This window comes from Dermacentor silvarum, chromosome 1 (assembly GCF_013339745.2).
Source record: "Dermacentor silvarum isolate Dsil-2018 chromosome 1, BIME_Dsil_1.4, whole genome shotgun sequence".
Classification (NCBI taxonomy): domain Eukaryota; kingdom Metazoa; phylum Arthropoda; class Arachnida; order Ixodida; family Ixodidae; genus Dermacentor; species Dermacentor silvarum.
The window spans coordinates 377,708,687-377,843,233 of NC_051154.1; the positions used below are offsets into that span (position 1 = coordinate 377,708,687).

The window sequence follows — 134,547 nt, forward strand, 5'->3', positions numbered from 1 at the left end:
GATTGAGTGCTTACATGAGTATCGCCCAAATGGGCAATCTTTTACACTTCAATGATTTCACGTGTTAGGCAATCCCTGTGCGTGCACACAAAAAGGCACTTGTCAAACACGGGAGAGCATTTGCATGATCCACAATGAACAGCTAGCCATCCTTCAATTGTGTATTTGATAGTGGAATTATGCTCCTTCAAATTATCCTTGTCACAGTGGCTTGACTGTCTGACAATTAACTTCCCACATGTGAGGGGAATATTATAGATATTTTAAGTGCAATCAATATATTTGGTTTAACGTTTCTTTTGGCATTCTTTTTTTGGTACTGATGCATTAGATAGCGCTGTCAGTCTGCAAAGAATGCTCTGTCGTGTGGGTGCAGAAAACACATCTCTGACATTTGACCGTAGCGCGACTTTTGTCAAGTTATGCAACACAAATATGGCCCTTAAAGGCAGATCAACTTTCTGGGTCTTAACAATGAAAAAGGTTTCTAAACTGTCCTTTCTGCAATTTTCTAAGCTATTGTACAGGCCATGAAGATTCATGTTATCGCAGGTTTCTTTGGCTTGAGTTCTTACTGTTTCTGTGTTGCAGCAACAAAGAATTGTATTTAGTGTGCTTGAGCTTGAAGAGAATAATTTTTTTTTGTCTTGATCGAAATGGCCCTGAATTTGGCTAACATACAACAAGTTAGCAACACAGAACAACTTGAAAGAGAAAATTGATTTATAGGGTATAACATCCCAAAGTTGCACAGATCATTCCGAATTGTGGTAGTGTTTTTGCGGAAGTCATAGTTTCCAGAAACGAAGCGGGCAGCTCGTTTCTGAACACACTCAAGCTCATTTATGTTCTGCTTTGTGTAAGGATCCCAAGCAGAGCAGCCATATTCTAAAATTGGACGGACGTTAGTTAGGTATAATAATTCTTTGAGTTCAAAAGGGGTGTGTGTTCCATGAAAGGTCATTGGCAAACATAACTCCCAGATATTTATAATCTGAAACCTCAGTCACGCGTTCACTGCCTAGGAAATAGCTATTGATTTGGGGATTTCTTTTTTTGTGAACATGATTGTGTTGCATTTCGAAAGATTGAGGGCCATTTTCCAATTCTGACACCAGGAAAAAATATAGTCAAGATCCTTTTGCAGCAGCTTCGAATCCATTTCACAAAGGATACTGCGATACACACAGCAGTTGTCTGCGTACAACCTGGGTCCTCATGGGTCCTGAAGGTCCAAGGTTGGCGTTTTGAGTATTTTCTGAACGGACAGTGGTCAGCTGTCCACTCGTCCCTATGCATAGATGAGGTATTGTGTATAGTCAAATCAATAGCAGTAGCACAACAGGTGCTCAGTGTTCTTTCTGCCACAGGCACTGTATGCTGCACTGCCAGCCATTCCGGGTGATGGTGAGAAACCCTAACCACAACCAATACAGCAGCGTTGCCCCTCGTCGGTGCAGCCCTGGTGGAATTCAGAGCTGAATGTGTGCAGTCTAGTGTGCCTTATACTTGGAGTATTAGGTTGATGGGAAGTTGTCTGATGGCACCATCCGTGAAAGTGGTACTGGAAAACAGCAATTTTATATACATGATGATTGAGCAGCCTTGTGTGTGCAGTAATTACCAGAATGTTGGTAAGTCTTCACAACTTTACAAGCCAGCTGGTTGCGAGATGCATGTAGGACTGATTGCACACAATTTAATACTAGCGTCGAATCTTGGGAGGCTGTGCAGTAGATCCGAAGGTGAAGGTGTGGTTGTATATTTACATCACTCGCCTTGTCTCACATTCTGGAATTTCCTGTATATGTGCTCCGTGTGCTCAGGGGAATATGATGACATTGCAGATGTTTTGATATGTTTGCTGCCATATCATGGTGCTGCCACTTCTCGATTTTAGCCAATTTCAGCTACAGATAATCAATCTGCAGTAGTATGTATCTAACTTTCTGCTTGTGCAGCTGCCTTACAAACTCACGATACGGGAGCCTTATGCCTGCATCTTCCAAACCGGTCTTCTAGGAGGTTTGTGTGAAACTTCCCAAGCAGTACTTCTGACATTTTGAGATCATCAAAGCAATACCTGGCAATTTCTAGAAGTGCCCGGGTTGTCTGGTGAAGGGCATGATGAGTTGTTTCACTCAATTTGCAGGCATTAGCTTTGTCATCACTCCATTCTTCCAGCCAGTCTAGAAAACTGTAGAGGAAAGCCACCTCGTGATTATTCGGCGGAGGAAACTCAGTGTTCTGAAACTCGTCCCTTAACCAAAGCCCTTCTGAAGGAGTTTTCACACTAACAATTGTCCACCACTTCGCTAAGATTTCGATGAAAATGGTTGTTTCTTTGTAGTGTTCTATGTTGTGCTTCTCCCCAACTGCACACAGAGCAATAGGCCCCGAGTGGTTGAATATTTCCAGAGCGACCTGTACATTCTGTTTTTCTACATCTGTAGAGGAAACAGCTGCCTTCGATAATGCATAGCCATATTGGACCAGCAGGTCAGACTCCAAGTTGTAAGCATTCTTGATAGCATTAAAGGATGCACAAAGCAGGCGCCGCTGCCCGCTGACATTAGGCTCAAATTCTGGAAACAAGAAGCATTGATCGTTTTGTTTCAGCCAGGTATTACGCACACGCTTCAATATATGCACAGGGTCTATCACAAAGAAAAGTGGCCTTTGAGAGTCACAGGGATGCGGGAAGACAAAGTCATTAGTGGGAGTCTTCTGTGGGGCAAGGTCACTGGCCATAGTCCTAGAACATTTAAAGGGCAGCATTGCCTTCCTGTTCACAGGACTATTGCTGGTCACAACACTCATAACTCTGTAGCCAATGTCTTCCAATCCACAAATAACACTTCGCATCAGCCTGTGCAAGGACTCTCCATTAACTCTGTGAACAGGCGAGACATGAGCTACTTCTTTGAAACTGCAAGCGAGACTTTCAACCATGAAAACAAAAGCCCTGCTTGGTACTTCTGACGAAGCAAGTCCAACTTCAGCATTGTTCTTCTTTTGGCAATCAAAAAATGGCTTAATGTTGATTTCATCCACTGTTAAAATAACATAGCGCTGTATGTCGACTAAGGCGCTTATTCTTCTGGCCATGTACCTTAGAAAAGAACCATTTTGCTGGTCCAGTTCAGGGCTCATTCCAACTGATAAGCATATTGATTTTATGGTCCATTGGCTTGGCAAAATAATGCTGCCGTGGCTGCATAGGTATCTGTAAGCATTGGGCGATATTATGTGCAAAAGACAGCAAACGATGATAAAGTCTGCAGAATAACGCCTATCCCTTTTCGAAGACAACAGCTTCACTTGCTCAATTAATAACTGGAGTGACTGTGCCATGTCTTTTGCTTGATCAATTGGTATTTTGCCAAGCAGGGTGATGACAGTCGCGTAGATTTCCTCCTCTGAGGTCTCCGAGCATGTGCCAATGTCGCTGTCAAATCGTTGAATGCCATCAAGGAATTCGATCACCTCTCGCTTGCTGTTTGCTATACACGGTGGAGTCAAGTGGCGGCCTAGTCGTTCGACCGCTGTTTTCGCAAAATTAAAAGTAACGGTGAGGTCGGATTTCACAACGACCGAATACTTGATCCACGGAGATTCATCTCCGACAATGTGCGCGATTAGCACGTGCTCATTCGTCTCTATAACAGTCCAGAACGTGGGGCATTCATTTCTCACGAATTCAGCCAACTTTTTTACATTATCAATACTATCCGCTTCTCGTTCTTTTTGGGCTGTCACAATGGATTCCTGCAGTGCTCTTTGGAGAGCGGACGGATCTAAACGTTGTCGCTTAGCGACTGGATCCTCCCTTCTTCGTTCTTTGGACATGTACTCGGGAAGCTTTGGGAAAATAGAAGGTACAGCTTCTGGCCGAAGACGCAGGAGTGACAGCGGTGCAGTCACTGTGCGACCAGTGGAGTCATCGATGTAGCTTTCTTCTCGAAGAATATCATCGGGGCTGAAATGCCGCTCGCAGACCTAGGGGAAAAAAAAAGTTCCCGGACCATAAATACCAGACTACAAACTTCCGTAACTACATACGTACTCAAGGCACGCGACCATGCGCATGCAGGCTCAAATGCTATAACGCTGGGTATGACGCTATAAAAATAAATCTTACCTTTGAATATATAGATGGAACAAAGTTCTCCCTTGGAATGGCCCGTGCCCATGCTTTCCGCGCGTCTTCATCGTTGGGAAAGCTAAACATGTGTACTTTCGGTACCGAATTATAACACCCAGGTACACAACATTTTGCCGGCATAGCTGCGACACGAAACAGCGTCAGCGTCTTTCATGCGGCACTTAGCTCCAAAGAGTCCTGAAATTGACTACAACTGCCGACAGCGGCTTGTCCACGCACAAAAGGCACTCTCTGAGCGGCCTCAAGCGCGAAACCATACCACGCGGTGGACAGTCGGGCTAGTTTCGGTATCGGCAATAAAGCGCCATAAAGCAGCTACCTTGGCGTCGCCATGACACTGATAGCCAAGGAAAATTCAATAACTTCTGCATATGTGCCTTTATCTTTTCAAACTACATAACAATAAAGTAAAATCATGCAAATTTATGTACAAATAAAATGTATTGTTGGCTATTTTTTTTAGCATACTATCTTTTTATTTAGTCGCTTCACATATTCCGCCAACGGGCGGCGCTTTCACTCTGAGCGCTTCGGCCGACGTCCCGTTCGTCTGCTCCTGCTGCTCTCTGCACCTCTGCACATGTGCACACCGTTGCCTTCTATTGTGCGCTGCAACATTTTGTTTCTGCATCGGCCGGTGGCTCCAGCGATGTACGAAAAACAGAAGATAGGCGACAGGACGTTTCCGCGCGGCTCTGTGGTTGACGAGCACGGGAAGGGACAGCAGGGCCACTTTTTTCCGCTTCCAAGAGAATGGAAGGTAAGCACGCTTTTTATGCAGTTGCTATAGCGAATAGCCGCTAACCTTATTGAAACGGCTGTAAGACGAAAGGAAGAGTATTCCGTACGCATTATATTTTTCTGTGGTGTGTAAATACATTGAAGTTACCTATTGACAGCAGCTTCTGAGACGAGTGAGTGCTAGCTGAACCGCTGACGGAAATTGCGTTTCGTTATATCTCGGCGACTGCGGTTCGCTTTATGGAATAAACTGATAACTTTGCTGAAGATCCTTGAATGCTTGCTGCACGGACGAAGGGGTTAAGTTAGAGATTTGCCTGTTCTTGGCTCTAGTAGTCACCTAGAGCTTCACAAGGTGCGGAGACCAATTGAAGGTGTACTGCGCTAGTGCAGAAAGCATTGCAAGCGCCGTTTCCTTCGCGTTCATGCTACGGCGCCGGGTGCATGTTACGTTGGCCCGCGAAATGTGTCGCGAAAAAAAAAAAAAAACGCCTGCTTGTCTGTTCTTTATCGAATATTCATCTGCGATGTGCGATGTTCGCGCTTGTTAACTGAGAACTAAGCAGGTGAGCAGTTTTTGTTCAGAACGAACGAATTTGCCTTCGGGTGAAGTCGCGCTGGCGCGCTATGCGTATGAAGGTGCTTACGTCGGCGCTGAGCGAGCCACGCGCTCTGGTGTTCCCGGAAGTCCCCCTGTGCAAAACAAATTGGTCTATAATAGGAAATGCTCATAGACCGTTTACCGCTCTGGTGTTTCTGCAAGTCCCCCTGTGCAAAACAAATTGGTCTATAATAGGAAATGCTCATAGACCGTTTACCTGTGGCTTACTACTTTTGGAACATCGTCTTCCTGTAATAGGCAGTTCTGCAGGAAGGTTAAGAGTATACAAATAGGTTGAACAAACTAATCCGTCAGTGCCTTATTGACAAGTGAATAGGAAATTTAGTGATGAATATAATTTAGCTGTAAGAAACTGATCAGTGTTTTCAGACAGCTGTTGAGAAAACAGCATTACCAAACCTGTTATTGCAATATAGTAGCAGGTAAAATAAGAATTTGGATCGTTAAATCTTTGTGCCTCTAGTGCGAACACAGGACAAGAGAGTTGCAGGCAGCATTCGCAGCGTGTCTCAACCAGAGCAGCTCAGGCAATCTCGAGCTTGCGCTTCCCGGATGACTGGCGATGTGGCTGCAGCACCGGGCATTCCTCTTCACTACAATTGCCCCCCACCGGAAAAGGAGCCATCCTGGCGGCTCATGGGGAACATAGAATCATAGGGTCGTAATACGGCTTCAGGCGTTGTATGTGTACGGTTTCACGACCACGACAGTGTTGGTCCGTAAGTGGCGTGACAAGCTCGACAATATAGTTCACAAGCGATGTCTGCGCTACAACATGGTAGGGTCCTTGATATTTGGATACAAGCTCGGATGAGAGGCCAGCAGGAATGGCAGGAACCCAAAGCCACACAAGGGAGTCCTGAAGGTGACAATGCGGGTGATCATCGTCACGTCAATTTTTGTTGCCATTGGTCGACGGCTGTAAAGGAATGGGTGAGCTGATGGCATTCCTCTGCGCGGCGGGCAGCTTCAGAGATGGGCGTACATTCGGATGAGTCGGGTCTGTGCAGAAGAATGCTGTCGAGGGTAGTCGAAGGTTCGCGGCCATACAAGAGGAAGAATGGGGAGAAGTTTGTGGTCGCCTGTGGTGCAGTGTTGTAGGCGAACGTGATGAATGGCAGAATCAGGTCCCAATCAGTGTGATCAGAGGCGATGTATTTGGAGAGCATGTCCCCAAGGGGGGCGGTGCAGGTAAATCTTTCCGTCAGACCATTAGTCTGCGGATGGTAGGCGGTGGTGGTGTAATGAACGATGCGACATTCAGCAAGGAGTGCGTTTGCAACTTCAGAGAGGCACACATGTCCTCTATCGCTCAAAAGTTCGCGAGGTGCACCGTGACGGAGAATAAAGTTTTTCAAGTAGGAAGCATGCTATATCACGGGCTGTGGCAGCAGGCAGAGCGGCTGTTTCTGCATATCGCGTCAAGTGGTCGATGGCGGCGACTATCCAGCTATCCTCCTTTCTTCGTTCTTTGGACATGTACTCGGGAAGCTTTGGGAAAATAGAAGGTACAGCTTCTGGCTGAAGACACAGGCGTGACAGCGGATGGTAGGCGGTGGTGGTGCAATGAACGATGCGACATTCAGCAAGTAGCGCGTTTACAACTTCAGAGAGGAACACAGGTCCTCTATCGCTCAAAAGTTCGCGAGGTGCACCGTGACGGAGAATAAAGTTTTTCAGTAGGAAGCATGCTATATCACGGGCTGTGGCAGCAGGCAGAGCGGGTGTTTCTGCTATCCAGCGGTTTCCGGAAGCCGTGCTCGGAATGGGTCCATACAGGTCAATCCCAATGCGATCGAAGGGCCTGATGGACACGGGATTGGCTGGAGTGGACGAGTGACATGCTGAGCAGGAACCTTGCGGCATTGGCACTAAGAGCACGACCGAATGTACTTGCACACAAAGGGATACATGCCACGCCAATAAAACCTGGAGCGAAGCCGAGTGTATGTCTTGAAGACACTCGCATGTGCACACTGCGGGTCAGTGTGGAAGGCAGAACATATTTCACCACAAAGATGTCGAGGTATGACGAGCAACCACTTGCAGACGTCAGAGATGTAATTCCGGCGATAGAGAAGTCCATCCCGCATTTCAAAATGAGAAGCTTGACGGTGCAAAGCTCGAGAAGGTGGACGAACAGTCGACGGGTTTGAAAGGAAGTGGATAAGAGCACTAATTTAGGCACCCTTGAATTGCTCCGAAGCCATGTCACAGCCGGGAACGAAAGTACTTGGGCAACGGCAGAGAGGCAGGCATCGCTTTCGGTTGACATGGGCGAACGGGAAAGCACATTGGTGTGGCGGCGACCAGACCTGTAGACAACGCGCACGTTGAAATCTTGCAACCGCAAAGCCCAGCGAGCTAATCGACCTGAGGGGTCCTTCAATGTGGACAGCCAACAAAGTGCATGGTGGTCTGTAATTACATCAAAGGGGTGGCCATAGAGGTAGGGTCGAAATTTACTAAGTGCCCAGATTATGGCCAAACATTCCTTCTCCGTAACGGAATAATTCTTCTCTGCTTTGGTGAGGGTCCGGCTTGCGTACGCAACGGCGTACTCGTCGAATCCAGATTTGCGCGAGCACAGCGCCGAGCCGAACACCGCTGGCGTCGGTGTGTACTTCGGTCGGACCAGTCGGGTCAAAGTGATGCAGTATAGGCGGCGATGTTAATAGATGCGCAACTCTTGGAAGGCATCGTCACAAGCAGGGGACGAGGCGTAATTGCTCAAGTCGCTCCGTAGACGCCGTAGAAGCTGATCCGAGAAGCCGTAGAAGAGATGAGGTGATGGACGCAAAATTCCGAATGAAGCGGTGAAAGTAAGAACAAAGGCCAAGGAAGCTGCGAAGTTCTTCTATGGAGGATGGTTTGGGAATATCAGCAACTGCACGGAGCTTGGCGGTGTCAGGAAGAATACCGTGTTTAGATACGACATGGCCCAGGATGGTGAGCTGACTTGCGCCAAAGTGGCATTTCTTCAGGTTGAGCTGAAGACCGGCGGCAGTCAGGCACTGTAACACTTCCTCCAGCCTACAGAGAGGGGTGAGAAAATTCGAGCGAAAAAATAACCACATCATCTAAGTAGCACAGACATGTTTTCCACTTGAGACCACGCAAAAGGTTGTCCATCACATGCTCAAATGTTGCTGGGGCATTGCAAAGCCCGAAAGGCATGACATGAAATTCATATAGGCCATCTGGTGTTACAAAGGCCATTTTAGGTTGGTCTTCAGGTGCCATGGGGACTTGCCAATAGCCGCTACGTAAGTCAATAGAAGAGAACTCCGCGCCTTGGAGACAGTCAAGGGCGTCGTCAATTCTCGGAAGAGGGTAAACATCTTTACGAGTTATTTTGTTAAGAAGACGGTGTCATGATGTGGCGCTTAGTTGACATCGACAGAGCATCAAGGAGTTGCGAATTTGCGACGCCGCGCGAGCTTTGTGAGCAATGAAGACGACAGTGACGACGTGCCACGTGGCTTTGGCATGAGCGCGCCGAGCGTTGCAAGAAAAAAAAGAAAAAACAATCTCTGAAGAAGAGAAGGACGAGAGAGACATGTCAGCGGGGGCGGTTCGAGAATGGCTGCTGGGATGCGGAGGTGTATGCGCGTAGGGCCAGAAGGACCCGAGCGTACAAGGCCTTCACCCAACCACATCGATGTTTTCCCGATGGCCTGGTGTCTACCGGGCACGTCTTAAGCAGGGACCGTTCGAGGAAGGCTGCTGGGGTGCGGAGGTACGAGCTTGACGGGCTCCTGGACCCGGGCTCACAGAGGCCTCCACCCAGACGCAAAGCGCTTTCCCAGCGACCTGTGGCGTCTCTCTCGGTTTGCGGAGATGGGGTGGCGTTGCGACGACCAGACAGCTACATGACTCGGCAGTCCTCGAGCGTCTGTGAGTGTCGCTCCTATACCTTCGTCATCCTAGACCATTTCCAGCAGGAACTTAACACCGGTGAGCTTTCTTTCACGATTTCAATGAGCATAACCCGGACTGTATAGCCTTCGTGTCCACTAAGTTTAGCTTAAGAGCATTGTGTTGAACATCGTGCTGTTTGATGCCTGCACATGGTTGTGCTTAAAGTTGGTTACTATAACATCAGCCAACTCACGTTGAGGTTTAATGAATTAATATCATGTCCCTGCTTTGTATTGTTTGATGTTGTTTTTGATATAAAGTGTAGCTTTTGTGTTTGTTAATTTTCAGCTGGCTTTGTTTCTTTCTGGCCTGAGGTAACACCTCGGCCGGTTAAATAAGACTCGAACCAACTCATTACAGATGGTAATCGACACAGAATCGAATCGATCCGTCCTTCTTCTTAAGAACGGGAGATGCCCAGGGGCTATCCGAAGGCTGAATGACCCCGCGCTTCAGCATGTTAGCTACTTGGTCGTCGATGACACGGTGCTCTGTCGCGGATACACGATATGGTCTTTGTCGCAGTGGCGCACTGGCACCCGTGTCGATGCGATGACAAACACTTGACATGCTACCCAAGGGAACATGCTGGCAGTCGAACAACGAATGGAACTTGTTGAGAAGGCGTAGAAGCTGGGCGCGTTCAGAAACAGTCAACGTGTTGGCGATGGAGCTATGTAGAACATCGGGCAAAGTCGGCTCCTGCTCGGGGTTACAGGTCACTCCGGCGACTTCGTGACTGGCGATGGAACCAGTTGGCATGTCAATGATGGCAGCAGGGTAGACATACTGGACGCGGCCAATGCAACGCCACGAAGCAAAGTGAGAGGACAGGACAATCGGTTGAAGACGAGCAGTCTGCTGACGCTGGCATGAACGTCCAAAACAGTGAAAGGCAGCGGGGAACATTTGCGACGAGTGAAAATGGCGGATGGCGTAAAAATTGCGCTGGCATTAGCAACAATGTTGCATGACACTGTGGCAAGGGCAAAAGAGTGCGGTGTAATTGTAACGTCTTCGGCAACAAAATCTTCAGGTTCACAAGCGTCAAGTAGCGGGGCGTCGCACAGCATTTGAAATTCCACTTCAACACGAGAACAGTCGATGACCGCCTTATTAGGGGAAAGGAAGTCCCAGCCCAAAATAAGATTGTGGGAACAAGCACACAGCGCCAAAAATTCGACGATGTAGAGGAGGCCGTTGATCACAACATGAGTAGTACACGCAGCTGCAGGCGTGATGCGGTCTATGCTGCAAGTAGGAAGGGATACGTTTGACAGTGGTTTCGTAACTTTCCTGAGCAAACGGCAAAGCTTGGCACTAATAACTGAAACTGTCGGCAAAGCTTGGCACTAATAACTGAAACTGTGTCACCAGTGTAAACGAGGGAAAGTGCAGCGATGCCATCCACATATACATCAATAACATTAGTCGGAGAAGGGAGAAACCATGGTCTGTTTGTGGGGGACGCAGTTATCGCCTCTGGAACAGCAGCGATTAGTTTCCCGGTCCGGCGTAGAAGGACGACGACACATCGGCGAAAGCGAGCGACGTTGGGGCAATGGTGAATGGCGGTCAACAAGAGGGCAGTGGTTCGAGTAAGAAGACATCTGGCCAGGGTTCTGAGGCGCGGAGAACGATGGGTATGGTGAAACGTATGGTTCGGTGTCGAAGATATGACGGTAGGATGTTGGGCGGCGACGGCAAAATCGTGCAGTGTGGCCGTGTAGACCACACGCAAAACATATTGGGCGGTTGTCAATAGTGCGCCATTGCCCACTACCTTGTGGGTACCGCAGCTGAACGAAATGAGGAGCTGGACGCAGTGGCACGGCTGATGGGAATGGCGCAAAAGTGGCGGCCGTGCGAGAGCCTCGGCATAGCTGAGAGGTGCAGTCAGCTCGGGAAAAGCAATGGGAGTCGGCACCAGCGGAGTCTTGCGGGCAGAAGGGAGAGCTGCGCAAACTTGCTCTTGGATGACCTGGCAAAGGTTGGCCGGTAAAGGCGACGGTGGTGACATGGCTGAAGACAGCAGCGAAAGCTGACGAGTGACCTCAGCACGGACGAACTCTTAACTGGCAACGCAGGGAGTCCATGTCAGGAGCCGCGGCCACGCTCGCGAGGCTTTCAGCAGACACAGGTGGGCGCCGTGTGAGAAGACGCTGCCTGCAGAGCTCGTCGAAACTCTGGCAAAGCTCAATGACCTGAGAAACAATGTCCGGGCTTTTTGACAGCAGCATATGAAAGGCATCGTCCGAAATGCCCTTCATGATAGGACGTACCTTGTTAACCTCCGCCATCGTCGGGTTGACACGCCGGCAGAGGCCGAGAATGTCCTCTATGTAGCTGGTGAACGTTTCACCAGTTTGCTGGGATCGGCTGCGTAGGCGTCGTTCAGCGCGAAGCTTGCACACGCCAGGGCGGCCGAAAATGTCTGCGATGCTGGTTTTGAAGCGAGCCCACGTGCGGAGATTGGCTTCATGGTTTCTAAGTCACAGCTTGGCGACGCCTGAGAGATAGAACATCGCGTTGTTGAGCTTGAGGGTATCGTCCCATTTGTTAGTGTTGCTGGCGCGTTCATACGATTCCAGCCAATCTTCGTCTTTCTCATCGGTGCCGCTGAAGATGTCAGGATCCCACTGACGCTGGGCACTGGCACATATGATGGCTGGAGTAACGGGTGGGGATGTCGGGCTGGGGTCGTCAGGCATGACGGATGGCAGAGTTTGGGTGCGTAATTCCAGGTTGGTGGAAACTGCAACACCTCCACCAGAATCCAATGCGAACACAGGACAAGAGAGCAGCAGGCAGCGTTCGCAGTGTCTCAACCAGAGCAGCTCAGGCAATCTCGAGCTCGCGCTTCCCGATTGACTGGCGATGTGGCTGCAGCGCCGGGCATTCCTCTTCACTACATGCTATATTTTTAGCATAAATCCTACAATTAAATATAATAAGAGTTGACGTACATGAATTCTGGAAAGAGTGCTGAAATTTGTTCTGTGTAAGCATAAAACTTATATTACTTCCATTTTTTTATAAAACTTATATTACTTCCACCACAGGGTATGGTGTTAGGGTATGGGAAATGTGCTGCGGTCAGTCTTTCAACCGGTCCCGGAGCATCTAAATGTCATCACCGGGAGGGTGATACTGCTTGTCGTGTAACATGCACGATATCACTGGACTGGGAGGCAGATGGGCCGTCAGGGGTGATCTTGTAGGTGACGGGAGTCACGGCACGAAGCACTCGGTAGGGGCCTGTGTAACGAGACAGCAGTTTTTCTGACAGGCCGACCTGACGCGACGGAGACCATAGAAGCACCAAAGAACCAGGCGGGAAGGGCACGTCTCGGTGTCACTGGTCGTACAAATGCCTTTGACTCTCTTGGGAGTGCAGAAGGCGGTCACGGGCAATTTTCCTTGCGTGACCAGCGCGTGCGACTGCATCAAGTGCATATTCACTGGTGGGTGCTGCGTGAACAGGGAGGGTTGTGTCGAGGGGCAGTGCTGGTTCTCGGCCGAACGGAAGGAAAAATGGCAAATAACCGGCTGGTGTCGTGGCACGAGGAATTATACGCAAAGGTGACAAACGGTAGAGTGAGGTCCCAGTCAGTGTGGTCGGAAGAGACATACTTCGTGAGCATGTCTGTGAGAGTGCGATTAAGACGCTCCATGAGGCCATTTATTTGCAGATGGTATGACGTGGATAGCTTGTGCCTCGTGGCGCAGGACTGCAGGAGGTCCGCGATAACTTTTGACAGGAATGTCCGGCCACGGTCTGTGACAAGTTGTCACGGAGCTCCATGTAATAAAATCACGTCGTGTAGAAGAAAATCGGCAACATCTGTGGTGCAGCTTGTAGGGAGCGCTTAGGTGATGGCGTAGCACGTGGCGTAATCTGTGGCTACAGCGATCCACCTGTTCCCAGAGGTAGAAAGAGGAAAACGACCAAGTAAATCTAAACCAACCCGAAAGAATGGTTCCGCGGGGATGTCAATTGGTGGAAGGTACCCAGCAGGGAGCGTCGGTGGTGTCTTGCGTCGCTGGCATTTCTCACACGCAGCTACGTATCTTCGAACGGAGCGAGCAAGCCCTGGCCAAAAGAAGCGTCGGCGGATCCGGTTGTACGTATGTGACACACCGAGGTGACCGGCAGTGGGGAGGTCGTGAAGTTCGTGGAGAACAGCTGAGCGAAGGTGTTTAGGGATCACAAGGAGTAATGCTAGGCCGTCGGGGTGAACGTTGTGGTGGTAGAGTACGCCATCTTAAAGTGTGAATAAGCAAAGGGAGCTGTTGGCAAGTGACGATTCGAGGCGGTCAATGATGATACGCAAGGATGGGTCACGGCGCTGCTCGTCGGCGACATGGACCAGTGGAAAAACAGAGAACGCAGGCGTCGGTGTCAGGTTCAGACGTAGAGGTCGGGTCTTAGACTGGGTAGCGAGAGAGGCAATCTGCGTCCTGGTGTTGGCGTCCCGACTTGTACGTCACCGTGTAGGGATATTCTTGTGGTCGGAGAGCCCAATGACCGAGCCTGCCAGTAGGATCCTTGAGTGATGAAAGCCAACACAGCGCATGATGGTCTGTGATTACTGAGAAGGGCTTGCCATATAAATATGGGCGGAACTTTGAAACAGCCCAGACGAGAGCAAGACATTCGCGCTCGGTAATCGAATAGTTGCGTTCTGCAGTTGTCAGGAGCCGGCTAGCGTAGGCTATAACGCGGTCGTGTCTGTGTTGCCGTTGCGCTAAGACTGCGCCGATCCCATAACCACTGGCATCGGTTCGGACCTCTGTAGGTGCGGACGGGTCAAAGTGGGCCAAGATCGGTGGATTGGTCAGAATCGTGATAAGGCGTGAAAATGCGGCAGCCTGAGGGGAACCCCACGTAAAAGGCACGTCTTTCTTCAGAAGTTCAGTGAGTGGTCGAGCGATTGCTGCGAAATCTTTCATAAACCGCCTGAAATAAGAGCAGCGCCCCACAAAACTCTGGACGTCTTTGACAGACTGAGGTACAGGAAAAGCTGTTACTGCTCGAACCTTCTCCGGGTCGGGTTGTACTCCGGAAGCATCGACGAGATGGCCGAGCACTGTTATCTTTCGGCGCCCAAAGTGGCACTTCGATGAGTTTAATTGGAGCCCAGCCTTGCGGAAGACGTCAAGGATAGCTGTGACGCGCTCAAGGTGTGTCTCAAACGTAGGAGAAAACACAAGGACATCGTTGAGGTAACAAAGACAAGTTGACCATTTGAAACCTTGAAACAGAAGTCCATCATCCGTTTGAACGTGGCGGGGGCATTGCATAAACCAAACGGCATAATCTTAAATTGGTAGAAGCCATCTGGAGTGACGAAAGCAGTCTTTTCTTGGTCTTACTCATCGACGGAAATCTGCCAATAACCAGATCGAAGGAAAATGGACGAAAAGTATTTGGCACTGTGAAGACAATTAAGAGCATCGTCAATTCGTGGTAACTGGTAAACATCCTTTTTAGTGATTCGGTTTAGGTGGCTGTAATAAATAGAGAAACGCCACGTGCCATCTTTCTTTTTGACGAGCACGACCGGCGACGCCCAAGGGCTCGACGAGGGCTCAACAATGCCTTTGGCGAGCATCTTGTTGACTTCCTGCTGAATAACTTGCCGCTCTGCTGTGGACACGCGATACGGTCGACGATGAATGGGAACAGCATCACCAGTGTTTATCCGATGCTTAACAAGGGACGTCTGACTAAGTGGGCGATTGTCAGTGTCAAATATGTGGCGTTAAGAAAGCAAAAGGCGATATAGGGCGGCTGCTTGACCAGGGGCGAGGTCCGGAGCGACCATGGGACGAAATGGGCCGTCGAGGTTCAAGGCATCCTGCGGGTAATCAGGAGGATCTGGAGACGCGTCGGCTGCAAAAGCAGTGACGTGGTCGTCTGTCACTGACCGGAGCATGGCCACCGCTATGCCTTCAGGTAACACTTGCTTCGTCAAGCCAAAATTGACAACGGGGAGACACATCCAATTAGCGGCAAGGGTAACGACGGAGTGTGGCACAGAGATGTCGCGCGCCAGGAGGACATCACGAATAGGGGCGATGACAGTCGCCATCAGGCACGGTTTCCGTTGAGGCCAATTCGACGAAGGTTAGGGCTTTTGGAGGTAACCAAATAAACGCTGTAGTGCATAGGGTGTTCGGTTGTTCGGCTAGGTGACGCCGATCATGGAGGAGGTGGTGATCGTGACTGGCGCCTCTCTGGAGACGGAGATCGGCTCATTGGCAGGGACTGTTCAAACGGTGGGAACTGCGCATACGGCGACGAATGTTGAGTGGCCAGATATTGCTGGATTTTTCTCGGGCGCTGTCCCTCACACGGGGCGACGAGCGCCAGGGTGATATCCCTGGAGTCCTATTCGTCGGTAGTAGCAGGCACTGTACAAGTGTCCCGCTTCACCACAGTGGAAGCAGAGTGGCTGATAGTCAGGTATGCGCCACACGGCTGATTTTCACAGTCAGCCGTGCAGTCTTTGAAGCCGTCGGCTTTTGTGTAGGTTGTCCGCTTCCAGTTCCTGGGGGTCAGAGTACATAGACGCATACCCAGCACGTCCACCAGTTTGTCACAGACAAAACCACACAAGACTTCGGTCGACGCTCTAGATCTTTTATAGAGCTGTCCTGGCACCTTCGTTGTTGTCTTCGGAGAGCAACCCAACATGCCTAGCATGGAATTGCACTGAGTGGCTTGCAGTCGTGTCAAGCTCGTGGCAATATTTTTTAATGAGTAATCACAGATAACTGCTGCGACAAACGATTTGCGTTGGTAAGATTGCCTCATGCACAGTAAAAAAACATAACTTTTTGCTATTCAGAAATTGTAAGAAGCTTTATGTAATATGCGCCTGTAGAATTTGCAGTTTGTACTGTAGATGCGAGATACTCAGGTCTGCAATATTCCTTTGTGTATTGTATCTCTTGCTGTACAAATGTTGTTAATAAAATTTCAAAATAAAGCACATTTCACTGCCTGTTATTCTCCTGCCGAGGCGCAATAGCCACACGCTAAGGCATGCTGGCTCACGTATCATGACGGAATAGGGTCAAATTTTAGCAAACGCAGATGTGCTGCTGTCATTTATTCAATACACGAGCCACACATGCAAAAGGAAATTGTCATTACAAAAAAGAACAGGCTGAAAATGACAGCCGTTAGAATAATGCAGACTGTAGCAGCAAACGGAACTCGTGCTAGTTTTCTTTTTCGTCTGCCGAGAAAATCGCACACTCGTCGAGTGCATTGCAGATAAGCGGGATGGCCGCCTCCCCCTCGCGCATCAGCAAAACCATTGCCATAACAGTAGGCTTCATTTATTTTTCCATTTTTTTTCCTCGGAAGCATGCCCTACCAAGCACCAGGGGAGAAATTGGCGCTCGTGATGCAATTTCCGTTTACCTGGGGGGTATACCAGCTGACCTAGCCGTGACCATACCGAAACACCGAAAGACTGATGCTGCTGATATTCATGGCGTTATACAATGCTCAAAGAAAGAACCAATTTTGCAATGCAGTGCGTCACACGAGAGGGCTTGGGGCTTGTACTGGCTTGGAATCAAGCAGACGCTGACGAGCTAATCGGCCGTTGCGTGCGGTCCATAGAATAAAGAACCACCTTGCGGGCTACGCTACGTTTACGATGTAAAAACAGTAAAAATCTGGCAACGGTAGAAAGTGTGGCCGGTGGGGCCATGGCAATGGATGATGCTGTATGGAAATGGTGGCCACCACCAGCCGGTCGGCAGCGTGGTTAGCTTGTTGTTTTGGTTTGTAGTCGGTAAACTGCAACCACCCCAGCTGTCTGAGTGAAGAAGTCAAGTGAACAGAAAAAAGCTGCTTCGGCCTGCATTGTTGACATAGAACTACCGCTTGTTAACTTATACGCTGCTTGTATCAAGTTCATACACCCTCATGTAAAGTTAACTAAGTGATGCGCAATGTCTGCACGTGTTCTCCCGTACCAAATATAGCCCATACCAAATGGCTTGGAGTAACCCTATACGACTTCTTACCAGCAGAGCGGCGAGTATGATATGATACTGTAAGCTACTGTCGGTCACGAAATGCATTCACCCAAGGAACAACCATACTACTACCGCATCCCTACTACCGCTGAGAAATAATTGTACGTAAATAGAGCCTTTAGAGCATTACCTATGACCTGAAAGCGGGCTGCATCTAGAAGAATGACTTTATTTCAGTTTATAGGCTAGAAACTTTTCAGGCAACAACAAACCAAGGAAGGAAAGCAAAAGGCAGTACACCACCTGACCTGATCCAGGGTGGTTGAAACACTAGAGTATTCAGGAAATTTTGTTGCACTCTTCAGCTTTTTTTTCTTTTTTTTTCATTGTTTTCTGGTTCCTGTAACCAGCTGCTCCTGCAAATGAACATTTTCAAAGGTGACACATGTAAAGACCAAGCTAAGGACAACCTTGTCACAAGAGTGGCTTGGTGGGCTGATGCTGCCCTTTCTAGAGCAGGATATTGCAATATTTATTTTATATTGTCACGTAGTAGTGATGCTGAAGAAAACAGTCGAAAAACTGTGTACGACGAAACTGGTTGTTTATTGCGCGAACCTGTGCCCACAAAAGCAAGGTACACTCAAAGCACAACGATAGTGGCAAACACAGTCGGCGATCGTCGAAAATCTGATCAGCGGCGAAGTGCGTCGGCTTTTATACCTGAGTCATCGAAGGTTCCAGATTAATCCCTGATGCCCGCGTGTCTTCCAGAAAGTTCTAGACAATTCGCGTCGGTCATACAATCAGATAACATAAGCGTCGGTGAAAACAGGCAACGGAAAGAAGCGTCGATAACGTTCTAGAAACTTCCGCTACAGGCGTTTCCTGCGCCGAGCGATAACGTTTAACATTTGTTAGCCGGTGGAAAGCGGCCACCGGTGAAACATAAACATGTATATGTGTCAATACCCTCCCCTTAAAAAGCATCGTCCCGATGCTACAAACACGAAAGCGAAAACAAAACCATGCGTAATAAACAACAAACAAACAAAAAAAAACAATAACAAAGTAACGAAGTACCTAAGGTCGTCAGCGGGCGTAGAAAGGTTTAAGACGCACCACATGGATGACTTCAGGTCGTGCCCGGCGCCGCTGTGATTGCGAAATGCCGTCTGGCACGACCTCATAGTCCAGTGCGCCAATACGTCGGATTATCTTATATGGTCCGAAATAGCGACGCAACAGTTTCTCGCTAAGTCCTCGTCGGCGAATCGGAGTCCACACCCAAACACAGTCGCCGGGCTGGTACTCGACGTAGCGTCGTCGAAGATTGTAGTGTCGGCTGTCGGTCCTCTGCTGGTTCTTGATGCGCAGGCGGGCGAGCTGTCGACCTTCTTCGGCACGCTGCAAATAAGTGGCAACGTCGAGATTTTCTTCGTCAGCGACGTCTGGTAGCATGGCGTCAAGCGTCGTTGCCGGGTTCCTTCCGTAGACCAGGTTGAACGGCGCCACGTGCGTCATTTCTTGCACGGCCGTGTTGTATGCGAAGGTCACGTACGGAAGGATGGCATGCCACGTCTTGTGTTCGACGTCGACGTACATTGCCAGCATGTCGGCGATGGTCTTATTTAGGCGCTCCGTGAGGCCATTCGTCTGCAGATGGTAGGCGGTGGTGCGGAGATGGCTTGAGTTAGTTCTGCCGTAAAGGCCGTGCCTCTGTCGGTGATGAGGACTTCTGGGGCACCGTGACGCAGGAGGATGTTCTCAACGAAGAATCGGGCTACCTCGGCGGCACTGCCTTTGGGCAAGGCTTTTGTTTCGGCGTAGCGGGTGAGGTAGTCCATAGCGACGACGATCCATTTATTCCCGGATGTCGACGTCGGAAAAGGCCCCAGTAAGTCCATCCCGATCTGCTTGAACGGTCGGCGAGGTGGCTCTATTGGCTGTAGAAGTCCGGCTGGCCTTGTCGGCGGTGTTTTGCGTCGCTGACAGTCTCGGCATGTCCTTACGTAATGGGCGACGTCGGCAGAGAGGCGAGGCCAGTAGTATTTTTCTTGTATCCTCGCGAGAGTGCGTGAAAAACCGAGATGTCCAGCCGTTGGGTCATCATGGAGAGCTTGCAGAACCTCCGGACGCAATGCTGAGGGTACCACGAGGAGGTAGTTTGCTCGGAGAGGCGAGAAGTTCTTCTTTAGGAGAATATCGTTTTGCAAGAAAAACGACGCCAATCCTCGCCTGAACACCTTCAGCACAATGATGGTCTTGCCTTCCAGGTAGTCTACAAGGCTCCTTAGTTCTGGGTCGGCTCGTTGTTGTTCGGCGAATTCGTCGGCACTGATGGGTCCCAAGAAAGTGTCGTCATCCTGGTCGTCTTGTGGCGGCGGTTCGACGGGGGCGCGAGACAAACAATCGGCGTCAGAGTGCTTTCGCCCGGACTTGTAAACGACGGTGATGTCGAATGCTTGAAGTCTCAGGCTCCACCGTGCAAGGCGACCTGAAGGATCCTTCAAGTTAGCTAGCCAACACAAGGCGTGTTGGTCGCTCACAACTTTAAAGGGCCTGCCATAGAGGTAGGGGCGAAACTTTGATGTAGCTCAGATGATGGCGAGGCACTCCTTTTCTGTTGTGGAATAATTTGCTTCCGCCTGGTTGTTTATTGGGCGAACCTGTGCCCACAAAAGCAAGGTACACTCAAAGCGCAACGATAGCGGCGAACACAGTCGGCGATCGTCGAAAATCTGATCAGCGGCGAAGCGCGTCGGCTTTTATACCTGAGTCATCAAAGGTTCCAAATTAATCCCTGATGCCCGCGTGTCTTCCAGAAAGTTCTAGACAATTCGCGTCGGTCATACAATCAGATAACATAAGCATTGGTGAAAACAGGCAACGGAAAGAAGCATCGATAACGTTCTAGAAACTTCCGATACAGGCGTGTCCTGCGCCGAGCGATAACGTTTAACATTTGTTAGCCGGTGGAAAGCGGCCACCGGTGAAAGATAAACATGTATATGTGTCAATATGACGAGGTTTTGGTGCACTTTACAACAAAGACACTAAAGCTCTTGCTGTGAACGCAATTCAATGTACAATGAAAATGGGTGGGATTTCAGATGGGGGGCATTTTATTCATATAAACCAGGATGTGACATAACCTGACATTCTTTTGTTTTGTTTCCCATCATTCGGCAGTAAGAAAGGCCATATTTCCAGAAATATATTCAAGCTATCTGCATGGAGGGGCTCAGGCTCACCTGTCTGAGCACACTTGAGCACGTTGGGTGGAGCATTGTGGTATGAACATATCACCTTATAAGATCATTTTACTACATATTAGTCTGTGTGTCAGTGTCCAAAATGCACAAGATGTCTGGCTCCTTTGCCATGGTCATCACACGAGCGCTGCTTTTCTGATAAATTATTTTGATTGCAGCAAAGTTTACACCTCGTTTCGTTAACAAACCTAAATGTTCAGCATCTGTGCGTTTGATTCCCTGCAGTCTACTTCCAGACCCAGCCACTGCAGTGCACAGACAGAGCCTTGCAAAATAGAAGGTGCAAAATATGCTTCACCTTTTTATAAGCCAATGATGAGACTGAGTAAGATGCTTCTCAATTTTGCGCCGAACCTGTTGGCAGAGCGCAGCTAAATTTTATGACTCATACTTCTGCAGTTTCAACACTCGGAGCACCTGATATACAGTTTTAGCTTCCTGCAATGAAATATATGCATGGGTTCTCATATGCGCAGTGAGGCCTTCCACTGCAGCAAGGTGCATGACTGACAGCGGTGCCATCAGAAGGGCGGGGTTGTGCCAGACAAATGTGTTTTTAAGCTTTAAGGGTCTGCGGGGGCTGAGCAAGTGTTCAAGCTTTAATGTAATTATTGAGAAAACAATTTTTGCATTTCCGTCGACTCAGGTTTCACAGGGTGTTAAAAGGTAATGGCACTACATAGGAGGGGAAATGCATAAGGAAATGAAATGAGTGGGGGTGTTCTGGTGACACTCCCCCCCCCCCCTTTTGTTGCACACCTATGTCCACAAGCTTACAGTATGTCAGCAAGAAGTCATAGCAGATTTACTGCTTCAATGATAACCACATTTCTCTTTTCTGGGTGTTGCAGGTCGACAAATGTCATCCTGCTGAACAAAAATTATTTTCAGATGTTTGGTGGAGTGAGAAATTCTGTCTTGTATGCAAGGAAAACACGGGAAACAGTTTTCTTGCCAGCTTTTACACTACCTTGTGAATACACTATGTACTTGTACAAAATGCTCTTAAGGACTAAAGGTACTATCAGCGCCAAATGAAATGCAAACAGTAGAGCGCATTGTCGAAACATAACTGAAGCTATAGTGTGTATCGTCCAGTCATCACCGTTGACAGGCGCACACATCTGATTTGACCGCACTGCACATTGATGCTCCATCCATACTGCAGTATTTTCATTTCTCTTTCTCCTTTGTTGGAAAGCGAACGAAGAGAAATCGAAGAGAACAGAAGCCTAAATATTGCTGTATAGAGCGAGTATTATTGCACAGTGCGGCGAAACTGATTGTGCTATCAGCGGCAAATGAAACACGAACAGCGATGTGCGTGGTAAACTTTGTGCTGTCCAGCAATCTTAATTACAAATTCACTCATCCGGTTTACCTGCAGGGTGCGAAAATGCTCATCCAATAGGGCGAGATTTATTTCTGCTTACTTTGATTTTTGTTTTCTGGCTTTCACATAAGAGAATCAAAACAGAAACAATATCGCAGTATAGGGGGTGCATCATCACACACAGTGGTTAATCAGGCTTGTGCGCTTTTCAATGGATGATTATTCAAGATCATTAAAAAATGAGGGTGCATTCAAATGTGACTACAATTTAATTTTGCCAAGTTAAACAACTGCCCCTAAGGCACTAATAAAAAATTTAATTAATAAATTTTGTTACTTAGTCTTCTGAAGCTCACATTATTAGCGGCAAAGTATGTTTGCCTCACTTAGGAACTTGTCTGCAAAACCGCCACAGTTTGCTGTGCTTATAGCCTTTTTCAAAAATTTGTATAGTCGAAAAAAAAATGTGTATAAAAGCCATATATAGAGGTTGGTTATACTTAGTGCTCCCCATTTTCAGATAAATCTGAAAAACTCCAAAAACCGTTCACCAGAAAACTTTTTCTAAATTTGTTTGTACCCAAAAAAACAATTTTGAGGGCACGTCGCCAAAAATACTGAAGGATGGCTTTTGTTCCTTGAACTTGCCAATGCAAAAATATTCGCCATGAACACCGCAATGCATGACCTGTTCAGAAAAAACAACACACCAAAGTGTGTGGAAATGTTAGTTTAATGCAAGTAGATTGGGAAAAAGGAGTACACAGACCAGAGCTACACTCACCCATTTGGTGGCACTACATGCGGTTTTCTCTTTCTCAGAACACTCCATGGACACACGAAGACCTATCCTGGATGAATGCTAGGAGCGTCTCTTTTGTAACGGGGTAGTGGCTTGCACTACTTGGTTCAATTTTTGTGGTAATCTAATTTTGTCGCTATCTAAAGCTAATATTCACTCTCCAAGAGCCAATAGATTGAAACTCATGTAGAGCTTGCTGTGCTGTTAGTCTATGGTAAGTTTGGTTTTTATGTTTCTTCATTGTATGCATCATCCCTGCTTTCTCCAACAGTTTTACACTGGTTTTTAATGTGTGATTACGAGGGGGGGGGGGGGGGGCTGGCATCTGGCGGGTGCCATCTGACATCAACTTTTTGCAGTGTCAGGCATATGATAAGAAAAATTTTGAGCCAATGGTGTTCTGGCACATGCATGCCCACAACTGGCCTCTCCCTACATTGTGCACTGTATCTCCTAGCCTTCCCAGTATCTGCGAACGTCAAAAGGGTGTTCCCTATATTCTGTGTCGTGTACAAAAAGGAGCATGCCACAGTTGTAGATGCGAACATTGGAAAGTGCGCTTGTATATATTACAACAAGTTGTAACCCGCAAGAGTGATTCTGTACCAGTTGTTCAATAAAGCTTTTTTAGTATTGACAGTGTGTTCTTTTATAAAAGAGCAGCTGTCTAAATTTTGGAATATAAGCCCGATATTAAATTGAAATGCACTGAGAGACTGAATTTCTTTTGAAAGATAAACTCCGAATTTGCCCAAAAATAATCTGAAGATGCAGAACCCTAGGTATGCTCTGCAGATTTCTCAATTACTTGATTTATGATATGGATGTGACCTATTTTTGAGTTAGTATTCTTTCCTAAAGTCAGCTGGTTTTCTGGGTTGATTGAAGTCAAATGTTGCTCTGATTCTATTAGAAATAACCTTAGTGAACATTTTGTACAATACTAAGAGCAAGGTAATGAATCTGTTATTCTCAAATTCTCGAACGTTACTGTTTTTATAGAAGAATATGATTTTGGCATTCCTCCAAGTCTGATACACTTGAAGTCCTGGGGCATTGTGAATAAAGGGTCGCAAGCCTTTCAAGTATAGTGTCCCCACCATCTTTGACCGAATCTTGTTCCTTCTCCTGCCACTTTTCCTCTGGACATATCTTGCTAGACCATTTTAATCTCATCAATTTTAATCTCATCAATAATTACAAGTGAAACCTCTGTATCCTGTTCATCACTACGTCCGATCACAGCTATGTGGCTGTACAGTTCAGCGTAGAATTCCTCTGCTGTCATTACTATATTATCGAAGTTGCTGATGACATTTCCTGGATTATCTATCACTGCATACATCCAGTTTTTTCTAGTGCAAAGTTTTCTATTTACACGTTTCCTGCTGACCCCATTCTGTACTCAATCCTTCTGATTCTATAATTTTGAAAAGTCACTTACTTTCTTCTTGTTTATCAACTTTGACAGTTCAGCCAATTCGATCTGATCGCTGGAGCAAGACACTTTCATGCTCTGTCATTTATTTTTTATAGCCTTTGTTGCTTGGGAGAGCTCACCTGTTTGCTGTCTTGGTGCCTTACTTCCAACTTCGATTGTGGCCTCTGAAATTATTTTAGGGATGGTCTCATTCATTATTTATATGGTATCTTCATCCTCCTGTTCAAAGGCCTCATATTTGTGTTCAGAAGCACTGGCATGAATTCAACTGCTTTTCCCCTGACTGATTTAGGTTAACCTGTTTATACTTGACTAATTTTGCTCTTCAAATTGAGAGCAGTCATGGGCCTAACTAACTGCTGATCACTGCCCTTTATCTTACCTAACACTTCTAGGTCATTCACAATGCTATTTTGACATAAAGTGTGAAATCTACTTTGTTTCTTGTTTCTCTGTTAAGTCTTTTCCAGGTCCACTTCCTGTTATGGCACATCATTATTTACAGTCAATTACTTTTCGTGAACTCTACCTAGTAGTATCTCCTTTTCTCCGTCTCCTATTCCTAGAGCCCTATTCTTGAGAGAATCCTAGAAACTATTCCTAGAGTCCTATTCCTAGAGCCCTATTGCCAGTAACCCAGCCTGCTTTCCCCCACTTTCACTTTGAATTTGCCTATGGCTACACTATACTGAGTTTTAACCTTTGTCATTGCTGATTGAACGTCCTCATGCAATTCTAGTATTCATCACCATGACTGGACATTGGAGTGTAAGCTGGTACTGGTACTAGCATTAATGTATATCTCCTATTTAGTTTTATCACCATGAGTGCTACCCTATTATGCTATAGAATTCATCAATGTTGTCTGTCAGAAATCCTACCTCGTCTACGTTCTTATCTGGGAAGACTTGTGCAACAGAGGACATAGCCATTAGTTAGCACTGTATACGCCTCACCAGTCCTCCGAACTTCTGTGATACCCCAGGCAATGCCTGATAATTCAAGGAACCATTCAAAACTAACCTTCACTTGAGAAGGTTTGCCTGTTGATCGTTGCCAGGTTTAATTTCTAGTGGCCACCTTTCAGGCTATGCTTAACATCCTCTGCTGCATTGCAGGTCAGACTGCTCCGCATCCACTGGTGACTGAGGGCTAAGGATTAATTCGTTGGGAAAAGGTTGTTTATAACTGGAAAGAATTAGCACCAAACTTCCCAGTTCTGAATTTCATGCCAAAACCTGAGTGCCAGTAAGTTAGGAGGACGTGGACTTCAAAGTATTTTCTTCTTATTTGGGCTATTTTGACGCAGGGAATGTTAGCACAATTTGCCAGGGGTAATCTTACCTTAGAATGCATTCTAGTGATTCTTTGCCAGTAAACAATTAACTAGACCAAAGTTGACACCGTCAAAATTAATGATGCCCTGCTAAGCTGGGGGGCTATTCTGTAAGTGTCCACCTAGTGGACATGTTCATTTTGTCTGCTGCTGAAGTGCTGATTGGCTGAAGGTGCCTATTTTTTTCTGACGTGTACCCCAGCCCCGCCAATCAGAACTTCAGCAGGAGACGAAGTGGACATGTCCGCTAGGTGGACACTTACAGAATAGCCTCCCTTGTGAATTACCTTAGAGAGGCATTGCCACCCGTTCTTCATTCTACTGTAACCTTCAGCTTTCTAAGCATCTTCTTAAGGTAGAAAACGCTCTTTTGCTATTGCAGCAGTGTAATTTAATAATACATCCTAATTCTATATTCATCTTTAGGGACCCTATAACATTGAGAATATAGTTGGGTACATTGCAGCCCCTTAATTATCACAAATATTGAGATCTGAAAACATCGCATAAGTTATTACCAAATTAAAATTTTGCCGGATCAAACCTGACAACCCAGTTCAGAAAAACTTGTAAATTTCATGGCTCTGTGTTTCTAATATACCCATGTTATGAAAAACAAGTATTTGGGGCAATAAATTATAGGGTTCTATCGGGTATTACTTATCAACAGTTTATTTTCCCGGGGTGATATGTCTTCACTGGAATATCGATGCATTTCGCCACAGATTTTGAGGACGTGTTTCTCCGAACCGCTGCTAAGCATGGCGCTTCCGCTATATGAATATTACTTCATTATTGCTCATCTTCGTTTTCCAATTGGAATGCATACTCTAACGTGATTAATTCATACATTTAAATATTTAAAACAAAATGTAAAGTTTAGTTTATCAGCTAACTTTACTATGCAATTTGTCTTGCAAGTAGTGTCTGCCTTTCCAAGTAACTGAGATGATGTCTACCGCAATGTCTACCGCAGGAGATTTTTAATAAATGTGTTTCCATGAAAATAGATAGCCCAGCCTTGACTAGGCTGCCGTGTCACCTGTGCTGCACCTTGCACAACAAAATGACTCATGATGACATGCCATAAGCTTTATGTTTCTGGAAGGCAGGCGTGCAGACATAGACGCAAGTAGGAATGAACAGGACAACTCAGGACAACATCAATGCTGACTATCAACTCAAGGATTGTACAGTGGTGGAAAAGAAGGAAGAAATAAAACTCGTGTGTGCATGCTCAAGGGAAGGCAGCACCAACCGATAAGTTATGGACACGTGTGGGCTGTTTAGGCATGACAACTTTTCTTTGTGCGAGATAATTGAGAAATGATTTGCGCATGCGCTGCTGCTAATAATATGCCATATCTAAACCATAGGGCGCACTTCTTCGTTCTGTGCTTGAACAGAACTACAGTGACTGCAAATTTAGGAGCATACTTGTAAAAGTGACACTGCAATGAAAGGTTCGGCAGTGTCCAATAGCTCAACGAACGTTTATACTCAATCTCTGATTTATGCAATGCTTGTGTGCCCCACATAACAGTGGCTGCAGCTAAAAGTATTTTTTATAAACTACACCCATAGGGGCATTCTGAAAACTGCCTAGGTCTTTTCTTTCAGTTCAACTGATCTTTCTTCCTCTGCACGGTGTGGTGCATATCTTTCCTAACTTATTGTTGGCCATAAACACAAACGTTAACCCCGTATCAACTTCCTACTTTCTTAAGTCTATGTGACAGCGAGAGAATGCAAGTTATACCCACAACTCTCTTCTTAGTCTCCATGCTTTCTGCAACCATGCACTAACTGAAACTAACTTGCAAACAGAGTAGTTCTATTGAGACAAAAGAAAGAAGAAATGAACCTTTTGGTTTAGGTATGGAATATATTTGTATTGGCTGCACGTGCATAACCCAGCCCTCGAATGTTTCACACAAAGAGGAATTGTCATGCCTAAACAGTTGTCTTTCACAAGTGCCCACATGTGTCCATAATTAATGGATTGACGCTGCCTTCCCTTGAGCATGCGCACATAAGTTTTGTATCTTCCTTCTTTTATGCTACTCTGCGGCCTCAATTCATAGTTGTCTTTTGTCCTTTGCTGTTTGTTCCTACTTGTGTCTGTGCTTGCATCAACCTGCCTTCCAGTAACATGAATCTGAACCAAATTGCTCAACGTAAAGTTGTTTTATGCGATAGGCTCCCCAATGCTCACTTTAGTCAAAGCCCAGCATGAATTTTTGGCACTGAGCCACTGAAAGCTGAACGCAGAGTGTTATTGTGCAGCTTAGTGTCCAATTATGCTTGATCATTTCGGTGACCTGGAACACTCAGCAGCAGGGCATAAAGGGTTCATGTGATATGGACATTTCCTTTCTGAGGTTCAACCAGCTTATGAAAAATGCCCACAGTAACTTTGCTAAAGCACTGCTGGTTCACCTTAAAGGGACACTAAAGAGAAACAGGAAGTTCAGCTGGAATAAAAGAGGGACCTTCAGGAATGCATGCAGTTTTTGTTGGGTGCAAAAATATGAGTTATTAATGGAGAAATTCGTAAACAAAGACCAAATATCTCTTCCTCAATTTCTCTCACCCCAGATTTGGCGCTGAAGCAGTGTCGTCACAGATTTCATTGCGCTCAGCGAATCAGAATGCGCCATGATACGTCACCACTTGCGTAAACGGCCGAGGCACTGGATGCATCATGGCTGCATGCATGGTCACTGCGTTTGCGTTCGCCGCGATGGATACTGCTGCTGCCGCTGAACCTTGCAAGAAGACCTCGCCAGGGAAGCAGGACTGCATTTCAGCGATATTCAGTGAAACGGAGCGCGAAATGATTCTCCGTGCTCGAGCGGTAGGTGTTTCCACGTGCGATGGCGGTGAACCGCCGGCCGCTCCGGCGGAAAGCAGAGCTTCATTTTCGTCGACGGAAGGCGAAGCGTCCGGTCTGCCAGGCGACGATGTTCCCGACAGAACAAGCGTAGACAGTTGCACACGTACTCGGTATGGTTATTTCGAGGCTTTATTTAATGACATTCAGCACTCACCGAGCTGCCAGTTTGCTGCTGCAGGGGCACCGGTAGGGGGTTTGATGAAGGCCCCATTGAGGGAACAGCTGCTCGAGAAAGGACTGACCTTTGGGGCACGCCAAGATATTTTCCGAGGGCAGGATTATACACATAATCCGAGGGCGAGAAATGCAGAGAGCACACCATCGGTTTCTCTGGCTCTTTTGCCATTTTATCATCGGCAGAGCACTGAGCCATTGCGAACGCCGGGGAGCTGGGGCTCACACCGTGCGACACCACATGAAAGGGCACAATCGAGTCAACACTGCCGCTGCCCCTGAGCAAGCGCCTTGGGCCATTTATACAGCCCTCAACACTACACAGACGAGGCGTTTTCTGGCTGTTTCCCGCGAAGTCAACGTTTTCCGAGCCATGCAACACGCAACCAAACACCGTAGAGCGGAACAGGCGCGCGCGACGATGCATTGTCCAAAAAGAAACTACGAAACTATCATGACTGGATGTATCGCCATCCCATTTTTTCCTATTTATTTAATTTTGTGATAAACTTTACTTCCTCGCTTGAAACGGTTTAAAAAGTTGGCAAATGCTTTTTATGTACGTTTAAGGTGTATTTCATTTTGCGTTTTATTAACAGCGATAAATCGCTCTCGACCAATCGCGACTGGCCTGCATTTGTAATCAACGACGTCATGAACGTGTAGTGCGGGAAATTCAAAGGGGCGTCAGCACCTATCCTTCAGTTTTTCGCTATTTTCTCGCTTATTAAACATCTGTTTGCCATAAGAATGGTATGGCTGTGATCGTGAAAGGATAATCTACAATTTAAGCTCAACTTCCGGTTTCTCTTTAGTGTCCCTTTAAGTCAATCACATAAGGTGAACCAGCCTACATTATTTTGGCGCAGCTGACAATCGACTCCAACTTGTGGGTGACATTTTTCCTTGACGAGACCTCCACAGAGAAGATAATCTGTTCGAGATACCAAGCTCAAGATAAACCAGCGGTGGAACTACCTCGTGAACTCAACTCGGAAGAACTCGTGAACCTGGTTTTAGAGAAGGCTTCCATGGACACTGCTGAACTACGTTGGAAGGGTGCTGTGAAAGTGAACATGTGTCTGGTGACCTTCAACAAACTAGTTCTTCGACCGATGCTTCGAAAGGACTCTGGATCACGGTCTTCGATGGAAGTGGTGAGCCTCGTTTTGAAAGCTCTTCAGCTACAGCAAGAACAGATTGTGCAACAGAACCAACTAGTGACATCACTTATAAACTCTCTAAACACTGAGAAGCCGGGGACTAAATTTGTCTAACCCATTGCATTCGGTGGCATGACTTCAAGTCCAGAAAGTTGGCTTGAATTTTATAAATATGCTGCTGGGAAGAACAACGGGCACTCTGATGAGGACCAGATTACTAACATGTGCAGTTACTTAAAAGGTGTTGTACACAAGTGGTACGATTTGCACATTATTGAAGTGGCTGGCAACTCGTGGAACCAACGGAAGGAAAAATTCTTGACGACATGCCGAAGAAACCCAGTACAAAAATGGGACACCGCTCTTAATTTCAAATTGAAGCAGGGTTCCGTCGTCGAGTATTTCTTTGACAAACGCCACCTTTTAGAACTGCCCGTGCCTATGCTTCCATCTTCTGCCGTAATAGCACTAATAATGCACGGAGGGCACGCGGAAGTCCTGAAGAAAGTGTAAGTACGATCACCTAAAACTATAGACACACTCCTGGAGTGCCTTTAGGACATACCATCTACTTCAGAAGAAAATATAACCTCTAGCTCAAGCAGTCGCTTCCGACGGACCGGCGCATATTGGTGAAGCCGTAATCAGCGAGAACAGAGCCACCTTGCAGGCAGCACAGAGAACTTGGGTTGGCGCGCCCTCAGACGTCGGGTGAATAACGTCGACAATGACGCTGTCCCCCGACTTATGAACACTCAAGAGTTTCCGACTACAAAAAACTAATAAACAAGGGTGATCAGTCCGACCCGATGACCACAATCGAGACTGTTTTTTAAGTTGCTCTAGCTCTAGCCTACTTCACATTCCCGTCAAAGTGGGCAACAGACATGTGATGGCTTTGGTTGACAGCGGTGCTTCTGTGTCTATAATAAATACCAAGCTGGTGGATGCAAGCCACCTGCATAGTGAAAGGGTTCTACGGATACAAGGTTACAATAGGAAAGTGACAATGCATAATCAGTGGGCCTCGGTAAACGAGTTCCAAGGTCATCAAATAGAGAGTGAGGTATTGGTGAAAGAGCGTGTGACGTATGACTGTCTGCTATGCAGACCAGATATAAATAAACTAAAGATCATCGTATACTCGGACGATGGAGTTTTAGTCAAAGGACTATCAAGGGACGAGACAGAGCAGAGTATAAAAGATAACCCTACAAGTTGTCAAGTGCGCGGAGGATATTGCAACGACCTACCCTGAACTTGTATGAATAGGAAGCTATCCACAAGCGATGAAGTCACACAAGATGCCTTTCGAACTAACTGACAAGACTGTCATACGAAAACCACTTTATAACATGTCAGGAGAGAGAAAGACATGGTTGAAGAATTGCAGGAGATGCTAGACGCCGATATAATCTGACCTTCGGTGTCACCCTTCGCCTCTCCCATAACAATTGTGCTGAAGGATGATGGAACTTTCAGACTGTGCACAGACTACAGGGTTCTCAATCGCCACACCGAACTTATACCATTTCCCGTGCCGAAGATAGACACAATTATAGATGAGACAGGTGGTTGCCAAAATTTTTCACGTATTGACTTGTGCAAAGGTTTCTGGCAGATCCTGTTAACCGAAGAAACAAGAATATACAGTGCTTTTATCACGCCCTTCCTTCGATCTGTACGAGTATAACCGGCTTCCTTTCAGCTGAAAGAACTTGCTAGCATGGTTCCAGAAGGTTATAAGCGAAGTCCTGAAGCCTTTCCTAGGTGTATTTTGTAGCGTGTACATAGACGATATTATCCTCTTCTCCAAAACAGAGGCTGAGCATCAGGAACACCTGTTTCAGGTATTAAATGCCTTGAGCTTGGCACACCTCAAGATTAATTTTAAGAAAAGTGCATTCTTTCAAAGGAAAGTTTTCGTGGAAAAGTTTTTGATGGGGCTACCAAAAGCACGAAGCAAGACTCCGTCGAGAGGATATCCCAACCGGTAAAACCATATGACGTCCACTCGTAGGAAGTGTTTTTGGGATTAGTGGGACATTTGAGACCTATCATAAAAGAATTTGCCATAAAAACAAGATGCCTCGGGCGCCTAACGCAGAAAGAACTTCCATTTGAGTGTGATGATGAATGTGAGAGAGTCTACCGTGATCTGGTGCATGGAATCTCTGCTGTCCCTATTCTACGCATACCAGATTTTACTTTACCCTTTGAACTGAATACCGGCACCTCACACTGTGGGATAGGTGCAGTCTTGTACAAGAAATGTCCAGGAGCATCCGGCCACTACAACGTCCATAGGCTGCTTATATTTCACTTTGTTGACTTGACAAATGTGGCATGAACGAACATATTGATTGAGGTCTTCTTTCATGTGAGGCGACATAAATCTCTTGACTAGCTTGTTGTAGGTGTGCCAAAATACATTGTGTCCTCCAGATTTTGGGCTATCGTGGTACAAGTAAAGCACCCTGGAAACCAGCGTTGGCAGAACTTTATACCAACTTTCCATAAAAATAAATTGTTCAGTGCCTTCCCACAATTTCACTTCATTGATTTCTTCCGATTGTTCTTTGTTGGACCGTATCATCAGTCTAGACAATGCATCTGGATCAGTGAAAAGGAGTACAGTTCGGTGGGAGATGAAGTCAAACTGCTGGAAGTAGTTCACCCATCTGCTGTTACGTCCCTTAGGTTAGGTCATATTCAAGGGATGAGTGGGGGCCTGGTGATCGGTGCAAAAAGTGAACTTCGTACCTTCTAGGTATGTATGGAAGTACTGAATTGCTTTAAAGACTGCAAGTGCTTCCTTTTCAGTAGTGGTGTAGTTGACTTTAGATGGCTTGAGGGTGTAGCTGTAGTAACCTATTACGTGTTGTTTTTCTCGGCCGGATGCTTCTGGACATTTCTCATACAAGAGAAGTAGTTGATTAATTGGAAAATGTAGAGGGGCCGGCCTGCTACTTAACGTAAAGGAAGGGAAGAGGGGAAGAAAGAGGGTCATAATGGGGGATGATAATGGGAGGTGAAAGAACACATCGCATAAATGTTGCCATCACAAGCACGAGTCCAGGCCCGTGTCGCCTAAGAAACGTCAAAGAGCATGCATTGCCTCTATCGTCTGCCAACTCTCCGCCCGTGCGCCTAGCAGGAGGTTCTCTGACAGTAGTCTGTTGTCTAAATGCCTCAAGGTAGCTGCCAGTGTCAGTCTTTCGCGGGCATACACAGGGCACACCACGAGCACATGGTCTATAGTCTCTACAACGCCATACGCTGTGCTTAACAGTCCAGGGAGTCTGCCTGTCCAATGATGTGCAAGTACCTGCGCGTGAAAGTGACACCTAATCGTAGTCTGTGTATAAGGCAGGTATGAGGGTGTGGAATTCCATGCAGAGCAGAAAAGTGTACATCAGGATCCAGCCTTATAAGGCGGACATGACTAGCGTCTGGCTGGGCCCAGTATCTTCTCATCGCACTCCTCATTAATGCCGACAGGAGGCACGTGATGTCCGGTCTAGAGAACGGCACTACAGTTCGCAGGCCATTGCTGAGGGCACGCCTTGCTTCAGCATTGGCCATCTCATTACCGTTGAGCCCACAGTGTCCCGGGATCCCTTGGGACTCTATTCGGTGGTGTTTTTCTTGAGCGCATGAAAGGATCTCGGTGATCTGCAGTGTCAGAGCCTGATATGCGGTGTGGCACAGGAAGCATCCCAAAATTTGCAGCGCGGGTTTTGAGTCCGTGAAAATGCACCAATTTTGAGGTCGTTCCCCGCAGATGTGGCGAATCGCTTCTTGAATAGCCACAAGCTCTGCAGCAGTTGATGTACAGTTATGGTCTAGAACAAAACCTTGAGTCATCTGCTGGGCGGGTTTCACCACAGCTGCTGTCGATGCCTTTGGTGATGCGGATCTGTCAGTGTACACATGAACATAGGTCTGGTTTTCTGACCAGATGTATGCCAAAGCAAGTTGTAGTCTGCTAACGGGAACCAATGATTTCTTTAGTATGCCGGGGACATGCAGGCATACCGAAGGCTGAACCATCACCCACAGTGGTTTGACGGGGTGATATGGAAGGGCATAGCCTGATGTTATGTGGGGTAGATGGCAGCAGAGTGCACTTGTAAAACTGCTGCCTGGCCGCTCATGCAGAACCGACGTCAATGGATGGCAATGGTGTTGTGTGAGTAAGCGTAAATATACATGAAGTGGTTCGTGGGACATGTATACAAATAATGGGCATAAACGGGCTTCCTCAGTTGTACCTTTGTTGGAGGTACGCCGTGGCAAGCCAAGGCATTTTGAAGACCTGCGCTTGAACACTCTCTAATGTCCGTAAGCAGGACATGTTCAAGTTTGAGAGTATCGGGAGGCAGTAGCGAATGTAGCCTATGAATAGAGACTGATAAAGTTGTATAGGTCAGCAGAGATTCTGTGCACCAGATCATGGTAGACTCTCTCACATTCGTCATCCCACTCATATGGAACTTCTTTCTGCATTAGGCCTGTGAGGCATCTTGCTTTTATGGTAAATTCTTTTGTGATAGGTCTGAAATCTCCCGCTAATGACAAGAACACACGTAAAGAGTGGACGTCATGTAGTTTTACCAGTTGGGATATCCTCTCGACAGACTCTTGTTTCGTGCTTTTGGTAGTCCCATCAAAGACTCTTCCAAGAAACACAACTTTTCTTTGAAAGAATGCACTTCTCTTAAAATTAACCTTGAGGTGTGCCAAGCTCAAGGTACCTGAGACAGGTGTTCCTGATACTCAGCCTCTGTTTTGGAGAAGACGATAATATCGTCTATGTACACGCTACGAAAGACACCTAGGAAAGGCTTCAGGACTTCGTTCATAACCTTATGGAACCATGCTGGCGAGTTCTTCCAGCCGAAAGGAAGCCGGTTATACTCGTACAGATCGAAGGGCGTGATAAAAGCAGTGTACATTTTTGTTTCTAGGGTTAGCGGGATCTGCCAGAAACCTTTGGGGTGCGACTGTTTTCACAACAAATCCATGCAGGGGTGGGGCCTCGCCTCGATGACGTATGACCATTTTCTTTTTCCTCTGTTTAGCGGCGTTGGAACGACGAACACGCTGGGCTGGTGGTGACAAGGCTTCCTATCTGTTTGGTGGCGGGAACAGAGAACATGCTGAGGTGTTAGTGACTAGGCACAACTGTGGCTGCTGTTGAGGGCTCGATGGTATTCCTAAATAAACACACCACTGTTCTGATGATCCAAATATAATCTTGCTATCAGGGAGGGAGCAGTCTACCTGACAGGAGCAGTATTTTTTATTTAAGGTGTTGCAGAGCACTCCAACGACCGCCGTTTCGCATTGGTGCCCGGCATCGTGGCTTCCGCCGCGGCACTGGGGCACAACCGACCATGCCGCCAAACACAGAGGGACAAAAAAAAAAGAAAAAGGTGATACCAAGAAAGAAAATAAAAGAAACCTTTTGCCGAGGCGGGGATTCGGACTCGCGTAGCCCGGTCCCAAAGCGAGCGTCGTAACCACTAGGCCATACAGCCATGCTTCCGGAGTGTGCATTCATGCAAACCACATGATTGTGTCTGAGCATTGTCGTCTTCGTCAGAAAAAAACAAAAACACAATGGCGGATACGTCATCGAGGCGAGGCCTCGCCCCTGTACAGATTTGTTGTGAAAACAATCACACCCAAACCTTTGCACAAGTCAATATGTGAAGAATTTCGATAACCACCTGTCTCATCTATAATCGTGTCTATCTTCTTCACGAGAAATCGCCTGACCGAAGTTATACCAAGTTCGGTCTAGCGATTTAGATCATTGTAGTCTGTGCACAGTTTGAAAGTTCCATCTTCCTTCAGTGCAATTGTTATGGGAGAGGCAAAGGGTGACACCGAAGGTCGGATTATATCGGCGTCTAGCATCTCCTGCAATTCTTTCTTCAACCATATCTTTCGCTCTCTTGACATGTTATAAGGTGGTTTTCGGATTACAGTCTTGTCAGTTCGAAAGCCACCTTGTGTGACTTCATCGCTTGTGGATAGCTTCCTATGCATACAAGTTCAGGGTAGGTCGTTGCAACATCCTCCGCGCACTTGACAATAGGTTATCTTTTCTACTCAGCTGTGCCTCGTCCCTTCATAGACCTTTGACTAAAACCGTATCGTCCCAGTATAGGTTGATCTTTAGTTTCTTTATATCTGGTCTGCATAGCAGAAAGTCATACCTCACACCCTCTATCATCAGTACCTCACTCTCTATTTGATGACCTTGGAACTCGTTTACTGAGGCCTACTGATCATGCATTGTCACTTTCCCATTATAACCTTGTATCCGTAGTACTCTTCCACTATGCAGGTGACTTGCATCCACCAGATTGGTATTTATTATAGACACAGAAGCACCGCTGTCAACCAAAGCCATCATATGTCTGTTGCCCACTTTGACGGGTCTGTGAAGTAGGATAGAGCGGGAGCAAGTTAAATAAACAGTCTCGGTTGTGGTCATCGGGTTGGACTGATCACCCTTGTTTATTAGTTTTTTGTCGTCGGAAACTCTTGAGTGTTCATAAGTAGGGGGACAGCGTCATTGTCGACGTTATTCACCCAACGTCTGGGAGCACGCCAACCCAAGTTCTCTGTGCTGCCTGCAAGGTGGCTCGGTTCTCGCTGATTACGGCTTCACCAATATGCGCCGGTCCGTCGGAAGTGACTGCTTGAGCTAGAGGTTATATTTTCTTCTGAAGTAGATGGTATGTCCTGAAGGCACTCCAGGAGCCTGTCTATAGTTCTAGGTGATCGTACTTACACTTGCTTCAGGACTTACACGTGCCCTCCGTGCAATATTAGAGTTATTACAGCAGAAGATGGAAGCATAGGCACGGTCAGTTTTAAAAGGCGGCATTTTTCAAAGAAATACCGACGACGGAGCCCTGCTTCAATTTGAAATTCTTAGCTGTGTCCCATCTTTGTACTGTGTTGCTTTGGCATGTCGTCAAGAATTTTTCCTTCCGTTGGTTCCACGAGTTGCCAGCCAATTCAATAATGTGCAGATCGTACCACTTGCGTACAACACCTTTTAAGTAACTGCACATGTTAGTACAGTGCAGTCCACTTATAACGATACCACATATAACAATATATCGGTTATAACGATGGGTCGACATGAGTGTCATTTTATGCATTAGGTCTATGGGAAAAAAAACATTTATAATGATAGGTTATTCACCACATATCGGATATAACGATCAAAATTTTGCCTTCTGTATGGCTTCTTCCTTGTCAAATAATCGTAACATTTGCCTTGCTTTGTTCCCTGAAATGAACTATGTCGAGATGGGGCGATGTTAACCTCTGCAAGTTCGTATCTGCCGCCATTACCGCGCCGCACGTCCCGCCCCGCCCACGCACCGGAGTGTACCTGAGTTGACACAACGCGCCACAAGATGGCGCTAGCTGCTTCGCACGTCGGCCAGTCGCTCTGAAAGAAAGAGAGAAAAAAAAAAGCGACAAGCAAAGCTGTGCGGTGGCGCCCGTCCCCCACTTGGTCTCTTTCTCTCAGCGAGCGCAATAAAGCTTCGCAGCTGAAGCAGTGTTGCCAACCGTAGGGTATTTTCGGAATTTTTCGGGCAGCTTAGTGTAATAGAGCGGTAATGCGATGTTCTTGCCAGGCGTAGGGTAATTTCCACTTTTTGCTCGCCATCAATCAGGGAAAAATGAACACTTGACGAGTGATTTTAAAAACTATATAGCCGATCGAGGCGACATCTCCGAAAGTGCTATTCTCGACACTCCCAAAGATATCCGAAAACGAATTCTTTCTTTGAATAAAATTGGAACTACTTATTTCACATCACAAAAATCAGTCCTTACGTATCTTAGCACAGTATTTTTGTTTTTTCTCGCCGCCATCTCCTATTCGTTGGTTGCGTGGGGAGTGGCTTTTGAATTTTGTGACGGCCGTTTTTTTGAGTGTTTTAACTGATGCTCGTGTTAACCTTAACGGTATCGGCACGCCGTTGATTATATACACTCGCGTCGCTGCTCCCTCCATCGCTGTTCGTACGGGCGCTGCTCTTCGGCAGTCCTGATGACGTGTGGCCTACCTATGGTGACAATTGAATGAAATAAGATCAATTGGGGGTCGGATTATCTCTAGAGCCATGACGTAAATCCGGCTCAAGCGTCCCATTGGCTCTCTGTCATACGCTACCATTCATCACCCGTTTTGAAAGGATTGATATGTGCGTGAGTTATGGAGTCGCCATCTGTCGGAAGCGCCTCGCTTGCGTAGTATGAGGAATAACGCGGCATGCTCCTTGAAGATTTGGCTGTCGCCGCTCAATAAAAACACCACGCGTGAGCCCTCCTGGCCATTTCTTTAAGTACTCTCCAAACGATGGAAGTTTCTTACTGTCAAAATAATAACCTTAGGCAAACATAAAGTGCAGACTAGTTTACAGACGCTATCTCTTTACCAAACACGTATGCAGTGAACACCCATTGCGCACGGTCGACGCGATGGAGTCCCCCGAACCAACTTCTTGCGTGAAAGGTAGGCAATCGCTGAGAGCAGGCTATGTGAAATATGTTCTTATAGTGTGTTGTCTGTATAACCAAATGGAGCACAACAGAATGAAGCCTCAATGCAGCGATCGCACGGGTTCACAGCGACTGACTGCACGTCTGCATGTATGTTCGCGCACAATGCTTCGCTTTCGCTGCGAGCGCGTTTTCGCACTGTGCCGTGAGCTTTAGGCCGCAGCATGTGAACATTTGACAGTACAAAAGCAACCATTGTTGCGTGGATGTTATCAGAGCTGTTCAAAATTAATTTCATTATAACTAAGGACTTCGACGCTATCCGGCGTTTTGCGATGTGCCATCGCGACGTTCCAACATGTTTTTTCTTCTAAATTCTTGGACGTTTCAATATCGTTATTTATCAAGTTGCATCACACTGTATGTTTGTCAGTCTTCTCAGCGAATAATTTCCCGGTGATTCTTATTGTTAATCAAGTACATTCATTGTTTGGGGCTAACACAAACATGAGCATACGTCATGCCGTTTTACTGCCATACCGTTCCCTTTCCATTCTGCCGATCTTGCCATCAACAAGTTCATAGACCAAATCTTCATGACATTAACTGGGTAGCGCGCGTGGGCGAGCTTCTCAGTGCGCGCTTTCTGCTACTCACCGAACATTGCAGCTCCAACGCCGTAGCAGAAATCTCCCTCCCGGAATTGCTTGCTACACACCCCTTAGCCGATGGCTGCTTGCCGGTTCTAAGTTTAGCAATCCAAGGTACACGCAGCTTCTTGGCCTGCGGGTACGTGTGAAGTTTGACACTGGGCTCCGTTGTGTACGTCCGGCGCTGCGGCACCGAGCAGTAGCCTACCATTTTAGATGCCTTCAAAGGTAGCCACTACCTATTATAGTTCTTTCAAGTGTTGTCAAGCAGACACCCGAGGCGGGAAAACATCCCCACTTAATCAGAACTGGAGTGCACGTGGGACTAAACTTACATTTTCAGCTCTCTTCGGCGCTTCCGAGGCAGACGACGCGGCCATTGTGTCCCCGTGATCCCTCATAAGACGTCGCGCCGATGGTGGCGCCAGCTTTTCTAGTGGTGGAGTTCGCCCCCAATAGGCACCTAATATACAGCTTCGCTGTGAGTTGCTGCTTCGTCGCTGCAGCGCGCTCTCGATAGATGGCGCTAGTTTGCCATATACAGCTTCGCTTAGCTCTGAGTTTTTGGACACACACACCACGGAAACCCGGAACAATATACAGCGTCGCTGTAAAAAGCGGCCTAACGAAAGTTCTGTCTCTGAGTGTCAGTGAGAACACGGGTCTTGTCAAAGCCTGTCACGACCAATATTCGCGAGAAGGCGAGCGGGATTTTTTTCTCACGTATTCAAGAGAGGACGCAGAAAGCAAGGGACTGAAAGTAAGAAAAGATTTTTTAATGAATAAGTTTGTTGGGCTGTAAGTTGTATTGCTGTGTCTGCTGGCACTAATTTTAATTTAATTACTGCTTGGTGCAAATGGCACATATCTTGTTCAAGCCAGGGATCATATCGAGTGCAGTGAGCACAAAAAGTACTGCATATATAACGGTGCAGTTTGGTCGATGACATTTCAGCAAAACGCTTAAGAGGAAGCTTTAGTCGGGTGCTCCTATCGAAGTACACGTAAAAAGATCATCATTCGTTTTTCTCGGCAACTACTGCACCTAATTTGACAAGATTTGTTGCATTTAAAAGAAACTTAAAATCTAGTTACTGCACGTTTGTAATTTCTGGTTTAGGCCGTCACTGTTTTATTAAAATCGGCAAAAGTCGCAAATTCTCAGAAAACGAAACTATCAAGTTTAGAACTCTAACTCAGCATTGAAAAATCTATCGCAATTTGGTGACCTGCATCTAATGGCACATCTAAAGTGGTCAAAATTGATATATTAGACATGAATCTAAAAAAACTTAGTAATATGGAAATACTGCTTTTGCAGAATCCTTGTACACATCGTACAAAATTCATGTGATATAAATTGACATATCGAATTTGTCCGCTTTGAATGATCTAATGGATGCCGTTTATATGACCGCGATACTTGTTCGTGATGAGCTAATCATTTGTAAACTTCCCAGGTAGCAGAAACCCATCTGGAAGACATCCACATCTGGGCTTGTTCAAGCCAAGAGGTTGTCTACACTCTATCTTGTACAAGCTCAGTAATAGCCTTAGAACTCCACTAGCACTCCTGAAGCCAAGCTAATGCTCCCTCCGTATGCGTCTTGGGGAAGTCTTGGCAAGCTGTTCGTTGGACTATCTGTAGAACTTGCTCATGAATGGTTATTTTGCTTGCCGGAGAAATTATGCAATCCACCTTGCAAAAAAAGGTTAATGAATATGTTAATCATGTGCTAATGCAGATCGCTGGTACTGATATGCTTTTCCTCTAACCAGTCTTGTGATTCAGGATTTCTAGAAAATGTACATATATTGAATGCGACTGGCTTTAACTTCAAAACTAAAACACACCAAAGCTACTAAGCTGAAAAAGTTCAGTATAATGGTCTAAATGCGTGCTTTCGCAAATGCATAAATATTAAAAGCAGCCAGATAGATTCCAATTTTTAATAAAATCTCTGAAGGTATAATGTTGAGAGGCCATGTGCGACATGCAATTTCTAAAGTGCTGTTCACTTGCAAAGTGTATTAATGCTCTTGCAAGTATATTCATTTCTGAAGAATGTTATTTCAGTGCATAAATGACATTGTTGCCATATGTATGTATACATGTTTGCATGTCACAGATGGGCTCTCACTATTATACCTTCACAGATTTTTTCATTACCAAACTATGGAATCTGTGCAGATTTTAATATTTATGCCTTTGCAAAAGCATGCATTTAGCACATAATACTGAACTTTTTCAGCTTAGTAGCTTTGTGTGTTTTTTTTAAAGCTAAAGCCAGTCGCATTTAATATATGTACATTTCCTAGAAATCCTGAATCACACCACTGGTTCCAAGAAAATAATACTAGTACCAGTGATCTGCATTAGTGCATGATTAATTTGGGTATACTGCTAACACAAGCAAAATTCATGCAGCACACAAGGGTGTTGAATGAGGCACATTGAAAACACATCTTGTAAAATGCCTCTTCTGTAGCCAGCATTTCATAACAATGTTTAAGAGGCAGCAAAATCGGCAAAATACAAAATTTTATTCTGGCAAATTATGTACATGTGCTAGCCTTGCTTTGGTTCCGACTAAATATATACATAGGAAATGAATGGCATGTAATGTAATGCCTTGCACAGATTGACTAAACTGCATATATTATGGATTGCACGTCTAGAAAAACTGACCCCACATCTTAACAGGACTAAGGTACAGGACTAAGGAGGAAGAAAGGCATGTCAGCTGGCAGCAGGCCCAGTATCCTTTGAAGAATCTGCACCTGTCAAAAAAAAGGAAAAAAGACCAGACTGACTTATAGTAAATGGCCAGTAAAAGCCAATTGCTTCGCATAAACATGACTAAGAAATAATCTCTACATATTAGAAAAATTAGTGAAGACACTTTGTTTTCTCTCGGTGACCACTGTTAAGGGCATGTAATACACACACCACTTTCAAACATTATAGGACTGATGCACTCATAATGCATAGTTGTTTTAAGCCTGGCCTTACAGTAGCTGTCCTCACAAGACTGAACAATGGCATAAAAGAAACATACAACACATAAAAAACTGCTTAAAAACTGAAGACATAAGCATAGGGCCAGAAAACAGGTATAATTAATTTTATAATTTAAAATGCCCTTTTCACGTTCACCTAAAACATCTCCCATGTCCTTTTGCTGCCTGGAAGTGAATATTTATTATAGATTTCTTTTACACTGCATCTTGTAAGCAAGTGGCCCTGAACGCCAACTCTACTTGGGGTTCCCAGAATTTATTGTTTAAAGTAAAATTCTTCAGAATGTATACAAGTTTCCCTATGGCCACAGTAAAGCATGATGTCACAACAGCATGCACAGATGGTCCTTGGAAGTTATCTGGCCATTGTGAACAGATTGATGTAAGTATAGTTAGACCCCCAAGACAAAATGTTAATCCCATACCATGCACTTCTGATATAGAACCAACAGTCGATTTTAATAAGATTTAACCATGCTACATGATGCTGACTCAGTTAAAAACATAAGTATATTTTAAATTTCTGTATAAAAACTACTTGAACACTAAGCTTAATTTAACATGCTGGCTTTTTACCCGCTCGCAAACTGCAATTCTGCAAACAGGCAGTTGCTGCTTGGCGAATGGCATGGGTCATCACATTTTCCCACGTGGTATTGCTATAAATAGCTTCTGGAATACCAAACCATCTAGTCAAACAGTGCAAGTAGCACGTGTACACGGTATCAGCAGTTGTGGCTGATATCAGAACCATTGCTACATACAAACAGATCTGCAACGTATAAATAAAATTTGTGGAGCATCAGTTCTATGAAACTGCAAGGGGGAGGAAGGCTTATAAAAGAAAAAGATATCACCCACCCGACTTAGCTACACTGGATGGATGATAATTTTTTTTCAAATGTGTTCATCTGTTTTTATTTATATTTTTTCATTCTAAACACCATGGATTTTGTGAGTAAGAGTCACTGCACTTATGCCCAGTCAAACAGCAGCCCTCGAAACTTACCTTCCAAGCTCTTTTTCCGCCGCTGGCCTAGAGTCTAGCTTAAGTTTCCACCCAAGCTGTCTGAAAATAGTGGGTAGGATGCTCGCAGTAAAGCTTCTTAAGTACCAGCCCCCCATAACAGAGAGCCGTTGTGTCTGAAAAAAAAAACATTTTGGAAGAGAACAAAAGGGACTCAAAGCCGAAAACACCAACATATACAATGTGGCTATTACAGTGGCTGTATGAAGGCAGGTATGAACTCCCCAGAAAAGGTAAGGCAGAACAGCAAATAACACTAGATGATTTTGCATCCCACAGAAATTATTACTGCAGCAATATGTACACACAAAAACTGCCAAGATGTAAACAGCCATAGTATAAAAAAGTATTAGCTGAAACTACTGCGTAGACAACTAAAAAATATGAAGCTACAAAATTTCAATAAAACAATGAAGTCAGTTTAACATGCATATAAAAGGCATTAGTTACACCTGGCAGGAGCTATTTATAAAAATGGGTTCATGTAGTCAATTCATAAAGCCTTTACTTACAAGGTGTCATCAGAAAGCAGGATTGGAGCTCTGCTCGGATTCTAATATGGTCACGGTTTCCTTGTTCTCCGAGGGCAGCTTGTAATCAGCCACTGCCATTCTGCCAGTTTCGTTGGAAACACATAGAGCTACTAGGAACCTATCATCTTCTTATAGTCTTCCGAAGTCTGTCATTAGTATGTGAATGTCTGAAAGCGCCTGAAAAGATAGATAAGAGTCATGCACACTTTGACAGCTTGGACGGTAGCTAATAACATGTTGCACGACGCAACTTCTACATGCATAACTATGCTCCTACATAGCCGCACATGTTCGATCCTGCTCTGCTCGTTGTAACTACTTTAAGTCCCATCCATGCTTTTGGGAACTAGTGCCATCTTTCCCCATCTGAGGTGCAACCTGGCTCGAGATTATGTCACTGTGGTTGGTATTCTTCGCTGAAATGATGGCCTCACTGCACTACGGGTAGCATTCATCCGTAGAAGTGCTTGCATTGGGCAGGCTGTGATACTTTCGCTGTTCAAGGCCTTGGGTACTACAAAAAAATGAATCAAAGCCTATCTTATACAACGGGCAACAAGAGAGTGTGCATAAATTCTCATTTTGTTTTTGTGCGCCACTTTGCTTTTGGATAACATAGGTACAGGCTGTACAGCGCAACAATTTTTGGAAGGAAACAATGAGACAGGAAAGAACGCTGGTACAGCGTACTACATAATGCAGGTACAGCATTCTTTCCTGTCCCCGTTTCCTTACAAAAGTTGGTGCGCTGTACCTACGTTATTCAGTATGAACCAACTCGCCCAGATCAAGCTGTTGCTTTGTATTTGTTCTTCACAAAATGAATGCAGCAGATGTATATAAAACGCACGTGCTTACGTCTCGATGCAATCAGTCGGAGACGTAGATATATTATTCGCTTAGTGATGCAGTTCTAAGACCATCAACAAAGTAATATAAGTCAATAAGCAGCATAGCTCGCGTTTATATAATTACAGCACCAGCTTTAAAAATTCGCAACTTTCGACCACGAGGAAACTAGGCGGCGACTCCGCGAGAAGCGGTTCCCAATGTAACAATTTCTGCACGGACAGTTGATGCCAATGGCAGTGAATGATCCCACACCAACCAAATGTAATCCTACTCTGACGAGATTATATATATATATATATATTTATTTTTATTTATTTATTTAGAGAATACTGCAGGCCATCAAGAGGCCTTAGCACGAGTGGGTATATTAAAGTAATACAAGTATACGCGTACATACAATACAGATGGATCAATAGAATTGCACCAAGTACTAGAACAACAACAAAAACCAAATAAGGCAGAAAGATTGGTAACAAACCGAAATTAAACGAGGATGCCTTTACACACCTATAAGCTCTACAATGAAGGACCCAATTGTTAGGTTAGGTTATACAATCAGGGTAGCGAAAAGGTAGCGAGCGGTGTGTCCGTGACATCGGACATGCCGCAAGGAAATTCGAAACAATAGCCGTTGCACGTGAAACATCAACCAAGAGGGTCATGGTGCTACAATCGTGCGACAGAGCTTTCAAAAGAGAGAAAAACTTTAACCACTTATCAAAATGAAGGCAGAAACCTAGAGAAGGTGATGTGCGCACGAACCCGACACGTTGAATTCTTTGCAAAGCGCGACCATGTGCGCCACAGGAAGCTCGAACGGAGGCAATGCACGGGAGGCGCAGGAGAGCTAGCGTTGGAAGCGGCCAAGCCATAGTAGCGCACCAACTGCTGCACCACGCCATGTTATACTAGCCTGTCAAGCTTCGTTCAAAATGTTTTTTATTAAAGCTTTTAAGAATTGCCTAATTATGGCACACATTTTTATTGAGCTGATGCGGTAGGTTTGAACTGGCCATGGAAATTGGCGGATACTTGGTATGTGCGCTGTAACCGTCTAACTAGTGGTCTATGCGAAATCGTCTTGACTCTAGAGCATAAACCTTGCAGTACACTGGTAATACACTGTATTGTGCAGAGCGCTGTTATATGGGGGACGATAACATAACGATGTAATCATTCCACTGATGGTGCTGTCAAAGGAATCGTTGCAAGCTGGTAGTAAATATGTGTGCAAGTTTTGCTTGCAAGACTTGGAGAATAACTTTAAAAATGTATACCAGAGCCTATACGTCTCTACCAGGTCTTACAGCAGAAGTCTTCAAGACATAATATAAGCTGTACAGAAGGCGTTTAATTTGGAGCTTAACTTAGCACTAGCCATGTCAAGCTGGGTTAAGCCGAGTCAGGAACGCTTGTAGCCGACTTTTGCTTCCTGGGTTCGTGGTTATAATTTTTTTTCGAACTCGAATTTTTGCAAAATTTTTTAAAGAAAGTCAGGCCCTAAATCAAAATTACGCTTCCAACAGTCACTAGAATTTAACAATCTCTATCAAATGCAACAAATTCCATTAAAATCGGTCCAGGGGTTATCTCAGAAAAGCGTTTCTGCGTTTTACATGTGTGAATAGGCCGCCTCGAAGTTAGGCCCGAGTTGAAGCTTCCTCTTAACATGAACATATGCGTAATCACATTCGTCTTTTTCTCTAATACAGATTTCGGAGGAAGATCCGGGGCCCTCAGCACAGAAGAAACAAAAGCGAAGCGGGAGTCCAGCCAGACAAAAGGACAGGGAGGACGAAAGCAAAGTTTTCGGGAAGCCTGGCTCGAGCAGGATGAGTTCAAAGGATGGCTAGCCCCTGACCCCTCTGGGAATTCACAGCGGGCGTTCTGCAAGGCTTGCGGCACCACTATTACCACCGCTGGCAGTGAGTTGCGCCGTCATGCAGGGGCACCTTCCCACAAAAAAGCGACAGCGGGCCTCCAGAAGCAGGTGCGTTTGACAACGCTATTTCCAACAGCAACTGCTCTCGCCCGAGAACCAAGTAAAAAGCACCAAAATTAAGCTGACAGCCTTTGTTGCTGAACATTCGATATCGATCAGCGCAGTCGATCATCTAGGAGAACTTGTTCAGGATATTTTCCCCAACTCCACCATAGCTCAAAAGATACAGCTTCATCGCACGAAGTGCACGGCAATAATGAAAAATGTTCTCTCTGAAACAGAAGCCGAAAACATTTCCAGTGTGCTGAGAAAAACTAAATTCTCTTTGTTTGTTGACGAGGGAACCGACATATTGAGCACCAAGATTTTATGTTGTGTTGCACGTTACTTCTCACTCCAAAAATGGGAAGTAGTGACTCAACTGTTCGAAGTCATTCCACTCGACGCAGTCAACTGCTCCGCTGAAGTTTTGGCGGGAGCTGTAAGACAGCTTAGCAAAGAGGAAAATACCTATTGAAAACATCATAGGCCTTGCCTGCGACCATGCCAGCATGATGGTTGGCGAGCCTAACTCCCTCACCCAAAAACTGCCGCAGAAGGTCGACAGAAGTTTGGTGCTCATTCGCTGCATATGCCACTCCACTCACATCGTGGCAAGCAAAGCAGCACTAAAGTTGCCTGGAGGTATCTGGAGAACCTTCTGCGCAACATTGCAAGCTACTTTAGCCAGAGCAGCAAGCCCAACTGTGTTCTCTGCAAGAATATCTTTGAACGGAAAAACGTAAGATTTTGCGTCCAAGTGAAACGCGATAGCTTGTGCTCCATAGCTGCTTTGAGCGGGTCTTAGAAGAATGGGAGATGCTCAGGTTGCTTTTTCTTCAGGCTTCTGTTGAAGATAGGATTGTGGTGGCCGAAAACATTTTGAATCAGATGAACAGCGTCACAGAAGCCTATCTCAAGTTTATGAAATACGCCCTGAACTTTTTTAACAAGCTGCGAAGGCGCTTTTTCAGAGCAACGAAAACCTGATTGCTGAACTTCAGAGAGAAAGCCAGTGCCTTCTGCGATGCTTATTGCAGAATTTCATTCACCCTTCTGTCCTGGAGCGAGGGGACATCAACCCAATGGATCCAAGCTGTCTGCTCCCGCTGGAAGACGTTTATCTTGGCTCTGAATGCAATGAAGCGCTGGGAAAATGCAAAAGCGATGGAATGCAGGCTGAGGCTCACAACCTGAGGGTTCGCTGTCTCTGCTATTACCAGACCGGAGCAGTTGAAATTAAGAAGAGACTACCAGTATCCGGCCTGTTTTTTCACGAGGTGCAATTCGTTGCATCAAAAACTGCACTTAGCGCAGATGCCAGAAGGCAGCTCCCAGCCCTCCCAACACTACAAATGCGCTATGCGCATTTACTACCTGCTGCAAACGAAGTCGAGCAAGAGTGGAGAATGCTCCCCTCGTACAGCAAGGACGAAAAGTCGGCCCTAGAGGCGAAGTCAAGCGCATCTTTCTGGGCAGACATCGGGGAACTAAAAAGTTTCAGAGACAACTGGCAATTTCAGAACATCGCCACACTAGCCCAGCTCATCTAGCGTTGCCACACTCCAACGCCACTGCAGAGAGAATTTTTTTCAAGCCTGAGTTGACGTGAAAACCAAAAAAAGCGGAATAGGGCTAGGCACCGAAAACCTGAACACCGTTCTGGTAGTGAAATCGGCATTTGCGGCCAGCGGTCGCAACTGCGTTAACATGAGCGTGGAAGCACAGCGTCTGAAACTTTATTGCACGCAAATGTACTAAATATTCAACATCAGTGACAGTGTACCATCGAAATGTAAAATAACGATCCGAATTAAACATCACACATTGAAAAAAATACAGCCTTTCGTTCTAAATGTACGTAGGTATTCGGCGCCCACGTGCCTATATACAGTTAATGGTGTAAAATACAGCGCAAGCAAACGTTGGACAAAGTAAGGATCAATACAGGCGCTTACATATGTCTAGGAGTTCAAAGAGCGATTTCTAGCCATCTTGTAATAGCTGAGGCTCGCGAATCACCGTTTCCAGTTATGAGAAGTACAGAAACATGCCCGCATTATTTTCATCTTCAAACACAGCACAAAAACCCATTGGATCTAGACATAATGAAACGAGATAGAAGTTATGTTCATAAAGAAATTCAGGAAAATTTTCATATATTACCAAGAAATGAATTTTGGAACTCAGATGTTGAATATCCTCCATGGCTGCTTACTCGTCCAAAAATCGAATTGTCAGTAGATGGAATTTTTCAGAAAAAGAGACATGTGCATTCAAGCTGCTCAACAACTAGCACGTTACCAAATTTTAATGCGGCATTCAGGATACATACACATTTATACAGATGGTTCCAGTGCAGCAACCTCATCAACTTCAGCATTCTATATACCGCACCTCAATAAACAAGAATAATTTAAGTTATCTCGTGCAACTTCGTCCACAATGGCTGAACTGTTTGCAATCCTATGTGCGGTGAAATTCATAACTTCAGTACGAGATGCGCAAAAGTGGGTAATTTTCAGCGATTCACAGGCGGCACTAATATCACTCTGCAGCACAAAAGCAAAAGCATTCAGTGATAGTATATTATATGAAACACTTAGAGACCTCATAAAAGCAAGCCAAGAGAAGCATGAATTAAGATTCCAGTGGATACCTGGACATTGTAACATTCCTGGCAACACAGCAGCCGATGAAGCAGCACGACAAGCACACCTCAAAGATGATGCAATTTCGCTCCCAATATCAAAAAATGAATTACGCGGCATTATAAGGGCAACATCTTTCAAAATGTGTAGAAATACCTGGTTTGACCAAAATTCGAAGAGCTTTGATTTATACCATATCGATCCGCTTATTGAACTCAAATTTCCATTGTCATTAGGCAGAAATATAGAAACCCTTATTCATCGATTAAGGCTAGGCACTGCCTACACGAAACGTTTCTTTACAGTAGAGTAGCTGTCTGGATCAGTTGGTACATACTGAATAGTAAAAACCAGTCAAAAGACGAAGGACAGAGAAGAGACAGATTCGTCGTGTGTGCCACGTCTCTTCTCTGTCCTTCTTCTTTTGACTGGTTTTTCCTATTCAAAACATTTCTTACATAGAATTGGCCGTGCAAAAACCCCCGAATGTGATTGTGGATTTGTAAATGAGGATATATATCACCTCTTTTTAGATTGCCCACATCACGACACACCAAGACGCCGACTTAAATCAACTTTAATGGCATTAGACCGCAGACCTTTCAGTTTAAGGAAACTTTTGGGCCCTTGGTCAACAACGGCCATGCAAAAGAGCGCTCTAAAAGTGTTAACAACATTTCTCAAAGAGAGTGGTATTGTGGGCCGTTTTCAATGCTTATAATGTTCCTTTTATTTCAATTTCACTGTATATGTATATGTGTTTGTGGATTATGTTATGTCTATTATTCTGTTCTGGCTATATGTGATAATGCATTTACACGATGTGTGCACCACCCGCTGATTAGAGACTGTATTGTAAGGTGCCATTATTATTTGTATTCTTGAGACTTTCTTCTGCAGTGCTGTAGAGTGATTGAACTTCTTCATTCTTTGTACCAAGTTTTGTTTTCTTTTTTTTTACGTTGTCGTGTTGCTGTGTAAACGTTGCATGTATGAGAAGGTTAATTGACATGTATTCTTGTATGTTGAACCCTGTACGTTGTAGGTTAGACCCATTCAAGAGCTAAGGAGTAGCCGGCGCTTTATTTGTGCATCAACATCTCCTTATATCATATCATTAAAAAAAAGAGACGGGCACTGAACTCACAACTGCATTTTATTGCTTTGATCTTCCCTCTGTCCCTTGTTTGCTTGTGCTGTCTTTTACATCATGAATTGAAGCCGTATAGCCCACCTTTCAATCATTTTCCTATATACAGTTTAGGAGCCGTCAGAAGCGTATCTGTCGTCTGCCACGGCACGCGTGGAGCGCCGATCCTGTAGTATTGCTTTGCTTTCTTTGATTTGGTACGTTTTGTTTTTGTTATGGTCACTTCCTATATGCAACACAACAAACCACACCACAATCATTTGCTCAATAAAGGCTTTAATCTCTCTCTCCCTCTTCCCCTTCTAGGAGACTACGTGCGCTAAGGTGCATATGCTCGCTTTTCATATGCATTTTGCTAGTTATTTCGATGACAGTCGCTACCGACTTCAGCACCACCGCACGTCTTTCATGTCGTGCTGTGAAGTATAGTCTGTACCTTATTATTAATAAACTGTGCTATTTTAGGCGTAGGGTAAAGTAGGGTAATTTTCACGATGAAGTAGAGTATTCTCCAAAAATTGGTTGGCAACACTGAGCTGAAGCCACGGAAGCAGCGGACAACGCAGTTCGAAGATGGCGCCGACAAAGCACAAAGCTGTGTCGCTTGACACGAAGATAGATATGTTGCAGGATTCTCAACGCGGCTTCAAGGTGAGCACCCTCGTGAGGAAGTATGAGCTCGCCCAGTCGACAATATCAACCATTTTGAAAACTGGAAGCACCGCAATTGTGAAGGCAGGTGCTCTTAGCGGCCATGCTGATCAGTGGAAAAGGGTTAGAGACCCTTTGTACGCCGATGTTGAAGAGGTGCTTTACCAGTGGTTCATAACAATCCGCATGCATAATGTGGCAATTAGTGGGCAAATACTTGCCACCAAACCAAAAAACTTCGCTTTTCTTCTGGGACACCCAAATTTTGAGCCTGGGGGAAGCTGGATCCAGTGCTTTAAAGAGCGGCACGGAATCGTTTAGAAAAACATGGTAGGGGAAGCAGCGTCTTTGGACACACAGGCAAAGCAGCATTGGCTACAGACAAAGCTGCCTGGTGTTCTGGAGTGCTACGTGGAGAAAGACATATATAATTACGATGAAACTGCTGTTTTTTCAAATGTTGCCGTTGAAGAATCACGCTTTTAAAGGAGGTCGATGCCCTGGCGGGAAGCATTCAAAACTTAGGGTGACCGTGCTGCTGTGCGTTAGCATGGACAAGAGCCATCGCCTCAAGACTTTCATGATCGGGCGATCAATGTGCTTTAAGAATGAGCACATCCCGGTCCGCTATCGCAGTAATAAGAAAGTGTGGATAACCCGCGACCTATTCGAAGAGTGGCTGCTTGAGTTCGACAGTATCATTGAAGGCCAAGGAAGAAAAGTAGTGTTGCTACTGGACAACTGTAGCGCACACAGCATTAGCCCGAAGCTAACATGTGTCGAATTGATGTTTCTGACTCTGAATACTACGGCAGGCCTGCAGCCATTGGATGCTGGCGTGATCGCCAACTTTAAAGCCCTGTATCGGCGGCACATGCTGGAGCGGCTAATCTTAGTAATTAGTAATCTTAGTAAAGCTCCTGGCACGTCGGGTCATAGCAGACCCTTGACCTGAAGATCAGCCTTTTGAAAGCCGTGCACTTCGTTTATGGTGCGTGGTATGAAGTAAAGTGGTCAACTATATACAACTGCTTCAAAAAAGGCGGGCTTTGTGCGTCAGGACGAACTTCCCCAACCCACTGATAATGAGACGAACATGATGGAAGATGCTGAAATAACCAAGCTCTGGGAGCTCGTTCCTACTGGTGACACAGGTGGTGCATCGATGGAGGACTTTTTGACTGCAGACAGTGCTGCCTCGTTCTGCGATGAGATCACCGACGAGGCAATCGCCGAAGATGTGCTTACTCGACAGACGGCAAAGTTGTGCGACGGTGGCAACGGAAGCAGTGACTGACAACGAGATTGACAGTGGCTCCTTGACCCCGACCTCGATGTCCACGCAAAGTGCACTGTCGTCGATCGACTCCTTAATTGATTTTATGCATGCTAAAGGATTGTCACCAGTGTTCGCACAGCAGCTGGAATCCATGCACACCGCGGTTGTCAAGCTGAAGCTGCCGTAAAAACAAGTGCAAATTTTGGACTATTTTGGGGCGCCTAACGCTTGACACGATCATTGGCGCTAGAAATAAATTTTGTTTTTCACAGCCTACTTTCTACATCATCTATTCTTTAGAGCAAGCAGCAAATTCGAGTCCAGTGCTGCAAAGGTACGTTCAGCGTTTTTTTTATAACGGCAGTCCAGATTAGCGACCATCGGCTATAACAATCATATTTTTTGTTTTTCTCGATATCGTTATAAGTGGACTGAACTGTAATCTTGTCCTCATCAGAGTGCCAGTTGTTCTTCTCAGCAGCATATTCATAAAGTTCAAGCCAACTTTCTGGACTTGAAGGCATGCCGTCGAACGCATCAGGTTCAACAAATTTAGTCCCCAGCTTCTCAGCGTTTAGAGAGCCTATAAGCGATGTCACCAGTTGGTTCTGTTGCACAGTCATTTCTTGCTGTAGCTGAAGAGCTTTAAAAAGGAGGCTCACCTCTTCCATCGAAGACAATGATCCAGAGGAGTCCTTTCGACGCACCGGTTGAAGAACTAGTTTATCAAAGGTCGCCAGACACAATTTCACTTTCACAGCACCTTTCCGACTTTCAGCAGTGCCCATGGAAGTCTTCTCTAAAACCAGGTTCACGAGTTCTGCCGAGTTGAGTTCGCGAGGTAGTTCCACCGCTGGTTCATCTTGAGCTTGGTATCTCGACAAGATTATGTTCTCTGTCGAGGTCTCGTCAAGAAAAAATGTCGCCCTCATGTTGGAGTCGATTCTCGGCTATGCAAAAGTAATGTAGCGTTCCTAGGTAAAGGCCACAATAGACGTAAAGCATTGCTGTGAAACTGGTGTCCATCTTGTCTACCTTTATTCCAACTTTATCCTCCTCGTCTCCTCTACCCATGTTCCTGTGCTTCTTAATCTTCTATCCGAAGGCTCATCCCGCTTCATTTGACACAACTAATTGGGGCAGTGCACATGTACTGTACACCATGATGCTGCTCTATAGGGAAATTCTAGCTATGCATTTAAAAACCTTCTAGTGCAAGTTCAACAATGCATTCTTTGATGCAATGAACTGCAAACATTGATAGCTTGAGAAAAGAAAAGGAAAATTCATGCAGATACCTCGCACTATGGTAATCAGTGTAAGTGAAACTTTGAGGAGCAGACGCAGAGCTGGCTTTCTTTGTATGTGACACTCCATTGCTAACACCAGGATCTAAACCTTCGGATGTCACAAAGAAGGCTTCCCTAAACGTGGCCTCAGAACTGTAGTCGGCTTTCTCCCACTGAAACTGTTGAATTGGTGAATATTGTTCTGAATGAATGATAGCGTGTTTGCACAAGCTTCTTTTTCAGGCAGAAATTTTCCACATTGTCATCTAGCAAAATGTGCACTCTGTCTTTTATAAGTAAACTATTGCTATGGAACATTACATGCACACGTGCCAGCTTTCACAAGAGAATGACTCGCAACACTTGTGCCAAGCATCTCGCTGCACTAGTTTGCATGAAGGAGGACTAGTAAAGTTGTTATTCTGTTTTGTTCACGTGTATGTGGCCTATGTGCCTTAACACTGTAATTGCATTCAAGTTCATGTAACTGGTCCAGAAAGCTGCACAGCTCTTCATATTTTTCTTTTTTCTCAAAAATAGCTTCTGCAGTTGCTATCATTTTGACTGCTTGCTTGAACATTTCCCACTGTGCAAAAAGATAAGCAATTGCGGCTTGATACTTTTATGACATTTTCAGGGGCATGCTTGAGAATAGGCTGGTGTGATAGTTATAGATTATAAAGTTTCCATAAGTTCCAGCTTAATTGTGAATGTTGAAGTTCACTATTGCCAAAACAAACCGGCACCAAATAATAATTTCTGAAGAACACAGAGTGCACATTGCAGTCATATAATTTAGGGAGGACAGTTAAGGTTACATAACTCCGATCAAGCCTTGCACTAGATGCACCCTAAACATGCATGTAGCGATATGGGGCTTTTTTGTGTTCACAAACATCAACAAGCTGATATAATCAAATGCTATGGTATTCAAAATGTCAACACTGATATGGCATTGCCTTGTACATGACCGATCCTGTGCACTGTACACACACAGCTGAGGTTACCTAAGAACGAATACACGATCAGTGTGTAAGCGTTGGGTCAATGACCGAAAATAATCTTCCCGGTCACACACCCTGCTTGGAGTATGCATAATAATAATTAGAATAATAATAGATTTATCTCCAGCACTGATTTACATTGTTGATGGAGGAGGAGAGGATAAAAAGCTGGTGAAAAAAAGGTTGAATAGCCCTCTCCCCCCGCCTGGATACAACAAATGGCACAGGATTATGAAAAAAAGACCTACAGTACACTCCTAAAATGTAAAAGAAATAGGTGGCATGGGTGTAGATGCAAAGGTGCCTCCAAATTGGCTTTCTATAAACATCTCGGAAGCTGAGATCAGGGAAGTGCTGCATAATCTTAACGGAAGGTCTGCCCCAGGCCCCGATGGAGTCACAAACCGGCTCTTAAGAAATTTGGACGACAAAGCCATTCATTCCTTAGTGAACGAGATAAACGGTATGGGAGGAGGGTGTCGTACCGGACAGTTGGAAAAAGGCCACAGTGGTTCTAATCCCCAAGCCAGGTAAATCACCTAGCTTGGAGAACCTCCGTCCTATCTCCCTTACTTCTTGCATTAGCAAAGTAGCGGAACATGCAGTGCATAACAGGATATCGAGACATATTGAGCGGAATGAGCTATTCCCGTACAATATGGTGGGTTTCAGGCCCTCGCTTTCCACGCAGGATGTCATGCTCCTGCTCAAAACGCAGATCATAGACTCTCAAAACAAAGATGTAAAAGGGGTACTCGCACTAGATCTCTCCAAGGCCTTCGACACAATTAGACATGACTACATCCTTAAGGAGATATCGGCCTTGAACTTAGGAGTTAAATTCTTCTCCTTCGTTGAATCTTTCCTTGAGAGCAGGACGGCGGTCATAAAGTTGAGGCAATCAGTGTCGGAGTCTTTCACACTCGGAAGAAGGGGCACACCCCAAGGGGCAGTTATCTCACCACTTCTGTTTAACATAGCAATGCGCAAATTGTCGGAAAGCCTTGCAACAATTGCTAATGTTGGTCATGCATTATATGCTGACGACATTACAATCTGGTGTCCCGGAGGATCGGAGGCGACGGTCGAACAAGCTCTACAGGAGGCTTAGCACGTAGAGCTTGCACGGGACTTGCACGGTACGGGACTTGCACCTGGAAAGTCGGAACTCCTGCTGTACAGACTGGCTAGACGAGGTGCTAGGGGCCTCACCCCACTCGATCAGGTGCCCATTAGCGTACGTACCAGGGATGGGTATACCATCCCTAGAGTAGACTCTATCAAAATTCTAGGGCTTTTATTAGACTCGAAGGGCTGCAACGCAAAGTCTATAGCTCATCTCACCACGAAAACAGAGAACATTCTCAGATTAATTATGAGAGTGTCCAACAAGAAAGGCGGCATAGGCGAGGATATACTCCTTAGGGCTCACCATGCTTTCCTCATGAGCCATGTCATTTACATAGTCGCGGCCCTCAATTGGACAAAAACAGAGAAAGATAAATTAGATACGCTCATGCGCAAAAGTGTCAAAAAGGTGCTTGGTATTCCAATCACGGCTAGCACAGAGAAACTCATGAAGTTGGGAGTACACAACACCACTTCGGAGTTAATTGAAGCGCAAAGATCAGCACAAATTATTAGATTATCGAACTCCAAAGCAGGCAGAAGACTGTTGGATGCGGCAGGCCTCCGTCCTAGTTTTAATCAAGGAGAAACCACGCAACTTGATAATCAAACAATGAATTCCTTTATTGTAGACCCTTTTCCACGAAACGTCCACCCACTACACAATAAAGGTCGAAGATTGGCAAGAGCTAGGGCTTTCCTAAAGAACTTATCCGGAACGGAGACCTTTGTTGACGCGGCGCGACACACGAGCTCCGACAAGTTTTCCGTAGCTATAGTCAATGACAGGGGAGATCTCCTCTCGGCAGCTTCGCTAAAGACCTCATTGGTCGACGTGGCGGAGCAGGCTGCTATAGCTCTCGCATTACTTGATACAACACGCACTACAGTTTACACGGACTCCCGAGCGGCAATTAGAGCGTTCGCATCGGGATTGATAGCCAAACAGGCAGCCAGGATTCTCGACGGCAGACCCCCCTCAGACACTATTCATCACATAGTCTGGTTCCCAGCACACATGGGATCAGACGTATTACCGGGTCACCTGAACCCCAATGAGATAGCCCACGACCGTGCGCGAGGTTTCATATGCCGTGACGGGATGGTGTCTCGGGTGAGTTCGGGAGAGCTCTTCCACAGTGATCCTCTAGTTACTTTTCAAGAAATCACATCACATTACAGAGGGGATAGGCAGAGTTTTCCCTCCCCCCATAATAAGCTCAACAGATCACAATCTAGCATGCTCCAGACGGGGTCCTACCCCTCTAGGGGCTTTCTGAACAAACTTCACCCCGACATCGATCCATTCTGCCCAGATTGTGGCACTGAATTTTGCTCATTAAATCACATGCTCTGGCAGTGCCCTGTGTTACAGGATTTTAACCAAGAAGAAGACTGGACGAAGGCCATCCCAGACAAGACGTCCAACTCCTGGCTGTCCAGAGGGCCCGTGAACGAGCGGAGAGGCACGGCCTCTCTGTTCCGACATGGGACTAGCCAACGGCTAGCAGGCCCGCCTGCCTAGCTTCTCAGGACCTAAATAAAGTGTTTACTACTACTACTACTATATTAACATCTCATTATATAAGGGTGCCCTGCTTTATCAGTGTGCAGTTCCAACATGTTGCATTGCCGTTTTCTCACAAATAACAAAGCCTGCAGAGACACCATTTGTGTGGCCCACACGCACTTCATTCTCCAAAAGAAATGGAGCTATAGCAGCCGCTGTGTGTCCTTGCCGGATTCAATTTTTGTTTCCTGTTCCTGAAGTGCAATAATATCTAAATTGCCAAGGAAGACACTGAAAGATACAGGGGTGCACTAGTTTATGTGAATACTCGTAGGTATTTGGAACAGCAGCCTTGTCATTCACTCGCTGATGAGTGTTGGCATGCTCGTTCCATGCAAGTGTGTAGAATATGTCAGTACCATTGTTAATGATCAGGATAGAATAGATCAGTGGTCGCAGGCCATTATGCGCACCCTTTTCAAGGTCATAAAGTAATCCTTAGTAAAGCTGCAGCTGAAGAATTTGTTTCATTGTTGCCACAGCTGAGTCAAGAAGAATGTGATGATGTTGTTAGTGACATCTGTATTGGAGATGTTGAAGCAACTATTGTCTGCCTACCTAAAGGCGAAACCCCAGGGCCTGACAGCTTGAGTGCAGAATTTTATTAGTTGCTCTGCATTGGGCAGTCTTTGAGCTTACGCTGTTATAAAGATGCTTAGAAATTAGGATACCTGCCTGCCACACTCTATCAAGGGCATACAGCTGGTACTTATCTCAAAAAGCATGTGATGCAGCTTAACTGCAGAAAGTTGAACGCTATTACCCCGTATAACTTGCAACACTGATTATAAAATATTTACAAAGATATTAGCTAGGCGTCTTGAAGCCATAATTAGATTAGTGGTAAGAGACCATGAAATCTGTGGCATTAGAGGAAGATCCTTCCAAACGAATATCTATGTTGTGCAGTCTGTGCTAGAGTGCATAGAAAGTGTAGTTCGAGTTGCAATAGTGCAGATTGGTTTGGCAAGACCATTTGATAAAGTTAATCACCACATCTTGTTTCGTGTGTTAAAGCGTATAAGCATTGGGTCAGCTCTTTTTAAAGGTATTAGCATCCTTGCATCTATCATGCTAATAGCACAACAAGGCTAAAAGGTAATAGTTGTCTACCTGAGTCTACCTATCTCAAGACGTCAGTAACACAAGGTTTTCTCTTGTCCCCACTCTTGTTCACTTTGTACCTGGGATCACTTTGCGCGCAAATTTTGAGAGCTCACACACAGGTGAGTGATCACACACAGGGCGTTCACAGGTTCACCTTGTCATCCAATGAGGTTCGTGTACTTGCCTATGCAGATGACATGACATAGCCCATTTCTGTGCTGTCAAGAAAAGTGTAGAGACTACCCTTGCATAGCACAGCATGTTTGTGCAATTTCATGCACAGCAATTAACTTTGAGAAGCGCTCAGGATCTTGGTTTGGTCTGCGGTGTGCAATGCCAACTCTGCAGGTATTCAGTGGAATCAGGACTTCAAGTACATAGGTGTACCTCTTCGTCAATATTGTAAAGGTAACCCTCATTGGTCAGCAGAAGTTGCAGAAATACAGCATAAGGCCAACACTTGGCAGGGGGGAGCAGTTCTTCGTATTTAGCTCAGCCGAAGCTTCCAATGTGTTCCCAGATGCTTGACTTATCTATGTCCTGCACATATCACACTGCTAATGGCTTAGGGGGCAAGCTTTCCATTGTGTGTTTGCTGCTTTTGTCCAGAGCCCATGTGTTGAGGACATGCAGCGTGACAAGCATTTTCTTTATCTTTGTTCCCCGTCCACCTTTTTGTTAGGCAACTTGTCTCCCATCTGTTCTTCTTTCGTGATGTTCACAGTCCATTTCCAAGAGAAATGTTACAACTTCGCTTGTGCAACTACCTTCCAAAATACTAGTTGTGTCATCAGTTGTAAGAGATGTCACAGCCTCTTGGGACTTCTTGGAGGATGCTGTTTTTACTTTCTAAAGGCTCGCTTTAGTCTGGATTATATTTTCACTGCCTCCTGCAAAGAGATTCTTGCTGCACTTGTATACACATTTGGCCTGTTCGGTTTGCCTGAATTTTTTTCATGAGTTCACTGCACAGTTCCAAGCTTGTGCAGTGTCATTTCAGAAGTGCAGCCGCAGCACAACGCTAAGGCCTCCTGGAAATTAATACAGAAGTGTAGATGTGGTACAGGTCTTCTGCATCTGCACTTGCATCTCATGCTTTTCAGTGCTGCGATCTTCCAGCATGTGCTGTTATTGTATTGCGAATGCTCACTTCTGTCAAATTCATGGCAGGGCTCTGACAGTGAAAATGAGCAGCATATTGGTTTAGTTGCAATGCTGGCACATAAGCTGGTGAGGGAAAGAAATTGGATGCCTTGATATTATGAAGAGGTGGGAAGAAACTATTTTTAATGGAAATTCCAGCACCCAATTTTCTGTTCTTTTGAGTTCGAACACCTTTTCCGTCTGTTTCAGGACACGTTTGAGGGCCACGTACAAACACTCGCTTCTCTCATGGACATGGGTGCCATCATTGCTGATTCATGGTGCATTTTCTGTGAGTATGCCATTCAGCAGTGTGCTTATCTTTCTTGTGGCGTCATCTGCTGTCATGGCGGTGGAGATATTCTCTGCTGCTTCATCGCTGCACGACTTTGGCACTGACAATCCCAGTGGCACAGAAAGTTCAGGAACTGTGCATGAACTTTACCTGCACTTTTTAAAACAAACAGCATCATTAAGAGGGGGCCAGGCCTGTACTGTTTAAATGAACACTGAAGTGCCGCACTTCGAGTGTTCACAAAGTGCAGGTGAATTCAACAGACATATAGTTCTCAATCCTCTTTATTGTGCACCTTACTTGGCATGCTATTGCCTAGATGTACCTAAGATGTCCTCTGGACTCTCATTCCTGCAAGGGTCAAAACATTGTGCTTTAAATTACATTGAGCAACTATTCCTGTTAAACCTTGGCTGACACAAGAAGGGGCTGTTTCATGCCATGGTCGACAAACTCCCATTTGTGCCTGCATGCTGAAACAATTGATCATTGTAGTCTGCAGAGATGCCGTTTTTCTTCTGAGGCATTCTTCAAAGAACAACTAAAAAGATACATTTAAAAATCTTTGTAGACCTCCATATGGCATGTTTATGTTGCTTGGTGTGAATAGCCTTTGGCGCAGTAAAATGTGTGACAGACATGCTGAATCACTTCGAAGCACTCAGTCGTTCATTTGGGAATCTGCTGCTTATGTTCATAGTGTGTAAGCAGCTCGAGAATCACCGGTGCACTGGGTGTTTTTATCAGATGCTTGCACTTGCTTGCCTGATATTTAGTGTATGAAACTTTCAGTTTTTGTAGTGCTGTTTTTTTTAAATGTCTTACTCCCATGTAATAAAAAACAAGTGTGTCCGTGGCCTAATTGGTAGAGGATCAGGCTGCTGTACCCAAAGACACCATCAAACATGTAATTTTTTTAAAGACGATAGTATTTCTTGGGCTACCTAAACACGAAAAACCCAGTCTGTCTGTCTGTCACTTGATTCAACTGCCCGGCCAAAACCAAGTGAGCTACTAGCACTGGTGGCACAGGGCCATACACGTCAACATTATACAGTGCAAAGGAAACCTCAGGCCTATTCGAGGCAAAATATATGTACATAACCATGATCCGCAGCGTTCATTTAATGAAGAATACGCAATGGACTGATTTTTACGTTAGTAAACGAAAAATCAATGCATTAGAATTGGTGTTAAAGAAACACTACACGTTAAAAACAAGCTGACTGAAGCCGTGGCTTTGTACCAACAGTAATAAAAAGTCCCAACAGATGGCGTGAGAGCAGGGCGATTGTGAGAAATTTGAATTGAATTCAGCAAAACCTCCATTGCATCCATCGTGGGAGGAATGAGAGGGGAGGGGTGGGAGGGAGAGAAGAGAGGGTGTTACGTATCAGGGGTGGTAGAAGACTATCGTCTTTCGACGTGACTTGCAGCAAAGGAAGCAGATATGCGACCAATTTTTTGTTTCTGAGCAGCAGCTTAAGTGTGCTGAGCTATCAAATTGAGAAACTGACTGACCCAACTACACCAAATGCTAGAGAGGTAGGCAAAAAAGCTTCGTTTTAAAGATTGCAGCATGCTGAAGGCACTTATACTAAAAGCTCCGTTCTTTAGTATCTACATTTCTTTAACTTTTATGGTTTTAATTGTTATACTAGCAGTACCAAATTGAAACATTGCAATTGCAAGATCACTTTTGCATTTCTCAGTATAACTACCACGTAAGCAAGGCTTTACAGCCACACGGTATTTTCTACATACGCTAGTTAGCACATACATTGTAGTTTAAACGATATTAATTGCACTGAGCTTTGTTAATTCTACTGCTGGCGCAAGCGACTAGACTCCACACTAGAATTGTACTCTCCAGGCAAAAGTGCTTCGTGCCTTAGTACCAAAAGTATGTGGGTGGCCGGTTCTTCCAAGAAGTAGAGTTGACCAAAATTGGAAGAAATGGTAGCATGTGTGCAGGTGTTGCCAATCCAGTGCGCTTAATTGTTTTGCCAGAAAACAGGAATTAGCCTGAGGTAGGCTTTTTACTATTGAAAAATACAACAAAAAATGAGGTGTCTGATTAAAAATTACAAAGCTAGCCCCGATTATAATTTTTCTGGCAATGCATCCTATTTTTTAGCAATTATCATCTTTAGATAAATTTTAATGTAGATCTTTTATTTATATATATATTGGGATATTTTATATTTCATCAGTGTTTTCTTTCACTTTTGTTTAATACATGCATTCTTATTGATTGCTTTCATATCCCATTTGCTCTTTCTTATTCTTCACCGGCCGATACCTCTTGATACAATTCAGCCCCTTTAAGACTTTTCTTATTTTTTTAGTCTTGTTTTTTTTCTTTCCTTTTTTAAGAGCCAAAAGTCCATCTCTTGTTACTCCCTGTTTTGTGGGACAACAAAAAGTGAATGTGAGGTAATCTTTCAGTTGTAAAAATCTGCAAAGAATCTTCATGCATGCTAAGTCGCGCTGCATAGTTCTATCACTGAAGAGACACGAAGAATTAAAACGCGATCACACACACAAGCTGATACGTGTTTGTGATCGTTTAAAATAGTTATATGTTGGGCTAGTTGGTATTTTTAACATGAAAACCGTCTTGAAATAGCGCGCGACGGGACAGCACGTCTTCCTTTCTGTTGTGCCATCCCGTTGCGCGCTATTTCAAGATGGTTTTCATATGTTTGTGATCGTGTTTTCATCGTGTGTGTCTTATCAGAACTATGCCGCGTAAATTCGCATGCGTGACGAAAGTCTGACTAGCCTTACATGCAAATGTTTAAATAATCTTCACGCGGAAACGCGTTGTCAATCCGGTGGACATAGTTTTCCCAGAAAAAATTTCTTCTTTCTGCTTGTTTGTTATAGCGCATCTATCTGCTGTTTTTATTTGTAGTGGTGTCTTTTCTTACGAATCCAATTGTGATTGGTCCAGGCATACCAGCGCCGTTTCAAATTTGTTGAGGAAACCCCGTGGTGGCGTTGTGGCTTAGGCGCTGCGCCGTATCTAATCCTGGCCGTGGCAACCGCATTTCGATGTAGGCGACATTCAAAAACGCCCGTGTACAGTGCACGTTAAAGAACCCGAAGTGGTCAAAATTAATCCGAAGTCCCTCACTGTGGCGCATGGCACACAATCATATCCTGGTTTTGGCACGTAAAACCCCTGAATTTAATTCTAAATTTGTTGCGGAAGAATTCACTGTGGATTAAAATTAAATTATGGGGCTTTACGGGCCAAAACCATGATGTGATTATGAGGCACGTCGTAGTGGGGTACTCCGGAATAATTTCGACCACCTGGGGTTCTTTAACGTGCACCTAAATTTAAGTACACGGGTGTTTTCGCATTTCGCACCGATCGAAATGCGGCCGCCGTGGCCGGGATTTGATCCCGCAACCTCGTTCTCAGCAGCCCAACACCATAACCACTGAGCAACTACGGTGGGTTCACTGTGGGTAGCCGCACAACGCTCACAATCCATTAATACGCTGTATCTCTGTGGTTTGTGAGTGCGTAAGGAAATTATTTGCCACGATCGGAACGCGTTCGCGCTGAGCCGTGCTCCCTCAAGGGCTGCAGAAGATTGCGCCAACCCTTTATCATAACGAAGCGCTTAGTAGTCGGAACGCAGCCTTCAAAAAAGAAGAAAAAGAGGAAGAAAAACGAAAAACAAGCCGGCGCTGTTAAAAGTTTGTTGAGCGAGAATTCACCGGGGTTCTCCGCGCATTTAATTCCCATAGATCATAGGAACGTGGTATTGGTGGGGATTTGCCACGTAAGCATCGAGATCATTCGCCGATACCGGGACGCGTATTTTGCTTTCCGCGGATGATTGCACACGCGAGAGAAAAAAAACACCGCATATCCACGGGGTGAATGATGATGAGTGGGCGAAGCTCCGGAGGGAATCATCGGTAAACCGTGAATCTTCCGTGTAATTCGCCCAGTCTCGCCGCACTAAATCGAACGATTGACTTCCACCAATGACACGCGCCATATGTGACGTCATTCCTATTTTATAACAGCGCCCTTCATTATAATTGCACCATCTCCCGCTTAAGGGGACGCTAGCACAAACGCGTTAGAAACGTGCAGTACTTTAAGGGGAAGAGGCCACAGCGTCTTACGCAGCCGTTTACACATGCCGGAACGTGCACCGCGTTTGCCGACGCCATCAGCGTTTATGAATACGGGGGTAAGGCGGAGAGGCCACGACGTCTTACACCAGCTTCTTGCACGGGCCGTAACGCGCTAGCACAAACGCGTTAGAAACGCGCAGTCTTTCGTTAATGTTGGGTATTTATTGCCATCTAGGTGCGTCTGTCCATGTGCGCTTCGTGGCGTAGTGGTTAGCGCCACGCGTTCAGAAGCGAGGGGTCCCTGGTTCGATTCCGCTACGGCCACAACTCTCGGAATTTTTTTTTCTCATAAAAGTAGGCGTGGCTACCTACTACGACGACTACTACTACAGAGGAGGGACAGACCCACACCCTAAGGAGCTTCGCCCCTAAAAGGAGGACGATGAGGACGGCACCGGCGGAACGCCTCCGTTCCAACGCCGCCGGCGTTGGATCTAGTAACGGTGGTTGGAACGGAGAACACGCTGGGCTGGTGGTGACTAGGCACAACTGTGGCTGCTGTTAAGGGATCGATGGTATTCCTAAACAAACGCATCACTGTTCTGATGATCTAAATATAATCTCACTATCAGGGAGGGAGCAGTCTACCTGACTGGAGCAGTATGTTTTTATTTGGAGTGTTGCTACGCTGCGCTCCGCAACACCTCAACGACCGCCGCTTCGCGTCGGCGCCCGGCACCGCGGCTTCCGCCGCGCCACCGAGGCACTACCGACCGCGCCGCCAAACAGAGAGAAAAAAAAGACAATGGTGATACCAAGAAAGAAAACTTCCTTGCCGAGGCGGGATTCGAACCCGCGTGCTCCTCTATCCCAAAGCGAGCCTCGTAACCACTAGGCCATACAGCCACGCTTTGAGCGCATGCATTCATACGAACCATATACAGGGTGTTTCAGCGAACACTTTCAAAATTTATTTCAGGTTGCCTGTTGCAGATAGCCCGATTCTAGTTATCGAGTTGGTCTACTCGAAGAGGCGGACATTGCTTGCACAAGAAATTGAAATGCATAATCGAATCATTAACAATAATTCACTAATGAAGTTTTGAACTAATTACCTGATGGCCCATATTGCAATTTACAAATTGTAGCCGGGGAGTTCGCAAGGCTGATCCACTTGGAATTAATTCTCAGGATGACACCAGTTTCAAGATATTATTTTCCGAACTTTGCTGAGAAATGCATTAGCGTTCATGTTAATTTTGTGTTTGAATGCATAAAGCGACGTTTTGTTAAGATACCAACTCGAACGCCAATGCATTTCTACACAAAGTTCGGAAATTAATGTCTCGAAACTGGGGTGATCCCGAGAATTCGTTCCTAGTGGATCCGCCTTGTGAACTCGACGGCTATAATTTGTAAATTGCAATATGGATCACCAGGTAATTAGTTAAAAGCCTAATTATTGAATTTTTGTTAATTATTCGATTGTGCATTTCAATTACAGCGCTTTTATATGTAAGACACAGTAATGAACTGTGGCTGTTTTTGTTTCCCTGTTTCCTATATTTGTTCCCGGATGCGTACTGTAGCAAATCGTGACGTCAAGAACTGAACAGCAGTACTACAAAGATGGTTAATTACGTTCCTATTACTCGGCCAAACTGTGTTGCTCATGCTGGTTTTTTTAATGTTAGCACATGGTTGTGCTTGTTTTTCTTAAATTGCATGTATAATTTTTTTCTCGAACTTGCCTGCTTAATTTGCTTGTTCACGTTTCCCCTACTCCCTTTTCGTTTATTCTTACACTGTCCTGATTGCGTCGCTGGAGCGCAGATTGTACAGGGGTCAGGGCCTCAGTCAGGCGCTTGCTAGCGCCTTTAGTCCTGACCCTTCTGATTTTCTGTAAGCAAACTGGAGAATTTGTGAATAAAAAAAATTTCTTGTGCAAGTCATGTCCGCCTTTTCGAGTATACCAACTCATGAACTAGAATTGTGCTACCTGCCACAGGCAACCTTTAAGAATTTTTGAAAGTGTTCACTGAAACACCCTGTATATATATGATTGCGTTCGAGTGTCGTCGTCGTCGTCGAAAAAAAAAGGTCGTGCCAATCTCCTCGCCCTCCTTTTTTTCTCTCTTGCGTGTGGAATCATCCGCGGAAAGCAACATTGGGACGCTCCTTCCAAAAAAAGAAGGGAAACAGAAAATTAGAGAGGCGCTGTCAGAAGTTCCAGCGCCTCCTCTATAAATTATAGAGCATAAAAATATAGAGCCTATAAAAGTATAGAGGAGGCACTGGAAGTTCTTGTGCAATAATTCACTTGGGTTAACTTCACAATGTCCATACATCGTGTCAAAGCAATATCTGTGTTATTTCTGTAAAACAGTCGCTCAAAAGATGATGATGATGATGAAATAAGCTTTAATTTACGAGACTGTGTTCCCGAGGGTTTGAGCTATGGATCACTCAATCCACGAAACACAAAACGTCTTGAAAACTTCTCGGAACGGCTACAAACGGCTATGGACGTCTTGGTATACGCGAAGACGTTAAACAGATGTTGTTGGAAACGTTATGTAGCAGGAAGTACGGTTAATCAAATATGCTATTGTGTTTCAGCTGTGGTAGCAGCCCACCTCTGGCGTCACCGGGGTATACTTTGGTGAACACCTTGAGAGCGTATAACTCAAGAACTTTTTTAGATGTCTTTGAAAATGTGCGACATGCTTGGGCGTGCGCGTTAAAGTGAAAAAGATTTAAAATGCGCGTGCCCGACGCGCAGCGTTACATTCCGTGCGACTTTAACAAGCCATATGCAATCCGTTAACGTCGCATCATATAGCCTTTCGCTGCTTTCCCCCTTTGGGTGAACAAGCAGAAAAAGCCTGCGGGGTTATTTGATTCCTGTCCGATTTTTTCACTCGATGAGTCTATCATGACAGTCAAAGTTTAGAAAAAAGAAAGAAAACGGCCGGGCGCACACGTGCGCTCCCGTTCAGCGTCCTTATCAGAGCCGTGGCTTCTTCCTCCCCCCCCCCCCCCCCCTTTGCGTGAACAAGCGGTGAAGAAGCTGGAATTGCGATACCAGCTATCGTCACCAACAGATCTGGCCGCGCGCAGTCGCAAACGTGCGCTCCGTTTGAGCGAACTGTTATCTGCTCTTGGACCACGTGTCTTGGACCGCACCAGGGAGGCGCGCTGAAGTTTCCGCGAGCGATTCAAAGGGCCGTGCGCATGCTCGCAAGCGTTCGCTCGCCAGTGCTCATGCTTCTCTTCCCAAGTCTTTTGCTCACGTTCAAGCCTTGACCAGCGCCTGCAGATACGGTACAGTTCCTTACGGTACGTATAGTATACGTTTACCTGCTACAACTTGCACGCCACTTTTGTTTTGGCGGGCCCATGCTGGCGCGAAGTTTAGACTCGAATATATTTGCATGCACGATATGCAGCAGAACGTCATTTTGGGATCTGGGAGGTAAAGCCGGAGTTTCACATAATTGGTTGAATGATTACAGAAATTCTAGTTGTGTGTGGCCTTTAAGATGGCAGCAGCGTGCTGCATTGCGTAGTATACCGGGACTTTGCACTCTTGGCTTCTCCTCTGTGTATCTTCCAGCACGCTAGCAGGCAGGAAAATAGTCTTGCATTGGTGTGGTAACTTCACTTATAGTTGAATGATGGGAAAACTTTTTGCGACATGAGATTCGTGAGACGACGTCCTTTAATATAGTGGGCCATTCTATGATTAGTTAAGTGTTTAGGGTCCCTTTAGGAAGAAAATAGTTTTATTGACATGTGGTACAATACCGCAGGGATATTGTAAGAGACACTCGGAAGGCGCAGTTGCCTGCCTTGATTGTCAGGCTAAGCCCACCTGTTGCTACAACTCACCAACACCACTACTTAAATAAAAGTAGCATACTCTTGTAAACCATCTAACTGCTAATGACCTACTGCAAGTCGTGTGTGGATCAAACCATTTGCCAGTTTAATTTCACTCTACAGTAGCTTTTTCATATCATATCTGCAACATAATTCTGAACGTCATCGTACAGCATAAGATTTTGAAAGTATTGCTTAAATTTACAAAGTAAATGTGACCAAAGTAAAACAACTGCACATATGTGGCTATTTGAAATACCGAATCGCACATCTTTATTTTAAATCAAGTGTGGCTTACTCACTTTTTTCTTCACTGTTGTATTACAGAGCGAACTTCTGTGGGCAGCCAGCAGTATCCAAGAGGGAAGGGACTTGGATTGCTGTAGTTACTGCAGCTACGTGTTATTTTCTGTGGTCACCTTTTTTACTGTACTAAAAATTTGTAAAATAATTGTGCATGTCTTAATTTATTAGTCAATAAAGTCGCTTTCTCACAAGGTCAGGTAATCTTTTTCTGCATGTTATGCTCATTTGCTTTGGATGTGTATTGCACATTTGATATATGTTAAACAAAAATTTATGCAAGTTATTATAAATAATATAATGTAATGCTTCAATTTAACTTTCAGTTCTATATAGTAACGTGTGTACTATGAAGCTAGCATACGGATGCATGGTATGAGGAAGAAGCGGCCAATAATTTTGCTTACCAAGTCACTGTCGAATGACAATCTATAAATGCTGCTTTAAAGACAGCTATAAAAGCCTGCATATTGTTTCCGAAGCCATTATACGTTATCACTTCGGAAACAATATGCAGGCTTTTGCAGCTTAATTAAGAATTTTGTTAGACGTCCCCAGAATTCTGTTAATTTATAACAGAATTCTGGGAATGTCTAATAAAATTCTTAACTTGTTCTTGTCAAGATGTTTTATAAAAGCCTGCATAATGTTTCTAAAGTCAAATTATTACAGAATTCTGGGAACGTTTAATAATTCTTGAAGTTGTTCTTGTCGAGATGTTTATTAGTCAACTTTTAGCGTAGCGTTAGCAGCGCTTACTGAAGTACCTGTAGATGTCCACGGTTAGAAAATGTCTTGACCAGGACAGCTATTAGACTTTTGAATTATCCGTTGAAGACATCTTTTAGACATCAAATAGCTGCTTGTGTGTTTCGTGGGCAAGGTGGGAGGGTCCCTCATTCCAGGAATCCGCTGAGCGCGATGGCATCCTGGGCTCTGGAGACAAGACGTCGTTGGTAGTCCAGGGCCGGGGTGGAGATCTTGGCCTCCCACGTCTCGGTGCGGAGGTTCACGTCTTCGGTCGTTGTAGGCTTGGTAACGGCGTCTTCTGGGCGCCACGGGCACTCGAGTAGTAAATGAGCCAGAGTGTCTGGCATGACGCAGATCGGGCAGTTGTATAGGCACCGGGCGGCCCTCGTAAGGCGCCAGCGGCGCGCCGGCGATGATGATGATGATGATTTAGTGGCATCCCCTTTGAAACGGGGCGGCGACAAATAGTCACCTAGCCTGCTTGATTTAATCAGGTATACTATACATGTTCTTTATCTAGCATTTTTGTATAACTCTCATTATTATTTTTCTTTTTCAAAAATTTACCTTGTGCCGCTGCCTATGATTTTAAGAGATCAGGTCGTATCCATCTTTTCCCTGCATTTTTTCCACCAGTACTCCAATCGTCTCTTGCTGATCTCTACGGCTGATCTGTTTGTTTCCTTCCACTTTGAAACCAAGCGCTTCTGGGAGTTGCACGTTACCTACAGTTCTCGCTGGGTGGATCCCGTCGCATTCCATCAGGATGTGCTGAGTGGTTTCTGGATCTTTACTGCAGCATGCACATGTCTCATCTAGTTCCTGGATATGCTAAAATCCCTATATAAGAAAAGTACCGCCATCTACTCTTTCCTCCGCCGCCTCCTCTCCTAAAGCGCTTGCTTTTTTTCTTTACTTTTCGCTTGCGAAAGCCAAGTCGACGGTGGCGCACCTAGAAAGTCCAAGTTGAAGCTTTCAGGCCGGACGCGCGCCGCCGCCGGCGACTGCGGCTGCGCAGAGGACTTTCAACATGGCTCTGAGGCGGAAAAAAAGAAAATATAAAGAAGTGAAAAGCGCGCTCTATCATCGTTCAATCGGAGATACGGGAGAGAGAGAAGCGGCGTTTATCAAAGGATGGCGGTACTTTTCTTATATAGGGACTTTAGGATGATGATGACGATGATTTATTGGCATCCCCTTTGAAACGGGGTGGCGACAAATAGTCACCTAGCCTGCTTGATTTAATCAGGTATACTACACATGTTCTTTATCTAGCATTTTTGTATACCCCCTCTCATTATCTTTCTTTTTCAAAAATTTAGCTTGGATATCTTGGATATCTTAGCCAGGATATGCTGGCGAACAGCGCCGCGAACGGCAGCCGTCAGAGCACTGGCAGGTGAAGCAGACGACGGGACGAAGGCGCTCGGTGCTTCCAGTGATTTGGCACTGCGGGTTTTAAGGGCTCACGCACCGGAAAACGCATTTTCGCGTGTCTGCTTGTGAGAAAGGGCGTCACTTGTACGAGGCAGATCACATTCGTGGCATCAGGTAGTATATAAAGCAGAAAACGAGCGCAAATTGCGATGCAAATGCACCACGCGAACGGAGCTCACCGCGGCAAGCTAAGACGTGGAACTCCAGCAGTTATATTCCAGATGTTATTTTGCTTAGCGCTTTAGCATTGCCGCGTATTTAATCATGTAAATATGCGAATAGAACAAAAATTATGGACAGAAAGAAAAGGAGACATACGTCTTCCTTATTGTTTCTTGAGCTGCTTCGCCGATCGCACATGTGTCAGTAAGTTCCCATGCTCTGTCCGTTGTAGTTTTTTTTTTATCTTTGCAATGCTTCCCCATTCTTAGGTGCTTATAAACTAGCCCTATCTTAAGTCAGGACCCATTTTATATAGCTTAGCGCAACGGGAGCTGTCGGTGGCGGCGTGAACACACCACTGCGTTGGCATTCGCCGTCGATGCACAGCACAGTCATATGCCGGACGCAACCAGAGTTGGGAATTGCTAGGAAGGAAAATGTACATTAAAGGAAGACTGATACACTGATAAGACAACGAAATGACTACAAATCTGAGTGTTCGCCTTCGGTGCCCAAGCTCCGGAGCCGTTACACTGCGGAGACGACGACAGGCAAGTGGGACACGAAGCTCTTGCGTATGAACGCCTCTTTTATTAACGTTAGAACAACTAGACCATAGCAAATCAGCGTCGGAAATGTACAGTGCCCAGCGATTGAAGCCCTGGCAGCGCGCGGCTGCCGCCGTTTTTTTTTTCTTTTCGTGCCACAGGTGAGCGCTGTGGGACCAAATGCAGTCATAATGCATTACGAAGGTTCTCGCTTTCACTCTACCCCACAATGCATCAGTTTGTGTGTCCCCTGCGCTTACAGTGAGTGTAAAAAGCGCTGGCGACCATGCGATTCGAGTATCGCGATTCAATTTCTGAGCACTGAACGCGCTGTTGCCTACAACCACACATATACAGACTTTTCGCCTGAAAAACGCGATGCCGCGATGAACAACGGTTAAATTTAATGGCCTAACCTGCTTCAGTCATGTTTCAGTAACTGTTGGTGCACCCAAAAACGCAACATGTTTGATCAGACTTGGTTTCACGGCAGCGCCTGCTGCGCGCGGCCCGGCCGCCACATGTCATTACATTCGCGGCGCCGCCGCATGAAGGCGTCACCGGTCCAAATTCATCCCGCGCCCAGTGCCTATAGGTGTGTAGTGTTGGGTGGATGCGATGCATGAGGATGCCATGAGTGTAGGTGTTGCTCTGCAGTCTTCAAAATGCGGTGCTCTCCTCTTTGGTCAGTTTAGGGTGGGGTGGCGAGTACACCCTGCGTCCCAGTCGGTAGAGGTAGGAGGATGGCGTTATACGTGGGGGATATGGTCTCTGCTTCCGCTGCGTCACCAGGTGGTCGGGGGTCTCGCGAGGCGTCGAGAGAGACCCGGTTGACGTGATCGCGGGCCGCGGCGTGTGCCGCTTCGTTTCCCTCGAGCCCCTCGTGCCCTGGGACCCACGTGACGCAGGTGTAAGGAAGCGGAAGCCCACCGTTACGATCTTTGTAACTATCGATAGGTTGGACGTACATGCCCGTTGAAGTCCCCCATCACCAGAACCTCCCTATTGAAACTACAGCGTTCGACGTCTTCAGCCATGCACTGGATGATATCCTGATTTCCAGCGCTTTGCGCTAGACCAACGCTCAGTTATAGCACCGCCACGATCGCGGGCATGTCTAAGATAGAGCCCGCCAACCACATGTGTTCTTTGCAGGGGGCCTTCTAGTTTAGTCCATGAATTGTCGGTGTCGCTGCGCCATAAGATACCTACTCAGCCACCTTTACGGGACCCCTGCACTCTATTGCACCCGGCCCATTGCACTTAGGTTGTACCGGGTTTCCTCGAGTGAAGTAGATGGATCTCTGCGACTGCGTGCAGCAACATGTTCTCGGCATCGAGAATCAGATATAGTTCCTAACATTTGCTACGCTTTCTCTCCCGTGCATATTGAAGAAGCCAACATTCGCGATGACCTTGTTTTTCCTGCGGCTGCAGGTCTTCACTTTTGGAGATGCTTCTGCGGACAGCACACCTAGTGGCTCGCGGTCGAACTAGCGCCTGTTACGCTCGAATTACTGGGGAGCGCGTCGAATGGAATGGTGTGGGAAAGACCGCGCGCTGCGCTATATAGGAGGCCATGGCATGCAGCGTGCGGTCCTCATCTGTTTTGCTGCGCTATGAAAACGTGATTTTCTGCGCGCGCTGGAGTGCACGCAAAAAAAATTATGCCGTAACGGTAGGTTTACCACACGCGTCGTTTTAAAATACGTGCACAGCTTCCGCGTCGGGTCAAACGCCGACAATTATTTTCATTGTTCAAACGTCGCGAAACCACAGTTCTTGCTTCATCACGTCGACGGCGAGGGGCAAGTCATTGATAAAAAAGAACACGTGCAGGTGCGATAGAAATGCGCGTCCTTGTTTCTCTTTTTTTGGTCTGCGTTATCTCCGCATTTTCAATGGCTCTAAAGCAAAAGGTGTTCTGATGCAGTTATGGTCCCCCTAAACGATCCTTTGCGTAAGGTTACTTTTCGAAGCAAAGCTTTCTTTGCCTCTTCCTTCGTCTTTTCCACTGGTGCTGCTGTTGCTGTAGAGCACGCCGCGTCGGGGGGTGGTTGAGAACGTGTGTAATGTACATGGCAGGGGCGTGGCAGAGGTGCCTATGAGACCTTTCCAACGAACTTCGGGGGCGTCGCAGCAATTCCCTCTGGAGCTCCCTGGCCGCTGCTACAATACCCTCTGGAACAGTGGCGTGGCCAGAAATTTTGTTCGGGGGGGGGGGGGGGCTCACGTTGCAGCGCTGCCTCCTACTAGAATTTGTCGAGGGATCAAATACATGAATAATTGCATTGTCATGCAATGTCATTGTATATTAGATGCTGCAAACGAATTATTGAACGCTACACACTGTCAAGTAAAATATGTATTTTTTTCATAAAAGAATATATTCGTATGTCCCAATAATAGTGGCAGACATAACTGATATCAATTCTTCCGCGCTTTTTTGTCTATTCAATAAGTAAGGAAAATAGCACACAAACTTTACAACTACATCATTTCGAAACATTCAGCTTCGACCATTCGTGCGCCATAGGTGTAGTGCGTCATTTATTGTGCGTATACAGTGCGCATATATTCAAGTATGCGCCCATTCACTTATACTTGATACGTCGGCGATAGAGTGGGCGTCAGTTTTCCTGCCATTTGGGACAGATGTGTATAAATAACGTGCGCGAAACAATTACTATGACAGGAAGTGGCGCTACTCCCTTTGTCATTGTTTAACGAGTGGTACTCACTCTTGCCGACGTTCTGGGGATGAAGCCCTTTCTTTGAAGGTTAGCGATACAAGGCTGGTGGATGAGCAAATTTCTGTATCCTCGAGGAAAGCCGTGCATCACGAAGTGCCGGTAACACGTTCGGACAGTTGCAGCAGCGGTCCGTGAACTTGGACACACAGATTCATTTTATTCCTTAACATGTCTGTCACTATTTTTGCAGCCAACTACCGCACACGTCTTCAATCCACATGATTCAATCTAGCATGATTGGAGCAGGAGTGTGTTAGCGAAAACTCAGTTGCATTTCCGACAGCTGATCGCACAGAAAGCAGAAGCAAGGTAGAAACGGTAATGGTTTCGTATTCGTGCGCGGTCGCTGAGGAGAGGTATGGCGCGCCACCGTGAGCGCCATCTCGTTTCTCTAAAACAAACTGCTCCGCGAAAAGGGTCAATACGGGCCAACCTCCGGCTTAAACAGCTCCGCTGTTAAATATGCCCCAAAGTGGCCTTTCTGTCCGCATTTTATATATACAGGGTGTCCCAGCTATCACGCAGCAGGATTAAAAAAAAAAAAAAGAGGAACGGCGTTACGCGAAGAAAACCTACTGCATATTGTTTCCAGTACAGTGGAGTAGCCGCCAGTATTTTTTTCGTTACTGAGATTTAAACAATTAATTGTAAATTATTATCTAACTCGAGAAGTACTGTCCTAATTATCAAAGTGTCAACGAGAAAGTTGTAGAGCAATATGAAAAACTCCCGATACAGCTTTCTGTTGCTCAATACGGGCTACATAAAAGTGTTTTTCCGAGCGTGAAAGAAGAGCGCGAATACACGCTAAGTGCGTCGAGCGGCCAGTCGCGCGGCAATTCTGCGTGTATTCGCTGGCTTCTTTCACACTCAGAAAAACACATTTATGTAGCACGTATTGAGCAACAGAAAGCTGTATCGGGAGTTTTTCATGTTGCTCTACAACTTTCTCGTTGACACTTTTATAATTAGGACAGTACATCTCGAGTTAGATAATTAATTACAATTAATAATTAAATCTCAGTAACAAAAAAATTACTGGCGGCTACTCCACTGTACTGGAAACAATACGCACTAGGTTGGCTTCGCGTAACGCCGTTCCTCTTTTTTAAAATCGTGCTGCGTGATAGCTGGGACACCCTGTATATTAAAACAATGCCGGGACCTCCATAGGAAAGTGCATAAAAAGTACAATCTTTCCAAGTTTTTCCGACAAAATGTCCGCTTTCATTTGATTAAAATTAATTTATTATTTATTTTCGTTTGTTTACTCTTAAGGGTACAATTTAATTAGCCGCCTCAGAGAGACAACTAAAAAAAGAATAAATGCCCGCAATTTTTTAAATAGAAATCGGAGTGGGTAGTGTTCTTGGCTGGCGCGTTTGGTATGAAATTTCCCAGCACTGAGTGTGTGGCTGTGCGTGATGCTCGTGTGCTTTCCGAGCACGATGCTCGATGCTCGCAGAAATGTTTTAACTAATTGTAGGGTATTGTGCTGACTTCATATAATGGATGCGCATATACTTATCAGTGAGGTTAGATCATGACATGCCTTCCACCGGAAGGTGAGAGTGATGCCAGCTGCGTCAGCGACAATGATGATGAGGACTATGCAGGTAGATTTAAAGACTACGTTTTGAACATCAGCAGCAACGTTGATGAAAACAAACGCTGCAGTTGCTCCAAACCGTGCGCCTCTAGCGACAGAAATAATGGCAGTGAGTGGACAAAGACATCCTTCACTGAGCAATGTAAGATGCCGCAGTGGTAAGTATCTCTACCTCCGAGTGAGAACGGGAAGACCGAGTAATCCACAGATTTTTCGATAAAGCAGCATATTCAAACAGGGAAAGGACCCTGCTCCAAAGCATAACGGCAGGTAGTCATCGTCCATGGAAAGCATTCTAGTGGCGAAAAGAGGGAGCATATGAGGCCAGTTCCAACTGCAGGTGTGAGTATTCACAGTACGGGGCACTGGTGACATGCAAAAAACAGCCACCAAAGGTGCAAGCAATGATAACATTAAAGGAAACAGTTTTCATGTCGCTTCCTTTTTAAACTCTACAACTTTCCAATTTTCATCAGCACTTGAGCCGACAAGACCACGTCCATGAGTTTTGTTAAAGGAGACAGCGTTTTAGAAAACAAAATCAAGCATTGCTTAAGTGTTTGCCGAAGGTGCATATATAAATTTTCAGCATTGGCCAAAGAAGGGTCAAATATGCCCAGTGTCGCGAATTTGCGACATACCGATTTTCAGATATGTTTGAGCTTCAATGCATAAAACTATGTTTTGCTAAGAAAGTAACTGGAACGCCAATGCATTTCTCCGTTAAGTTCGGGAATTTATATCTCGAAAGTGGTGTTATCCTGAGATCTCGTTCCAAGTAGATCCGCCATGCGAACTCCGCGGCTAGAACTAGTAAATTCCAACATGGGCCATAAGATAATTAGTTAAAAACTTAATTTAGAATTTTTGTTAATTAGTTGATTATGTATTTCAATTTTTTGTGCAAGTAATGTCCGCCTCTTCCAGTAGACCAGCTAATGCACTAGAATTGTGCTATCTGCCACAGGCAATCTTGAAAAGTGTTCGCTGAAACAACCTGTATATCGCATAAGGCAGAAAATCCGGCTTGTTCAAGCGATGGTACCAAAATGGCCGACAGCACAAAAAGTAAGAACGCCAACAAATGCTCCGATTGACGTCACATTTCTCCGGGAGGTTCTGTAAACAAATTAAATTAATGGCTTTGAAAGTAAAATGGTACATTTCGGTACAACCCGGGCCTCCGGGGTGCGAGACGCGCACGCTTCCCTGATGCCACGGCGGCTGCACGGTTCTGGCTTTCTAAAGTGTGCCTAGTGCGTGAGTGATTGCACACGTCACGTCGCAGCCGTGTGGCTGACTAAAGGTGTGGCCTAGTGCGTGCGTCATTGGGCACGTGGCGTTGGCGCCACGTCATGAGTGTATAAAATGAGCGCGCTGCCTCCCACGCGTCACTTGCTCGTCCGATTTCATTGGTGCGGTTCTCTACTGCCATGGACGCGGAAGCGTCTACCTCAGCGGCCGCTGTGAAACGCGAAGCTGATGATGAAGAAGATGACATAATCACGACATACCTACCATTAGACATAGAGGATCGCATAACTTGAAATAAAATTCATTGTTCTGCAGCAAAATGGTCCGAATGTTACCGGTCTGTGGCAAACGTATACACAAACACACACCGAATCAACAGAACGAACTTTAATGCATGTAGAAATGATCAGTCGAAAAAATGCAATGCTTCGCATTCCGATATGTAAGCAGTCTTAAGTGCCTTTTAATTTTGTATTTGTGCAGTGTTAATAAATGTTGGGAGGAAAGCAAAGTAAAAGTAATTGATTACTCCTTAGTAATTCCTCAATTACTTTCATGGGGCCGTAATTGGCAGCAGTAATCAATCACGTTTTTGAATTGAGTAATTCTAATCGGTTACTTTTTTGTGTAAGTTGTACAAAACTGTTAAAAGGTTACGTTGACACGTGTACATTGTATATAGTTTTTTGTGTGTTTATACTTTTTCGCATTCGTGTTTTGTTTGCAGTATCGGGAAGAAGCCTTCAATCAGAGGGGGGCATTATTTGACACCCGTACATTGTTTATCTTTTTCAGATGACCTTTTTTCACCGGTTAACCACATTTCCAGTATTGTCGTTTGGCGCGAGACGCGCCTTCATGTATCGGAACATTCTAAAATTAAATTATATTCTGGGGTTTTGCGTGCCAAAACCGCAATGTGATTATGAGGCGCGCCGTAGTGGAGCACTCCGGATTAGTTTTGACTAGAGTTACTGTATGTGGCTCCCCTTATACAGTAACTCTAGTTTTGACCACCTGGGGATCTTTAACGTGCATCTAAATCTACGAACGCTTGTGCATTTCACCCCCATCGAAATGCGGCCGTCGTGGCCAGGATCGAACTCGTGACCTCGAGCTCGCTGGTTCAAAGCCATAGCCACTAAGCAACCGTAGCGGGTTCAGAACATTCTACAGTGTTGTCACCAATTCTATAGCGAAAGAATCTTGTCGAATCGATTGGGTGCGCGAAGCCAATAGAGGTGTAAGTGCACTCTGGAACCTACGCGAGCACCAACGATTACGCCGGAATGTACGGTGAGTCATGCATAAATAGCAGGCGAATTTGACCCGTTCATCAGATTTAGATGGCCGACTATTGTGCTCGCGCTATTGTGCTTTGAGTGTTACATGTTTTTCTGTGCACACGTTCGTCCTATAAAATGTTAGATTTGTGACTCACAGTTTTGACGATGACTGGTTCTTCACCCTCACTAAAACGTGCCAGCTTACATACATACATACATACATACATACATATATGCATACATACATACATACATACACACACACGTTATTTCAGCAGCTCAAAACATATTACACATTTTAGACGCATAAGCGCAAGTCTCTTATTGTGGGCGGGTCACATGACGTGCTAATCACTACTGGCATGACAGGAGTGAAAAAAAGCAATAGCTTGAAAAGAGCACAATAGATAGTTTACTGTGTTATTAACAAGAAAGCAACCATGACTAAGGTTGACGTGCCAAAACCGCGATTTGATTCTCAGGAACGCCGTAGTGAGTGAGTTCGGGTTAATTCTGACCACCTGAGGTTCTTTAACATGCACCCAATACACTGTACACGGTTCAATATACTGTACAGTGTGCATGGTGCTGTTGTGCCAGGTGGCCCTTCTGGACAAAGGGGGCTTCACAGGCGAGCGTGCAGCTATGGAATGCCATCCACACTTCATCGTTTTCCCGGCGCCGAAGAGCTGGCGACGAAACCAGAGATAATGACAAGCGATAATGTGTTGTGTTTTCGTCTGTTCGACGACCCAGAGCTGACGAACGAGACAAGTTCTTCGAGTCAAAACTTCAATGGGTCATCGGCCATTTGCGTCTCCAAACGGCAACGCCCGTCTTTGTGTGCTTCACTCGAAGCACCAGCGCCCGCCTGTACCATGACGGGGCCCGGCGTAGACTATTGACAGGTAAACATAGAACTTCCCTTCAGGGTGATCACAACCGCCTCATTTTTTGGAAATGTTGGCGACATTCAAGCCTACAAAGAGCCAATGCTGACAATTTCCTTGGAACAGCGTCGATCCCGGTTTCACCTGAAATTGTTTCTGCGTTGCATCGAGGGCGGGTCGAATGTTGGACACGAGAGGCGGAGTCCGGTGAGGAGTGTGACACCATGGGTGGGATTTTGCGGACTGTGCTGAAATTCCAATTGGCCGAGAGAAGGACGTTGAATTCCCTGGTCGAGCGAAAGAGGGAAAAGAACTGGATAAAACGCTGCACCACGGAGGTGTGAAAAAAAAAATGTCACAGTTTCGCCCTAAGGGCGAAGCAATGAATGCGATAGCAACACAGCAATGTCATACGAAGTAAGGTGAGCGGCTTTGGTAGCAATATGAATTGTAGTAAACATGAGCTGATTAAGTAAGCAGGTGTGCTGCGGCGTAAGTAGACCGACATGAAGAGAGACTCGATGACCACGAGAAGGCGCGTGTGAAACGGTGGTGTTGATGAGAAGCGCTTCCCGTGGGCAGCGCGTGCGAAGGGACACATCTGTAGCGCTGCACTGCCGATCCGGGCAGCATTGCATGTGTAGCGTGCGTTGGAAAATGTGGCCCGACTATTACTAACTGAATGAACAAGCGTGGTGTGAGCGCGCACAAACAAGCATGAATAGCTCACACTGAATGACTGCAGACAACGACCGTCAAAACTCTGGCAGCAAGCGGATACGCCGCAGCGGCGAACGTACGTGCGGTCTATCGCTCCAACGGAAACTGAGCGCATGAAGGTCAGAGCTGTGTGGAGATAAGAGACGGTGCGAGCGAGCGACGATCGCGGCTGTGCGCAGCGTAGAAGTGCGCCCCCCCCCCGATCCCTCCGGCGCTGGCTTACCGCTTCCTTGCTTGCGCGTGGGAGAGATAAGAGACTGTGCGGACGAGCGACGAGCGCGGTTGTTGGCAGAGAAGTGCCCCCCCCCCCCCCCCTGCTCCCTCCGGCGCTGGCTTTCCGCTTGCTTGCTTGCGCGTGGGAGATTGAGTGCGTTCGCTCTCCGTGATAGCGCGCGTCCCCGCACGCTTCCGCTGGGGCATACGGCGCGCGGCGAAGATTTTATCTATACGGAACCTCACGGCGACGCCGACGGCGACGGCAGAAATCCGGTTGAAGTGTCCATATAATTGCTATCGCAATAAAAAAAAACAATTCCTGAAACTTTTGAAGCCAGCGCACATTTTTCTGTTGTCGCATGTTTCTTTTCATATTTATTTTTCTTCTTGGCCTAATGCTGGTAAAAATGCGAAATAAACCAAGTTAATTGCCCCTTGTCCAAGCGTCAGCACTCTTCAGCACGCAACATCATTTCTAGCCTGATAGCGTTGGAGGTTTCCAGACACTGACCTGGCAGAGGGAACTACCGGCCGTCCCGGAAGAAACTTCCTACCTCGGAAGTCCAACAATGGCCGTTACTGTATCAAAATGTGGCAGCCGTGGCCGGGATTTGATCCCGCGCCCTCGGGCTTATTAGTAGCGCAATGCCATAGATTAAAATAAAAGGGAACATAATATCCTCGACTATCTTTACCGTAGTTTGCATAAATACGCAGTAACTTATAAAGGTGTGTTTTCCTTGGCGCTTTGCGTTTGGTCTCTATTGTTTTTGTGGCGACTCGAGAAACTATATGGAAGAAGTATCACTTGTACTAACAGATCCGGAAAGGATTCAATTCCTGCAATATTATTTCTTGTGTAATCGTCTGAGCAATCATAAGTACCATCATACAGTATGCTCGAAGATAGCTTATGTAACAGCTCTTCCACTCGGTCTATTTTCGTGTGTGAGCAGGAGCCGTCAACTGAAATACAATTTCTCAGGGCAGACTCACCGAGAACCTTAAATTCTAACCTACGCACCTTAGGAGAGGCATTAAACTCAAATGTATATAACTTCACTACTTCCGTTCGCAAACGTTTAATTATGTAGTCAATGTGAAGAACCCCCAACATGTGGTCGTCAAAATTACGTCCAAGGTACTTAACAGAAGACGGTAACGCTAGGGACACGCAAGCTCACCCTAAACTCTGAGAACCATGTCATTGAATGGACTGCCATAGATTATTTTTACTTTCTTAAAAAATAATGCGTCACCAACTAGCCCCGCAACGTGTTTTGTTAAGTAAATGGTAAGGATTAGCAGTAGTATGATTCCTCCGAATATGATTGCTGCGATATTATTACTGCAGCGTCATCAGCATATTGAAATATTGTAACCCGCCGCGGTTGCTCAGTGGCTATGGTGTTGGGCTGCTGAGCACGTGCGCGGGATCAAATCCCGGCCACGGCGGCCGCATTTCGATGGGGGTGAAATGCGAAAACAACCGTGTACTTAGATTAACCCCAAGTGGTCCAAATTTCCGAAGTCTCCCAATATACGGCGTGCCTCATAATCAGATCGTGGTTTTGGCACGTAAAACCTCATAATAAATTTTTAATTTAAATATTGTAGCCTTCAGTGGTAGGTTTGCAATGTCATGGACGTAAATGTTATGAGAGGTCTCAGAACCGACCCTTGATGTACACCATATATGACATAAAATCACCATATGTATGTTTTTAAAGACACTGTGGGCTAACGGTTAGAAAAATAATTGGAAAATAATTTTGAATAAGGAACTCAGTCACCAATACTTTCTAATTTTTGTAACATGATGTGTTATGTTGTCATTTGTCATCAGTGCCACAGCTCAATACCCTGAAACACCCGGTGCTAGCATCCTGGGATAACAAGCTGTCCTCGATTTTAAAGCTTCACGCAGCCATTGTTTATAGCAGGGCCCTCTACCCGCTTCTGATGGCACCGTAAGAACGGCAGTATAACCACATCGACCTGATTCATCAAACATATCACAAGACAGTGTTGGGGGTCCTTCAGCAAGGATCCTCTGGAAAAGCTCGATAAATTGGAGGCATGGTCATCAGATCTATATGTCTTCCGGGTTCCCAACTTCTACAGCTCCAACTTGCTCAGCTCAATAACACTGATCATTCACTGATCAGTGATAACACTGAGCAAGCGATCATTCGTCGGCTTCGGTCCTGAAAGCAGATTTCTTTGCAGCTTTCAACACATTCAAAGCTATTGGATTTGCTTATGTATCTTCTTTGTTCTGTGGTTTTACGTGCCAAAACCAGTTCTGATTATGAGGCACGCCGTAGTGGAGGGCTCCGGATTAACTCTGACCACCTGGGGTTATTTAACGTGCACTACAACGCAAGCACACGGGCGTTTTTGCATTTGGCCTCCATCGAAATGCGGCAGCCTCGGTAGGTATTCGATCCCGCGATCTAGTGCTCAGCAGCGCAATGGGTTAGCTAACTGAGCCACCGCGGCGGGTAAAAGAAGGGTGCCACCAGCACTCCTTGCAAAGGGAAACTCGACCCACCGTGGGTATTTGACAACTTGAACTGACAGGCGTCAATATCTGTCTTCAAAATAGCAAACTCTTACCTGAGGTTAGGTCACTGATGTGGTTAAGAGGGCCAGCAGCTCAGGTTGCTTGACTGATAGCATCAGCCCTGATACGGAAAGAGCATTGCTGAGTTACAAAAGACGTTCCACCTTTATTTGTGCAGTCATACACAACTCGTAGATGGAGTAGTATGTTGTAGCATAGGGTTATCATACCGGGCGTAACACTCTACATCACCCCGAGATTTCATATTCGAAGAAATTGAAAATGCAACTAAAATAGTTCATAAGTTCAGTTGAATTGAATTCTGGGATTTTACGTGGCAAAGCCACGATTGATTATGAGGCACGTCGTAGTGGGGGACTCCGAATTAATTTTAACCACCAGGGTTTCTTGAACGTGGTCCCAATGGACGGGACACAGGCATTTTTGTATTTCGCCTTCATCGAAATGCGGCCGCCGCGGCCGGGATTGGATCCCGCGACCTTGAGCTTATGCAACACCATAGCCGCCAAGCCACCGCGGTGGGTATAAGTTTAATATTTTCAGAACCTACACATGACGCCCCGATTTTGTGAACTGGGTGTTGCGACTTTCAGTTGCCAGCACTACTGGGTATGAGCAGTAACTGCTGAGTCTAGATAATTGTGGGGTTTTTCATTCGTTTTTATTGTAGCCCTGGCGTATGAAACCAGATGAAAGCAAGTCTCACCTTGACATTTTGACCCCATATAAATGTAGTTTCACCGTTGCAACGAGGACATACGTGAAGGACTTGAGGTTTCGGATCCACACCGTTTTTTCTAGCTAGTTGACTTCGGCAGTGGAAGGGTAGAGGAGGCATGTTGACGGTTAAAGTCTTTCTTCTGGTGCTTCCTGACCATACCATCTTTCATATAGAAGTCACCAGCATACGGCCATCTAGGCACCACGAAATACTCTGTATTTAGTAGCCAGGTTCTGGAGATGCTTCACATGAGCATTTGACCTAGGCTTTTCCATAGTAACTGTACATGGCAAGAGAGCAAGAAAAGGGTCATTGGATTTCATGAACAATTATTTGAAAGTGTAAACAACCCTTTCCACTTTGTCGTTTAACTCGAATAGTTGGGACTTGAAGTGGCGGGCTTACATCTATAATGATTAGCAAATGCAGAAAGTGCGCTTGAAGTGAACAGGAGCACATCACATCGCAGAATTCTTGGAATGCTGAAAAGGGCAAAAATGCTTTTGGTGATCTCAACGCACCATATACTGCCTGGGGATACTCTTACGTGTTTCCCAAAGGCAGAGACCTGTGGTTCGACTCGCAGCAGGAGGGCTTAACTCTCATCACCAATCCTAGCGCACCCACCCGCGCGGGCACTAGCTCCAGTAAAGACTCAACACCCGATTTAACGTTCACTAGAAACACATCCGCAGCCACCTGACAGAACACATTAGAGGACCTAGGAAGCGACCACTACATCATCGCGATACACGTTCAGGGCGGCCCACGTAAACCCACGGGAAAACAGCTCAAGCTAGTGGATTGGACTGAGTTCCGCAAATCACGCGAGAACCAGGTCCAACCCATCGACGACATAGAACACTGGACTGACACTCTTAAACGGGATGTTAACAACGCCACACACATTGTACCTCCTGAGGCACAACTCGAAGAGATCGATAGCCGGCTCCTCCACATGTGGGAGGCAAAACAATCGCTCAAAAAGAGATGGGAGACACAGAAACACAACAGAAACCTCAGGAAACGCATAGCGCTCCTCAATAAGGAGATAGAGATGTATGCAACACAGCTATGCCGACAACATTGGGAAGAAACCTGCAATGCAATGGACGGGCAATTAAGTTTAGGTAAAACGTGGCGCTTTCTCAGATTCCTACTCGACCCAGAAGACAACAAATCTGCCCACCGACAAACCATAAACAAACTCATACACGCGTACAAGGGCACAGAGGAGGATTTCCTTAGGGAGGTACAGCTCAAATACATCTCTCAGGTTCCTCCTCAGCAGCACCCAGACTACGCAGGCCAGTCCAACACCACCCTAGACGAGGAATTCACCGAGGCGGATATCCGCGCCGCCCTGCACAAACTTAACTCCAAATCTGCCCCAGGTCCCGACACCATTACCCACAAGACACTACGTAATCTTGACGACGAGTCAATCACGCAACTCACAGAATACATTAACCAATGCTGGACCACCGGCAGCTTGCCCCCGCAATGGAAAAAGGCCCAGGTGATCCTCATTCCTAAACCAGGCAAACCACTAATACTAACAATCTTAGGCCCATCTCCTTAACGTCGTGCATGGGCAAATTGATGGAGCACATGTTCCTGGATAGACTAACAAATTACCTAGAGGACAATGACCTATTTCCATACACCATGATCGGCTTCCGTAGGCATCTCTCGACCCAGGATACCATGCTGCAGCTGAAACACCACATCATAGACTGCACAGGCCGCTCCACTAAGGCCATTCTCGGCCTAGATCTTAAGAAGGCCTTTGATAACGTCACACACAGCACCATCCTAATCAGATCAACACCCTAAACTTGGGCCTTCGCACGTACAATTATATCAGAGCATTTCTAACGGACAGAACAGCCACCATCACCGTAGGAGCGCTCACATCGTCCGAGATAACCATGGGAAGCGTGGGCACCCCGCAGGGTTCCGTGATATCTCCGATGCTGTTCAACCTCGCCCTCCTAGGCCTTCCGTCACAACTTCAGAAAATCCCCGGACTCCATCACACTCTTTATGCCGACGATATCACCCTCTGGGTATGCGAGGGCAGTGATGGATTCATAGAACAAATATTACAGGAGGCTATTCACACACTAGAACGGTATCTGCAAGGGACAGGACTATCCTGTTCGGCGGAGAAATCCGAGCTACTGCTATATCGCCCTACACTCAAGGGCCGACCACCCAAACATCACCAAGCACAAACACACGCCGATATAACACTCACGACAAGCGACGGTCACATCATACCAACCGTGGATAAAATTAAGGTGTTAGGACTGATCATCGAGAGTAAGGGCACAAACGGCGAGACAGTTCGCAACATTGACGCAAAAGTATCGAACACGATGCGCCTTATTAAACGCATCACCAATAAACACAAGGCATGAAAGAGTCTAGCATCCTCCGCCTCATCCAATCATTCGTACTCAGCCAGATCACGTATGCGGCAGCCTATCACCGATGGTTCGTCGCAGAAAAAGCAAAACTCAACAGCCTCATTAGGCGAATACATAAACAAGCACTAGGATTGCCGCAACACGCCAGCACAGACCTCCTTCTTAAACTGGGATTACACAATACCCTCGAGGAGCTTATCGAGGCGCAACAAATATCACAATACGAGCGATTGGCCAAGACTAAGTCAGGCCGCCAGATACTCGAGAATCTCGGCATCTCTTACCACACCCAACACGGCGACAAACATGACATACCACGCGATATCCGAACTAAACTCACAGTTCCACCGATACCCAAGAACATGCACCCCGAACACAACGAGGGCAGACGCGTCAGTAGAGCCAAAGCTATGACTAAGATTTTCGGTCTCCGGAGCAATGGGAGGCACTCCTCGCTAGCTCAGACCCGGAAGTGCAACTAGCGCTTCTGCGCCACGTCCGGCTGGCGGCAGAAGCCAGTGGAGCCCTGGACTTGGGGCCCCACCCATCTAGCTCCTAAATCCCTTCCCTTTTACCTCAATAAATGTTAGTCTCTCTCGTGACCTACATGACACGCATGTCATGGAATTCATGTCATGACCTATCATTTATGTTCGTCATACGCTCTTGTCATACTATGCCAGTTTTGGTACATACCAAGTTAACGAAACGACCATGAGAGCATGAAAGCGTAGGCGGCTAGATAGATAGATAGATAGATACTGTCAAAATGGCAAACGTTCGCTAAGAAATGCTTCGCATTTAAAATCTTTTGACGCGGGATGTTTTTTGGGGAATGAGTCCTGGCAGCATGGGCAACAGCGAGACGCATAACGAAAGATGTCTGATGGAAGCTTGCTTCTTGCATATTGTGACGCCTAAGTAATTTTATTTGCCTGCCACTTCGCAAACGTATAGCCGTTTCCATGCCTTGGAAACTGGCAGTTGGCGTTGCGGACAGCAAAAACATTTCGCTAAGCGCCGTCGACACAACGCCACAAGCTGGCTGCAGCCGTCTGCTCGAAGCTCGACTGCAGACATATTGCTATGCTTTCGCTGCACCTTCTATCGAGTGCGTGCAGGGCAGTCGTGAATTCGCGCCCAGAAATCGGTGTACACTCTCGCAGAAGAAATGAGAGTACAGTAAGTAAGTGCTGCACCGGAAAAAACGAATACGAAAGTGCTGCGCTCCCTGAACTTGTGCAGAATGTGCAGCCAAATTGAAGACACCTATAAGCTGCTTGCCGTCCAAAAAGTGAAATATAAAGTGTCACATAAACTGTTTTGTTCCTTTTTGTTGGGAGGGTAGAAGTTCCATTGCTCTGGCTTTTGCAAACAAAGCTTCACAAATGCTGAAGATAATTTAAAACCAAACTCACACTCCTGATGAGGGAGTGTGAGTTTGCCTCATCGGTCTAGATTCTTTGGTTGAAATTCATACTGTGGCAGTAAGGATGATGAAATCAGTGATCAATATGCCACCAGCATGAATCATTCGCGGCACAGCGCTTTTCCGGCTGAAACAGTAGGCAGAACTTTGCAATGCAGTGATGGTAAGGTTATCATTGAGCCACCAGTATAATGTCCAAAATTTTGTTGAAAGTAAGAGCAATCGCCAGCTGAACGTGCTTTCATAGCGCCAAGTTCTGCGGCACGCGAACTTATGAAGAAGCTACCCTAACCGCATAGATACATTCGAAAAGGTTTCGCCGATGAGGTGGCTATCTTCTTATATGTACGGCAAAAGAATCGGTGCTTATACACGATACATGGCGAAGGCGCTCTCAGGCGCTCTCTTTTTTGTTCGCCTTTCCGATACTTTTAAATTGCCATCGAACCTTCATAATTTCTACATTGGTTGTAAATCCGGGGTATTGCCTATCTCTGTAAGTGCTACAAAACTGTTTCAGTAGTTTATAACGCTCACGGCTTGTAACGTAAACAACGAGTAATGAGACGCTCGAAAGAAAGCAATGCAAATGTCGTGGTAAAATGTAAAAAAACCTGGTTTAATCACCGGATATAGTGCTAACGCAGGTAAAAAGTGTAGAAAATGGACCAGTACGTTGCAGTATACTACACTGTCCTATAGGCACAAAGTACTATACTTCGCTACTTCCTTTACAGTTTAGATGTATGTAAACAATGTTTTCCAGCTGTACAGGGTGAAAGTCACATTTCGCAGCTATCTAGTAGTCTTGTATCTAGCAGTCTTATACCAGAAGGCTTGTCGCTATATGTAATGCAAGGCGCATCCACTTGGAACGAATTCTCGGGATGACACCGGTTGCGGGATATTAATTCCCGAACTTTGCAGAGAAATGCATTGGCGTTCCAGTTAATTTTGTGCTTCAATGCAAAAGCTGACGTTTTGTTAAGAACCTAACTGCCTCGCGCGCGAAAGAAGACAGCGCGCTTCCGGCCTACCCAACGTTACTAGAGCGCGCTGTCTTCTTTCGCGCGCGAGGCACGGAGGCGAGGCGACGGAGAGGAGGGGAGGGTGGGGGGGGGGGGAGTGCGTTCTGCGCCGTCGGCTGCTGCTCACAGCGCGACCGCGCGGGCCTCATCTTCAAAGCAATCTGCGATGGGGACAAAGTGCATGCGCCGAGTGCCGTTATATATAGCTTCGAATGTGCTGTGCTTTCGACGTTTAGTTCGCTGCTGGCGCGCTTTCTCGCTCCGGCGTTTTCACAGTGAGTTTCCGCGGTCATCAAACGAGATGTTTTCATGTTTACCCGTGCGCGCGTGACAGCACGCTTATCTAATTAGTTAGTAAAGTAATAATTAGTTAGTTACTAGACGTTTCATTTTCCTCCTTCGTACGCTACATTGAGCCACGGTTGCCGGCTCACCCTCGTACGCTTTTGCTCGCACACACAGCGTACGGCGCGCGGGGACGATTTTTTCGCCGTTGTACTTTATACGCAATCTCACGGTGACGGCGACGGCAGAAATGCGCTTGGAATGTTCATATAATTGCTATCGCAATATAAAGTATCGGACGTAAAAACATGTTTGCACGCACGAACACACGCACGCACTGCACACGTACAAATGCACACATTATTGTTTTTGTTTAAAAGGTTCCAGCGCAGTTAACCGAGATACGTACCAACTAAGTCCAATTGAAGCCCTATTTATTTCTCAAGTTAACTGACTCATGTAGCAAAAGATATTTGATTCGTATAGGAAATGTCTAATACTCGAACACCATATACTGGAAACGTTTCTATACAAACGGGGAGTATGCGTTCCTAGTGAGGTTGTTCCCTTCTGTGCATCCTTTCATCGCGACATCTTCTGGCTCAAAGTGTTGTCGAACTTCTGCGCCTTGTTTCATGAACGGTGTCGAACATACGCTCTTGATCTGTGTCAATGGCTACGCGCAAGATGCGCCCACTCAATAATCGGCTCGCGCGGAGTGTTTCATTTTTTATTCCTTTCTTGTTTGTTTATTTGTTTGTTTTACGGCTGCAAAACGCCGCTATTCCCGCGGTACAGAAGTTAAGAAAATGCCGTTTAGAATTTTGCAACGTGTAAGACCGGGCCTAGCTGGTATTGCATGATGATCTGCACAGCGCAACAGTGGACCGAGCACGGAAAGAGATGACGGAGAAAAGCGATGAGAATATTTATTTATTTATTTACTCACTTACTTATTTATTGTGCGGGAGTTTCTTCACTGTTAATGATGACTGTGCTCTGTTTCTTTGGCAGGTGACGAGTGGAAGAGAGTGCGCTCGGTGCTCAATCCGACCTTCAGCACCACCAAGATGAATCTAATGTCGCACGTGATGAACGACTGTGGCAACACTCTGATCGACGTGATATCGGAGAGGCTGTCCTCTGGTCGCTCTACTCTTGACGTCACTCAGCTCTCCCAGGCGCTCTCTATGGACGTCATCACCAAGTGTGCTCTCGCCTGGCAGGTGAAGAGCCTTCACGTAAAAGGGAAAAAGATAACGGAACAGCAAAACATCAGACATCTCCACTAATGAAAAGTATTAAATGCGCGAATTGAAAAGGCAAGGGAAATGCGCGAAGACTATGCGCACGAAACCACCTCAGTGATTCACTGCTATACGACGTTCTGCTTCTGAGCACGACCGAGGTCGCAAGTTCAATTCCCGCGGCCGTAGTCTGGTAGGAGTTGAATGGAAAAAATGCCCGCGTATGTAGGTGGGCGTGAAGTAGCCCCAGCTGCTAGAAATTAGCTCAGAGTATATCTGACCATCTCGTAACTTCGTCGCATAGCCGGTAATTCGCTTTGAGACGTTAAAACACGCACGAAAAATTTATTCCTGCATCATGTATCACAGTTTGTTCATACATTTTCGCATTTGCATTTTGTCACGCAAAACATAGTTAACTCAATCAAGGATGCTACTTGGGCTAGTTGGAATGTTGGATTCATGAGTACGAAAATTCAGCGCGAACACAAGGGACAAAGAAGGAAATGTACGACACGCTCCCTTTCGCGAGACGGCGCTCGTGTGATGTATTTTCTTCTTTGTCCCTTGTATTTGAGCTGAATTTTCGTACCCATGAATAGTTAATTGACTCTTCTGACGACCTTTCATATGAAGAAAACGCATTCGTTTGCACTGTCGTTGCCGCAGCGCCGTACGGAGAAACCCGTTCACAGCGTGATAACTCGTCTTGTGCACCAACTGCTCTCGAGCGCATTGTTTTGTGTGCCGCACATGAAACGCGTGGCCGAGAAGGAACGCCTTTAACTCTCCGCGCGTTTCTTGCGACCTGTGTATCTATTCTGTTTCACCTGCCTCGCTTCTTGTCTGTCTTCACATCAGACCCCTCAACCAGAATACTGTATGTTGCACTGAAGTGCACGCTAAACTTCGCTTTTTCTCTGTACTTTACTCCTTTTAGTTATCTCTCTCTCTCATTCTCTCTGAAGCGCTGATATGAGAAAAATCGAGACCTTAAATTGCACTTACTATAGAGCTAAAAAGATAAGCAAAACTCTCGTTTGCAGAGTAGAATATCCCAAAATATTCAATTTTGAACGGAGAATTTGTTTTAACAAACGTTATAATGTGTAGAGTTCAGGGGCTGAATTCACTGAGTTTCTCGTTCGTAAGTGCTGTTTGGCGTCGGCCAGCCGCCCTCGCTAATCAGATGTCCAGTATCACAATTGGTTGAAATCTGCTCTTACGAACAGTTCTAGCTTAAGAACTGAAAAAGCTGGCGTCTATCGTCTGGACAAGCAAAAAAAGGCGCCTAAATTCCTATTGGCTGCGACGCCACGTCATGAGCGCGCCTCGACAGAGCAGAGCAGGCGACAGGGAACACATGCTACCGCGACAGCGCGCCAAGTGTTACGTGAGAGTGGAGGGCGTCGCCGTGACGCCACGTCACCTTCACTCGCAGAAGCCTGTGTTATCCGCGCGTTCCTTGTCCGCGCAAAGTTGCGCCTGCGCTCTAACTGCGCCTCGGTAAGGCCAAATAAAAAATGTCACAGTTTCGCCCTAAGGGCGAAGCAATGAATGCGATAGCAACACAGCAATGTCATACGAAGTAAGGTGAGCGGCTTTGGTAGCAACAACACGCAGAACTGTTGTCGACGCCATCGGCGTTTTGCCCGCGTTAGCTCAAAATGCGTGCGGCGTTGGGACTGTTGCTGGAGCCTCTGATATAAATAGGCACTTGGTGCCGCAGCTAAACGTCGCCTCCCTTCCCTCCCCCTCCCCCACGGCCTCTCGCGCGTCTGAAGAAGGCGCGTTTGCTCTACATATATGGTGATTGTAAAGGAGAAAAGAGACGCCTACTTCTGCAGCCCTTAAGCGAGCACGGCGCAGAACGCGCGTTTGTTCTCCGCCGCGCGTTCACTCCCCGTGAAAGACGCGCCCCTCGCGCCCTTTCACTCGCACATACAGCGTTCGGCGCGCGGCGACGATTTCATCTCCAAATGACGTCATACGGAACCTCACGGCGACGGCGACGGCGACGGCGACGCCGACGGCAGAAATCTGCTTTTGAGTGTCCATATAATTGCTATCGCAATAAAACGCGCCAAGCTAACGTCTCCTAGATAGCAGGCCTGTGAACTCTGCTTTATGTCGTCATGTTAGTTGGACCAAAATCTCGATTGCCAAGCCCGGCGTGAAGAAAGCGGTGACGCCCAAATCACCGCGGCTTACTCGGGGGCCTCCCGATTAGATTGTATGACAGTCGGGCAACGTGGCATGACGTCGCGGATCGAAGTGCACCGGCCTTGTGCTATCTAGGAGGCGTTGGCCAAGCGTCTCAACGTGCTCACTTCCCCGCGAGGAGTTCATAACTCGAAAAACAGCTCAACGGCGTTCAATTGGACATTAATGCTTTCGCATTCACAACTCATAAGAAGTGCTTAGGTGTCCTCGGTTCTTTTTCTCTCTTTTTTTGTTGTAAATATGGACCCCATAACTCTAACTTCTATTTTAGTTAAGGAGCTGACAATTTGCGAATCGGGTGTTTTCAAGAAGTTTTGAAATTTTAGATATATAATAATAAAAAAAGAAAACTGATGCCTGATTCGCACGTTGGCTCGCATTACTCAAGGAAAGCAATCTAAATTTAATATTTCAAGTGCACGCGCCGTGGTGGGCTTAGCGGCTGTTGCGGTACTAAGCACGAAGTCGCGGGATCAAATCCCGGCCGCGGCGACCGCATTTCGATGGGTGCGAAATGCAATAACGCTCGTATCCCGTGCATTAGAGGGCACGTTAAGGATCCCCTGAGGGTCAAAATTAATCTTGCGTGCCTACGCCACTGCTGCGTGCCTCATAATCAAATCGGGGTTTTGGCACGTAATACCACATAATTAAGTCAATATTTCATATGCAGAGAAGTTTACGTAAATTGTGGATGCATATACAGTGTTTTCCTTTCTTTTCACTTTGAACATTTTTCTTAAGCCCACAGAGTTTGCTGAAGTTACGTCAGCGCACATGAACTACTTCTCCAGCGGGCATCACTTGAAAGAACAATCAAAGCAGTGTAATCACAAATTAAGCTATATCAATTAACTTCTTAATTATAAACTTTAAGACAAACGTTTATATTGAAAAGTTACAACATCGTCACACGTTTATACTGAAAAGTTAAAGGACATCGCCATAAGCGTCTAATTCTGTGTTTCTACCTTTTAAAATGGCCATGTAGGCCGAAATAACTGCCCTCAAATTATTCGTTCAATTCAATTCATTTAAGCAGTGGGGCCGCAAAGAGCGGCCCGCCGTCCAACCCCCTTGTGACATATATAGGAGGGTGGCGTAAAATGAAACTTCGCCATACAGCGCGATAAAGCGGCCTGCCTTATTCCTTCTTCGAAATTGCTATACATTCAACCGGAAGTTGTGCAGAGCTCCAATCGGCACCACCCTAGTAGAAAGAGGTAAGCATGACGGTAGCTTGATTTTACGCGAACCGAGCTTCGCGGCCGCACGTTCGTAATACAGTAAACTCAACGGCGTTTATTTCAGTCTGCAAGGACATTTTGAAATGTAGAAACGTGGTACTAAACTGTCATGACAATTCCTTTCAACCTTTCGATATGTAATTTTCCCTTAAAACGTGTAATTAAGTTAAGTGATATAATTTAGTTAATGAATGGATTGCCTTTGGTTTTTATCGCAAATGATGTCTGTCTGGTAATGCAATACACCCGCAGTTACGTAATTTGAATACATTCTCAAAGCTTAATTGTTTAAAAAGGTGTTCAAAGTAAAAAAAAAAGCATGTATAACGGCATAAATTAGTTCCCGATGTGTTTTATTAAGAAAATTGGCGGTAGGCCGTGGATAAATCTTGTTCATAATATCAGCTGTGGGCATCTTCGGCTTCGTAAAGGGAGCTTTGTGAAAGTGCAAACGTGCTGCAGGGTTAAAACAACGGTAACCTTTCGGCGTTGGTCTGTACAAACATGACTGCAGGTTGACTGTCAAGGGGATCTTGAAAACCCCATCATGAAACGCCTCCTGAAAATACTCCTGGAAGTGGACGAACATGTGATGGGTTCCGCCGTGGCCCTTCCCATCCTTCGAAAGGTCTACGCTTGGGTATTTCCGCTGATGAGCTACGGCAGGCTATTCCGCCTAATTACTGACAGCCTCCGCAAGGTCATCAGTGTCCACGCCGCCGAGTTGGATGACACGACCCAGACCACCGCGGACATTGTTCAGTTGATGCTAGAGGCGAAAGCTGAGACCACTCGTCGGAACTGCGGAGAAGTTGAAATTACCGACAAGCACCTGCTGGCAAACTGCTTTCTCTTCCTTGTCGCAGGATTCGAGACGACGGCCACGACGCTCGCCTTCCTTCTCTACGAGCTGGCCCGGCATCCCGACAAGCTGTTCCAGGAGCTGAATTCCCAGCTAGCGGTGAACTCTAGGCAGCTCGATTACGAAGGCGTGCACAAACTCAAGCGAATGGACATGGGTATCAGCGAGTGCCTGCGGCTCTATCCTCCGCTCGTCCTCTTCACGTCGAGGGTGTGCGACAAGGACATCACGCTTTCGGGCTACACCATTCCTGCGGGATCACACGTCATCCTGTCCACCTGGCACATTCACCACAATTCCGACGTATGGCCCGAGGCGCATAGGTTCATTCTGGATCGATTGGCTTCAGACGCGGCGCGTGGAGAACGAAGGCATCCGGCGGCCTACGTGCCGTTCGGCTTGGGGACCTCGCGAGTGCGTGGGGCGCCGGTTTGCGCTGCTCGAAGTGAAGACGGTGCTCGCGAAGCTCGTCCCGACATACGTTTTCAGTGTGTGCAAAGAGACCGAGGACCCCTTGAAATTTATCGTCCCGGCGGTCGCAGTGAATCCGGCTCGGCACATAATGCTTCAAGTGACGCGGAGGAACGCCGAAGACTTCCTGCGTTGACTTGTTCACTAGGCTTTCAAACAACATGCGGTGTGATGTGGTGTTACACTGCCTGAAAGTGCCTGGACTTCAGCCCGCACGAAGTCCGCATTGCGTTGGGGTGGCATGCTGTTTGTCTTCAGCTCCGTGCGCAGGCAATTTGGCAGTGCGCCGATAAATATTATCACTATCGGGTGACTAGTTCTACTTTTTTATTTTATTTTCAATAAAAAAACAAAAAAAATCATTCTTGTGCTTGGTTGTTAGGTGACAACAAGTCTACTTCGGTGACGTTTTTTCTGAGTTGTCCGAAAACATGTAACCACAACGGAAAAGCCTCATTCGGAACCTCATGATTTACTGAGAAAACTTTTAAGAAAAGGTGCTCGCATTTCTTGTGGGAGCTGTCTCACCATTTCGCGTCTTAATACGCGCCGTATTCCGATGCTGGGTCGTCGTAAAATTGAGCATACCACTTTATGCCGGTGCTTTCGGCAGGCTGGTTTCAAAGAAACTACGAATGGCTCAAGCACAAATGACAATATTTGTCCCCGCGTAATTTTTACTCTCGCCTTCTAAATAAGCCGGAAAGGGCGACCTAACGGTGAAGAAAAAACAAAACTAAACGAAATATGTTTGAATTTGGCTTTCATGAATGGAATACCAGCGAAGCTGTACTATGGTGGGAATTACGTATTTGCAATTATGACTTTAACAATGTGATGGTGTTATTAGAACTATTAAACAATGAGAATTATATATGATCCGGTGGTTTTCATTTCATTTCATTTCATTTTAATACCTTAAAGACCCCTTGACAGGGGTATTACATAAGGGGTGGGAATACATTAGTACATAATTTGTATAATACAGAAATGAACACGAAAACAATAAAAGAACAAAAGAAAACTACATGAGTTAAAGTGTTACATACGTCAGTGCAAACACATAGACCTAAATAATACAAACTAAATTGCACGAGCATATAAGTATGTTAACACAAGTCACTTTCATTGTGAAAAGTGCGCAGTGACACTCTCCATAAACGTACGAGGCCAAGTGATGGCGGCGATTTGGTGGGGCAGGTTGTTCCAATCTGTAGCGGCAAGGCAAAAGAATGAGACGGAAAAGGTGACAGTGCGCATGCGAGGGCGGCCCACTTGAAAAGTGTGTCGTGTACGATGAGATGTTCGGGCTGCGGGTAGGATATAGGGTGGTTGATTAAGCGAGGTGTGATAGAACTTATGAAAAAGTGAAAGGGTTCCAGTGCGCCGGCGCGTAAATTCAATTCTTTCTTTAAGTAAGATATGCTCACGTCATATGAATGATTAGAATGGATGAACCTTGCGGCGCGGTTTTGGACGGCTTCGAGTGCGTTGATGAGGTATGTTTGGCGTGGATTCCATATTGCGGATGCATATTCCAGTTTTGGTCGGACTATTGACTGGTAGGCCAGTAGTTTAACAGGTTTGGGGGCACGTTTTAGATGACGCTTGAGAAAACCCAGTGATTTGTTAGCAGATGAAATGATATTACTGACGTGTGTGCGCCAGGATAAGTCAGATATAGTAACACCTAGGTACTTGTAAGACTGCGCAGAACACACGGGAATATTATTGTGTATTGGTAAGAAAATGTATCGCGCCGACGAGAAAATACCATCAAGTTGCATTTCTTAGGATTAAGTTCCATTAACCAACGGTCGCACCATTGCTGTAAGCAGTTAATGTCCTCCTGAAGTAAGTCTTGATTAGATGTGCTAGTAATAGTTCGATAAATGACACAGTCGTCTGCGAACAAACGGACGTTGCAAGACACGTGCAGGGGTAGATCATTGATGTATATTAAGAAGAGTAGAGGTCCAAGAACAGATCCTTGCGGTACACCGGAAGTCACTGGTAGAGGGTTAGATGCGCGGTTGTTAACTGTAACGAACTGAGATCGGTTTGTCAAGAACGCTTCAATCCATCGCAAAATGTCGGGGTTAAGGTTCGCAAGAGAAAGTTTTAGTAGTAGACGTTGGTGTGGTACCTTGTCGAACGCTTTTGCAAAATCTAGAAATATCGCGTCTGTTTGGAGGTTAGAATCTAAGTTGGTGTGAATATCATGCAGGAAAATGGCCAGTTGTGTTTCACAGGAAAAGCCCTTGCGGTACCCATGCTGTGATGAATGAAAGTATTTGTTCGAGTCAAGAAACTTCATGATTTCTGTGTACAGATAGAATCACACTTGTCTAGAGCAGTCGAGCGGCCGCCTGCGGACTGCAGAAGCGCCGCTTACCGGCAGTCGCTGGGTTCGAGATATGTTGGATTCAAGCGCCAAAAGCCTGCATGCGGCATGGCTTCTCACGGCCATTTCTGTTATCGGCCTGTAGATTTTTTCACGAACGTGGGTGGGCGAGATCTGCGCTTATTCGCTGCCTGCTTCGTCGCGTGCAGCCGCCGCCGCAGCTGATAACATACCAAAAAATGCGTTTTACTTCGCGTCAGTCGTCGTTTGCGTCTATCACTTCATGTGCCAATTGGCGTTAACGTCACCATTCACCGAGACGCCGATGAATCATTGCCATTTTTTATCTTGAATCATGTGTAGTTCTCAGAGCCAGTGCATGCATTCCGTTGCACATCCACGCTTATCACGGACAGCGGTCGTTCCACAAGCGACAGCAAGCAAAATACAAAAAAAAGGAGAAGAAAAAAAAACTAAGATAACTGACTATCTCTTATGATCAAATTTACAGGCTGACATCGCAGATAGGCCGCAAGTGCACATGCCGCGTGCAGGCTTTTGGCGCTTGCATCCAACATATCTCGAACCCAGCGACTGCCGGTACGCGGCGCTGTTGCAGCCCGCAGCCGGCCGCTCGACTGCTCTAGACAAGTGTGATTCTATCTGTACATGACGTGCTCCATGAGCTTACAGGGCACACTCGTTAATGAAATGGGGCGATAATTAAGCGGACAATTCCTGTCACCTGCTTTGTGGATGGAAACAACCCTCCCCACCTTCCAGTCATATGGTATGTCTCCAGTTGAAAGTGACTGCGAGAATAGCAAACACAGGAACACCGCGGCGACATGTTTAGTATTCTTTAACAGTTTCGAATTAATGTTATCCACGCCGGCCGACGATGTGAGTTTAAGATTGTCAATTAACGATGAGATACCTTCCTGTGAAAATGTAATGGTGGGCATAACACTTGATGCATTAGTACGCGAAGAAAACGGGGACGTGGTAGGCTCTTCTGTAAATACAGATACAAAAGCTGCATTAAAAAGGTTCGCGCACTCTACATCGTCGACCGTTTCACCTTCGTCATTGGTAAGTGTTACACTGCGCCTTTCTTGAGGGTTTATCACCTGCCAGATTTTTTTTGTGTTATTGATTAAAAGTTTCCGAAGGTCATCACCAAAGAATGCATCTTTCGCCTTGCGAATTACTGATAGGTATGCGCGTTCAGCAGCGTAGTATTTTTCCCATGCACACGTGTTCGTCCTGCATTTTGCGGTGCGATACATGCGTTTCTTCTTGTTTTCTAGCCTTTTTAACGAATTGTTAAACCATGGTTTTTGTTCATGCGTTCGAAAGGTAATTTTTGGTATGAACCGGTTCGTTAAGTTGTTTATTTTTTCTTTGAATATCAGCCAAGTTTCATGAATGCTGCGGTTATGAAACGCATCTTGGAAGGAAGGTAGAAAATCCTGTAAATGTTCACATATTGCATCATAATTACCTTTGTCGTATAAGTGTATAGTTTTCTCGCGCTTCTGCCGCAGAGCTGGAGCAAAGCGAAAAGAAGCATGGATGACCTTGTGATCACTGATTTCTCTAAGAAAGGTGATGGACGACAAACTATCTGGACGGTTGACCAGTACTAAATCTAAAATGTTTGCAGTGTCTTGGGTGACGCGGGTTGGCTCTGATACGAGTTGTGTTAGATTAAAGTTGAGGCAAACGTCCAGAAAATCTCTCGCTTCGGTTTGGTTTACTAGGGAGGGTACTGTGTTGCGCCAATCAATGTCTGGTAAGTTAAAGTCTCCAAAAAGAAGAAGGTCGGCATTAGGATAGCGTGAGCAAACCACGTTTAGTGCATTGTTTAGATTACGAGCGAAGTCGGCGCTATTGCGAGGAGGCCTGTAACCTACACCTAAAATTACAGACTTCACTTATTTCACTTCACTTATTTAGTGACCACAGGGACCATGGCCTTATGGTCGCTACGGTACACCGCCATAGGTTGTACGACAAAAGTTGGCGCGTTCTTCATAAACACGTCACCAACGCCACACGCGTTCGGTGCGAACACGGGCAAAACGCCGCCGCCGTCGACAACAGTTCTGCGCGTTTTTGTGTGACCGCACACAACCGCTGTCAAAACGCTGGCTTGAGCAAGCGCGCCAGCAGCAGCGGGCGAATGTTCATGTGGTCTATCGCTTCAACGGAAACTGAGCGGCGAAAGCACAGCGCATACAAAGGTAGGAGCCGTGTTGCAGATCGGTTTCAAGATACGGTTTGCCTCCCCAATGTACTCCTTTCAAGTGTGAGATTGAGTCGCCAGTTCGCCGTCGCTCGTTGCGTTGTTTCTCCGAACGAACGGCACGCGGGCGGCCGGGACATGGCGAGTCGTAAGGGCAACTGATAAGAGCGCTAGCGCGATGCCTACGTGACGGAATGGCTAAACGCCGTTGTGGACACTGTTAGGGGAGAGGTGGGCGAGAGCCCAGATATGGTGGCACAGGCGGCAGAGGCCGGTAGGGCTGCGTGCATGCATGAGCCGCAGTGGGAGAGCGTGCACGCACACGCACAGTCTAGGGTACCTCGATGCCCTCCTCGCCCACCGCTTCCCTTCCACTGGAAAGTCGCGTTTGCTCTCCGCCGTGCGTTCGCTCCCCGTGAAAGCGCGCGTCCCTCGCCCTCGCGTGCTTTCACTCGCACATACAGCATACGGCTAACGAGAGTTTTTTTTCTACATCCGGACGCGACCATCGAAGAGTGAGCCCTTAACAGCTTCGCTGTAAAAACTAACTTGGACAAAAATCACACTTTTGCGCAAAAAAATGCTAGAAGACAGCGCCAGCCGGCGCAACTCTGGTGACCCGCCTGTGCATTTTTCTCGATATTGCTTAGAGTGGGCTGGAGATTGTATCTTGTGGCGTAAAACTGTCAAACGTACGATATTATGACTCCGGTATGACTACTCACGTTGTTCAACAGCTCGTGTGACCTGACCTCCCGCCTTTATCGACGACTAGCCGTTGCTCTGCGCATGCGTCACAAATCACGTGCGTTGACTACAGGGCAGCTGAAGCACACAGCCTTTGAGTATGCATTCGGTTCACTCTGTGCTGTTTAATTGTTTGCTACCGTACAGTATATTTGCCATTGTACAGTGTCTTTTTTTATACTTGAACACTTAAGAAAAATGGCTACACTTCTTGCTCGAATTACGTCGGTACGGATAAATTATCTGTTTAGGTGGGTATCATTTGCAAAGAAAAACCAAAGCAATCCATTCACCAACCAATTACAAAAATTACTAGGGGTCCCTTATGCTACGACTAAGACGACTTGGAGGCGAAAGCCCGAGCGCCGCTAACCTAATGACATCACCACTTTTTTTTTCTGAACTATCATCACTCTGAAACCAGAATTTAGTCATTTTTGCAAATCATTTTTTTGCAAGTCCCCTTCCTATGATTCACCAAACTCGAACCGACTAAACACTTTTTTTGCTGAGTCACTCTCACTGATTGGTCCCTCAAATCTCACATATACATTTTTGCAGGTCATTCCCCCACTCCATAACCTCTTGATTCACTCTTAATTCACACTTGATTCACTCTTGATTTAGCCTATCACTGCTTGGTTCACCTTCATTCACTCTATCATCTCGGTTTTACTTCCATCACACTTGATTTGCTCTATTACTCCAAATTTAAAATTTTCATCACTCTTGATTCAACCTACCACCACTTGATTCACCTTTTTCTCAGCGCTTATTTCACTTTCATTTACTCTTTATTATCTTAGCTCACTGTATCTCATCATTACCTTTCGTTTGATTACCATCAGCCAACTAAACCCCTTTTATTCACCATCAATTCACTCTTAACTCACCTCATTCACCTCTCTGTACTATATATAGGTCTGTTAGAAAAGAATCCGACCTTATTTTTTTTGCGAACACCTGATGAATATGAAACAAGCGCGCTTGCATCAGCCGACCTTGAGCCTTCGTGCGCATGCGCGAATTTTTTCCCTCCTGCTGGTAGCGTCAGTCGCAGGGACGCAGCGTTTGAGTGACGCAATGCTGTCGTCGGTTTCTTTATTGCAAGCAAAATGACGGAGCGACTGGAGCGGCGCTACTGCATCAAATTTTGCCAGAAACTGGACAGTAGCCAAGTGGAAACCATTCGGAAGATTCAGACGGCTTTCGGTGACGATGCTATGAGCAGCACACAGATTAAGGAGCGGTACAACCGGTTTGAAGACGGCCGAAAATCGGTGGAGAGGGAGCCACGCTTCTTTCCGCCATCAACATGCCGAAATGACCAGGTCATTGCCGAAGTGAGCGCTGTGGTGATGCGGGACCGTCGTGTGACTATCCGAGAAATTGCGGAAGAGATGGGCATCAGCACTTTTTCTGCATACTCCATTATGACCGAAGATTTGGCCATGAAGAGAGTTGCGGCGAAATTCGTGCCGAAGCTGCTCACGGTGGAGCAAAAGCAACTTCGTGTTGAAGTCTCACAGGACATGCTGGATTCTACAAACAGTGACCCTGACTTCATGAACACGGTAATCACTGGTGACGAGTTTTGGACGTACGGGTACGACCCGGAAACCAAATCCCGGTCGTCGCAGCGGAAGCATTCCACGTCACCAAGACCAAAGAAGGTCCGCCAAGTGCGCAGCAACGTCAAAGTGATGCTGACTGCTTTCTTTGACTCCCGTGGTGTGGTACACCATGAGTACGCACCACAGGGTCAAACAATCACCAAAGAGTACTACAGGGATGTCCTCCATCGCCTACGTGATGCTGTGCGGCGCAAGAGACCGGATTTGTGGCCAACAGGAAATGGGCACATCCATCACGACAACGCTCCTGCACATTCCTCCCACTTGATTCAGACTTTTTTGGCGAAAAACCCGACTCCTGTAGTTCAATAGGCTCCTTACTCTCCTGATATGGCCCCCTGCGATCCTTTTTCATTGATGAGTTACAGCGTTGTAAATTTGATAGTTTCGTTTTCTTAAAAGTTGCGGTTCTTGTCAATTTTTATTAAAAATTGACAACCTGCATCAAAAATTTGCAACCAACCGTCACTAGATTTTTCCTTCTTCTTTTCAATGCAACAAATCTCATCATATTTGGTTCAGTGGTTGCCGAGAAAAACGATTTATCCTTTCCCATGTATTCAGATAGGAGGACCAGAAAAGCTACTTCTTAAGGAATGATGGGAAGTCTTGAGAAAAATACTTTTCCTTGCCAGCAGCAATTGCATAACAGTAGTCTTCAGGCATTACTCATACTCATCCCAAGCAGAAGGTGAACCCGAAATTTTTGGCTTTCTTATAAAGCCACCGCTTTTAGATGCGGAGCACCTTATAGCGGCGGCCTGTCCCGCGGCGTCGTTGGCGTCGGCGTCCGTCCGCACCTTTCCTCATTCTCTCCACGCCAGCTGTGCGATAACGCCTCTCTCCTCCTCTCCCTCTCTCCACGCCATCTGTTCGATAACGCGCTTCTCCCTCCGTGTCTTCATCCGCCACCTGTGCGATAGCGCGCGCATGCGCGCGTCTCTCTCTCCTCCTCCTCCTCTCCGCGCCAGCTGCTTATATAAACCCGGTGCATGCGCCGCTGCCTCAGTTGCTGCTTCGGTTTAGTCACGCTGCGCCGTCCGATGCTCTGAATGGACGCCAACGAATCTGTCAACGAACTGTCTGGCACATCTTCAAACAGCAGCAGCCAGTTCATTAACAGAACCGCGAGCACCTCTGAAGACAAGGCTGCGCAGAGAAGAGCTCGCGACGCAGAACGTAAACGTCGGCGACGCGCAGCGGATCCAGATTCAGTTCGCCAACGCGAAGCCGCTTCGAAACGTCAACGTCGAGCAGCGGATCCTGAGCTTCGAGAACGGGAAGCCGCGTTGGTTCGTGAACGTCGAGCAGCAGAACCTGAGGTTCGGGACCGTGAAGTTCAACGTAAACGTACGAAGTGAGCGGCGGAACCCGACCTTCGAGAACGTGAAGCCGCGTTGGTTCGTGAACGTCGAGCAGCAGAACCTGAGGTTCGGGACCATGAAGTTCAACGTAAACGTACGAAGCGAGCGGCGGAGCCCGACCTTCGAGAACGTGAAGCCGCGTTGGTTCGTGAACGTCGAGCAGCGGATCCTGAGCTTCGGCAACGTGAAGCAGCGTCGGTTCGAGAACGTCGAGCAGCAGAACCTGAGGTTCGGGACCATGAAGTTCAACGTAAACGTACGAAGCGAGCGGCGGAACCCGACCTTCGAGAACGTGAAGCCGCGTTGGTTCGTGAACGTCGAGCAGCGGATCCTGAGCTTCGGCAACGTGAAGCAGCGTCGGTTCGAGAACGTCGAGCAACAGAACCTGAGGTTCGGGACCGTGAAGTTCAACGTAAACGTACGAAGCGAGCGGCGGAACCCGAAGTACGAGAACGGGAAGCCGCGTGTAAACGTCAACAACGAGAGGCTGCTCCCGATGCTGCACGCGACCGCGAGCGCGCGATGTGATGGTGACCAACGCAAGTTAACACGTAATAAAAACGTAATAACCCCAAGTTAGCAACGTTAATAACACCGTAATAACAACGTAATTAACGCCGTCATAACGACCGCGATGCTCCGCATGAGCCCATGGTTCCCCTCGGGAAGATGTAATTTTTTTATTTCTTAGTCGGCGCAGAGCCCCTCAACGCGATAGCGTTAAGGGCCCCGTGTTGCAGAAAATCCGGCATCGGCGCCGGTGTGCGATGTCGGCGTCCGTGGCGGTGAAAATAATCCCGAACCACCCCAACCGCGCAGGCCCTCCACAAGGTGCAAGGTCTGGGTGAACAAAAATTGGATTTCTCACAGTGAAATCCGTCATAAAAACAGTAAAGTAAGACAACCACAACCTACAGACATGGTGGCGTCGGATTGTAATTTGAATGTACGAGAAAACATAATTCTGTTACGAGGAAACTCAAACACAAACTCCTTTTCCAGCATTTCTACCAGGCCTACAGCTGCGCGCTCGGGTAGTTTACTTGCGAAAATGATATCCAGATGGTGCCCGCATCCTCGGCAGGTCTAATTGGAACTTCGCCTGCCTAATGCGTTTTGGACTAGCGCACGCGTCGGGGCAATAGCAAACAATTAATAAAATAATTAAGAAAGTGCTAGGGCCTCCACATTTTAATATAACATGACTTATGTTGCCCCTGGAAAAAGGTCTTCCCACCAATGTATTTCTGTTTAAAAGTGAAGCCGACTTTAAGGGGACCGGTGTAAGCTTGGTCTTTGTATGCTGGCTTTCCCACGTTTGGGTTGCTGTGGGAAAGCCAGCTTACAACGAAGCCCGATAGCGGGGCTCGAACGGGGCCCGATAACGCTATCGTTCCACTCTTAAAGGTGAAGCTTAAACGTCCTGAAATTTTTTAAACCACGGAGTTGTTTTTAACAGCCAAGCTGTTTAAGCCATCCGTAATTTGTGGCGCGTGCCAAGAAACTGCCGCGCCGTAGCCATGGCAACCCGGAGGAGGAGGAAGAGACCGCGTGCACGCGGTCTCCTCCTCCCCAGCTCTCTGCCTACCCGACCCCAGCATCTTTTCTCTCCGCGGCACGCTGAGCCAGGAGAAAAAAAAATGGCGAAAGTTTTCACTAGGCCGTGCAAAGCTCAAGACACAGCGAAGATGGCCGATTGATATCGAGCGGCTAGCCTGCAACGCGTTCGGCGTCGCCAAGCAACAGCGTTTTTGGCACTGTGCCAACCTTGGTTAGTCTGCCTGCGTTTGTGGCATGCCAGGAACGCTGTCGCTCGTAGGCGCCGACGCGTCCAGCGCTAGTCACGCGCAATGTCACCTTCGCGTTCGGCGTCGCCAAGCGACAACGTTCTTGGCACTGTACCAAACTTCGTTAGCCTGCCTGTGTTTGTGGCATGCCAGGAGCGCTGTCGCTCGTAGGCGCCGACGCGTCTAGCGCTAGTCACGCGAAATGTGGTGAAAGGTAAGGTACCTCCGAAAATGATCGCTCGAGAATACCTTCCTACAAGCGTAATTAAGTTAAACCAAGTTAAGACCTAGCAGGGCAACCAAGTTAATACCTAGCAGTAGCAGCCAGTAAGTTTCGCTGTGCCTATGCTTTGCGCGACCGAGTGCAAACTTGCCCGTTTTTCTTTATCATTAGTTAGAGTTATCAAAGGGACGTGCTTTTCTACTAATCCCAACATCTTAATGTTGAAAAGAACCCAGTTTTCTTCTACTCAGAGACTGTAAAGAGAAGGTAATAACACACTATAAAAAAAGGGAATAAGTTCCATGTCAGTGGCGTTGTAGTTGGCTGTATTATAATCTCTAATTTTCTTCTATTCAGCTCCCGCAAAAGGCAGCTGGATAGCAAGAGTTACTTGTAGTAATTTGTGGTCACTAAACCCATTCAAATAATATACGTGTACAATTGTTTCAGGTACAGTTTTTAAAATTAGGTCTACCGTATTTTGAAGTTTAAAGTAAAGTTAATGAAGTCAGCCGAGTGATTACAAGAAAAATACAAGTTCCCTCAGTTAATTAATGGAAGAGTGAGATCACTAGTGCGATACACTGTACTTCTTCTTTCTTGGGTTTTACGTGCGACAACCACTTCTGATTATGAGGCACGCCGTAGTGGAGGGCTCCGAATTAATTTTGACCACCTGGGGTTCTTTACCGTGCACTACAACGAAAGCAGACGGGTATTTTTGCATTTCGCCTCCATCGAAATGCGGCCGCCGCGGCCGGGATTCGATCCCGCGATGTCGTACTCTGCAGTGCGACGCCTTAGCTAACTGAGCCACCGCGGCGGGTGATACACTGTACTAGCCTAACAGATTTCAATGGCACAGTGCTACTGCGCAACTCAGCTAAGAAGTAATGATGAGAATCGGGAAAGTGGTAACAGCTCCGGATCAAAATACTTTTGTGGAATGAAATATGCAAATTACTCAGGCAATTTAAATTTTAGAATACGAAGCAAAGGCGTATGACACTATGTATCTTTTAATGGCAAGAAGAACAGCAGCGCCCCTTCCGTCCGTGTGATCATGTCGATAAATATTGTAGCCGTTCGTACGAGAAAGAATTTCGCTGTCAGTGATGCCAGCGTTTAACCACGTCTCAGTGAAGACAAGAATATCTGAATGACTATCATCGACGCAAGAAGAGACCGTATCACGTTTAAAAAGAATACTTCTGATATTGGCGAATGATACTGGTAATGATGAAGGAGTGAAAGGCTGATGCAGCTCTTTCTGCCTACATGCGCGTGAGTTTACTTCTAGCTATCTGCGTGAGCGTGCAACTGCGTTGGTGACGACATCATAGACGTAGGTTTCATTCTCGATGCGCAGCTTATCTTCAAAGAGCTTAAACGACTTGTTCTGAGCTCTCGCGAATTCTAACAGCTTTCTTCGTGTCTGTCGCGCTGCCAAGCAAAGATCCTCGCGTATGGAAAACGCTGCGCCCTTGAGCTTACGCTCACGCTACAAAATTGTCTTCTTATCCATGAAAAAGGCCAGTTTGGCAATGATGTGAGATTGTTTACTGTAGGCAAGAACATTTAATGGGACATTGTTTTCTATTGGCGGCTGATCTGAAGCGCGTAGAAAAATAGAAAACAGATGCGCGTTGGTACTAGATGGTGCAATCGGCAGGTATCTAATTTGATTTGATTTATTGATGTATGGAGTTTAACGTCCCAAAGTAACACTGGGGCTAGTAAAGATGTCATAGTTAAAAGTTTCTGATTTATCTTTACAACATGCAACAGATTGCATCTAAATCCAATTACACGGGCGTTTTTGCATTTCACACCCATAAATATGCGGCCGCCGCTGCCGGCAGTCGAACCTGCGACCTCGTGCGCCGTAGTACAGCGCTGTAGCCGCTGCGCCACCGCGGTGGGTGTGTCTAATTTGGTTTTGGAAGGGGCGTCTTAATGGGTGGATAATGATGAGGACTTTTCGAGCAAACGTCATCGACCCACTGTTCATGCCTTTGTGTGCACCGTCACGGCCTTTACAAACTAGTAAACAACACAGACCTCCCAGATAATGCTACTATATTAACACAAAAGCTTAGCTTACTATCGGTAGCGTATACATCGAACCCACGCTGCAGTGCCGGTTGCGCAGCTGGGAGACCGACGCGCTGATTCAAGGCACAGATTTTCGGTCCCACGTTGTTTCACAACTTGCGTATATGCGCTCATTTATACGACAACAATTTCTTGTTTGCTGGTGGCTGATAGCCAGAGCAAACATGTTCCACGGAAAGGCTCACACTGACGTTTTAGCAATGAATGTTTTCGCCCAGTGACGACACATATTTAGGAGTTAAAGCATTGCCTCGTATTCCACAAGAGTCGTTAAAATCTCCTGCCTTGTTAGTCTTTGATTTTAAAAGCTGCTGGTAACGAAGTCTTTATTAAAAAAATTTAATACTGGCCTCCGTACCTAGGCTGTTGCCGCGTCTATATATATATATATATATATATATATATATATATATATATCAAGGAATCCGGGACAGAATCCATGATATAGGAGAGGAGTAAATTAAAATGAGGTCCGCGAATCTACGTCGGCAGGCGATCCAGGTCAGTAGGTGATATGAGTCCTCGAGAAAGGTGCCTTCGAATGTCGTATGTGGCAGTGCAATTTAAAAGGAGCTGTAAAGCGTCGACCGTACGTTTCTTCTTTGCTGTTGCACTTTGTGCACAGTAGTCTTTCCACTCGTTCCTCAGAAACTTGTGGACGCTGCCACCAACGTTAGATGAAAAAAGTCCTTCGTGTACCTCAATCTTAAAAATAGTTTCCCCGCGAAAAGCAAAGTATTTTCCTCGTCAATATCGGCTGAAGATGTCATATAAAGCAAGTGGCACACGGCGTCCTTATGAAAGATTACTTGAATTACGTTCGTCCGCCAATCCTTGCCGTGATCACAGGCTATAAAATGTATTTGTCAATCTGCCTAGCTTTCATCGCACAAGCTGTTTTTTCACGAGTTCTTCCGCAGACTTCCATTTCACGGAAATTACGTCATCGCTTTACATGGCATAACACAGGATTGCACAAATATATCGAGTCAGCGTATGCGAATAGCCATCTGTACTACCGCTACAGATGAGCCGGTCACCGGCTCTGTTCTTCATGGAATTACGTAACGAAGCAACAAACGCTACATATGTATTGTCACAAGGTGTCCCGAGGCAGCGTTAAGAAAGAAATTATACTTACATTCAGACGCGCGTTGTGCAAGATGCGGGCGCTGAAAAAGAGAAAGTGGAGACTGAGGACAGAGGCTTTAGTGTATCCACGCCATCTTGTCCAGCTGTCTCTCTTGCCGACGCCGCGCACATCCTCAAGTGCCATTTCAGAACAATATCCTCACTGCAGCAAATATATGCCTTCAAGCACAGATTTCCTTTAATGAATTGAATTCATTTATTTGGCTTTTTCTGTCTTTTTCCAGCAAATAGCTTCTTTTAGTTATTTCGCTCGTTTTTCCACTCATTCGAATGGCAACGTTCGCTGCCGAACGCTAGCTAGCTCTTTGAGGCACACGTGCTGTCGCGCGCGAGATATGTGGTGTCAGAATGTTTAGCTGCTGTCGTCGGTGGTGGCGCTGTATTGCGTTTCTCTGCCGCTAATTATTGTCTTGCTTTCTGATTCGGGCTCTCACAATGCACTCTGCTTCCATGGGTAATACACATTTCACTATCATATTCATGAAAGCCTATTTGTGTACACTTCACTGTTCCTCTGACACTCAGAGGCCGCATGCTCTTCCGGTAGCCCACTAGTTGGTTCATAAATCAAAAAGTCCCATTTTTATTAAATTCGAAAGTTTTCCCCACGGCATAAATTGTGTGAAGCATGCATGTTACAGTGTACATGTATGGTTTGCTATGTTTGATGAAGTATAACACGCAACTGTGATGCGGACCATAGATGACCATAGGTGTAGCCCCAAATTCGACAGATAGTGGCGGGATCGTATCCCGGCCGCGGCGGCCGCATTTCGATGGAGGCGAAATGCAAAAACGCCCGTGTGCTTGCGTTGTAGTGCACGTTAAAGAACCCCAGGTGGTCAAAATTAATCCGGAGCCCTCCACTACGGCGTGCCTCATAATCAGAACTGGTTTTGGCACGTAAAACCCCAGAAAGAAGAAGAAGAAGACAGATAGTGGCGCATTGATGAGCAGTCTGGGAGAACTACGCAAGATGTGCTGTAGACCTGGGGGAAGAGATATGTGAGCGCGGAAAAAAACAGAATTTTAGGAAAAAATTTGCTGCTCGTTTTTTTCACAGAGCCTAAAAAGCTGAACAACAAACAAACAAACAAAAGATGCAAATGTACCCAATAAAGTGGAGTTTTCTTAAGTAAATCATGCGAAATGTAGACTGGTGCAACTTGAGTACAAAACTTCAAGTGGAATATTATTTCATCCAGTTTGCGTGAATTATTTGAACGTGGTGATGTGCTGCATCTCCATCTTTTGTTGCTGTGTGCTTCACTTATCACGGGACATAGGATCCGACCTTTTACGGTTGGAAAACGACATGGAGGACAATCCTGGTAATGCTCCTATTCACAATGATCCATCCCAAACAACCTCATAAAATTCGGAGGACATCCTAAGGACGTACACGTGAGTACGTTAGGATTTCCTACGGACATCTCTGCATGAGCCTCAAAACGAAATAATCAAGTTCATGTGTACGCTTGGAGCACATCCTCAGGACAACATTCGAGGACCTTTTCAGCAGGAAAACTCTGTGAAAGCATCTCAGATGTCTTGCATAGTCTGCCCATGAATGTCGTGGTCAGTATATGCAGAAGATAATTTGCTCTTATGTCAACTTAGGGCTTGAGTGCACGTGAGCCGAAAGATCAGCAATTATGTGCAGAGTTTCTGAGTAGTTTCTCTGCGTCTGTGTTTCTTAGCACCAGAGGAAGTGCACCATCCTATAGTAGTTCCATCTTAGTTTTCTTCATGGTGGTATAAAAAGCGCACCCCCCCCCCCTCTACTCCCTACCCTCTATATTTAGAAATTATTCTGCCAGTAGCTGTTCCTTACAACGGAACTCCTTGGCTTCGTTTTAGTTTCCTTCTAACAACGAAAGCATCTGCAAAAGATGCTTCTTTGCCTTAGCTTTCACAGTCGATGTAAGCCTTTATGCGATCATCTTCCAATAGCGGGCTGTCTGGCTACACTACTCGGGATTGACGCACTTGTAGAGCAATATTTTAAAGATATTTTCTACATCTAATTAAAAAAATTGTTGTGACACATAATTTTATTAACTAGATTTTATGTTAGCGGATAATTTCATTTTTACAGATGCACAATAATTATGCTTCATGAATGGCATAAAATCCTTTTCCACTGTGACAAGGAGACTTAGTAAGGCAGGCAGAGTGCGCAAAAGCGAAATCTGGGTTGTGGCGCTGCCCTGAGGTTCCCCACTGTGTCTCGCCAAAGGTGTCATGGATTTCGAGAGAATATGCGTAGATCTACAGTGAGCTATTTTTCATTAATTATGGACTACATTGCAATGTAAAGGAACCAAAGGATCAACCTTATTGCACATTATGCTACGTCATCTGAAGCCAAAATGGCCCAAATATGAGAATAAATAGTTTGAATTTGTGAGGTAACACGCACAGGCGCTACAATTTCAAGAAATTTAGCAAATAAACTTTGGTCTTTATTTCTCAGGTATTAAAGACAAACCCTTTTTTAGCGAGTTACCACCACTTTGCCGTGTCGGGTATGTTTCTAACCTTTATCGTGGGCCGATCCCCGATATGGTGCAGCCTAAAAAATGTGGGCCAATATGTGCTACTGGGTATGTTGCCCCTGGGACCAGTGGTCGCCGTGATGTTCCCGATATATATGTGAGCATATAAATTTTTAAAAAGAATTCTATAAACATTAAGAAAAAAATGCAGTCAGTTCCACGCAGTTAAATCTGTCGAAACAGTGGACCTATGGTCGTTCTGTTTCTGCGATTGTCGCGTATGTTTCTTTTAACAGCGATTGACGCCGAGCGGCGTCCGTCGTGCGAAGAGCGCGCGGCGCAAACACCTGCTATTATATCGCGGCGCCTCTCCTCCTCCTCCCCAGCGCGCGCTCCGATTGGTCGGCTCCTCTCCTCCCGTCGAGCGGGTCACGTGACCTCTCTGGCTCTGCTCCTGCGTGACGGCGGCGTCATCGATGGCGCACGCTCGACTAAGAACAGCTGCGCAATTAAAATGTTCGCCTTCGGGATTCGAACACGGTACTGCCCGCTACTCTAACCGTTACGCCACACAGGCATGCATCACGAGGCAGAATAGAGCAAACTTGAGAATTTTCCGTGTGCAAGCCAGTGCGTGGAGACCCTTGGGGAGTTTTCCGAACGCGGACGGTTTCACGTTTGTCGCACCTCGTGCATCGCCGATTTGCGACGCGTGCAAGCACCACTGGAAGCATTCTTCATCACGCCAGCGTTGTCAGACGTTTCGTAGCTGATAGTATACTGTTACTTCTATCCAGCAGCAGAGAAAGCTTGTTGAGCAGGCCCGATGACATCGCCTCGATGCGGTGATTTTGAGTGGGTAATCGACAGGACGTGACGTGAATGTGTGCTCCTATGATGATCGGTTAGAAATGGCTTGTGCTTTTTCGGTTCGTAAGATATGGCGAGTACTGCAAAATATCACCTGCCCTTCCCCTGTCGAGAAAATAGGGATAAGCGAAGCTTGTCGTGTGTGTATCTGACCTTGGTGGTGATTTTCTTTCTTTCTCTCTATCTTTCTTTCTCTCCCTTTCTCTCTGTTCCTCTCTCTCTCTCTCTCTCTTTATTTCTTTTTCTCTTTCTTATTTTCTATATCTCTTTCTTCCTTTCTCTCTCTTTCTCTCTTTGTTTCTCTGACTTTCGTGGTGATTTTCTTTCGTTCTCTCTTTCTTTCTGTCTCTCTCTCGCTCTCTATCTTTCTTTCTCTCACTATTTCTTTCTTTTTTTCCCTCTCGCTTTCTTTTACTTTCTCTCTTTCTTTCTCTTTCTTCTTATTTTTCTCTCTTTTTCGTCCCTGATATGTGCCAATGAGCTTGGACCCTTTCTGCACTATCCCCAGGATCGGCCCACTTTAGCGGAAGCTTGACCCTTTCTGCACTATAGCCAGGATCGGCCCACTTTGGCGGAAGTTTTTTTGCTGGGCACACGAAAGAAGCGTTGGTTGGCATAGGTATATAGCTTCGCTATAAAAAAATGTTACAGCTTTATGTTCTGAAACGATTTTAGGTGTTGCAGAGTTGTAACACCGGTGAGATGTCGCAAGCATGGGAACGACCCGTCACATGTTTGCAACATCTCGCCCGCGCTCCTCGCGGAAGCGGTAAGTTGTAACCATAAAAGTGACACCATCACCTTCGAGATTAGATCGCGGAGGCCTTGGAAACGGCAATTTTCATAATTGCTTTTGCTCTGTGTTCTATGACATGCCGAGCATTGAGAGACCAAATATGGTGACCCGGTAACGGCGTTGCAGGGCCCGCGTCGCGCCAAGATGTCGCACCCGCCTATACTTGAACACCGACCGAGGAGTCCAAGCTCAACGCTGAACCTTGCTATCGATAAGATAGAAGTAAGAAGATATAGTGAGATAAGATGACATTGCTAAGCCAGCACAGTAAAAAAAATTAAGAGTCCAACGCTCCTCCTACTTCCCTCACGCGACGGGTGACGCGATAGAGTGCCGTGTGCAGTGACTCCTCCCCTACCTTACTGCCAGGCCGCCCAGGAAGACTTTGTGATTGATAGATTTCAACTGGAGGTTGAATCGCCTTCCAATTATTTAGAATCTTTTTTTTTTCACAGAATGAATGAAAACGGTATGGTATGGTATGATAAACTTTATTCAGGTCCTGAAGATCAACCCTCAGGATGACGCAGGCGGCTCCCACGTCGGGACATTAAGGTTTAACCTTACCGCCGTGTCGTGGGCCTTCTGGACGGCCTGTACTTGATCTAAAAGCACTCCACTGTGAAGCACTCGCCGCCACCAGTCTCTTTCCTTGTCGCAGTCTGTGAAAGCCACAGGACATTGCCAAAGCATATGATCCAGAATAATGATGCCATTACACTTCTCGCAATTGATTGGTACCTGTCTTTCTGGATATAGCTTGTTAATAAAGTTTGGACTAGGATAAGTTCTTGTCTGTAACAATCTCAGAGTCACCGCTTGAGCTCTATTGAGCTTAGCGTGTGGCACTGGGAATTACCTTCTGTTCATGTAGTAATGCTTCGTGACTTCATTGTATGTAAATAATCGGTCCCTGTTCTCCTCCAGCATATTATTGGGGTCCTGGTCGCGTAGTGCACGGATAGTAAGTCCTCGTGCAGCTGCGTTAGCCACCTCGTTCAAGTTCCTCCGAGATGGATCGACAAACCCCATGTGTGCAGGAAACCAGCGGATTTCGATCCCTTGGCTGTCCATCTCACCGATCAGCTGGGCAGCCCTTTTGGTTACAAAGCCTTTGGCAAAATGTCTAATAGCAATCTTAGAGTCACTGTAAATTCGCGTCCACTTATTATTTCTTAAAGCCAATGCTATCGCTACTTGTTCTGCCACTGTCGCTTCTTTAGTCATGATTGTAATAGCATCCCGAGTGAGTCCATCTGCATCTACTACAACTGCCGTAAAGGCTTTCTTTCCTTTGACCCATGCAGCATCTACAAAAGCCGCATGTTCTCTGTCCTGTTCTATCTCCTGCAGGAGAGCTTTGGCCCTTGCCTTTCTTCTTTCCAGGTTGTGCACCGGGTGCATATTTCTGGGAAAAGGAGTCGTCTTGATGATCTCTCTTATGCTATATTTTAGTTCTACTGTATCTTCCGAATTTTCGAATTCGTTTGGGTACCAGCTTAGCTCTTCGAGTATTGCTCTACCTGACCTTGTTTCGGAAAGCCTCTCTCTGTGGGCAATTTGCTGAGCTTCAATTATTTCGGCTATTGTGTTGTGGAGCCCTCGTTTCTATAATTTATCATCCGGTGTGCTAACCGGCAATCCCACTATTGTTTTGACAAGCCTTTTAATTAATCTGTTCAACTTCTTTAGTTCTGTCTGTGTCCATCTAAACATCCCTGCCACATATGAGAAGTGACACAAGGCGAAAGCATGGACCAGTCTTATGGCACTCTCCTCTCCCAACCCTCTGTGTCTGTTAGTGATTCTCCTTAGCAGTCTTATTACCTCCTCAGTCTTGCTTGTGATGTTTTGTATTGTTTTTCCGTTTGCCCCGTTTGCCTCCAGGAATAACCCTAAGACTCTAATGGATTCGACTTGCTTAATAGTTTTGCCTGCCTTCGTGGTTAGTACTAACCTGGGTTCTTCCTCAGGAACATATCCCCTCGGTTTTCTACCCCTTTTTCTGTTACTGAGTACTAGGAGTTCAGACTTCTCAGCAGAGCATTTCAGTCCCATGTCTTCTAAAATGGACTCTACGTCATAAATGCTCTGCTGAAGTCTGCCTTCCGCCTGTCCCATACTTCCTTCAGCGTTCCATATTGTCACATCGTCTGCATAAATGGTAAAGTTAATGCCCTCTATCCCTTTAACCCCTTTGCCACTTTTGACATCGCCAGGTTGAAAAGCATAGGTGACAAGACCGACCTTTGTGGCGTCCCTCTGTCACCGAGATCCATCTTCTTTGATTTAATGTCCCCGAATCTAAGGTGTGCTGAGCGATGGCCAAGAAAGGCTTTAACCACTTCATATAGTTTTCTGCCTAATCCCAGTTCAGAAATGACCTCAAGTATTGCTCTATGCTTAATTTTGTCAAAAGCTTTTTCGACATCCAACCCCAAGAGAGCTCTAGTTTGCTTTGGACTGGCTAAAAGCAATTTATGTTTGATTAACAACATGGCATCTTGTGTGGACAAGCCTGGTCTGAAACCAATCAGATTATACGGTAGGATGTCATTGTCCTCCACATATTTCGTTAACCTGTTCAATATGACATGCTCCATTGTCTTTCCTAGACATGATGTTAACGAAATTGGCCTGAGGTTATCCAAGTTGAGTTGTTTGCCCGGCTTTGGTATTAAGATAGTACAGGCCGTCCTCCATTCTTCTGGATAAACCCCATTCTTCCATAATTCATTAATATATGTGGTCAGATATTTTATGGAGTCGTCGTCCAAATTCTTAAGCAATCTGTTAGAGATGCCATCCGGGCCCGATGCTGACCTACTATTTAAATCATGTAATGCCGTGCGTACCTCACTTTCGTTGAATTCCTGATCAATAACGTTGCATTCTGCCTCTAAGTAATGAAAACGGTGAAAGAACACATTTTACCATTGTAAACTTGTTCAGCTGGTCGCGTTGGAGGAGGAGGAATAAACGTTTATTTTCGAAACAGTATCCCGGGGCAAGCTCCGGTTCTACTTTAGGTGGGAGGTCTCCTCACTTCAGAAACCCTCTGGCATTCACTGACTCCTTGGCCCTGGCGACGAGGTGTCGTTATTGTTCCAGGTCCTCGGAGACGAGCTTGGCCTCCCACGTTTCGATGAGGTCTTCGCTTTCATGTCTAGCGTTAGTCTTTCGGTGAGGGCGATGCGTGTGTTTGTAGATGCCATGGGCACTCGAGGGTAGGTGCGTCAAGGTGTCCGGTACGCCGCACGTTGGGCAGTGGTATCCTTGTAGCGTTCGGTAAAGTCTATGCATGAGTATTCCGTGGTTGTAAGTGTCACTCTGTAGTCTTCTCAGTGTGGTGCTTTCTCCTTTGTTGAGCTTTGGGTGAGGTGGTGTTTACGCCCTGCGTTCCAGCCTGTGGTGTTCAAGGATCGCTGAGTAGGTAACAGGTACGGTCTCTGTCCCCGCTGACACGGGCCGGGTGTCTCGAGAGTAGGAAGGGTTGGACCGGCAGGCATGATCGCGGGTCGCGTCGTGTGCCGCTTCGTTCTCTTCCAGCCCCTCGTGGCCAGGAACCCATGTCACGCAGGTGTACGGGATCGGAGTGCTTCGGCGCTTCAATATCTTTAGTTCTTCTGTCGACATGCAACTCTTAGCGTAGTTTCTGACAGCTGCTTTAGAATTCTTTAATTATCGCTACTCCTAGTCACCGCTCCGCAAGTGTAAAGGCGCCCACATGTTTGACCTTGCTTTTGCCATGGCATACCCGCAACACGTAATGAGCCTCTCCTTCCTAAGACCGAAAGAGCAGCTTTCATGGATGGATGGATGGATGGAAAAACTTTATTTTGGTCCATTGGGTCGCGCTAGATTCCTAGCCCGAAGCGGGCCGCTCCCAGGTTGGGACCGAAAGGCCTAGCCTATCGGCCGCTTCGCGGGCCCGTTGGACTGCCCATAGCTGTTCATCTAATGTGAGACTGCGTAGAGCTGCGTCCCACCGCTCTTCAGTGTTGTCCTTGTCGCTGCGTAACGCGGAGCAACGCCACAGCATATGGCTTAGATCAATGGTGTCGTTACATTTATCGCATGTTGTATTAGTAGATATCTCCGGATAGATCTTGTTGATTAATAAAGGGTTCGGATAAGTTCTTGTTTGTAAGAGCCTTAGCGTAATGGCTTGAGCTCTATTTAGTTTACTATGCGGAGGGGGGAAGACCCTGCGTTGCAGGTAGAAGTGCTTGGTTAGCTCGTTGTACGTGAGGAGGTGGTCCTTGTAATCAGGAACCTCAGCATCTTCTTGCCTTGTGGCTGCACGGTTGGCAAGTCCTCGTGCAGCATTGTGGGCAGATTCGTTGAGGTTCACGGGAGCACCGTTGATTTCTCCCATTTGAGTAGGAAACCAGATGATTGTGTGGGGTTTGACGACCTTTCCGTCGATAATTGCCAGGGCCTGTCTAGAGATGACTCCTTTGGCAAATGCTCGGACGGCTGCCCTAGAATCGCTGTGGATCCTGGATGTCTTTTGGTCTAAAAGTGCCAATGCGATGGCTACTTGTTCTGCAATGTCTGGTTGCGTGGTGTACGTAGAAGCCGAGTTGACGACTTCACCTTTGCCGTTCAGAATGACTGCTGTGAAGGCTCGTCTATTGGGCATGAAAGCCGCGTCAACGAACGAGCATTCTTCAGCCTGATTTTGAGCTTTCTCTAGCAGGGCTTTGGCTCTGGCTTGCCTTCTGCCCACGTTATGAACCGGGTGAACATTCCTTGGAACAGGCATGACTGTGATATTCCTCCGCAGATCGTTAGGAATTTCTCTATGATTATGGATGCTTTCATGGATGGTTGAAGATAATTGCGAAAGCTACTAAGAATCTCGGAGCAAATAAAGTGTACTATTGGTTACAAAATGTTCACATCGTGCCATAATTCATCACATCTTGGCATAAGTTCACATCTTGCCATAAAAACTTGCGCAAACCTCGTCACGTGAGTTGCGTGTTGGCCTTTCGTGGAGAACAAACACGTCTATGGCAATGCATGGGATCGGGATGGTGGAAAACGAACGCACTTGAATGAAACTGTGAGGTGCATTGTCCGATTATGACGATGCGCACCAATCATTGCTGAACATTTGAACTACCAAGAGCAATCGCGCCTCGCTGGTTGCACTGGTAGCAGCTTGAGCGAATGAATGAATAAAGCTTTAGCGAGAAAGGCGTCTCTTCGCATGCGGGTGTCCTCCTCCTCCCCCGCGCCTCCTCCTTCTTGCAGCCAGTGTCGTCCGCCATGTTCTTCCTAATTCGCATGTGCAGAGCGGCTGAGCATTCAACTTCGGGTCGTCAACTGCCATTTTTACATCACGATCGATAATGCCGAGCAAAAATAAAAAAAAATAAAAAAGAGCAAGGTTAAAAGGATAGACTGGAAGAAGCGCAGCATTGTGCTACTAAGACCAAGGACCCATTGCTGTGCTAGCGGTTGTCAGCGATGTATACGGTTCTTTTCCGATTTTGTGGCATCATTTTCGGCGATCTGTATGTGAAGCACGTTGTTAGCTTGACCGTGCACTTCGTTGTAGCAGCACCCTGTTAGGAAAACATGACGGACCGAAACAGCTTGAAGTAGGAAATCAAGCGCCGACGAATAGGAGGAGCCGACGGCGCTACAAAGGTTTTCGCTACTTAGCTTTAAAGAAAAATTGTTACAGGGACTTCAGGGGAGCCGCAGCAATGTCATTGTTTTTGACTATTCGGAGAAGCTTGTCTGTAATGAAAAAAATCCAGTTTCGCCCCTAATGCGCAGCAGTGACGCGCAGCTGGGGCAATAATCTGCGCAGTAGGTATTGCACAGTTCGTGCGGTATCGGTTTGAGAGCCAATATCCTTTCAAGAAGACGAAAACATTTATTGCAATAGAAATTATATGGACACTCCAGCCGCATTTGTGCCGTCACCGTTAGGTTCCGTATAAAGTCCAAGGGCGATCACGTCGTAGCCGCGCGCCGTATGCTGTATGCGCGAGTGAAAGCGTGTGAGGATTAGCCGGCAATGGCGGCTCAATCTCACGCGCGCAAGGGAGGAAAACGAAATTAAATTATGGGGTTTTACGTGCCAAAACCACAATCTGATTATGAGGCACGCCGCAGCGGGGGACTCCGGAAATTTGGACCACCTGGGGTTCTTTAACGTGCACCTAAATCCAAGTACACGGTGTTTTCGCATTTCGCCCCCATCGAAATGCGGCCACCGTGGCCGGGTTTCGATCCCGCGGCCTCGTGCTCAGCAGCCCAACACCATAGCCACTGAGCAACCACGGAGGGTGCAAGGGCTGAAAGCGGGGAGGCAGCGCACCGTCTTCGGTCGCCCGCGGTTCCTCAATCCAGCGTTTTCCCAGCAAGTTTCCGCGGTCATCAAGTGAGATGTGTTCATCGTTTGCGTGTGCGCGCGTGACACCATGCTTCTTCATTTAGTTAGTATGGCTATGTTTACAGGTTTACATTGCCAATAAAACTACTATTCTTACTTGGTATAGCTTTCCACTAATTTGCTATCGCAATCGATGCTTCGCCTTTCGGGCTAAATTGCAACTTTTTTTTTCCTCGTCGTCGAAGACGCAACTCTTTCTTCCACCTTTTTCCTAGTCATCTTTTCGCCGCTTGTCAGTGGCATCGTTTACGTTCTTTCGCATTGGCTCTGGTTTATGGATAAGCATCGGAGGGTGGCGGTGGCCCATCACTTTCGACAAGCGCCTAAGAAAACAAAGCGACGTATTCTTTGCGGCGGCATCGGCTCCCCTTTACTGCTCTGATTTCTGTCCGCGACTTACTTCACCGTGTGCGCAAGATACATATTCCTTCATTTTACTTATAATTCATTTAAAATATTTAACTTTATTTATTAGTCATTTAAAAATTATTTTCTACAAATTACACACAGAAACGTACCCGTCAAAACGTAGCTACACGAATAAAAAGTTTTTTTTGTCTCTGCTGTGAATTTATGCTTTTGCAATGCACCGGAATCGGTAGAGTGTTATTTTATCAGTTGTAAAGCTGCGATATTGTCTAAAGACGAACTACAAAGGACTTTGAAGAAAATTTTGAACTCATTTGATATCTTTTTCCTGAATGCATGGGCTACACAGTTTATGAAAGACACGAATGTGCGACTGCAATGCTGAGCTTATCGTTTCTTCGACAGTCCATAATGATTATGATCGATGACCTAAAGGACACATGACCAGAGTTTCAAAAGGAACACGTAGTACCGTCTACTGACTAGTTGTCTGTCGTTGTCTGCCGTTGTCTGCCGTTTAGGGACAAAAATTCCAGTTTTCTTCATCAGTTGCTAGTTTGCTTTTTGGCTCTTTCTAAAGCCCTTGAAGCGTGTTTAATTATTTGTTGCGTGAGTAATGCTCGCATAAGACGTCGCACTCTTTTCAATAAATGCCCTGCATGAAAAGTAAGAAAAAAAAAGAAACAGTGGTTGGGAGGTGGAATCGTTGGCTCCTAATCTGTGGATTCCAAATTGGAATCCTGGCAGGGCACCGTGACTCTCTTTGTTTATAAATTCTGGCAATGCATCGGGAGACTTCAGTGACGGACATATCAGAACCACTAGGGGAGTGAGCCTGAAGAGCTATCGCTATAAAAGGCTGATTTTGCTGCAAGTAAATTTGTCAGCAAGGTAACGTAATGCATGTAGCGCAGCCAGGCAACAACGCGATCTCTGTATTCAATCCTGATCGACTATGTAGGTGATGCGTTTATGTATCGCTGCGCAGGGGCTCGTGCAGCTCGGGTTGGTGAACCACGGCGGATCGCTTGTCTCCTGTGGGACGCTGCATTTAGACAAAGACGCGCCTTGGGTTTCCTTGCAAATGTTCACCGACGTCCACCAGCGTGGCTGAGAATGTCTGCGAGCCGCATTTGTCGTATGGGATGCAGGGAAAGACCTCCCCACGTCTGGTATCATGTGCTATTTCTCCCTGCATGCTCGGTACGCGCGTTCTGTTTACGATAACTTGAATGAGCCTCCCCTATTGTTTACACGTCATCAGATGCAGCTGTCGCGTCATGTGATCGAAGTGAGTCAGCGAAAGTTCTTCAGCAATGCTTTGTTCAGTTCGCTTAAATTTATTTTATTGCCATAGCACTTATATTGACACTCGAAGCGGATTTCTGCCGTCGGCGTCACCGTGAGGTTCCGTATGAAGTCCAAGGGCGATAAAATCGTCGCCGCGCGCTGTATGTGCGCCTAAAAGCACGCGAGGGACGCTCGCTTTCACGGGGAGAGAACGCACGGCGGAGAGCAAACGCGCCATCTTCCGTTGCGCGTAAGGCCGTGGGTAGGTGAGAGGGAGGGATGGGGGGGGGCGGCGTTGTGCTCCGGCACCAAATGCGTATCTTGCAACCGAGCGCACGGGGAACTGGAATCGCGCAGGCGAAAGGAGGAAAGCGGGAAGGCAGCGCTGGAGGGAGGAGGTTGCGGCTTCTGCTCCGCGAGCAACTGCGTACTTTGCGCGTCGGCAGGCGGTCGCGCGCACCGTATCTTGAAAGCGATATGCAACACGGCTCCTAGCTTTGTATGCGCTGTGCTTTCGCCGTTGAATTTCCGTTGAAGCGATAGACCGCACGAACCTTCGCTCGCTGCTGTGGCGCGCTTGCTCACGCCAGCGTTGTGATAGCGGTTGTGTGTGGTCATAGAGTGTGATATATTCATGTTTGCTTGTGCGCGCTGACACCACGCTTGTTAATTCAGTTAGTAAGCGAATGTGTCCAAGATTATGCCGCCGCTAAAACTACTATCCCTACTCCGAATAGCTCTCTACTAATTTGCTATCGCAATTGATGCTTCACCTTTCAGGCGAAACTGCGACTTTTTAAAAATTTCTGCAAGAGAATATATACGTAACTGCAAGCCCCTCAGAAGCTCCTCGCAGTGCATGCACTATTTTCACATGTCTGTGTAAGAAATGGCCGTGGGCATAGGTGAAGCTTGCCCTTGAAGGCGCCTATTATATACAAACCACTGCGCGTTTCCGGAAGTAGACAGAATTTAGCGTCCAAACCATCGTATCCAACTATTGGCTCGTTAATTACATAGCACCCGCCGTGGTTGCTCAGTGGCTATGGTGTTGGGCTGCTGAGCACGAGGTCGCGGGATCGAATCCCGGCCACGGTGGCCGCATTTCGATGGGGGCGAAATGCGAAAACACCCGTGTACTTAGATTTAGGTGCACGTTAAAGAACCCCAGGTGGTCAAAATTTCCGGAGTCCCCCACTACGGCGTGCCTCATAATCAGAACTGGTTTTGGCACGTAAAACCCCATAATTTAATTTTTTAATTACATAGCTTTAAGAGCTGTTCACCTACAGTTCGCGAGTTGCTAAACACGAATGACACATTTTGCTTCGTGCTTTGCTAACCGACATTACGTTACTACGGGTGAAAGGGCAAAAGAAGACTAAGCGATTAACAAGGAACAGTCCAGGATTCACGAGAGTGAACCGGGAATTTGCTTTATTTACACCTATGAAATTTTATAATGTTATCCACCTACACGAACTTTATTCTCTTTTAACCGATATTGTCCAAGCAGCAATAACAAGGAATGCAATTCTGATGCAATGTTTTGTGTCGCCGCCCGATGTTGGCCTGCTCATTTTCAGCTACTCAAATACCATCCTCTAATGCGAGCCGAAATCTGTTTAATGTGTTTACCGACTGAAACGGTAACACACTGAAGATATTTCGGACATATGAATTTCGGCGTTGTCGCGTCACGTGAATTGAACGCTGTGGTGCAATAAATCGATCAATCAATAACTCAATCCATCAATCACTCAGTCAACACCAGGCAACGGTGCTAAACGGTGCGCCGCAATTACACCAGAAAAATGGTCAATGCGGAGTTCAATGTATGGAGAAAATTGTCTTCTTACGAGATCGTCCAAACTTTGAATCACTTATCCAAGAGTTCACCGCTGATATGTGGGCCTTCGAAGAAGTGGGAGAAACCCTTTACACTTCCTGCCACAGAGAGAAAGCAAACTTCAAAGGCTGTAAACTTTTCTCCCGGGGCCTTTCACCAGTCCCCTTCGGAAATTATGATTATACAGCGGAAGTCGTAAAGCCCCGCGCAAATAGGAAGCGTTCCACCGCAAGGATTAAATAAAAGGGAAAAAGTTGGACGGTGATTCAACCTCCAGTTGAAGTCAATGAAAGACAAAGCCTTCCTGGGCGGGTTTGGAGTGAGATAGGGGCGCGGTAACTACGCTCCGCACTCAATCGTGTCATCCCTCGCTTGAGGAAAGTAGGGGGGGGGGGGGTGGCATCGAAGTCTAAAGTTGATGGACTGCACTATAGTCGGAATTGGTCCACAATTTTAGACTGCACTACCTTCGTGATCTGCCTACATTTTTTGACCACCATTTTCCACATCTGGACGTACGATGACGCGTTGAATAATTTCAAATAATTTCCTGGGTTTTACATCCGAAACTACGACGTGCTTATGAGGCACGCCGTTGCGAAGGAAAAGCGTCAATGGCGTAATGGTTTTAGTATCGGACTTCTCTGCTAGAGGTTCTCCGTTCGAATCCGGCCACTGGACAATTTTATTTATTTATTTACCTGCCATGGTGGCTTAGTGACTTCGGCGTTGCGCTGTTAAGCCCGAGGGGTACGGAGTCAAACCCCGGTCGCAGCGGCCACATTTCGAAGGGGGCGAAATGCAAAATGGCCCGTTGGGTGTACGTTCAATGCAAGTGCATTGGGTACACGTTAAAGAACCCCAGATGGTCAAAATTTATCAGAAGTTCCCCACTATGGCGTGCCTCATAATCATGCCGTGGTTTTGGCAGGTCAAAACCCCAGAATTTAAATTATTTATTGAAAAATATTAGCTTCGCCATATGGGCGATGCGAGGAATGCGATAGCAACGTGTTCGCATAGTACACGAAGTGTAACGCTCGTAGTTGTTGTGGCAGTATGAATTGTGCACTAAACAATAAGCTGACTAAGTAAACACGAGTGGGGTGGCGTGTGCAGACGCATGAACAGAGCGAACTCGATGACCGCGAGAAGCATCGGCTAGAACTAGTGTCTTGTCGGCGTTGTCGCCTTGTGTCGTGCCTCATAATCATGCCGTGGTTTTGGCAGGTCAAAAACCCAGAATTTTAATTATTTATTGAAAAATATTAGTTTCTCCATAAGGGCGATGCGAGGAATGCGATAGCAACGTGTTCGCATAGTACACGAAGTGTAAGGCTCGTAGTTGTAGTGGCAGTATGAATAGTGCACTAAACAATAAGCTGACTAAGTAAACACGCGTGGGGTGGCGTGTGCAGACGCATGAACAGAGCGAACTCGATGACCGCGAGAAGCATCGGCTAGAACTAGTGTCTTGTCGGCGTTGTCGCCTTGTGTCGTGCCTCATAATCATGCCGTGGTTTTGGCAGGTCAAAACCCCAGAATTTAAATTATTTATTGAAAAATATTAGTTTCGCCATAAGGGCGATGCGAGGAATGCGATAGCAACGTGTTCGCATAGTACACGAAGTGTAAGGCTCGTAGTTGTAGTGGCAGTATGAATAGTGCACTAAACAATAAGCTGACTAAGTAAACACGCGTGGGGTGGCGTGTGCAGACGCATGAACAGAGCGAACTCGATGACCGCGAGAAGCATCGGCTAGAACTAGTGTCTTGTCGGCGTTGTCGCCTTGTCTCGTGCCTCATAATCATGCCGTGGTTTTGGCAGGTCAAAACCCCAGAATTTAAATTATTTATTGAAAAATATTAGCTTCGCCATATGGGCGATGCGAGGAATGCGATAGCAACGTGTTCGCATAGTACACGAAGTGTAACGCTCGTAGTTGTTGTGGCAGTATGAATTGTGCACTAAACAATAAGCTGACTAAGTAAACACGAGTGGGGTGGCGTGTGCAGACGCATGAACAGAGCGAACTCGATGACCGCGAGAAGCATCGGCTAGAACTAGTGTCTTGTCGGCGTTGTCGCCTTGTGTCGTGCCTCATAATCATGCCGTGGTTTTGGCAGGTCAAAACCCAGAATTTTAATTATTTATTGAAAAATATTAGTTTCTCCATAAGGGCGATGCGAGGAATGCGATAGCAACGTGTTCGCATAGTACACGAAGTGTAAGGCTCGTAGTTGTAGTGGCAGTATGAATAGTGCACTAAACAATAAGCTGACTAAGTAAACACGCGTGGGGTGGCGTGTGCAGACGCATGAACAGAGCGAACTCGATGACCGCGAGAAGCATCGGCTAGAACTAGTGTCTTGTCGGCGTTGTCGCCTTGTGTCGTGCCTCATAATCATGCCGTGGTTTTGGCAGGTCAAAACCCCAGAATTTAAATTATTTATTGAAAAATATTAGTTTCGCCATAAGGGCGATGCGAGGAATGCGATAGCAACGTGTTCGCATAGTACACGAAGTGTAAGGCTCGTAGTTGTAGTGGCAGTATGAATAGTGCACTAAACAATAAGCTGACTAAGTAAACACGCGTGGGGTGGCGTGTGCAGACGCATGAACAGAGCGAACTCGATGACCGCGAGAAGCATCGGCTAGAACTAGTGTCTTGTCGGCGTTGTCGCCTTGTGTCGTGCCTCAAAATCATGCCGTAGTTTTGGCAGGTCAAAACCCCAGAATTTTAATGATTTATTGAAAAATATTAGTTTCGCCATAAGGGCGATGCGAGGAATGCGATAGCAACGTGTTCGCATAGTACACGAAGTGTAAGGCTCGTAGTTGTAGTGGCAGTATGAATAGTGCACTAAACAATAAGCTGACTAAGTAAACACGCGTGGGGTGGCGTGTGCAGACGCATGAACAGAGCGAACTCGATGACCGCGAGAAGCATCGGCTAGAACTAGTGTCTTGTCGGCGTTGTCGCCTTGTGTCGTGCCTCATAATCATGCCGTGGTTTTGGCAGGTCAAAACCCCAGAATTTTAATTATTTATTGAAAAATATTAGTTTCGCCATAAGGGCGATGCGAGGAATGCGATAACAACGTGTTCGCATAGTACACGAAGTGTAAGGCTCGTAGTTGTAGTGGCAGTATGAATAGTGCACTAAACAATAAGCTGACTAAGTAATCACGCGTGGGGTGGCGTGTGCAGACGCATGAACAGAGCGAACTCGATGACCGCGAGAAGCATCGGCTAGAACTAGTGTCTTGTCGGCGTTGTCGCCTTGTGTCGTGCCTCATAATCATGCCGTGGTTTTGGCAGGTCAAAACCCCAGAATTTTAATTATTTATTGAAAAATATTAGTTTCGCCATAAGGGCGATGCGAGGAATGCGATAGCAACGTGTTCGCATAGTACACGAAGTGTAAGGCTCGTAGTTGTAGTGGCAGTATGAATAGTGCACTAAACAATAAGCTGACTAAGTAAACACGCGTGGGGTGGCGTGTGCAGACGCATGAACAGAGCGAACTCGATGACCGCGAGAAGCATCGGCTAGAACTAGTGTCTTGTCGGCGTTGTCGCCTTGTGTCGTGCCTCATAATCATGCCGTGGTCTTGGCAGGTCAAAACCCCAGAATTTAAATTATTTATTGAAAAATATTAGTTTCGCCATAAGGGCGATGCGAGGAATGCGATAGCAACGTGTTCGCATAGTACACGAAGTGTAAGGCTCGTAGTTGTAGTGGCAGTATGAATAGTGCACTAAACAATAAGCTGACTAAGTAAACACGCGTGGGGTGGCGTGTGCAGACGCATGAACAGAGCGAACTCGATGACCGCGAGAAGCATCGGCTAGAACTAGTGTCTTGTCGGCGTTGTCGCCTTGTGTCGTGCCTCATAATCATGCCGTGGTTTTGGCAGGTCAAAACCCCAGAATTTAAATTATTTATTGAAAAATATTAGTTTCGCCATAAGGGCGATGCGAGGAATGCGATAGCAACGTGTTCGCATAGTACACGAAGTGTAAGGCTCGTAGTTGTAGTGGCAGTATGAATAGTGCACTAAACAATAAGCTGACTAAGTAAACACGCGTGGGGTGGCGTGTGCAGACGCATGAACAGAGCGAACTCGATGACCGCGAGAAGCATCGGCTAGAACTAGTGTCTTGTCGGCGTTGTCGCCTTGTGTCGTGCCTCAAAATCATGCCGTGGTTTTGGCAGGTCAAAACCCCAGAATTTTAATGATTTATTGAAAAATATTAGTTTCGCCATAAGGGCGATGCGAGGAATGCGATAGCAACGTGTTCGCATAGTACACGAAGTGTAAGGCTCGTAGTTGTAGTGGCAGTATGAATAGTGCACTAAACAATAAGCTGACTAAGTAAACACGCGTGGGGTGGCGTGTGCAGACGCATGAACAGAGCGAACTCGATGACCGCGAGAAGCATCGGCTAGAACTAGTGTCTTGTCGGCGTTGTCGCCTTGTGTCGTGCCTCATAATCATGCCGTGGTTTTGGCAGGTCAAAAACCCAGAATTTTAATTATTTATTGAAAAATATTAGTTTCTCCATAAGGGCGATGCGAGGAATGCGATAGCAACGTGTTCGCATAGTACACGAAGTGTAAGGCTCGTAGTTGTAGTGGCAGTATGAATAGTGCACTAAACAATAAGCTGACTAAGTAAACACGCGTGGGGTGGCGTGTGCAGACGCATGAACAGAGCGAACTCGATGACCGCGAGAAGCATCGGCTAGAACTAGTGTCTTGTCGGCGTTGTCGCCTTGTGTCGTGCCTCATAATCATGCCGTGGTTTTGGCAGGTCAAAACCCCAGAATTTTAATTATTTATTGAAAAATATTAGTTTCGCCATAAGGGCGATGCGAGGAATGCGATAGCAACGTGTTCGCATAGTACACGAAGTGTAAGGCTCGTAGTTGTAGTGGCAGTATGAATAGTGCACTAAACAATAAGCTGACTAAGTAAACACGCGTGGGGTGGCGTGTGCAGACGCATGAACAGAGCGAACTCGATGACCGCGAGAAGCATCGGCTAGAACTAGTGTCTTGTCGGCGTTGTCGCCTTGTGTCGTGCCTCATAATCATGCCGTGGTTTTGGCAGGTCAAAACCCCAGAATTTTAATGATTTATTGAAAAATATTAGTTTCGCCATAAGGGCGATGCGAGGAATGCGATAGCAACGTGTTCGCATAGTACACGAAGTGTAAGGCTCGTAGTTGTAGTGGCAGTATGAATAGTGCACTAAACAATAAGCTGACTAAGTAAACACGCGTGGGGTGGCGTGTGCAGACGCATGAACAGAGCGAACTCGATGACCGCGAGAAGCATCGGCTAGAACTAGTGTCTTGTCGGCGTTGTCGCCTTGTATCGTGCCTCATAATCATGCCGTGGTTTTGGCAGGTCAAAACCCCAGAATTTTAATTATTTATTGAAAAATATTAGTTTCGCCATAAGGGCGATGCGAGGAATGCGATAACAACGTGTTCGCATAGTACACGAAGTGTAAGGCTCGTAGTTGTAGTGGCAGTATGAATAGTGCACTAAACAATAAGCTGACTAAGTAAACACGCGTGGGGTGGCGTGTGCAGACGCATGAACAGAGCGAACTCGATGACCGCGAGAAGCATTGGCTAGAACTAGTGTCTTGTCGGCGTTGTCGCCTTGTGTCGTGCCTCATAATCATGCCGTGGTTTTGGCAGGTCAAAACCCCAGAATTTAAATTATTTATTGAAAAATATTAGTTTCGCCATAAGGGCGATGCGAGGAATGCGATAGCAACGTGTTCGCATAGTACACGAAGTGTAAGGCTCGTAGTTGTAGTGGCAGTATGAATAGTGCACTAAACAATAAGCTGACTAAGTAAACACGCGTGGGGTGGCGTGTGCAGACGCATGAACAGAGCGAACTCGATGACCGCGAGAAGCATCGGCTAGAACTAGTGTCTTGTCGGCGTTGTCGCCTTGTGTCGTGCCTCATAATCATGCCGTGGTTTTGGCAGGTCAAAACCCCAGAATTTAAATTATTTATTGAAAAATATTAGTTTCGCCATAAGGGCGATGCGAGGAATGCGATAGCAACGTGTTCGCATAGTACACGAAGTGTAAGGCTCGTAGTTGTAGTGGCAGTATGAATAGTGCACTAAACAATAAGCTGACTAAGTAAACACGCGTGGGGTGGCGTGTGCAGACGCATGAACAGAGCGAACTCGATGACCGCGAGAAGCATCGGCTAGAACTAGTGTCTTGTCGGCGTTGTCGCCTTGTGTCGTGCCTCATAATCATGCCGTGGTTTTGGCAGGTCAAAACCCCAGAATTTTAATGATTTATTGAAAAATATTAGTTTCGCCATAAGGGCGATGCGAGGAATGCGATAGCAACGTGTTCGCATAGTACACGAAGTGTAAGGCTCGTAGTTGTAGTGGCAGTATGAATAGTGCACTAAACAATAAGCTGACTAAGTAAACACGCGTGGGGTGGCGTGTGCAGACGCATGAACAGAGCGAACTCGATGACCGCGAGAAGCATCGGCTAGAACTAGTGTCTTGTCGGCGTTGTCGCCTTGTGTCGTGCCTCATAATCATGCCGTGGTTTTGGCAGGTCAAAACCCCAGAATTTTAATTATTTATTGAAAAATATTAGTTTCGCCATAAGGGCGATGCGAGGAATGCGATAGCAACGTGTTCGCATAGTACACGAAGTGTAAGGCTCGTAGTTGTAGTGGCAGTATGAATAGTGCACTAAACAATAAGCTGATTAAGTAAACACGCGTGGGGTGGCGTGTGCAGACGCATGAACAGAGCGAACTCGATGACCGCGAGAAGCATCGGCTAGAACTAGTGTCTTGTCGGCGTTGTCGCCTTGTGTCGTGCCTCATAATCATGCCGTGGTTTTGGCAGGTCAAAACCCCAGAATTTTAATTATTTATTGAAAAATATTAGTTTCGCCATAAGGGCGATGCGAGGAATGCGATAGCAACGTGTTCGCATAGTACACGAAGTGTAAGGCTCGTAGTTGTAGTGGCAGTATGAATAGTGCACTAAACTATAAGCTGATTAAGTAAACACGCGTGGGGTGGCGTGTGCAGACGCATGAACAGAGCGAACTCGATGACCGCGAGAAGCATCGGCTAGAACTAGTGTCTTGTCGGCGTTGTCGCCTTGTGTCGTGCCTCATAATCATGCCGTGGTTTTGGCAGGTCAAAACCCCAGAATTTTAATTATTTATTGAAAAATATTAGTTTCGCCATAAGGGCGATGCGAGGAATGCGATAGCAACGTGTTCGCATAGTACACGAAGTGTAAGGCTCGTAGTTGTAGTGGCAGTATGAATAGTGCACTAAACAATAAGCTGATTAAGTAAACACGCGTGGGGTGGCGTGTGCAGACGCATGAACAGAGCGAACTCGATGACCGCGAGAAGCATCGGCTAGAACTAGTGTCTTGTCGGCGTTGTCGCCTTGTGTCGTGCCTCATAATCATGCCGTGGTTTTGGCAGGTCAAAACCCCAGAATTTAATTATTTATTGAAAAATATTAGTTTCGCCATAAGGGCGATGCGAGGAATGCGATAGCAACGTGTTCGCATAGTACACGAAGTGTAAGGCTCGTAGTTGTAGTGGCAGTATGAATAGTGCACTAAACAATAAGCTGATTAAGTAAACACGCGTGGGGTGGCGTGTGCAGACGCATGAACAGAGCGAACTCGATGACCGCGAGAAGCATCGGCTAGAACTAGTGTCTTGTCGGCGTTGTCGCCTTGTGTCGTGCCTCATAATCATGCCGTGGTTTTGGCAGGTCAAAACCCCAGAATTTTAATTATTTATTGAAAAATATTAGTTTCGCCATAAGGGCGATGCGAGGAATGCGATAGCAACGTGTTCGCATAGTACACGAAGTGTAAGGCTCGTAGTTGTAGTGGCAGTATGAATAGTGCACTAAACAATAAGCTGACTAAGTAAACACGCGTGGGGTGGCGTGTGCAGACGCATGAACAGAGCGAACTCGATGACCGCGAGAAGCATCGGCTAGAACTAGTGTCTTGTCGGCGTTGTCGCCTTGTGTCGTGCCTCATAATCATGCCGTGGTTTTGGCAGGTCAAAACCCCAGAATTTTAATTATTTATTGAAAAATATTAGTTTCGCCATAAGGGCGATGCGAGGAATGCGATAGCAACGTGTTCGCATAGTACACGAAGTGTAAGGCTCGTAGTTGTAGTGGCAGTATGAATAGTGCACTAAACAATAAGCTGACTAAGTAAACACGCGTGGGGTGGCGTGTGCAGACGCATGAACAGAGCGAACTCGATGACCGCGAGAAGCATCGGCTAGAACTAGTGTCTTGTCGGCGTTGTCGCCTTGTGTCGTGCCTCATAATCATGCCGTGGTTTTGGCAGGTCAAAACCCCAGAATTTTAATTATTTATTGAAAAATATTAGTTTCGCCATAAGGGCGATGCGAGGAATGCGATAGCAACGTGTTCGCATAGTACACGAAGTGTAAGGCTCGTAGTTGTAGTGGCAGTATGAATAGTGCACTAAACAATAAGCTGACTAAGTAAACACGCGTGGGGTGGCGTGTGCAGACGCATGAACAGAGCGAACTCGATGACCGCGAGAAGCATCGGCTAGAACTAGTGTCTTGTCGGCGTTGTCGCCTTGTGTCGTGCCTCATAATCATGCCGTGGTTTTGGCAGGTCAAAACCCCAGAATTTTAATTATTTATTGAAAAATATTAGTTTCGCCATAAGGGCGATGCGAGGAATGCGATAGCAACGTGTTCGCATAGTACACGAAGTGTAAGGCTCGTAGTTGTAGTGGCAGTATGAATAGTGCACTAAACAATAAGCTGACTAAGTAAACACGCGTGGGGTGGCGTGTGCAGACGCATGAACAGAGCGAACTCGATGACCGCGAGAAGCATCGGCTAGAACTAGTGTCTTGTCGGCGTTGTCGCCTTGTGTCGTGCCTCATAATCATGCCGTGGTTTTGGCAGGTCAAAACCCCAGAATTTTAATTATTTATTGAAAAATATTAGTTTCGCCATAAGGGCGATGCGAGGAATGCGATAGCAACGTGTTCGCATAGTACACGAAGTGTAAGGCTCGTAGTTGTAGTGGCAGTATGAATAGTGCACTAAACAATAAGCTGACTAAGTAAACACGCGTGGGGTGGCGTGTGCAGACGCATGAACAGAGCGAACTCGATGACCGCGAGAAGCATCGGCTAGAACTAGTGTCTTGTCGGCGTTGTCGCCTTGTGTCGTGCCTCATAATCATGCCGTGGTTTTGGCAGGTCAAAACCCCAGAATTTTAATTATTTATTGAAAAATATTAGTTTCGCCATAAGGGCGATGCGAGGAATGCGATAGCAACGTGTTCGCATAGTACACGAAGTGTAAGGCTCGTAGTTGTAGTGGCAGTATGAATAGTGCACTAAACAATAAGCTGATTAAGTAAACACGCGTGGGGTGGCGTGTGCAGACGCATGAACAGAGCGAACTCGATGACCGCGAGAAGCATCGGCTAGAACTAGTGTCTTGTCGGCGTTGTCGCCTTGTGTCGTGCCTCATAATCATGCCGTGGTTTTGGCAGGTCAAAACCCCAGAATTTTAATTATTTATTGAAAAATATTAGTTTCGCCATAAGGGCGATGCGAGGAATGCGATAGCAACGTGTTCGCATAGTACACGAAGTGTAAGGCTCGTAGTTGTAGTGGCAGTATGAATAGTGCACTAAACAATAAGCTGATTAAGTAAACACGCGTGGGGTGGCGTGTGCAGACGCATGAACAGAGCGAACTCGATGACCGCGAGAAGCATCGGCTAGAACTAGTGTCTTGTCGGCGTTGTCGCCTTGTGTCGTGCCTCATAATCATGCCGTGGTTTTGGCAGGTCAAAACCCCAGAATTTTAATTATTTATTGAAAAATATTAGTTTCGCCATAAGGGCGATGCGAGGAATGCGATAGCAACGTGTTCGCATAGTACACGAAGTGTAAGGCTCGTAGTTGTAGTGGCAGTATGAATAGTGCACTAAACAATAAGCTGATTAAGTAAACACGCGTGGGGTGGCGTGTGCAGACGCATGAACAGAGCGAACTCGATGACCGCGAGAAGCATCGGCTAGAACTAGTGTCTTGTCGGCGTTGTCGCCTTGTGTCGTGCCTCATAATCATGCCGTGGTTTTGGCAGGTCAAAACCCCAGAATTTTAATTATTTATTGAAAAATATTAGTTTCGCCATAAGGGCGATGCGAGGAATGCGATAGCAACGTGTTCGCATAGTACACGAAGTGTAAGGCTCGTAGTTGTAGTGGCAGTATGAATAGTGCACTAAACAATAAGCTGATTAAGTAAACACGCGTGGGGTGGCGTGTGCAGACGCATGAACAGAGCGAACTCGATGACCGCGAGAAGCATCGGCTAGAACTAGTGTCTTGTCGGCGTTGTCGCCTTGTGTCGTGCCTCATAATCATGCCGTGGTTTTGGCAGGTCAAAACCCCAGAATTTTAATTATTTATTGAAAAATATTAGTTTCGCCATAAGGGCGATGCGAGGAATGCGATAGCAACGTGTTCGCATAGTACACGAAGTGTAAGGCTCGTAGTTGTAGTGGCAGTATGAATAGTGCACTAAACAATAAGCTGATTAAGTAAACACGCGTGGGGTGGCGTGTGCAGACGCATGAACAGAGCGAACTCGATGACCGCGAGAAGCATCGGCTAGAACTAGTGTCTTGTCGGCGTTGTCGCCTTGTATCGTGCCTCATAATCATGCCGTGGTTTTGGCAGGTCAAAACCCCAGAATTTTAATTATTTATTGAAAAATATTAGTTTCGCCATAAGGGCGATGCGAGGAATGCGATAGCAACGTGTTCGCATAGTACACGAAGTGTAAGGCTCGTAGTTGTAGTGGCAGTATGAATAGTGCACTAAACAATAAGCTGACTAAGTAAACACGCGTGGGGTGGCGTGTGCAGACGCATGAACAGAGCGAACTCGATGACCGCGAGAAGCATCGGCTAGAACTAGTGTCTTGTCGGCGTTGTCGCCTTGTGTCGTGCCTCATAATCATGCCGTGGTTTTGGCAGGTCAAAACCCCAGAATTTTAATTATTTATTGAAAAATATTAGTTTCGCCATAAGGGCGATGCGAGGAATGCGATAGCAACGTGTTCGCATAGTACACGAAGTGTAAGGCTCGTAGTTGTAGTGGCAGTATGAATAGTGCACTAAACAATAAGCTGATTAAGTAAACACGCGTGGGGTGGCGTGTGCAGACGCATGAACAGAGCGAACTCGATGACCGCGAGAAGCATCGGCTAGAACTAGTGTCTTGTCGGCGTTGTCGCCTTGTGTCGTGCCTCATAATCATGCCGTGGTTTTGGCAGGTCAAAACCCCAGAATTTTAATTATTTATTGAAAAATATTAGTTTCGCCATAAGGGCGATGCGAGGAATGCGATAGCAACGTGTTCGCATAGTACACGAAGTGTAAGGCTCGTAGTTGTAGTGGCAGCATGAATAGTGCACTAAACAATAAGCTGACTAAGTAAACACGCGTGGGGTGGCGTGTGCAGACGCATGAACAGAGCGAACTCGATGACCGCGAGAAGCATCGGCTAGAACTAGTGTCTTGTCGGCGTTGTCGCCTTGTGTCGTGCCTCATAATCGTGCCGTGGTTTTGGCAGGTCAAAACCCCAGAATTTTAATTATTTATTGAAAAATATTAGTTTCGCCATAAGGGCGATGCGAGGAATGCGATAGCAACGTGTTCGCATAGTACACGAAGTGTAAGGCTCGTAGTTGTAGTGGCAGTATGAATAGTGCACTAAACAATAAGCTGACTAAGTAAACACGCGTGGGGTGGCGTGTGCAGACGCATGAACAGAGCGAACTCGATGACCGCGAGAAGCATCGGCTAGAACTAGTGTCTTGTCGGCGTTGTCGCCTTGTGTCGTGCCTCATAATCATGCCGTGGTTTTGGCAGGTCAAAACCCCAGAATTTTAATTATTTATTGAAAAATATTAGTTTCGCCATAAGGGCGATGCGAGGAATGCGATAGCAACGTGTTCGCATAGTACACGAAGTGTAAGGCTCGTAGTTGTAGTGGCAGTATGAATAGTGCACTAAACAATAAGCTGATTAAGTAAACACGCGTGGGGTGGCGTGTGCAGACGCATGAACAGAGCGAACTCGATGACCGCGAGAAGCATCGGCTAGAACTAGTGTCTTGTCGGCGTTGTCGCCTTGTGTCGACCTTGCACTACCGCATCCTCACGGCGGGCACGGTGTGCGCGTCTGTTTCGCGCTTTTGAACAGCAGGGTTTTGTCGACGTGGTCGCTTAGGCTCGGCCTCCTGTTCCTGTAGCGCCTCCGGCGTTGTGCTGCAGCGTGCGCCACAAAGGCAGCAGCTCACTGCTGCTGCATCTCGACCAACGGAGTTGTCTTGGCACGTATTCGGGAGCGCAATGCTTAAGTGCAATTAGCGTTTCGGTGGAGCTCCTCGGTGGGCGTTCTGGCAATTAACACGCGGATGCATGTTTCCGTGAAGTGAGGGACGCGGTGCTTCATTGCAGAAACCTTGTACTGGCAGGTACTATCCTAGGCGCCCTACCACGGCTACCACGTGTTGCAAGACCATGCTACAAGCCA

At 46.3% G+C, this 134,547-nt stretch overlaps 2 protein-coding genes and 3 pseudogenes across 2 annotated transcripts; 4 read left to right on the forward strand and 1 right to left on the reverse strand.

The window, feature by feature from the left end:
- Window positions 1–1,045: 1,045 nt before the first annotated feature.
- Window positions 1,046–4,367, reverse strand: LOC125942781 (uncharacterized). Its single transcript, XM_049661035.1, has 2 exons — window positions 4,142–4,367; window positions 1,046–3,999 (listed from the first exon to the last, which is right to left on the reverse strand). Exons 1-2 carry the CDS (start codon window positions 4,283–4,285, stop codon window positions 1,975–1,977), a joined length of 2,169 nt encoding a protein of 722 aa, XP_049516992.1. The 5' UTR covers window positions 4,286–4,367; the 3' UTR covers window positions 1,046–1,974.
- Window positions 4,368–45,288: 40,921 nt separating this feature from the next.
- On the forward strand, window positions 45,289–50,599 carry LOC125943698 (uncharacterized; annotated as a pseudogene).
- A 241-nt stretch (window positions 50,600–50,840) lies between these two features.
- LOC119445795 (tigger transposable element-derived protein 4-like) lies at window positions 50,841–52,438 on the forward strand (annotated as a pseudogene).
- A 36,685-nt stretch (window positions 52,439–89,123) lies between these two features.
- Window positions 89,124–94,569, forward strand: LOC119445800 (cytochrome P450 3A19-like; annotated as a pseudogene).
- A 6,073-nt stretch (window positions 94,570–100,642) lies between these two features.
- On the forward strand, window positions 100,643–108,349 carry LOC125943699 (protein GVQW3-like). Its single transcript, XM_049663164.1, has 2 exons — window positions 100,643–101,181; window positions 108,328–108,349. The coding sequence occupies exons 1-2, from the start codon at window positions 100,643–100,645 to the stop codon at window positions 108,347–108,349; spliced, it is 561 nt and encodes a 186-aa protein (XP_049519121.1).
- Window positions 108,350–134,547: the final 26,198 nt, after the last annotated feature.

Excerpts from the sequence above, each read along its gene's own strand:
- LOC125942781 (XM_049661035.1), bottom strand. The coding sequence starts at position 4,285 with ATGCCGGCAAAATGTTGTGTACCTGGGTGTTATAATTCGGTACCGAAA. Across the intron at positions 4,000-4,141 it reads TTCCATCTATATATTCAAAG|GTCTGCGAGCGGCATTTCAG; the intron begins GTAAGATTTATT and ends TTTTTCCCCTAG.
- LOC125943699 (XM_049663164.1), top strand. The coding sequence starts at position 100,643 with ATGACGGAGCGACTGGAGCGGCGCTACTGCATCAAATTTTGCCAGAAA. Across the intron at positions 101,182-108,327 it reads TCGCAGCGGAAGCATTCCAC|AGGCCGCATGCTCTTCCGGT; the intron begins GTCACCAAGACC and ends TCTGACACTCAG.